This window comes from Bombus impatiens, unplaced genomic scaffold, assembly GCF_000188095.3.
Source record: "Bombus impatiens unplaced genomic scaffold, BIMP_2.2 scf_0214, whole genome shotgun sequence".
Lineage (NCBI taxonomy): Eukaryota > Metazoa > Arthropoda > Insecta > Hymenoptera > Apidae > Bombus > Bombus impatiens.
In genome coordinates, this window is record NT_176633.1 from 64,126 (window position 1) to 208,304 (window position 144,179).

The following is a 144,179-nucleotide window of genomic DNA, read 5'->3' on the forward strand; positions in this document are numbered from 1 at the left end:
CACTAAATACGGTCATTGGTTTCCAAGTTTCATTGATAGTACAGAACAAAAGCTCATAAAGGATGGATTACATTCGAATAGTCGTATTTATTCTCGTGCCATACGGGTCAAACACAGTTCCTGTATTCTTCGATATTTTGCTATTTTATGATGAGACACGAGCTTTATGGCTAACAGCTTTGTGGAAATTTATTTCATTAGATTGTGTACGCGGACGTTAAAACGGTGTTTGAACGTTAATTTTACATTAAATTCAGAAGCAAATTTTAGGCCTTGAGTAATTTGAAAATTAAGAAGGACAAGATTTTATGAAGAACGTGCTAGATCTTTGGAAAATTTTTTAGGATATTAATTACGAAGAAGAAATGAGATGAAAGAAATTGCTTTGTTTCACTTCCTTGTTATCTTAAAGTTTACAAAGGTAAGTCATTTTTAACCGATTCTTTTGATAACTTTTACCGCAATAAGTACATCGTTATTTTGTTATTAATGCGTTCGTTCCTTATATTTATCTTATTTCATTCTATTTGCATAGAAATTTCTGTTAAAAGTATTCTTTATTCCGCCTTGTTATATTGTAGTCTATCTACTATAATCCAAAACAAATGAATGATACTTTGCGCAGCAAGCAAATAAAAATGGCAAGGGACTATCATAAATCTAGGATAAGGAACTTTTTCGTCGTGTTTCATAATGTTCTTGACCGTTTTCGAATAGATGATAAGCAGCATAAAGCAAATCTTTTCAGAATAGAGCATACAACATCCCAAGGGAGGCTACTCTTTTCGTCGTGCCAGTACAATGTACGATGATTTCTCTATTCTACCCATTTTGGACGGAAATATATTAGTCAACACTTTATCCTGGAATATTTTCTACGAATACACTTGTTTACAAACGTGAATGGAATAAACTGTTCCAACTAACTTTACGAATACGGAAATATTGTATTAGGTAAATATACGTAATATAAAAAACTTTCACAATTTTACATCGAGTGTCATTTTTCTTTAAAAAGAAGATACAAACGTATCGACATTATGGAAAGAACTTTTATGATTTAATACTAATGATCATTGTTTTTTTTTCCTTTAGATAATGATACGAACACCGGAATGTTATCATTTTTCTTCAAAAAATTCACGCTATAGATACATTAACTAACTAACTGTTATACTTTTTGGATAATGATACGAACACAGGAAAATACCTCCATAATTTTACTATTAACGATAAGTGTCACATACCAAGAGCCATCGATTTTTAGAAGCAAATACGAATACAAAAACACATGTTGTGAAACACATTGTCCTGTACAACTTTCGCAACTTTACCTTAACAGTAAACGTCGCATCAAGAGCCCCTTTCCTTAGAACAGGGATTCTTAAATTAACTAAAATGGGGTCGTGTAATAGAATTATGTGAACACGAAAATTTTTGCAACTGCCACACACCAAAACGAAAAATGCCAATCGTCTCATTAGAGGATCATGAGGAATTCATTAAATTATTATCGACATAGCTATAGAACACCAGCATTTTAAAAATCGTTTGAATGGCTTTTTGGTTTGAATTAGGACACAATTTTTAGCAATTTCTAAAATGGGCTTAAACACATTTACGATATATTATACTATATATCTATTGCAAAACGACATCTTCATCATTGACCATCGTAATGTAGTATCGTGGATGAGGGGTCTGGAGGGGGGTTCGTGTGAATTACAAACAAGCGGTTGCTGAGCATGTGCATGATGGGGCTTAAACAAAAAATACGAGGCTAAGGCAAAAGTCAAAGGATTGCTAAGGGACATAAACGAATTAACGGCAGAATGAGTTGAGAAGCCAGAGAGTGCGCATTGCGTTGTCGAGATAGTATTGTTAGCGTTGTTGAGAGAGAGTTGAATCTGTGTTGACGAGAGTTGTTAATTAATTATAATACGTTGTCACGATTATTTCATGTTAAATAACCATTGTTTTCTGTTTAATCCATTTATTATTGATAAGCTAATTTTTATATTTACGATACTACAGTAATATCAAAATATCGGTTAACCTTGAAGACGATCTGTTGCATCAAATATTCAGCCAAGATTTGATTCTTTATGCAAGAATAAGTAAGCACATTTATATCATCAATATGCTTTGATTTTGTCTTGTTAACGAGGATATGATAAGAACTGCGAAATCTCGAACGAGTTCATTGGTATGTGTATTCGACGTTTTAGTAGATGGAAAAATTCCTTGTTATCTTAAAGGTTACAAAGGTAAATCATTCTTAACCGATTCTTTTGATAACTTTTACTGAAATAAGTACGCCATTATTTTGTTATCAATGCGTTCGTTCCTTATATTTATGGAATACCAGCTATTGACAAAATCCGCAATCACTTAGTTGTCAACCCAATAGTCCCAAAAGAACTTGAGTGTATTATCCTTTGTTTTCGAGAAACTAATAAATATTTTCTATATCTTACTTTATACATTCTTTTAATTTTAATATTATGTTTTCCTTTAATATTAAAGTTTTTAGAATTTACTTTGGTAGATAAAATTTCGATTATTTTTATTTGTTACCCTACTGTTGCATACTTTTACGATTCTGCGGGTGGAAATTGCAATAAAAAGATCTACAATATAAAAAATTGCTGAACCACAAACATAACTTCTCGGTTAATTTCCCAAAAACAAAATGCACTCAGACACTGAAACACTTTTGGGTCTGTATTACTATCAACGTAAAGCATCGAATACACGTGCGGCCAATTTATTCGAGCTTCCGCAGTTCTTGCCATCTCCTTCTAAGTGATAAGATAAGTAATGAGATTATAAATATAACAAATAAAACATATTATGTTGTGTATATATATATATACATGTCGGGTTGTCGTTAGACTTAGGGGCGTGTAACCTATCTTCATTAGGACAAGCCATCGTTGTTGTTCAATGAAGATTATATCTACAATTATATGTACAAATGTTGATTTAACAGAGTTTGACAATCAAACGTGGTAATTAGACACTCTTGATGTTAAAGACAATGTTCTTAGGTTCAATAACGAATACATGGTCAACGGGGAAAACTCTTTGTACAATAGAATATATTTTGAAACACAAAGTGACGTTAGGTGTGACGCACGGTATCTATCTGACTGACTGACAAGACGATGCGTGCAAACTCTCCAAGGTGATCACAAGAATAAAAGACTGATACGATCGCATTTGTCAATTGCATATTGACCGGGGATATCGACAAAATTCCAGGCGCCTTTACTAGGCAGACCCGCGTAGAGCCGACATTGCTCCTGCCCGGGGCTTGTTAGTTAATACAGATTGTTTATTAATACAGCGCGTGTCCCTCGATATTGGTACTTCTTCTGTTAGGTAAAAACGTTCATCCCGTGACCGTGGCTACGTTCGGCGACCAGTTGTGTCACCTCGAGCCCAAGCCCACTGTCGGAAAATCTCGGGCAAACGTAATCAGATCGTATCGCAAAAACTACTTCTAAGTTCTATTATTTAAGTACAGCTATAATAAATAGTTTAGACCAAAGTATCGGGGATCTTCCCAAAATTCCCAAAGAAAGGCCCGATGTTCCTTCATCTCCGACATATATATATTTGAAAAAATGCTTTCCATAATTTTACACTAACAGATATTTTCTTTTTGACATATTTCTTTAGACGAGATACAAAGACAAAAGGTTCATAAAGAAAACTTGAATAATTCTGCGTCAATGGTACCAATTGTATCAATATCATGCTACAAATATTACGAAAAAACTTCTCACGATTTTATGCGAACATTGTTTCGATGTTTTCACATTATCGTTACAGTGGTTTTTCTTTTCCTCTTGGAAAAACATATCAGTGCGAAAAGATCACATAAAGTGCGTTCTTTATACTGTCAGTAAAATTAACAGTGCAAAATATACCACAATTTACACTATTGAAAGAGATCAAGAACAATTTTACGACACAGCTGGAGGTAAACGAGGAACGTAGAAAAAAGACATGGTAAAAGTTAACAACTCCTCTGACGTTGAACTAGCAAAAATGACAGAATGTTTCGCGAATACAAACGGATATATTTTGCACTTTAATTATTGTTCGTCAAAGGGAAACGCACGAGGATAAAGCAACGTACCGCGGATATCGAAAATAAAATCATAAATAAGATCTGTGTTGCGCTCGTTAGCCGCGCGCATTGTTATCCGTGCAACGGGAAAGCCATTCGCTCGAATATGATTACACAAATTGATGTAACGCAATCTCCCCGGTCAGAAGAAAATTCACTTGCAACGTTTTTCCGCATTTTTCGCGATTATTAAATTCATGGACGTTCAAATAACATAAAAAACAATTAATAGGGCGCATCGCGAAACCTATGTATTATACAATTCGTAATAATCAATCGTTCTCATAATTTGTGGCCATGCTGATTTTTTACATTTTTTTTACATTTGTATCATGTTGAAAAGAAACGTTTATACAGCGTGCACTGGAATTTGTTCATATAAGCTTCGTTATAATATTCCGTAGCTAAAAATAAGATTGAAATGTAAACAATTAGATTTTATGAATTTTCCACGGTCAGTCGCAAAAATCCACAGACACCCACCCCTTAAATGTGAAATATTGTCTTTTTTACATCTGTATCGTGTTGGAAAGAAATTTTTATACATCGTGTTCTAGGATTTTTCACCAACTTACACTTCGCTGGTATGTTCTACAAATAAAGATAAGATTAAAATTTGTCAATTAAATTCCCTGTATTTTCTATATTATATAGTCAGTCGCAAAAGTCTACATTTTCACCTATACACAGTGGCAAACGTATAAATTGAGGGATGTTTACTGGTAAATAATAAGTTCGATTAATTATATAATGAAATCTTTTTCATTTTTCCTACAATATAGCATTTAAAAATACAGTTTTTGTACTTTGAACATTACAAATCTGTGGCTTGGTGCAAGAAGTATCAATATTAGCATTGATGAAGCACTTACTGTGATATCTGTTAAAATAATTTCTAGCAAAGATGCCTCTGTTTTTTCAAATTTCTTTTCTAGTGCAAAAAGAGAAAATTAAAGCTTGTGCTATTTGTGTTTTCTATATTGACTTTGGTATTTTTTGCAAAAGGTTTATGTTGTGAAAAATTTGGATATTGGCATATGCAAGTGCCATTATGGTCGTTGAAAATATGACATTGGAATTTCTAGCATCAAACCATAGGAATATATAGTAGCTTCCAAATGTTTATTTTGCGTAATAATTATATACCATGTTACGTTAAATTTAATACAAGAAGTTTCCTTTTTTTTATTTACTTATTTTACATCATCTCAACCGTAAATTTGGATTTTTGTTATTGCTTTTTTACAAAAATTGAATTTTATGTAAAAAGAAATATAAATTGCAATATATACCATACACAGTGTCACGTCGATTCGGGGTAATTTCACGTTCCGCACGTAAGGTGAGAGATTCGTACTTCAATTATGATCGTTATTACAACATTTATTAGAAAATGACAGAGTAACGATGCAGAATGTTTTAACAGAACAGAATAGAATGTCGAGTACTGACTTGGGAGGTATTTTTATATCAAGGATTTGGTTCCTGTGGAGGGGTTATCGCTGGATACCGGTCACGTAGGGATTCCGTTACTGCTTAGTTACTGTTTCGATGGCTAAGGTATGTGAGATATAATTATCCTTCCGTTGCATTCCCACGACCACCATGACAACAGATCGAAAATAAATCAGAAAATTACGTGCCGTTACTATCCTCACAATGTAAGGAGCAAACGACGTAAACTCATAAATTACTAGTTTCGATTAAAAATGAGAAAAATACAGAAGATATTATTATGTATGTACTCCTTAATTAACTAACTGGTGAATATTTTCTAATTCTGTGTAGCTGCAAACACCTACAGCTTTATAAAATATTTTGAATGCTCTTAACGCTTGCTTCTGTTTCAACTATATTAACGAATTTCCTGGTAGTTGTTTACATGTTTCTGCTTTTAATACAGCTGCTCTACATTGAAGTTTTGTAGCGACGCTGCTGAAGTTGAAATTGCCCTGAATACTCCATTTTTTCTACTTTTCGTAATGTTTCGAAAAACTCGAATTCTATTAACGGATAAGCTACTTTTATAGCAAACGATTCTTTTTTAGCAAGTAAGGAATAACTTGTAGGTTGGAATTCTCTTGATTTATAAAAGTTATTAGAATTATAATGCATTATCATATATCTAGTAACTAAAGTACATTATATAGCATCATTGTTATGATACTTTAATTTACAAAAAACACTGATAAGTATTTAAGAAAACAATCCTTTAGCAACCTACAATTGATAAACAAATTTATACAAAACTCCGATCTTTTTGTTACTTCGTTACTTATTATCTTCCGTTACCATAACAAAACAGACATTTTAATCTTCCAGTAAATTAACTTTTTTTACAAATTTATACGTATTTTGATAAATATAAATATAATCGTATTAGTAGAAATAGAATTGACGGATAGTCATTTATTTCTGAAGATTTAGCACTAAAATAACCAATCTCTGTGTATCTACAGCGCATTATAGTATTATACAAAACAACAAGATGAAAATAAGGTAGAAATATACCTATATCTAATAAAAAACAATATTTATTATTATTTATTATTATTTCGCCCAAAGTATTTATATTGACTAAAAAGGAAACACCCAACAGATCTCACAAAGGATATAACCTAACAAACACGAAGATGGTATCCCGCTGGGGGTAGCTACCCACATGATAACCAAACAGTCAAAAAATTCTACCAAATGTCCAAATCGGACAAATTGTGAATGTAAACAACTAAATAAAAAAGAAAGTATTTATACGTCCTTAATAATTGTAGAAACGCTCTCGTTTCAGAACTGAAACTCCTCTACGTTTTCTAATATTACATCAATCGATATTATGATAGAAATCAATTGTAATTAAACACCTAATCAACGATCGAACTTATTTGTTTTACCAGTCTATTAGAACTTAGAATTACGAATCCTAAAAGAAGAGAAACGAAAGAAAATACGAACCTGTACCTTCTCCTAACGAAATCGACCATTCGATGAACTGGTCTCTAAAAAGCGTCGGCAGAATTATTTACGAGCGGCTGATCGAATCGAAACTCGCGATTCGACCGAACGTTTACCATAACGAGAGCATTACAATATCGACTCTGACCGACCATTGTTCCTTTTTTCGTATTCTTTTTAGCCTGGTTCGCCCATTCACCATTCGACATTTTTCTTTCGGCGGTCACCGTCGTCCCTTTTTACGCCCTCTCATTCTTCGTCACGGTATTTCCCAAGCTTTCTTTCACCGCTTAGAACGAAAACGAGTACCGTTGGAAAGATAAATTGCCACCGGTCCATTGCCTTTACGCCCATTAAATTACCCTTATACACCGCGCCATTTATCCTGTCGAAAACTGTATACGCCGGCCATCGTTCGCCGCGGCTGAGCCAGCTGATACAACTGCATCCTCGTGAATGCACCTGGTCGTTTAAAGAAAACAAAATTTGTGGCTACGTGATTCCGGAAGAATGAGATTATATCGGGTTGGCCAAAAAGGTTCGTTCAGTTTTTCTCGCAAGGTGGCTTTAGCAACGCTTTAGACGGCTCGCACTTAGTCCAATATAGTTTCCTCAGGTTATGCTATGCAGGTTTATCGTAACAGCTTGCATCTTTAGAAAAATTATGAAGATTGACAAATTTTTGTGTAGCTACTTTAACACCCTCGCAACTGGCCACGTAGTTCTATTTATTAATATTTCAAAATCTATAGTTGCTTGTTCATATCCACATGCAAGTTACATGTGCATTTCACAAGCATTAGAACTTTATTATTTATTGTTACAGCTTTCTCTGAATCATTAATGGCGCCGCTATTATAGTCATAAGCCATAACTTGTGGTTTGCAAAACGTTGGATAGCCTATCGAATGGATCTTAGAGTGCTGAATACTCGCGGCCTACGCTGTCCGTACGGACGGCGCGCGGCCAGCGCTGACCATCGCCGTGGACGGAGTACTTTTTCGCTAGACCGAACTCTGTCGATTGACTATTCAAAGTGCAAATCGTAATAAGTTATAGTAATTCTTTTGCGCGAGATTAAACGATTCAAGAGCGTTATTTTTTAGTATTAATTATTTACTATAAACATTGAAATTTACAATAAACTAGAATTTGGGTAATAAACTAGAAACAATAAACTAGAAAACTAAATTTAGTAAATATAACACGAGTTAATAATTCAGTTGTGTGTGAAAAATTTCAAAACAATTATCGATACATAATCCGACATCGCATTTTCTGCATTCGTATCGCGCGTCGCTCCTTCTCTTATCTTTCCCACAAACAACACATTTTCTTCTTGATAATTGTGTCGTGCCGGCACGATTAGGGCATTTTGATGACAAATGCCTATCGATTAAACGAAATGGTAAATCCTCGGACTTTCTCCTTCCTCCTCCTAACATGTTTCTACGTTGGAAATATTTTCGTAAAATGTCTCTTATCAACGCTAAATGAAATTCACTAAATTTTTGTTTCGAAGCAGTAGATTTTTGATATAAAATATATGCATTATATGTAAAGAATGCATTTATATTTATCTCACACAAACGTAATAGTAATACTTCTGCGTAGGTGTTCGGAAAAATTGACAAACGCATATAGGCGTCCTTAGTCCGTACCGGACACTTACAGAAAACGCATATATGTGTAAACTCCCTAAGAGTTCAAACGCGGATAAGCAAGGGGACTTTCTCTGTTTTATGGACAGCATGACTTCTTTTGTTTCAGGGACAGAGCGGCTTTCTTTGTTTTACGGAGAGCCATTTTGAGAGACACGCATTTCCCAAACGGACAAGATCACAGAAGAAAGAGTAATTATTTAAAACATTGAAGATTGACGGAGAAAGATCGGTAGCTCAGGACGTTGAAAATCGATTCTCGATTTTCAGGTAGACATTACGCAGAACTTGCTATTTATTGTTTACTGTTATTAATTGGTTGTTGTTTATTTAATTATTACTGTTATTAATTGTTGTTTACTCCTGTATTTCATTTAAGTATTTTCACAATAAACTCGATTTTCAGAATCGATCCCTGAATTATCCTAGAATTGAACGTTATATATGTGTCCTTAGTCCACACCGATAGCTTTCGCCAGACGCATATATGCGTCCATAGCGCTCTAAAGGTTAAAAAGTTATTTTATAATACGTTACTAGAGCACGACAGATAAAACTTTCGTTCGTTCAGCGATAAACAAATGAACAACAACGCTGAAATGTTAATAATCTTGCGGCATTTGGCTATGGATTTTTGGAAATTATAGACTCGCGTGATAGAGCTGGCTGCGATTGTGCTAACATGGAACGTAGAAGAAAACAAATAGTATTTTCTACGTATTACGCTGTATTATTTTGGACAAGGTAAGAACGTAATAACAACAACGCGAAAAAGGATTTGTGCAGTGTATGGAGAAAATGCTGTGACTGATCAAGCGTGTCAAAAGTGGTTTGCCAAGTTTCGTGCTGGACATTTCTTGTTGGACGTTATTCCACGGTCAGGTAGACCAGTTAAGGTTGATAGCGAACAATTTAATTGAGGACGCTCAACGTTATACCACGCGGGAAATAACCGACAGACTCGAAACATTAAAGTCAAGTGCAGAAAATCAGTTGCACCAGCTTCCTCGTGCAAATCGTTTTGATGTTTAGATCCCATCAAGTTACTTAGAAAGCGAACATTTTGGCCAACCTCGTATTAAGCAAAATATTACTCATCCATCAGAAGAAGACGAGTGTAATGGGGGGAAAAAGTGAGAATCCCATTGAAAAGTTGAAATTCCTCTGTTCGAAGGTAAATTTATTAAAATCACGGGAAGACAAGAACTTTTTATTGCTTCTGAGAAAAATAGCGTGGTCATGCGTGACATTGGTCGCTGAAGTTTAGTATTTGTGAAAGAAATTTCATACACTTAGAAGTATTTATTTATAATGATGATTTTTGCTTAAGTTAAAGTAAAGCAAGATAGATATCGTCGATCTGTTAAAAGGAAGTAACACAACTAGGAAAAGTGAATTTTAAAACAGGAAATTAGGCTAATAATAAGTAATAATTAATAATAATACGCAGAGACTTATTAATTCCTCAATAACCTAGCAAAAAGAATTTGCGCTCGTCGTCAATTTAGATAAAATTCTTCAGCCCTAATAAAATATTATGTGTGCTAATAATAAACTAGCGAAATTTATAAATATTTTTCACTATTAAATTTTATTTATTAAAAAAGATAGTAAAACAATTTTTCATCATTGTGACATTTTTCTCGTTAAACGTTATACTTCTATCGGATATGTGATTATGGTACTCTTACTATAGTGAATAGTAGTTCACTTTTGGAATCAATTTTGTTTGACGTACTTATAATGCGGCTCATGTAATGCTTTGCACGAGCTATCTTGCGAAGCATGTACCTATCAGGTAACCAAGGAAGTTCTGTCATTTCCTTTTATGATGGCAAAGAAAAATGCTAAAATATAGGAAAAAGTCACCTTATTCGTCAAACTGTTACTTTCGCATAGCGTTACCTTTTCCAAACAATTCTTTTTTCTAATAATTTTGGAAAGTGAAAAACGTATTCGATTTCAAATTCAAAAACCTGCCTTGCTTTTAAACCGTCAACTTCGTCCCAAACGTTAATTGAAAGGAAATATATATTTGCAAAAGTCGGTTTAAAAAGCAGAAAACTTAAGCTGAAAATTTGACAATACGAGGAAAAAACAACTTAATTAAAAATGTGACGAAACAAAAATTGAATAGTGCTCTAATGGAAGGACTGATTTAAAATGAAAATACTAAAAGGTGGAAAGTTATGAACACGTAGAGTAGTTTGCAAGAAAGTTATGGTTCCATTACAGTATCCGCGCTGCAAAACATTCGGTTAGAATGACACCTTTTAGGAGTTTTCTAGGTCAGCGAATCAGAAAATGGGGGTCGTTTCTCAGGGAAAAGGGCGTAAAAAATTTTGGCCAACCTGTTGATGCGTGACGTTCTCATGGATTTTGACGATACCTTTGTTAAAAATTTAGTAGTTTTAATCTGTTCTATGGTTTATTCTCAATGCATTTGAATCGCGAGTATTGGATTCGATTTGGGTTTACCTTTTATCAGCGAGTTGCCGATTAGATCGTGACCATACAGAGAGAGCGGTAAACAGTAAACTTTAAAATTGGCACTGGGAGCATTGGTATTGGCCGTGCCATTACTTGTTTTGTCGCTTATCGCTTATCGCTCTGCACGATCATGGTTTTACGCGGATTTTCAGAGTCAAGGCTTTCATCAGCTAAATATTTATGAGACCGAATTTTTGCAAATCGTTTATTTTCGTGAAAAATGATCGTCATTTTCGGCTCATTGCGATGTAAAATACTTCTGAAAAGACACATTCACATAAAAAAATTCGCAGTCCGGATACTGTACTTTATCCGAAGTTATTAGATGAGATATACAAATCATTTCTCCATTTCAAAAGTGATAATAACATATTATTATCATTTATTATGGATTATCGTCTTCAACAATAAACGTAAAATACTCGACATATTATGTTACGTTACATGATATTATAAAATATTAACCATAATAGGCAAAACATCCTGTACATAATATTCAATCGTTAAGCGTGCAATTAGTGTCATGTTATGCATCCTACGTGTATTATTGAGAACAATAATTTCTAATGCCCTATAGGATATTGAAGAATCGAGATAAACGAAACGTCTCATGTATGTGCATATATGTACATGTTAAATAAATGCGTCAGCTCAGTAAATGTATACACTTACTACCTATATAAACTATAAACAAGAGACAAGGATTAGATTTGGGCTAGGTATGTGTAGGAAAATGGTATAGTGCTAGTATGATTGTTACAATATCGTTTGATGCTCCGTCAATCTATAATATGTTTACACAGTCACTATCCGTCACTAATTATTCTCGTTACAATGGTTCTCTTTTTAATACACTGACAACACTCCTTGACAACGCTGACAACACACACCCGATATCTCCCAGGCAATCCGTCTACGATACTACACTATACTACATTTATTTATTATTTATTTATTATTGTTTAATCCGTGTCTTTCGGCTTTGGACGAACTTTCGGTTTTACATCTCTTATGTCTATTTCTCTTCTTATATGTCTACCTCCCCTCTTTTCCACTTTACCACTTTTCCACTCTTTCCACTCTATTCTATTGCACTCCCTTAATTTCTCTTCTCTATTATTGCTTTCAGTTCTGTTAAACTTTCTCCAGTCTCATTTAGTGTTTTTCCTATGTCCTTTGGTCCTCCCGTTATTTCACATTCTTCCATTACGTGTCTCACGCCTTCTTCTTTCCTCCTACATAGTCTGCGTCTTTTTTCTCTCTCTTCTTTCCAGTATTCCCTCGCTTTAGTCTCGTTTCCACATCTGAATCTTGCCAATATTCTTCTGTCCTTCCACTTTATCCTCCCTTCTAACTACTTTGGTCATTTTTCTTTGGCTATATTTCTGTAATGTATATTATATTTGGATTCCCTTTATCCTTTTCCCCCTCTCTTCTGCTTCTCTCTTTCTTCTTTCTTCTATAATTTGGTCTGCTGTCATCCTTTCTTGCTCCTCTCCTGCTTCTATCTGCCTCCCTCACTTTCTCACCTCTTCTAGTCCCTTCTTTCTCTTTCTTGCTCTTTTCCTTTCATGGCCATTTCCCCAGTTTCTCTCTCTTTCCTTTATACACTCATTTACTAATTCATTTTTTGATTCTAGGGCTTCCTCTTCGTACCTCGCTGCTCTTTTTAATGTTCTTTCTCTTATTTCTATTATCTTGCATTCTTCTATCAATATATAATTTGGTGTTGTCGTATCTAAGCCTAATATCCATTTCGCATATCTTCTTTATACTCTATCCAGTCTGTCTTCCATGTTCCAGCCCCATACCACTGCTCCAAACAGCGCCACGCTCTCTACGAATGCTCCAAACATCTTCATTCTCCTTTTGTAGTCCTGTTTGAATATTCTCCCACGCTCCATATTTTCTTCATTGCTATTGTTGTTCTCTTTTTCCTGTCTTGTATGTGCTTCTCATCACTGCCGTTTTTCGGTAGTAACTACATTCCTACATATATGTTACAATAAAAGCTTAAAGCATAGTAAACATATATACTAATCTTGACGATTTCAAACTTAAAAATTTACGATACGTCTGAAAAATCATGTCCCGAATATAGTGTAGTTGTGTTAGATAGAAGTGTTCAAGAAATACTCTCGATATTCAACAAAAAAGTTTATTAAACAATTAACAATCAACAATCAACAATCGCGCTTCTCGAATGTGTTTGTTTCGCTGTTGCGCTACACCCTTTACACTTCGCTATTCGAAACGAAACGAATCTTTTGTTCAAAACCAAACGAATTCTTTTCTTTGTTGCCCCTCGATATCTCTACTACTCACGCGTTTGTTAGACGCCCGCCACGGTTGCCGCGTATACGTTCTTCCGAATATTCGGCGAAAGGACCGTAAGGATATCGGTGGTACATTGGGCATGTCGATCTTGCGCTTTGATGGTATAGCGCTTTGTGTCGCGAAGTCGTCGGAAAGTTCCGTCGTCAAATGCAGCCACAATAGTATCACTTCCGAATTGTAAATCGGGTCCCGAAATTACGAGAACGTACTCAACATGTTTATGTGTCAGGAAAATTTTTCAGAACCCAAAAATAATTCCCGAAACAAACCCATTTTCAGGGGTGAATAGTCGCATACATGTAATATTGCTTTACATCATTTATCTAAACACGATGTATCATATGATTATATACTATTCATCCAAACACGAAACCGTTCGGTTTCCATTTCTGAAACATTGAAATTAAAAAATTTTCGCTTCTTTGTAAAAGCTATTTTACAACTTTACGACTACAACTATTGCCTTAAACCAAAGTATAATATACTGACAACGAGTTAACTAACTACATATATGAGAGATGCATTTGCACGCAAGAATAGACCTCATGGTTTACAAAGGCAGTATAAAGCTGAAGGTATTGTTATTCAAACTGAATAACGTTCCTTTCTGAATCAAACTCATTCGAGAGTCTCGAATTACCACAAATTACATAACACAGTTTATAGTCACGTGATCATGCTTTAAACCGTTGTATGCAAGGTTTGAATAATTTAATTAATTACAGTATCGAATCTCCGATGTTGTGGGCAGTTTCTAATGTTCTTACCATATTGTTTAACAGTTAAAATTTTATTAACGTCTACTAATACTACAATATAATGGCTGTTTGCAATGTTTGAAAATCAAGCAGAAGTATTTTATTTCGTTCTATCTCGAGTATTATATTGAATATTTTGCATTAATATTTTAAACATGCTGTTGAAAATGACAACGTGAGTTCGTGCTCGCCATCCATATGCAGATACGTTAGTTATAAGAAATAGTAACTAGAAGATAATCCTAGTTACAATCGATAGATTTAAGATGCTTTTTTGTTTTTATCCCTAGTTTTTTTGTAAGCGCGTGCAATAAAGGTTTTTTAACTCACAACGGTGTGATAGATTTATCCATTCAATAAAATAACAACTATTGTGATCTTACCTCTGAGTATAGAAATAACAACACATACTAGGGCTTTTCAAATTTTACGTCTGAACACTGTTCTCGTTTCAACAAACAAAAATATTTTTAATGTTTTATGATAAGCTTTAAGTGATTAGCTGTATTGTTTCCATATTTTTCTCAAGCTTAAGAAGTTTTTCAACCATATGAAAACATTTTACGACACAAAGACACAAATTTTTACGACACAAATTGCCAAAGGAACGCAATTATTATATAAATACAAATTTACGACTCAAAAATTAATACTTAATCAGAAGAAGGATGGTGCTACAAAAAGACCTTGATTATAAGAATTTACAGTTACTGCATTGTTGGAATAAAGCAGAAGCTTTCGTTTGGTAACCGTATGAAACGGAAAGTGTCGCAGCGAAATAAGAAGACTATACCGTTTGCTTCAAGATGAAACGCTCTACAAATACAATCTTAAACAGTGCTTTAAAACAGCAGTAAAAAGGTTGATACAGTTTTCGTCTATATAGCATTTTAAATAAATAATAGCATTTTAAATAATTTTAGTCTTTAATTGTACTAAAGGATTATATACAAGTATAGTTATTTTCGTTTCTGTGAATAACTTAGCATGAATAACATACTAAATTATTTGGTGAATGATTATTTATATATTTTGTTATGAAATATATATATATATATATGTTATTATATTTTAAAATTAAAATAAAATAACAAAAATAATTTGGAAAGTTATTTTTTAGCAATGTACAAAATTATTTTCATTTTACCTTAAAAAATTTTAATTTTTAATATTCAAAGAATATTATGCGAACTAACATACTGTAATAACTCTATTGTAAACAGTCTTTTGTTGCAGTTATTCGCATGTGACGTAAACTTACTTTCAATCTTGAAGTTATGAAATTCCTGTAAATTACAGAGAAAATCAATTTTCCAGTCTTTTCAAAGATTACGAACAAAGATGAAGCTTGAGAGGTTATATTCGCACTAATAATGCAGAAATATTTCATAATATTTTTTTAAAAAGTAAACATTATTTTTCGAAGATTTTACAGTCTTATAATTTAATGAAATTTATGAAAGCGAGGTTAATTTGACTAATGAAATATGAAAGGCAAACAAAACTTATAAAGGAATAGAGAGGCATCAGTGATAGTGGACTGTCAATGGGCAGACATCTCTCCGCGCCAGAAAAAATTAAATTACTTCAAAAATTCTCTAATTAAACTTCTATTCGGACTTTTCAAACATATTTTAATAGTTGCATTTAATATTCTTGATATAAATTGATCTCAACGCTCTACACGTTGATATATCACGTGGAATCTCATCTTCTTAAATTAGTCATTAAATCTACCCTTTTAATTTCCAAGAATATCCAAAGTTCTTAAATTTTCTCCCAAATATAATAATATATTTGCCAATTCCTGAAACTCATGTCGAAACTAACGTCACACAATAGTCACGATCTTGTAAAATTTCCTTCTATTTTTGAAATTTAACAAGTACCTACATATGAGAAACTTGTCGAGAAAATTATGCTGAATTCATTGAATTAAAATCTCTTTAATAAAATGAATAATAGACTCGTAATTTTAATTTTTATTCATACATGAATATAATCTTGTAAGAAGAGAAGCGGGAAAGAATATTCTTGCAAGGAAATTAATTATTTGTTTATTGTTTAATACAGATAGACAGATTCGCACGTAGACAGCAACGTAACTGAACAACTTGTTGTTCGCTGCCGAATTTGTAATTACCAATCACCCATCAAACTTTAAGGAATTTTCTACGTTTTTCGTACCATATAAAGGTATTTGTTACCACGCGGAGATAGCTACCTTCGCGCCGTCTCTGTCACCGTGTTTGTTATTCGATTATTCCTTATTCAATATTGCTCGGAGAAAGTTTTATTTTCGAAAGAATTCCCCACAGCCTAAACATTTTCCGTAAATTTAACGTTTTAGTTAAGCTCTATGTAAATTGTAAATGTGCAAATAAACCCCTCGACCTTTAATTAACCGTTTAGTTCTTCTATTCTTTTCAAGGATTCAATATGTGTGAACGAAAAGGAACATATGAAATGTCACAGGGAATAATAGAGGGAATAATAAATATTGTACCATATTGTATCATAAAATTGTATAAAAATGTAAATGTCAAAATGTCACAAAAATGTAAGCGGAGATACGAAAAAGCAAAGAAATGACACGAAACTCGTGTTTCCTTAAAACAAAAAGTGCTTTACCTATACGAGTCCGGCGAGCAGTTATGTTATTAGAGAATAAAAGACTACAGCTTTTTACCTACGTACCTACATATTTCACCCACTGCAGAAAGACTTCAAAGCAGGGCAACAATTTGCCTTTGTGCTAATAGTACAAAAAACAAACGCGCGTCTAACGGCCGTGCAATTGAAAGAGAAAGCACGCCGAAAAGAGGAGCAGAGAAAGAAAATACCAAGTCCAGAGAGTTTACATTATGATGCAAGGTGAAGCGAAATCGCGCCAGATCAAGCAAACGACCGCATAAACCAGCGTGAAAAATATGGCTCGGTATAAGTTTTTCAAGTAGGACAGAAACTGTTACGAGCGAGAATTTTACTTCAACATCTCGGTTAAAAATTTTATGCTCCCATTATGACAGAGCTCGTTGCAGTACCACGTCATAGTCTGTTTTTGCCGATTATAATGTCTCGAATTGTGTGATGGACGTGTTATTCACAACTGTACGAAAGTAGTGAATTCTTATTACTATTAAACTATACGTTAGAAGTTACATATAATAATAATAGTTACGCAGACGAAGATTCCTTTGTGGTGGAATTTACGAAAAGAATCTGAAGCGCCCAAACGGATATCTCATGTTATAAAATAATATAATGGAACTTTTATAAATTCATTATTGGGTGAGCAAACATTTCACTTTCAGTGCTACAGAAGAGCTTTTTCGATAAAGAGTATGATACTTTGGCTTTGTAACACGACTTATATCGCTATCTATTTTTATTAACGTGTTTTACAAATACTAATCAATTTAGTAATAATAGGTCATTTGAAATAATTAAGATTATCCATACCTCTTCGCTTCAATAGTGTTTCTTTTCTTACTATAATCTCTTTAGATATAAAATTTTAAAACATTTCAACCTACTGAATATATTACAATAATGTTCTGCTAACAATAAGTAATTCGCTAGTAATTGACTGTTTTCATAGTCTCGCCTATTTATTCTACCATTATGATTATTTTGCATATACTTTAAAAAACCTAATAAAAAACTAATAATATTACATTGGCAAAAAAGGTGTCTTTTTTATATTTATTTTAAAATTAAAAGATTAAACTACGAAATTACTTCATTCGATTTACCATCCGAATACCATTTGTTCTGATTGTCGTAGGATGAAAAAGACATTCAAAGTCCATAAAGAAGACAATACCATTGTGCGAGATTATTTCTCCAACGAACAATAAAGTCCTTACAAAAGGGAACGATAATACAGATTAATGGAGAATCACTATTACCAGGAATAGATTATTTTCATAAAAATATCAATTGCTATAAATGTCCACGATTAGTGCATAACTTCTGTAAATAAATATATAACGTAAATATATCTAATACTATAAAATCGCACGAAGTTTTCGAAAACGTTCAATTCCATATAACGCAAACACCCCATCCTTTCTTCGATTTCTTGTTCTCATACTTCCTGCGGGAGAAACAATTCCCAGGCAGTTTTAACGTCTGGACATGCCCGAACGCGAGCAACTCGAGCTCTGAAGAGCTAAAACAGGATAAGTATAACAGCGCGGCGAACTACGAGGTAAAAGTAGAGGCAGAGGTAATGGCAAAAGTAGCGAGCCTTATGAGCCGTGCGCTCATAGGAATGACGTTTCAAACAGGATACTCCCGAGACTTGTTTCATAAGTTTACAACTTACAGAAAAATTGATATCGCGCGGCTACGGATCTACACGATTAGACCCACTTACCACGCAAGCTTGGTAAATTGCTGAAACCATTCACGTTCCACGGTGATTGAAACAGAACCTTGAAATATTTATCGCGCTGCGATGTCGCTGGCCACAGTAACAGAAAACGTTGAAAGTTTGATACTCGACCAACATCGATGAACGTTCGAAGGATAAAACGAATCTTCGAAAGAATTTCCTCGATGGTTGCATTTGAAAGATATCAAATTTTAATCAAACTAATAACATATATAGAGAATCGGTTCTTGTATTACATGGGTTCGTGTATCGCGATGACAAAATTACAGCGATATGGATCCCAGACTAATTTAGGATTCTCGTGAGCTCAAGCGTTCGCCAGTGAAGTATTTCATCGCACGAATTGATTTTCTAGTGCACAAAAGCTTCGTTTACTGTTTAGGACGTGATACTTTATTTTAAGTGGCATGTTCCATCACTGAGATATCTTATCGTATGGACTAACTTTTCAATACAAGAAAGCTTTATTTCTTGTTTCAGATATGATATTTCCTTAAGTGTATACAGGGTGGTTGCTAAGCGGAAAGGGGGTGATTCTACGCGAAAAAAGAAGTCGAAAATATAGAATAAAAAATTTTCGTTTGAGGCTTTGCTTTCGAGAAAATCGACTTTGAATTTTCGCTCGGTACGCGTACACTTTATCACGTCTCGTTATAACGGATCTCACTATAGATCGTTGTCTCGAAAAATTAAAAAAAAAATTAAAGAGATTTTATTCTATATTTTCGACTTTTAATCTACCTTTGGATCATTCCAAAGTTTAATCTATTAGGATAGAGTATTAAATTAGTATAATCAACACAGATAACGAGATTAGAAAAGTATATAAAGATGTTTCCCACTGTATATCTATACATAAAAAATAACTGAAAATGTATTAATCTATTAAGGAGCATCGCCGCTTTTCAATCTGCAGATAATATTGTTGTATATTGCATAAGATCTTCAATTAGTTCATATAAAAAGCAATTATATATTGCTTCTCGCAAACATGTGCAGAAAAATAAATCTCTTTAATCCTTGACAGCTTGTGAAATTTAGGACTGGAATTATCTCCACATAATAAAAACTATATTTATACATTTTAAACGAAATCTCTTGTTTTGCGTTATCGGATTGCGTTTTTCCTATAAGGTACACTCATACACTACGTAAATAGAAATTATATTCGTGACAAAACTTTGTATTAATTTCAGACTTAATTTTAGTCTGGTAGGTAAGGTAAAATCTTAGCTGTAGGTCTACAAGCAGTTTAGTAGGAAATTACAATAACAGGACAAAATTAGATTTTACACTGTTGTGGTTAACCATCATGCGATAAAAGTATATTACAAAGTATTTAATAACCTACAAAAAGATAAAAGAGGGTGAAGGATATAACATGTATCGGTGAAAACAAAGTATTAACGTTAACCTTTTGGGATTAAAATAGAATATTTAGAAATATTATCTTTTTCCAGTTGTTACAATTTCTAAATAAACATTCAGTGCTTGTATTAATTTTTTCCTTATTTCTATTTGTACGTAAAGAATTTTATTTATTTGATTTCTTGCTAGATGACTTCAACATTTAATTTCTTTCAACACAATTTTCAAAACTAGTTATGCGTATTATATTTTACATTGAAACTTATTCAAACTCGTACTACGTACTTGAGATCGAGCAATCATTGTAAAATGTGTTAGATGCTAAAAAATTATTTGCACTATTTTTGTATTTATTTCCAAAATCGAATAACATCAAATTCATGTATTATAAATTATCCCCGATATTCTGCAACTCGCTGAAATTTATATACATTTTTATTCTTGTTCGAAATTTCTTACATGAAATATGTATTTCATAATTGTTTAGTTAAAAATATTTTATATCAGCGACGTAGATATATTGCTTTCTTTAAAAATGTACATAACCTATGAAACTCTATAAAATTAAATGAAAACAACAACGTTCAGTTACCAACTATCAATCTCGTCTCTACATTTCCTACATCAACAATTGCTAGCCGCCGGCGATTTTCGTATCTCCCTATAGAAAATCGCGGATGAAATTTACATGTTATATAGGATTATCATAAAGAGACTTTTAAGGTATTTGTAGCGGGACAATATTTCCCAAAAGTAAAACACACTGAGACTCGAAAGCCGTATTTTCTGTGCATCTGAAATTGTATTTCTAGGAAGAAATTTCTTGGTAGTCTGTGCTTTTTACGAGCGCACACTAACAAACAATTCAGAGAAGAACAGAACTTCGCGTAATAATACGTATTACAAATAACATTTTGGACTGAAGGAAAATTACTGATGTTACATATTTCACGTTACTTTTATTCGAAAAGTATTTTACGCAACATAATAGTTTCTCAACAACTTTGTAAGAAAGACTTTGCCGTAATTAATCGAAAAAACATCTCTGCGGCTGCTGACTACAGGAATTACATGTTAGATTTCAATTTTGAAGATGGATCCATTCCTAAAAATTCAATCGTGAATAAATAATATACTAAATAACGCGTTGTCCAAATTTCAAAGAAAGAAGAAAGAAGAAAGTCATTCGAAGCCTCGAATACCATAATACGATAAAAAATTAATTAGATTAACAAGATTAACATAATAAATAGAACGCGATTTTGGCATCGCTTGCAATGGGAAAATTAACCAATTAGGAAAGAAATCGAAGAACGATTAATCAAGCAACGAACAATGCGTTGAAGCATCGATAACACAAGCCAGAAAGGAACGGCGCGAGACTCGCATCACGATGTCCGAAGAAGTAGAGTGGTAAAGGATAAGGCAGAGTGAACGTGGTTCGTCTGGCCGTACGTACGGCTCTACCACTGCTTAAATAACATCGGCAAAGCCCGAGGCTTTACACGAACCTCGCATCCAACGTTCTCGTATACCAGTTTGCCGTCTGGTAAGAAAGAGACGATTCCGCATTCGAGACAGAGAGGCAGATAGGGAAAATTCCTGGGGTCTCCTTTCAATTTCACTTTATACCTCGGCACGTTTTCGCGTCCCTGAGGCGCGGTGTGTGGCAAGCTTCGAGGCTCTGCCACGGGACGAAACGGCTTTCAAAGATAACGAGAGATTTTTCCACTCCGCTTGCGAGAAAGGACATTTAAATTCGCGCTAATATCCGGCGAAGGTCGAAAGCCAACGAAACTACGATATTAGTACTTTGTATGTATTTATTCGTTCGTGCAGATTACGTACAGGTGCTCACGAGAGTCTTTGAACACATATAGCAACTGTTTATAAATATATCGTATAATATGATATCATATTTTAATATCATATCATATAAATTTTGTTCAAAAATTGCGCTCTGACTTACTTCGCCCTTGAAATTTTTTCATCCCATATCTCCTACCTGTTTAAAACGAATTTTTGTCGTAATAACAAATAGTAATAAAGAATATAGTCATTATTTATTAATACACAATTATCATTCGCGATATTATAATAAAATTATATTCTGTCAAAAATAAGCAAGTACTCGGTTTCTTTCGAGCGATACTATATTTATAAGATACTTTATATGTACGCGTGTAGGCGTCAATGTTTCTGAAAGTTTCTCGGTCGCGGTTCACTTACGCGAGGCAAAATATCCCGCGGATCAGTCTATTTTATTTCGCTTCCGGTATTTCCCAGCAATTTGCAAATTTTATACGAGAAACGAGGATAAGTAATGGGTTTATGTAAAGTACGAGCGCCGGTGTCGAGGGCCGTTGCTCTCTAATATAATTGTTAGCGAAAAAATGTCAAAACACGTTGAATTACGGATTCCTACCAGCTGTTTAACTTCGTAGTGCTTAGAAACGTTTATTTCCTTATGAATTGTCTGTGTTCGTGCTTACGATATACCGATATAATATTGCTATAAAAAGTGTTACGGAAAAATAGTTTAAGAGTTTGTTATAATACTCGTTGGAACGAGCAAAAGATGTAACCAATCTGAAGAGAGAATTAAATATTTTGATACAAAATATAACAATTTGTTTTCACCTCTGTAAACTATCGTTCGATGTGTCTTCCTTTCATTTCAATATGCTGTAGTATAGTGGGTATTTCTCGCATTATACAGGGTGGTTGGTAACTAGTGGTACAAGCAGAAAGGGGATGATTCTACGCGAAAAAAGAAGTCGAAGATATAGAATAAATATTTTTTTAAATTTTTCCATCGAGACAACGATCTACAGCGAGATCCGTTATAACGTACCGCACGCGTACCGAGCGAAAATTCAAAGTCGATTTTCTCGAAAACAAACCCTCAAACGAAAAATGTTTATTTTATATTTTCGACTTCTTTTTTTCGGGTAGAATCACCCCCTTTCCGCTTCTACCGCATTCGAGACCAGTTACCAACCACCCTGTATTACATTTATTTTCTGTTTGCTGTAAAGTTGCTACATTAATTATCGATGAGGTACAGATTAAAATCCTTAAAGATTTTCATAAAAAGAAATCCAACGGGACAACTTAATTTAAAATACCGAAGGTCCGATTTAAATGTTACTTTATATTATTTAAATGTGACGATGTGTCTTATCAAAGCAAATGTCCGGATACTTTCGTGCGAATACATCGTTATATTTCATACATATAAGAAGAGATAACTCAGACTATTAAGGAAATAGCTGATTCGTTAGAATTTTGTATTCATACGTAATAACGGAGCAAAGTATGAAAAAGTTAAACGAAATTATCACGTTAACTTATTATGATCACCAAGCATTGAATTGATCAGAAATCGTATTTATAAATTTTGCAAAAATTAAAATAAGACGAATTAACGAGACAGTGCATAATAACAAATACGCGTATTTTCATGCAAATTATAAAGAATTTTATGCTTGATTAAAACAATACTGACAAAATATATGCTGATCATATTTGTTGGTATACTATTAAATTTATGCGTCAATTTTATTTAATTTCAACAAACAGTACACTAAATAGATATAATTCAATAACTGGAATAAATGCCAATTACAATAACCAATCCTATATATGTATTATATATATAATTAAATGATAATATGTAAAATACGGCCGAGGTATAAAATTAAACACGGATCAATAAACGTATTGTTAAATCTGATGAGCTTAAATTAAGTTAATTTTTCAGTAACATTCTTACTACATCTTATGGTACTTTTCACAAAAATTCATTGTATCAACAGCTTCCTTTATCTATACAAAAATGTATAGAAAAATGTAAAAAATATAAACTCTAACTCTGAGAAATTTGTTAATTAATTTGTTAATTAATTTGCTAATTACAAAGAAGAGACTTAAGTAAAATATGTACTTTGGAAAAAAACGGAAGCTAAGCTGCAGATGTTTGCACAATTTGCCTTCCTTTTTCTAAACGAAGCATCAACGAACTTGCAAATGTAAACGTTTTAATTAAGATACAAGAAATATAAGTATTTGAATTTAAAACTGAAGATAAAAAACAATAATGAGCAACCGTGCACTTATATTTCTCAACTATTATCTTAGAATATTTAGTAAAACTGCGAATTATTTAAAAAAAATAAACATTCTTTCATACAAAATGAAGATAGTAAGCAATAATATAAATTTAAAAATGAAATTGATAAATGGTAATACAAATCAAAAACAAGTAACTACATATGCATTTATTCTTCGTTACTAGCATTTCATAATATCCAATAAAACTGTATATTATTTTTAAAGTTCGAAACAGAAAAAACTGTCTTCCATACAAAATGACTTAATAATAAAATTATACTTTGCATTGCAACTCTTCCGTCACACAAAATCGCTTCATAGAATTTTTCCTCTTTGCTAAAAGAATTATGAAAATTTCCTTTATCATGTTTTCCTACTTTTCAATCACATTTTGTAAGGTTATAACCTTTTCACTGTTCCTTTATTACGTGCTTCCATCATCTGCGGTTTAAAACGATATTCAATCAACAATATCTACTTTCACGTTTCAAATGAGTTCCGAAACATTAAGTGACATTTTTTATGGAAGAGTAATTTCAAAATTCAATAAATTTGTCAATCGATTTTACATTAAAACTACCTTTCCATTTCATTTCAGAATTAAATGTACATTTCTATTCTTGAACATTTAAAAAGTATTGCTAACATTAACTATATGCAGATAAATTAATATAGATACTAAACTAATCTTATTCGTTTGTCACAACAAAAATTTATCAAATCTCAAAAGGCTTTATATCTCCGAATCGCTTACTTTCTTCAACTACTTCACATAAAGATTACAGAAGGGTGATAAAATCATCTGTGTAGGTTTTCTAACATTTGTAAATTCATCAGAGTTTACAACCAAGTATTTCTGTGATTTTTTAAACGTTCTGGAAGAGGAGAACATAGATACAAATTCAATGCAGCAACCAAATAAAGGATGGCTTTCTTATTTCAAAAATGCGTTTTCATTTAAATCTGCATATAAAATTGTTAATAAGACAAAAATAAATATGACTTATTTATACGACGTTAGGTCAGAAAATGAAGAAATATGGGCTTATCATGTTCAGTGTTATCATCAAATCTATCTTATGGACTTAAAAACTTGTAATTCACACGAAGACATAATTCTGAAACGTTTCTTCTATTAACTTCTATATCCATTCTGCTTCTCCGTCTCTCCGACTTGTTAAAATGAAGAATTTATCCTATTAACCGTCGGACTTCATCAAAGACGCAACAATCACCATAGGCAGCACAACAAAAGAAGGAAGGAGAAAAGAAGAAGGAAGGAAAACTGCAGTTCATAACCAGCTATGTATTTCCCAGACAGACTTTCAAGGCCACGAAAGCTCGACTTTGAAACCGCCATCCATCCGCATAGCCGGCGAATCACGAGATAATCAAGAAATTTAATCAAGACTCGTGGCTGGCAAGAATCTTCTGACGCAGTGCGCAATAGCTACGAGTTACTCACGCTTGCACGACGATATATTTCGGAATATTAAAATTTACCCCGTCGATTAGGCCATACTCGACAGGGAAATTCCTCTGTCTTTCTATTGCGATACGCTTTATCCTATCTCAGACTCCTTTGGGACTTTTCCGCGGTCATTTTCGCCTAGATAACGAAGAGATATTCCTTGTAACTGGTTCCTAAGGAATATACTCGAAATTCTTGCTAATAAGTTTTTGATATATGAAATCCCGTAAGATGAAACGAATCAATTATACCCAAGAGACAACGAAAGATGAGGAAATAGTAAATCTCATAGACTTTTTATAAATCAACACGCGAACTCGCTATATTTGCTATGTTTGAGTTATTCACAGACCAAAGTGATCAACTCCACTTTCTCACATTTTTTGAAATTTCAGTGCTGTAACACTTGGCCGATGCTTATCTTACGTAATTTCATTGGTTTTCTCCACTTTCTGCTACGTGGGGTTAACCAATCTGGGAGATAAGCGGCTCATTTGCCGCATAAAAGCGCGTACGATGCTGTTAATTTACATGTTAGGGAAGATCATAGGTAGACTGTGGATTTTTATACATTTTATTGAGATATGTGTGGCGACACTCGACCACGGAAATTTCGGACGACTTCGCGACACAAAGCGCTATACCTTCAAAGCGTAATGTACCATCGATATCCCTACGGTTCTCTCGCCGAATATTTGGTAGAATGCATACGCGACAACCTAATCGCGGACTTCTAATAAACGCGCGCGTAATGGAGATATCGAGGGGCAACAAAGAAAGGAATCTGTTTGGTTTCGAACCAAAAGATTCATTCTGCCTCGAGCTGCGAAGTGCGAAGATTAAGCGAAGCCAACACAATTAGAGAAACGGGTTATTGTCTCTTGAGAGTTCAGCGTTAATCTTTACTTGTTATTACTCGTTGTTAAACGTTAACCATTGTTGATCGTTATTTGTTGTTAATTGTTAAGAGTTCAATAAACGTTATTATTGAAAATCAAGAGTATTTCTTGTGGGCACCTTCACCGACGATCACCTCATCTGTACAATTTTGTGTGCTGGATTGGGTTAAATGCGTAGAGAGATACTTGTATGTGGGTGTCAGTGTGTGGAGGTATGTGTGCGCGGCGTCTCGAAAACAGATGAATGTAAACTGTTCAGTTTAACAGTCGGGTATGGAAGAAAGTGCTGAGACGCGTGCAAGTGTGTATCGATGAATATCTTAGAAATCGTCCATAAAATAAATATATAACTATTCTAATATTAATTCCAAGTGTAAATTTAGTGTTCCTATAACATTATTTCAGCTATCAAGATCCACAATTCTCAACGCATTTATTTATCCGTACAACGTACAAAAACACATATATATACGATATCTAAAATAAAATACTCGAATGAATGTAAACAAATGCACAAAAGTTTACAATTGATTCACAACAAATTGTGCAGAAACTTCATACGTACATGTGTCTCTGGAATTATTATCTTATCCATTTTAATTATGTGCATTATACTATAATTATATTGTGTGTATCTATAATTTCTTTCAATAATCATCTGCTGTTATTTCTATCACCTACATATTTCCGTAATCTACTTTTCAAAGAAAGGAATTTTCCATTAATCTCTTCGTCTGTCGCATTAAATTCTTCCGAATAGTTTTCATAGTCCTGTAGTAATACAATTTTTCTTATCACTAATAACATTTTCTCAAGAATTGAAACATCTTAGGCTCTTCTGGGACGTTTCCATAGCTACACCAGGATCACCAGGATTACCAGGATCGAGAGTAAGAGAGATATTCTTTTTAGCCGATTTCTACGGAATATATTGAAACTTTTTACTAACAATAAATTGTTGATAGGTAAATTTCGATATTATGAAACGGGTCGATGACACTGAAGAGAAAATGAAAGGAGAAGGAAAGAGCAACGAGCGCTAATTATAAAAGGGTCAAGTGCTCGTATTTTTTACGAGTACTGCTGTTCACTGACTGAGAGTGTAGAGTGTGCACATTACGGGTTTCGTGGATTAATAATAGATTTTGGAACACGCTTTGTTAACGAAGGATCGCTAGACGGGTCTCTGAAGAATTCCTTTGACGAAACTGTCGCACAAGAAATTTTAATTTTAACGCATATACTAGTGATCCAAGGAAGATCTAAATGCTTTAGGTTCTTGGACGAATATCTGTGCTTTTTTATGTTTTTTCTCAAATTAACAATGCAATCTTTTTTCAAATTAACGAGGTAATTTTTAATACATTAAATTTTAACGCTACCGATTTCGTTGGGATATTCTTCGTTTCTTCTATAGGTAAATTTTGTAGAGAAAAGTTCAAGAAATATAAAATATTCTTTTAGCTATGTAAAGGAACAATGTTCGAAATATATTTCTCATAAGAAGCAAACCTCTCAGCGCAAGAAATATTTGACACGGACTAAAGAATCTATGTACAACATGTAGAATAATATATGAAACGTCAAAAATATTTAATAAAACTTTTTGTCACGACACAAGAATCTTTGTTCTTATAATAGAAAACGTAGAAAATATTCTGATTGATTTCTTATATATCTTAACTAATTAGAAATTTTTAATACTTTAGAACAAAAACTAGATATTTGGAATAAAATTTTATTAAAATCTGAAATTCCTCTATTTCTATAAATAATTATGAAGAATTGTTGGAATACAACGATATTACATACATAGACACAAATAATCTTATACAGACACCTACACAGGCACTTGAACAGGACACTTACACAGGTCATACTCACTACTGTATAGAGAGTGGGGTTCAAAATCTTTTAAGAGACCGTGGCTCACTACGTACACTCAATCTGAAGGTAACTGGCCAACTGTCAACAATCCATAAATTCTTTACCTGCACACTTTGTTAATTATACCATATCACTCACTTTTCTTGTATTTTAAATACATTTGGTTCTGTAATTCTGTTTAATAAATATCACCTAATATTGTTTCAACATAAACATTGTGTCTTCCACAGATTATGTATCTTAACTTTAAGATTAAATTCTAACAATAATAACATTTCTCTGTTCGTTACATGTCCAGAACATATATTTAAAACAATAACCCCAAAATAAGCAATTTTTTTACCTTTAGCTGTAACAATAATCATTTTGATATTCTTCGTATTTCTTCATTCTTATTTGTCGATTATATTCGACATATCTAATAAATCATTTTTCAATTGAAAGATTAATAAGATTTACTAAGAAAGTTATTACAGATGTATCTACTATGACTAATTTGCTTCTCTAATACTAAATTAATATATCGATTGAATTTTAAATTTATAAAATAGATATTTTTTCCTAACAACGAAATCTAAGATTATAATAATATCATAACTTCATAATAAAATAATAATATCTAGAGTAAGGTGCTATATCATACACCCTAAACGGTAAAATCTAACCGCTTTAATTTACGAAACTACAAATTCACGAATTTTACGCTATTTTTATCAGACACTTTAACGATCGTGATTAGATCACTTTCGTCTTTCTTTCATTATCTTATATAAATTCTTTATTCAGTGCTTCATATGTGTAGCCGTGTTAGTTAGTACATCAGAGATTCCCTCAATCCAAAGAATTTCTTCTTTCGTAAGAAATATAGATATTTGTTTCTAATAATGTCTTAGAACAATACTTCACACTTTTTGATTTTTTTTACACAATTTACATATCAAAAAGAAGAAATATCTCTCTCAGGAACAAAATTACACGGATTATCAAAAATCGCCATATTTTACGCTCCAACGATCATTTTCCCCAAACATTAAGCTCTAATCTCTCAAAACGTTGCTTAATAACGTACCATAGTATATTCTTTTTTAAAAAATTATATAAAACGCGTCATTTGCAACAACCACCGCCGTTAACGAAACCTGTTACTCTTAACAATTGCCTGGCCAGTTTCATAATTCCTCGACGAGTATTGTCTGCGAGTGAACACCGACAACGATGCTCGAAAATGTCCAAGAGGCAGAGACCATGCGAACAACTCGAACACAGAAAATAGAAAAGAAAGAAGGAAACATAAAAAAAGGAAGAAAGGTCGAAGAAAAAAGACAAAGAGAGAGAGAGAGAGAGAGAGAGAGTAAAGAAAAAAGGTTATCGTTGAAATTGTGCCGGCATTACTTCAGCTCCAAAAATTTCCCTGGAAATTACTCGGCTCTTTTCCCTGCCCTCTCGCCGCTCGAGAGCATGGAAACAAACGTTTCCGAGGACGAGTGCAGCGTTCTAGGAGGCGACGCGCTTCTTAAAGACCGCCAGAGAGGAAACTTCAGAGGATGGGGCGGTTCCACCCTACTCGTTAGCTGTTACAACTTCCACGAGCGTGCAGACGCGCTATTCTAGTTTCCCATAAAGCGCCCTCGACCATTCGAACAGCGTAATACAACCCTTCTCCCTACGAGGAATTTCAATTCGCGATGAACTAAACCTGCGCGAGCCTAAATCAAGAAATTTTGACAGGAAGAATGGAAGTATATTGTTTACAGAAAGTGAATGGGATGAATGGTGAAGACAGAATAGGATTTTGATTGGACACTGTTGATAATTTTTGTAGAAAATGCAGATGTGTATGTTGGAATTGAAATTATTCAGCGTTAGATAAATTTTGATAGGGGAATTAGGAAATTTGCATTTATCAAAGTTTGTATTTTAAGTTACGCATTCGTTAAAATTAAATATCAATTTAAAAAATAAACGATTAAAAGGTAATGTGGTTTTGGGTATCTGGTTGTGCTTTGGGACAGCACTTTATTGAAAATCAGTGACAAAAAGACGAAGGAATTTATAAAACGACTCAACAGACACGAAATACAGATGAAGTAATGTATAATAGATGGTTTCGTTAAAGAAGGTGGTTCTATTACTTTTTAGAAATGAGAATTTCCATTATCAGTGTCCGATGATATATGCATTTCATGGAATATTTATGATTTAATAATCATTCTAAAAGTTATCCAATTATTTGGAAAATTCATAGACAAATTTGAAGAAAATTTATAGTTTAGAATTATCATTTCAATATAATTATAATTTATTATCAGTGATGTATGTACATACATATATGTATGTAACAACGCATGTATAAATTTTGCTTTTTCTCTTCATTTAACTGAATAGATTTTTCAAAATAATTTTCATATTTATCTAGCGAATCCAATTCCTCTTGTCACTTAAAGGCAAAAATAAGATTTCGCAAAAATATGTAAATGGAAGTTGATAACAGAAGTAAGAAATAAATGAAAACGACGAATAAAACCGATAAGATAGAAAGGTAAAAGAATTCATATTTGCACTTCATACGAAGATAAAATCTAATGTTATTTTACTGAAGCAGAACGTTACTTTCCTTATTGAACAACTCTAGAGTACTAGTTTAATTCCTGTATCTTGTGATTAAAAATGGAGAATTTTAGAAAATACATAGTTCTATTTACCCGAATGGAAAGACTTACTACTTAGCAGAAGATAACTACAAGTGTCTTTTCTCATTAAATCTGTAAAAATCATCATGAATCATTTAATATCGTAGTAAAATACGTTATTCGTCTCAAATAATATACAAAATCGCCGTTTTGTGGTAACAGAATATTAAATATCCGAATAATATAATGTTCCTAAATATCTCCTCTTATAAAGATGTAAATATCCGCACACGAAATTGATATTCCAATAATTATTCATAAAAAAAAATAACTTGGTCCCACTTGGCTCTTAACAAGTTCCAATATCTATAGATACCTCTCATATTTCAAGTTCTCCAATAATTATAACTTCGATTACTTCAGATATAATGAAAATTCTAGCATATTATAAACCACCCTAAAACCTATCTTGAATATTAAAATACCAACCTATAAAAAGAATGAAATATTTTAAACATTCTCTTATACACATATATTGCAAGTCATAAATCCATCACCAATATCACAATATGAACTTATAACAAACAAGATATTCACAATTCTATACAGTTTCAATACAGTTTCACAATACACAATACAATTTCTACTGTATTACATTCTCTGGGATCATCAATATTACATCTTCATAAATCCTTTAAAAATTCTACTACATACATAAATTTGGGAACATCTGGAGAATTGTTCAATGGATTTTATCTGAAATATTATAGAGCTGAGTCTATAAATGTGGGTTAGAATTAATCTCTATTCATCGCTTATGGAGGTTAAACCAGGAGTATACTCAAACATTAGTATACTCAAGCGAAATCCCAAATAAATCGAATCATATACATAACGTACGATAAAAGAACAAGTAACTATTATCTAAAACATTTTTTCTTTTAAGTCAGAGTAATATACTTTCAGAAATTACAAGCGATCGAAATTGATCGTATAAGAAACTAATTTATTACATAGCTGGTATGTTCAGGTTACAGATGACAACTATAATTCGAGTTATACAAATTGTTTAATTTCAGAATATTTAATTTCAATTTGTAGAGACGAGAAGCTTCTATATTTTATATGATAAACGCTGTTGACAATCTTTATTGTATAAAGTGCAAGACACAAATTAAAATGAATTATCTTAAAATTAACTCAAAGGTTAGGGTCGGTCTGCCAAAGTTCACTGTGTTATTTTACAAAATACAAGAATTAAAGTGAATTATTCTAATATTAATTCCAACTATTGTAGTCACCTATGACGATACCAGTTGATAATAATTATTATCAGTGGAACTCCAAGATTCGCTATATTCATAATTAAATTACAAATCAGTGGAAGTGAATAAATGAATATGATTAAAAACTTAATGTGGTTTTATGCAACAAAAACCTCAGATTCATCACGAGTATTAAAATAACAACCCCGACAAATAAGATACTCAAGATACTCGTTCACCTTGCGACCTCGACATCGTCAAACACAAAAATCCAACACGCACACTAAGGACTTTCAACGACAGTCTTCTGGCCAAGAAAAATACGAGCAATTTGAACTTGTGTCAGAGAAGGATTACCCTGTGAGATGCGGAGCGATATTTTTCTCGGGAACATTCGTCCATCCGTAGAAGATAACCGTTTTTTCGAAGGAATTTTCGTCTTTACAATCACGAACGTATTATGCTAACCAACTATACAGCTTATCTACGATACACAGACGGTCATAAGCAGCATCAGCATTCTATTTCGCCCATGATCCTACGTAGTATGTAGGAAAATCAAAAGTAATCGTACTCGATATCAACCAGGTCTCAAACCTACGTACACATATCGATTCTCTCGAAGGAAATTCGATTACAGACTCCGTTGATTTTAGCAGAGGCATATTGCACAACGTGCTCGGAGAAGCGTACACAATGGCAGATTCAGAGGTATCGGGACACGTGTAGAATTTGTGAATCTAGGCAACCAGTGGTTTTACAGAATGTTATAAGTAAGGGAGCAAAAGCAGAAATTATAATATATAATTATAAAAATTTATAAAAAAATTTACTATTAATTATTATTACTTATTTAATTTTTATAAGAGATGTTTGATGTATTTTTCTTTCATTTCAATGCGACATTCACACGTATAAATTATGTGTGTGAAACGAACTAAGTATCTATACAATTTCAAACATTTTTCCACCTTCTCTCAATGTCTCAAATGTTCAACTTATTGTTTTAATTTAACCGCGTTATTCATTGTGGATGAGTGAATCAAATATATAAAGTGACCCAACCAGGAAATACAAAATTATGTACATTTTACCATAAAAAGTATCCTGATACGATAATGACTTTTTTTATTCCTTTTGGCACATACTAGAAATGGTTAAAATTTTACCCCCATTTTTTCACTAGTTAGAAACATATTTGTTCGTAGAAGAATATGTGATGTCACTCCATATCTATTTACAAAAAATCTGGACATAGATTACTCTAAATGAAAACAATATTAATTAAATAAACAAAAAATGACAACTTCAAAACGTTTATAGAACGTTCATCATTTACATCAAGAATTTAGCAGGAAAATGTTAACAATCGATATATAGAAAATAATAAGCAACAAAATAACAGCAATTACATATGTATTTGCGTTATTTAAAAGTATAACAATAGGAAGTAATCTATATGCATTTATTACTCTTCATTTTTTAATAACATTAGGTACCTTATTCATATACTTATATGATAATATTAAATATAGTTTGCCTATTTGAGATTCTATGTTTTTTCTTATTTGCACGCGTGAAATTTCGCGAGGATAATTTATTTTCTACAACTTTGGCGAAGATTTCGCTGACACATGGAACTTTAAGTGAAATATGCAATAATGGGTTTTTAACTGCCATTTTCCTAAATTAATTTATCTCTTCATATCAGATTGACACCAATTATTACCAAAAATCAGTGGAATAAACAGTTATAAATTCGTGAATGTGTTTGTTAAAAGTAAAAAATAAGATAAATAAAAATTGTATACATTCTAATATAAAATCACACGCATCCTCCACCAATAATAAAGTAACATGTGCGTGTATTTCTTTACGTTTATGGCAACGTGTCAAATTGACGCGAGGGATGGATGAGGGTTAAATCGATTTTGCGGTATTTGATGCGGTAAGTTTGTTCCAGTTGTTGAGAATTAACGAACGTAGAAAAAGCAAACGTAAAAGTAAATAGGACGAATCAATTTTGCGAGACACAATATATAATTTCTTGCTTATCTGTGACGGAAAGGGAGAATTTCAATTTATATTTTATATTCGACTTTTTGATTTAGTAACGGATGCATGCACGTCCGTGTGTTTACTAAGATGTAAATTTTAAACCTGATTAATATATACATACATATTCTACATTTTATAAGAATAATCTGGTTTGCTTTAATCCAATATGTAACCTGTGAATGTAAATAAATAATTATTTTTACTTCCGTGACACAGGATTCCAATATTAACTGACAATCAGTGGAATTAACTCCAGAAGCTATTTTATCTCAATATTCTTTTCGCGAGTAACACAGTTTCTAGATTTATAATTTTAACAACTAATTAGTAATTATAATTGAACAACATTTTACATAAAACAAAAACATTTTGTTGGTATAATGAGGGAAAGTCCAGGTGAAAATAATTAAAAATAATTTTAAGTATCGAAAATGAATGAGAAATGTTCTGCACGTGAAATGACAAACTAATTTAATTATTATTAAATATAAAATATATTTTTTTTAACAAAAATAGCATAAATAAGTTATATAAAGAATATTTATTACGTAAATAAGAACTTTTCTCTAAATAGTATTAACTTGTATTTCTTTATTAACACTAATTTTGTTCTATCTATTCCTCTTAAATAATTTTTAAATAATAAGAAATGCTAATAAATTTAATTGCAGACACTTTGTTCTCATATATTATATCCATGATATAATAATATGTTTATATCATACAATCGGTAGCAAATAAAATCTGAACATATAGATCCTACATCATTAGTCATTTCCATCGTAGTTTCTTTAATTCGTTTACAAGGAAATATATTATGTTTTCCTTTCGAAAGTGCCTTACATTGTGATAATCTCTCTCCCTTTAGAAAATTTTATTTTATATTATTTAAAGTGGATACAGGCATTCCCTGTATACTTCGAGATTTACATTAAACGAATCTACATAACAAACAAAAATAAGAATTCTAAATTCTTTATAAAAGTTATTCCTAATTAATCAAACTACGTTAAAATAATATACATATCTATAACGATAAGAAACATTACATCTTTGATCATCATGTAAGTGTCAATATCTAACAGCAACATCTGAATTCCTAATCAAAGTTTGCTCAGAATGTTACTACACGACTGTTGGGTTTTTATCGGAAATAATGTTTAGTTAGAAGAAGTAAAGGTTATAAAATAACCAACGTGAAAACTGCTTAACATTTGACGACCAAAGCACACACCAAAGTGTTGCTCACACGCCGCTCGAAACAAGGAAAACGGGGTAACGGAAACACGAAGCTAAAGACCATTGATTTATGGGTGTCAATCGATAACACCAATCAACATTTGTTGGCGATTAAATACATTATCTCCAACAATAACGATTGCCGCTGAAAATAAAAAAATTAGCAAACTGACAAAAAGCACGACTCACCAGCCAAGGAACCAGTGACGTGATACTGCAGACAGACAACAAGAGCAAGTAACGATGCAGTTTTCATTTTTCACTAGCTTCGTTCCTCAGTCTTGCTCACAAACGGGTGATTAAATCGATTGACGATCGTACGTGAGAAAGCACGTGTGAACGTTGCACAATCGTGGTTCTCCAAAGGGGCCCTCTATGTTTTTAGTCCGTGCACTGACTCCTACCACGTAAACAATCGCAATCAACAAAGGACTATCACGTTTATACGCAACGTCGAACTTTTGAACACGATAGATAAGACTGATCTCTTATCGTCTCATAACAATTATTATTTCTGACACGAGGAGTCGATGGGAAAAGTTAAGAAAATCCCGCTTGACGTTTCGTCACAAGTAAACTACCGGCCAACATCCTCCCATAGAAGACGACTAAAACCGACTGAGCACGGTGCATCGAGCTTCCTTGCACCGTTTCCGAAAAAGCAGCAACGCGCACGTGCGAGCATTGACCAATCGGATCGCGCGAATGGCCATTGCTAACCGCACGCGACGCTCAGCAACTTTTTTCTCAGATTTAAAAAGTGCCTTTCCCTGTTTTCGTACACGAGATCCATGGATACCACGGAAACAGACTTCGCAAGCTCCTGTCGTCGCGCAAATCTGACACCCAACGTGGTTTTCCTTTCCTAGTTTGTCCTCGTGTAATACGCGACTTTGACTTCAAACGTGTGAGTATGTGCGCGCATATGGGTGTGTTTGTGTATGTATATATGCTTTAACGAGCGAGCACATACATATGCGCTGCAGAGCAACAGGCACGTGAGAACATCAAATCTGAGTTTATACGTTCAAAAACGCATTTATGGAGAAACGTAATTTTCTCATTTATGATGATTATAGGCATTATACATTTTCATATTTATGAGCTGCGACGTGTTTCGAAAGACGTTTGCTTGTTAATACAGTAAACGTTAAGGTAGCAATGGGACACTCGTTATAACTCCTGGACATAAAAAATGTTTACTGCTTTTATTATACGAAACTCTCGAAACACAGGTAAATAATAAGTTGTGTAAATAACTTACGAGGATATTATGATAATATGAATTTAGTTTTATTTGAATACTAATAACACAATTAAGTTTATTAGGGTTCGAGCTTACTTTAATTGTTAGAATTTGTTCATAATCACTTGCGTTAACTACTAAAATTGGCCTAATGGTTAGCTTGTTATGAATAATTGTTGATATGTATAAATGGTTTCGTTCATCTTATTTTTCTATCTTTGTTTCTAATGAAGACAGAAGAGAAAATATGTACGTTGAAATTATATTATTTATTAGCTAATATTTAATAAGTTTTCAATTAATTTCAAGATTAGATGGTCAATTTTTATTCCTTTTTCACTTTTTATTATAAATGCTCCATAAACTGAAAAAAATAACTTTGATAATATAAAAATATATTTTAGTATAGATATACCTTAAGAACAATGTAAGCGGAATTTTTTCAGCACGAATAAAAAGTAGAGGCGAGAAGAATCTGAATAACTGTAATTTGATCTTTCTTCAAAAAAAATTAATTGTTAATTAAATTTTCGAATTGTTCACGATGGATTGAGCTCTACAGATATAGATAAATATGCTTTGCCAATATATTAAAGATCAGATAAATAAAATTCATTGCTATTCGAGATAAATACATAAGACGATTCTGTTCGAATGTAAAGTTTGTTAACAATAGATAATAACATCAAATCTCTACATTACTAAAAATGGAAATAAATTTTTATAACAGCGAACCTTGTTTTAATTTCAATATGAAATTTTAACTTTTCAGTACAAGAAGATAATTCACTTAATGGAAGACATATTTCCATGCAGTAATCATACATATGCATATTAAAAACAACAAAGTGGTATGAACCATAAGCTTTTATATGCTTTACATAATCTGATAAGCTGACCCAAAATTAAGATGGTATTGATATAGATTGTACAAAAATCATTGCTTTCATAGTCCTTTCATGTGTATGCAAAATCTGTCCCAAATTCGAAATGGAAGAAGTTGTCTACGAATAATTTTCTGAAAAAATAAACATTGAAAACAAAAAAAGCATTTAAAAGACTGAAATGGAACATTCTCTTTTAATCAAATTCAAATAACAGCTAAATGCTTTAAAATTGTTTGGAGAAATTTTGCATTAAAAGTTATAATGAAAGAATATGAGAAATTGTTTGGGAAATTTTTCAGTCTTTAATAATTGGAATTGCTATCCTTCTTTCAGATAAAATATGTTCTTATAAAAGTGGATTATAACTTAATAATTAATTCCATAATTATTTAATTTAAAGGAGAAATTAAAAACTCGTAAATGAGTAACTATATTTAATAAAAAAAAGTAAAAAAATGAGTAAAAATGAAAAGGTCTGTAATATGAAAAACTATATTAAATAATGTAACTATGAAAAGTACATAATACAAATTTTTAAAATTTGACATGTAATAATGTACCTTTTTTCTTCGAAAATTATAAAATAAATTCAATTGCTACCTAATTAAATAAAATTAAAATAATATCAATCTTAACAATGATATTTATATTATATATATTATATATTATATTAATAATAATAAAATTTAATAATAATATTAATATTATTCTTAATGAAATTATTTTATTTCATAAAAAATATGTATATAAAAAATAAAATTTAAATATAAAGTATAATTATTCAATCTTCATTCATTATACTTAAACAAAGTATACGCTTAATGCGATTAGGTTTCCAATCTCTCCTCGTTATATATATCGCAACATAAATTTCATTTATTTTCCAGAAGCTATATTCCGTAATGGATTTAATTAAAGGTTCCTAACACTGAAACCATGATCTATGCGCTACAACTATTTTTCGTTGGAAAATTAAATCTTTTATATGGACACGTAACTTTTGACACGATGTTTCAGCACATGTCGATATCGTCATCCTTCTTTTGTTCAAAAAGGATGATACGTATACCAATTTATTTCAAAACATTGTAATTGTCATATCAATTTTTAATACAGTCAATATTGAAACAATTATAAAACAAAATACACATATTAATACAAAATTTTATATGTATAATATTTCAACAAAAATATGAGAAGTTATTTAATATCAAAATTCTATACAAGAAAGGGTATCAAAATGATAAAGGAAAAAAGGAATGAAAACAATTACCAATATTAACTTCATTATTCTACCATTACGTTAGAATTTAATAAAAAGTATTTTCAAAAATCATAAACGTATTTTGAAAAAATGCCACAATGTTATTATACGTTCCACATATATAAGTGTATATACCAATATAAGTTTAAAAGATAAATTAGCTTTCCATCAATTCTTTTACCAATTCGAAAACAATAAAATATTATCTGAAAATTCTCGTCCAACCATGATTCAGTTTTTTCGTGTATTATTTACGCAAGGTAATTCCAATCTGTATTGTTTTTCGTCCCAAAACCGGGTCGTTTAGTGTTTACTCGCATGAGAGTATTCGTCGCTGTCAGACGCATTAGCCAAATATGTAGCCCATCAGTTTCAAAGAACGTTATTATTTCAACCATGAACATGACCACGTATTAACGTAAATACTATCATAAAAAAATTTTTTCACTGTCATAAATACTTAAAAAAAAAACATTATACGAAATGACGAAATGGAAAATGGATATTACTCACTAACGACTGGAATAAAATCCAATTCTAAATATTCCAAAAGTTATATTATAATAAATTATTATAGTTATATTATATAAAAGTTATATTGTTAGTAGATTGGCTAGAAACAATAAATGTAAATATAATAGATTTTTGTTGATATTTCTACTAAAGATTAACAATTTTTTTATAGATACGATGCATCTACTATACTAAGTTTACAGTTTCATTTTTTTCCCGTTACCGTTACTATTGAAAAATTGTTGCTTATATTTTTATCTACGTTATCTATGTAAACAAATATTAAATATTTTGCAAAAAATTGTTATACTACCTAAAATAGCTAGAAAGTTATTGAATCTTATTTATTAAATGGTAAAAAAATCACTAATGTAATTATTACTATACATATTTATTTCATTCAAAAATATATAGATCTAAATATATATGTAAATATATATATAAATATATATTCAAAAATATATAGATCTAAATATATATGATAAAATATATATAATAAATGTTTTTAGTTCTTTCAATGATTTTATTATTATTTATATATGTATATTCATTTAGTATTACTTACTGCAGTATTATTTCAATCTCAAACGCATGTTTCAAATAATATAAACAGGGTATATCCTGTAAGTTTAACCATCACTTTTCAAGTATTTCTGATAGCGGTATTTCCGACAATTTCTGAAAAGAATGTTTTCCACAAAAATTAAATAATTTTCGATCAGCTACATGTCTGTAAATTAAAAATTTCCAAAAATATTTTTTTCGATAAAAAGTTGAGATCGCCATGACTGATTATGATTCTGAGATCACCTTGAGATGATATCGAACTCAGAAATTTAAGATCGATCAACAGTATTAGTTCATTCTAGCGTGTAATGATGTATTAATTTTGCAGTATTAGTCTTATATCTAATACATGTTTCAATAGAAATAGGATAATTTTCCATATCGTATCTGTAAATCGGATCTAAATTTCTGAATTTAAGGTCATCTAAAAGTCATAGTAGTAACGTCTTGACGTTAGCTACAACTCTGTGGAGTCCAAAATATATGATGCCATTTAAAAACTCAAGGTGGTCTTGACTTTTTATTAAAAAAATAATTTTTTGGATATTTTTAATATTCAAACGTGTATCAGACCGAAAATTAAATAATTTTTGTTTAAAACATTTTATTGACATTTCTACTAATGACTAACAATTTTTGTTAATCAACGGAAATATGTGAAAATGGTGGTTAATCTTAGAAAACACATGTATACAAGAGTATGGAAAATTATAAACAAAAATAAGATTCTAGTAAAATATATAATTTATATTAATCAAATTATCAAATCAAATGTATATGAATATATTTCTAACAACGAACATTCAATTTAATTCATCCAAAGACATACAAAATATACCTCTTAGCTAAATATAGAATGTAGATTAACATAAGACGTAAATATTTACAAAAAATATAGACAAAAGAAAAAGAGAATTGCCGAAACCCGGGATCGAACCGGGGACATCTAGATCTTCAGTCTAACGCTCTCCCAACTGAGCTATTTCGGCTTGTGGTAAGGGCGGTTTTATTTAATTTCAAAAATATATATTTAAATTAACCAATTCTTTAATATTTATAAAATATAAATAATATATTTTTTATGTGACAAATGTAACATCAGCATATCGTTAATACAAATGTGTCTTATTTCAGTATAAAATATATTTTAACTATTGTTTTGCAATTTTTGTTGCACGTTTGAAAACAGCATAACCTATATAAATAAATTAATTACTTGTAAAACTATATTAAATTAATTGTTCGTCGTATAAATTTCTCTCAGTATCTTATAACACATTCGAAGTTAATACTAATTTTATTCTTTTTCCAGAAAAATTTGTATGCAATATTATAAGTTACATTCATTAATAAACTGAAATCACCGAACTATATTTATATCTGTTGAATGTTAGTAATAGAGAAGTAATATGTCGTGATAATTGGTTAAATTCCAATTGTACTTACAATAAACTATTATCCACAGTTCGTAATCGTCATTCTTTTCTCTAACTCGACCTACTTTTATCGCATTGTTTCGCATATTCTACTGCTTGCCAGTCTTTGCACGATGCATAAGTTTACATTTCCCAGAACAGGCTTTAAGGTTATTCGAAGGGAAAGAGATCGGTTGAAGCCACTCACGGTCGTCAACGAAATCACGTGGTAAACAAAGATAGATATAGATACTACGAAAACAAACCACGAATTTCAGAGAGAGGCAACAGAAGCTATCAAGGACGTAAAGTTCGATCCAGACGCTCTATAAAACATATTTTATACATACAATAAAAAATTACGAAAAAGTAGGCAACACATTTTATAAAACTACTCTTCCATAATAATTCCGATACATATACATGTATAGATGTTTAAATTTTCTTTAATTTAATAATCTAATTCTTTTATTTCTCTTTTTATTTTTATATTTATAAAAAACAAGGATTGTAATAAAGCTTCGAGTTTTCTATATATGTAAAAAATTATGGTTTCATATTGAAAAATTGATAAATATATTTCATAATATAAAAGTATTATTTTAGACGTTGTCGTGAAATGCCATTGAAATTAAAATTTTTCTATCATAATAATAAGATATATACATATATGAATTTATTAATATATTACATTATACTGACCGAATATGTACTTACTCATAGATTAAGTTTATGTGTTAAATTATGATGAACTTTTTATGTAGTAAATAAATTACAATTATATCTCTGATTCTTTTAATTTCTTATAGTTGATCCTTGAAAAGATTTCTAAATATACATATGTATTTAGTACATCATCAAAAACTTCTAAGAAAATATTTAAGCAGAATAATGTACATATGTTTAAGTATTTTGTTCAAATACGTAAAAATTATAAATAAACAGATAATGTGCTGCTTAGAAAATTCGTATAATGCACGCACAGATTGGCTACCATATTTGTTAACTGATCTACAGAAGACAATTTTCTGGATGTCTGTTAAAGGAAGAACAGGAATACACTCTCACGTTTCGTCCTCGAAACTGGTTGAAGCGAGTTGAAAAGTTCTCGAGGCCGCCATATCGTTCTTCCTGTCTGAACTTGGCCTACAGTTTCGTGCGCTTGCTACATTCACGACGATCAGTGTCGCGTCGTACGTAGATGGTGACGGTTCGGTTGGAAGTGGATTCAGGGATCGTGGAAAGCTCACAGGGAGTGTGGAAGTAGATTTGCAAGTAAATCTCTTCCTCGCACCCTAAGGGGTGTTGGTGCATCGAAAAAAGAGGACGACTCATCGTTTGCGGTTGTAATTACACACTATGGCGAATTTGAGACAGACTCCGCTGACATGTAGTGGACATACTAGACCCGTGGTGCATCTTGCATTCTCCGATATCACTGAATCTGGATATTATCTGATTTCGGCGTGTAAAGGTAATTAATTTTTTAATCTCCTGCCTCGAGAAGGAACTCGTTGTTGATTCGTATCGGTCAATCTTCTTTTTCTCTGCGATCGACAACGTTCAGTTCTTGATCGCCTTGGCCCAGTTTCTTTGAAAACCAAGGTTTTATAAGTTACGAGTTTCGAGGTTAGATACTATACATTTGCGACGATATGGATTTCCTGATGAATTTTTTCTATCGTATCGAAACAGGTTTATGAATTACTTAAATTTCGCTGTATTTCGCTAATGTATTTACGTACATATACATGTATGTTGTTATCCTAATTGGATGAAAGTTTTTGACTAATCTGTTTTATTAAAGTACATTAAATTAAATATCTGCTTTATTTACTCCATTTTGTTAGACAATGAACGAATTTTTAAAATTATAGTGCTTCCTTAGTTGGAAATTATGCTGACAAACAAATTGATGTATTTTTAGATGGCAAACCTATGTTACGACAAGGAGATACTGGAGATTGGATTGGAACATTTGAAGGACATAAAGGAGCGGTATGGGGTGTTGCATTAAACCCTCGGGCTACAAGAGCTGCTTCAGGAGCTGCGGATTTTAATGCTAAAGTCTGGGATGCAATTAAAGGAGAAGAAATTCATTCATTTCAACACAAACATATTGTGAAATCTGTCAACTTCAGCATTGATTCTAATTATTTGTGCACAGGTTCTAATGAGAAACTCGTGCGAATTTATGATCTTAACAAACCAGATGCAGCACCACAGGTACATATTATCATGTATCTATAATTATATTTTATAAAGATATAATATTTGGTACTGCTTTATTTAATCAGTAACGTTAACAGGTGTTCTCAGGTCATAAAAGTGGTATCAGGCATGTTACGTTTTTCAATAATGATACTGCATTAATTACCTGTGGCGATGACAAAACATTGAGAGTTTGGGACAGAAAGAGTGGTCAAGAAGTAAGAAGGTTAGATTTTCCAGCAATTCCAAATTCTATGGAAGTATCAAGAGATGGGAACATTATTACCACAACTCACTCCAACATAGTCACCTTTTGGAATAGCAGAGAGTATGTTCATTTCTTTCTGTTTTACCATAACCCATACAGCGTATCTTAAAATATAAAATAAATGAAGTCAGCGAAACAAGTTCAAGGTTAGTGTGTAATGTACCTGTTTGTACACCTGTTGGTACAGACACATTAATATCCTGAACATGGATTTTCTACAGAACCTTCGAGTTAACCTTGGCCCACTAGGAAGTACTTTCCAGTGTATATTTTACATTTTAATAGATTGTATATCTTTTATTCATGTTTCTTCATTACTTATTGATAGCACTTGAGGAAAATTGTAATTATTTGTGCAGATTAACCAAGTTACGTGAGTACACTGCGCCGACACAAATGAATAGTGCTAGTTTGCATCCAGATTGCAGTATTTTTGTATGCGGAGGAGAAGACTTAAAAATGTACAAGTTTGATTACGCTACGGGTACAGAAATTGGTAAGTTAATATTGTAATATGCAAGTTTACAAAATGAGCAAATAGCTATACATATTTCTTTAATATTAATATATTTACAAATATTTAAAATCATTTTCAGAATCATTCAAAGGCCACTTTGGTCCTGTACATTGTGTACGTTTCTCGCCAGATGGTGAATTATATGCTAGTGGTTCAGAAGATGGTACCTTGAGATTATGGCAAACAACTGTTGGCAAAACATATGGTCTTTGGCGATGTATAGAACAAACGCCTGCAATACAAGAGAATACTGCTGTGCTGAATAATAAACAAGAAGTTCCTGCCAGTTAAAAATCTAATGATTCACAAATAGTGTAAAGTACTTTAAATGAAGAAAAAAAAAAAAACGGAACAAACACATCATTTATAGATGTGTGTAAATGAAACGACACAGAACGAATTTTCATAATGACTCGTGTTGGAATTGTATTTAATTGGCTGGTACCTACCATATGTTTTGTAAATATCAAATCTGTATAATCAACGTCTCAAATCAGCCTATTAATTGTGGTATTCTCGAGAAGACTAAAAAGCGGACCAACCTTCATTGTAGTCTAATAAGTCATGGAAGTGTGGGACGCCGTTCACTATTTATTATAAAGAAGAAAGAGAAAAAGAAACATTAACATTTATTAACGTTATACATGTCACTATTATACTACAAAATTAGATAGAGGTGTAATGACAAGAAGAAAGACATTCAGAATTAAATTTTGTGTTCGCATTTGTTATTTTCGCATTATAATTACTATACAAGTATAAAAACAATTTCGCTATGTCAAACACCAGCGCAACTCCTTTGATACACATATCACTCATCCGCCCATTAAGATATTCACTTGTGTATTCCTTTTATCTAACGAATGTCACTATTTCATTAAGTGCCGTGACAATTTATTAAAGTCCTCTTTATCTTCACACTGCAATTATGTACTACGAGATCACTGTACAATTTTTCCTCCAACTGCCAATGACAGCTTTATTATACAGGGCACGTCGTGTACTGACCTCTTTACACTTTTGTTACTTGAGTATACGATTTTTCGCGCAAATTAAATACTTCTTATAATCTACAAAATAATATTACTAAACATAACAAGTAAAAAAAAAAAAACATGAGAGATATTTCTTACAAAATGAAACAGTGTCTCGTTTAAAACGTTTCTAGTCGTATATATAATACATATGCGAATCTTAATATATTATTTCTGCACTCTCTTCACGGATGATTTTTATCGAAATGTACGAGCTGGCATGCGTAATTCTTGATTCGCGTTTCTGTACAGAGAAAATTGTTCGATTATTAACGATGAGCGCAGCTCGTTACAAAGCCAACGTCACTGTCGTTGTACAGTCTCTTGAAGGAAGACAGTGTGTCTCTTGCGTGTGATAGTTAATAAGCGACCAGTTATACGAGAAGTCTTTTTGAAGACCATTTTCTTGCTCAACCGATGAATTGCGAGAGATCGGGTAACTTGAAACCGTTGAACGAAACCGGCGTTGGTGCGCTTCTTAGGCTGTTTCTGTGTGGCACGAAACCGGGAAAGCTGGTTGGTGTAGTGAATTGCTGAAGTCTCGAGGTAGCTTCCGTCGCTGCTAGGACGAAGCCGCACTGTGCCGTACATACGTCGTCGCGTAAAATCGCCTCTCGAGAAGCTTCACGTAGGAGCTGATTACAGTCGGTAATCCTTAAAGAAGCGCATTGAGTCTGAAACGAAAAGAAAAAAAGAGGAAAATTAAAATAACATATAACATCTTCTCATAAAACGTACAAGAATTAACGATATGTTATTTTTCTAAATAAATTAAAATAAAAAGTAAAGGGTACGTACACCTTCAGCTGTGCAAACGCAACTAGTACAAGGTGTAGGGAAGCCAGACTCTCCAAGAGCTACGTTTCTTCCTCCGATTTGACAACCGTGCCTCGTTTCTCTCCAAGCTGATAGGTCTATATGTGGCATAGAACCGCAAGGAACTCGTGGATTTAGGAAATTGCTTGGCAAATCAAATGCCGCTCGTTGCATCTCGTTATGCTCGTCCATGTTTTCACACAAAACTTTAGATAACGTAGTTTTCCGAATTGCTGCGAGTTGATGCTCAGTGAATCGGATGTTGGGGTCGTCGGTTTCGTACCAAAATCGATCGCACTTTCTCGACTGCCTAAACTGTATCGCGATTATGCAAGCGAACGTGGGTCCTACGAGTCCACCTTGAAGAGGTCTTTCGCTCATTCCGCCAGGGAACAAATCGATGTCATCTACTGATGTGTAGATTCGTTTCATCCGAGCTATAACCTCTGGTGCCATTTCCCTAGACAAATCTTCGAAAGTGGTAGCTCTCTTCAGATTACACAGAGCTCTATAGTTATTGTACGACGGTATACCATGATCCCTGGCACGCTGAATATTCAGCGCAACAAGATCGATTCCAGAATACGGAATTCCACGAATTTCAAATAAATGATTGGTTACTTCTCCGGTTATAAATTGATCCAAGGTTTCCATAGGAGTGGCCACCAATCCGCGTGTCATTTCATCCATCATACCGTTTTGATACAGCATGTCCGGATCAAAGAACCCATCTCTCAATAAAATAGAAGGTTCTACATTTTGATAATTACGATCCATCCTAGGTAAATGAGGCCTCAAGAGCGAGTGACCAATTCTATAAGCAGCAGAAGCGAATTCAGTAAGCACGCTAGGATTGCATGTAGGTGAATATTCTTTGTAATAGCCTTGAGGTAGGAGCTTTAATCCATATAGAGTGACTGCATTCCAACCGAGGATTCGCGGAAGAAACTCGTTATACGTAATATGTTGCAACATGGCGCTGATTATACGACGAGAATGCTGGAAGAGTTTTTCGCCATCCCAATGAGGATTCACCTGTCTTAGTCCTTCCACGATTCTGTTATGCTCTCGTATCCACATCGTATGCATAACAGTCAATCCAGGTTGTTCAGATGCCCTACCATCACCACCAATGAAACAGTAGCCCGATTTAGCTTTGCACTCTGGGTGCGTGGGAGATTGTGGCAAAAGGTCCTTATTTCCTCTATGTGGGCTCTGAGTGATGTTCATGCGGCCGTTAAAACCTCTCAGAACATTACAAATGCAAGTATTTTCACCGTAGATCACGGATGCATCTAAGAAACCGGTGTTCTGATTGATCTGTTCTCGAGGTCCCAGGTGCTGCTGACCTGGTAGAGATCTCATAAACGGGAAACACATTCGCGCACCGGAAGTTACGTTCACGGTGGGATAATAATGATCACCAGGAGGCACTGGGAAGGGATTGCATTCAGGATGAACCGTACGAGGAGAATCACACGAACGACAGCTTGGTATAGACTCAGCGAAACCCTTGTGAATCGGCGTCATCGTGAGATCATGGTCCAAAAATTGGGCATACTGCATGACCATTAATGTATATCGATTATGAAGATTGGATATATCAGGGTGGATCACTGTAGAGATAACTCTGGGATTTGGTAAAGGTACTCCAGTAACAGATGTGCTTCTAGGCTTTGACACTCCATCCTCGTAGACTGGAGGAAGTAATCTCGCGAATGTTGTCAACGATTTCCCAAGATTAGGATTACGTAAATTATTGCAGTGACCTGATAATGTTCTATATGGACTAGTTGGATCGCAAGGACTGTCATCTACAGGACATTCGATTTCGTCGTGATTAGTAGGCTTCTTTTGAGATAAGAATCCAGAGATATCAACGTTCTGTAGTAAATCAGAGAAGTCATTAGTAGGGAAACCAAGGATGTTGTCTGTGGTATCGAAGATCTGTCGTTTCCTACGTCTCAAGCCATGAATACTATTCAGAATTTCATTAGTAGCTAACTCGTACATAATCGAAGAGTTGGCCAATAAAAGAGCATCTCTGTTGGCTTTCGAGAAACTGGCAGCCGTCCCAGCTGGAGATTTAGGATCTGCTATTCTCTGTTGTAACCAGGAATTGTACTCCAGTTGTTTTCTTCGGATTAGATCTGCCTCAGCTTTCTTCACAGCTGCAGCTATCAAACTAGGACTGAGTTCTGGAATAAATTCTGGAATCACAGATCTGCTGCCAGTTACCACTTCTTTGGTAGGCTCTGGAAGAGGTTCTTCTCTCCATGGAGTTATATCAAGTACACTGTGTTGATCGCAATTAATTCTAGCATTTAAATATGGATCTTGCTGGATAAATGCTTTTGGCTGAATCCTCTCAATTTTCGTGTTGCCGCAGAGAATACCAGCTAAAGAAACTTTTCTAATTTCGGCCAATTGAGCTGCAGTCAATCCGGAAGGCGGGATGTCGTTCTCGTACCAGAATCGATCAGAATTCCTAGTTTTGATGAATTGTCTCTTTAAAAGGCATTCGAACGTTGGGCCGACTGTTGCACCCCTTCTGGGAATTTCTAAAATTCCACCAAGAAGAAGGTCGATGTCTTCTACCTGTGAATACATGGATTCCAATAGCTTCACGTGCGTGGGGTGCATAAAATGTTCCAAATCCATGAAATTTTGGAGCTGCAAAAAAAGAGAAAACGCACATTTTCATAGTATCTTTTGTCTTATTTTGAAGTTTAAAATAAAATATTTAAAATATGAAATTGTTAATTAAATCTAAATATAATTGTCTCTTCAGATAAGTTTATCATTTTCTATAAGTAATTCTCTCAATGAGAAAAAAACTCAAGGTAACATACAAAAAGGATTAAATTTTCATACAACACATATTATATAAAATACGAAATAATTAAGAATTTTATGCTGAAAACAGATATGGATATAAGCATCATATTTTATAAATTATAATTTCATTATTAAACTAAATTTTCATAAAAATATAAGTAATATCAGATCGACAATAATTTAAATAAAAGACAGAAGTAAAATTCAGATTAGTAATGGGCAATAAGTCTCTAGTTCAACTTTTAGAATCTAGAATACATAGGATCCAGTGATTGTAATCTTTGTTAAAGCAAATCTTCTTAACATATATATTTCAAAATGAAACGAAAAATCTATACACGAATAATTACAAATAAGTCTAAATTTATATTTTAATACGTTCTAAAATCTATTCTTAGACCAACCTGCCAATTTTATGTTGTCATCATTTAGAATCTTTTTTAAGGCTACAGAAAAATTAAAAATTGTAAAGATAGATTATTAAGGACGTATTAAATATAAAGAAAACGCTAACTCTATGTATACGTATAAACTAATAGTTTTAGGATAATACCTAATCGCGATATAATGTATGTATTTTATTATTTGCATTTTAACCACGATAATTCAATTCTGATTGAACAACACGAACAAAACATAATAAAATATAAGAAATGGTCGGTCACTATCAGACATATTATGCAGTGCACAAAATTTACATTTTATAAAGTTATTATGAGGTGACAAATTTTAACCTATAAATAAAACTCACGTATAATTAAATTGGTATAAACCTACCGTGACATTGCGTCCAGAACAATCCTCGACAAACTTGACATATCCAGGAATGCCATGATCGCGACCCACGTGTACGAAGCGTGCGTTTACATCAACGCGCGATTCGAAAGCGGACTGACTCAAATCCAGACTCACGCGATTGGCTGACGCGATCACGTGGTCTTCCAAGCACGTGGAATCGTCCATAGCGTGTTTACGCAGCGATGTCAGAGCACGGAGAGCCGCCAGCGCGACCGCATCGTACGTGCCTCCCACGTTCGAAGACGAGTACCCATTGTAGAATCCGCTCGCAACAGGCATCAATTCTGGATCCGTTCGAGCGCCTTCTCCGAGAATGCTCGGCATGTATTCGTTCAAAGTAACATGTTGAATCTGTGCGACGACCACTCGACGAGCTTCCAGGAATAATTTCGTGTCGTCCCAATGCTCATTGGCTTTGGCCAATTCATCTGCTATTCGATTATGTTCGTTCAAAAGAGCAGCGTATATCATCCCTAAAGCCTTATCTTCTGTATTATTACACATTTCGCAGTGAGAAACGTCCACTTTCCCTTCATTGTACGTTCTGAGCCGATGTAATTGTTCGTCTGTTGGTCCATAAATGTGGGAACCATCTAAGTACGCCGATGCTCCATTCATCTGTTCTCTGGTTTCGAAGTTACATTTGTGCACGGTCAGACTTGGTACAGAGCGCCAATATTCTATGCATTTGCCTTGTTCGTCGCGAATTTCGTAACATTCCGGGTGTCTCGCCGTTCCAGAGCAACAGATAGTTTGCTTGTTAGATGGGTGTACTGTAGATGCGATGTCTTGGAGTATTAGTTCTGACCATACACCAGACAAACTCGTTAAACCCTCGTGAGCTTCTGAGGTGAGGCGCAGATGGTTAATCAGCATTGATACTGCTTTCGTAGGAGTTGGGAGCACGTGGTTTCCGACTGACTGCCGCGGACTAGCGACACCTGATAACAGACAGTAGTTACGTTTAAGTTTGATGGTGAGACGCAAATTTGATGTTTAGTCGATTTTTTGAATAAGGTACCAAATATATGTATATATTTGGGTAAAGATAAGCTTCCAACTTACTTCGTTTTTCATAAGCGCCTTGGTATTTATCAACAGAAATGTACATATTCACAATTTCAACTTAATTACGCTGTAAATATATATTTATATCAAATTCCTAGTTCTACACTAATTCATCTTGTTTCCGAATTTTATATTATTATATTCTGAATTATATATTTTATAATTTCATATTTATGAAATATATGTGTAATATTAATATAAATAACATACGTATGTTATATACAGCAATAATATGGTAATATAATAATAATAATAATAATAATAATATTAAATAGTCCAGGAGAAGAATAGATCCAACGTAATTCCTGCGTACCGTAGAAAAGGCGATTAAAAGGGAATTATTACATAGGTAATCCGTTTAACACGTTGACCGCTACGACACCCGTATTCGGGAATCGCTTATTTGACTACTTGCGAAGGATCGTCGTAGGTATTTGAAAAGATATTCCATAATAATAAATTGCTAATTAATAATTAATTGTAGTAATAGTTGAATTGTTATAAAATAAAAATACGAAAATAGTTTATTAAAAAAATTATTTAGAATGTAAAACTTTAAAGCATTCTATACATAGCCGAGATTGGTCGGGACAATTTGGACAACAAGTTGCTGTTTTCTTCAAATTCTTTCGTGCCTTTGTTCGGTCCATTCGACGTCTTTTATTTGCATAACATAGTTTGCACGCGCGTCTAATGCTTCTTCCGGAATCGTTTTTCCGAACGGCGATATTATGCCGACTCCGTCGAAGACAAGGATTTTTGTATTTTCACACAATCCTAATAATTTTGCAACTAATAATTGTCTAAATATTCTAATATTTATATTTTTCCTTGTTGCAATTCTGTAAACCGTCAAAGCGTTTACAACAGAAATTCCCAGAAAGAATCGAATGCCAAGTTTTCTGTACCATTTGATTCCTTTTCTAACCGTGGTGGCATAAGAAACCATTTGGTCGGAATAATCTATACCACACTTTCCTTCGTTATATTCAACGACAGCTAGTGGTTTTAACGTTGCGAACAAGCGAAACGAAAGATCATTCTTGACATCTTGAGACCACCGCTTGAGCGATTCGTATTACTAAAATATCGATGGGAGCACCTGGCAGAGAACGCTTGGTACTGTTTTCTTTGAAAACACGCGTGGCAGTCAACGTGTTAAGCGAATGGCTTCATAGGAAATTTAAACAGTAAAAATTGCTGGATGTGCGCAATATGCCAATATATAAGACTATATATGTAAAGTATAGTGTATAGTGGGCTGTTTCTCTAGTTATATTCATAAAGATACGAATTTGTTTAAACATCCGCAATCTGGTTATAATAGTTATGATATGTATAACAATATTATTACTTTATTTCTTAAAACTTATTTTTACAAAGTTCAGTCAATTGTGGAATTTGTCAAATTTTTAAAATCTTAAATATTTATTTTTTAAACAGCTTTCTAAATAAGAATGGAGTTGTAAGGGACGTTACGATAAATCTGCTGGTATATTTTCACGCTACATGAATTTTAATAGCAATTTATAATAGGTCTTTTATACGGTAAATAAAATAAGAAAATGAGTGTCTCTGACATCTTTCGCAAACGTCGTGGCATACTATTTTTTAAATAACAAGCGCATCAATTATGAGTTGTCGAAACAAGCCTTGCGACAAGATGGTAGACGTGTTTTCTACATTGTATTATAGTATATTATCACACAAACGAAAGATAATTTCCTCTCTACAGAGTTTATTATGGCCGCGGTTTCCACTCTTACTTCACGGGGGTGTGCGACGTAAATCAGATTAAATGGTTGGCCAGCGCAGACTGCCAGATCGGCAATATCTGCGTTAAATTAAACGTTACCCAATACAGTTTATTATTCTTGGTCATATTACACGGAAAATTGATGAGTTACGGTTGCTCCGGGTATAAGAATTTATACTCTTTAACGCGACAAATTGTGTCAAATGATGGTAATTTTGCCTTTAGTATTTTCGACAATGAATAATGGAGAATCATTTGGCGTACGTAGTTGTAACCTAAAAATAGTACGGGATAATTGCGTTTCGGTGTTAAACGTGCTATGATAAATGGCGTAATAAATTATATATAAAAGTAGCAAGTTTGATTTTTTCAAATGTTGATGCTTGAAGGTAGAAAATATATTTTTAGAAGATATATATAGGCACATGTGTGTATACGTAGAATGTTAGATTTTGATATTACGATATATGTTGATTAATTTTTTCGTATTAGAAAAATTCAAATATTTTTTACGCCAGTTATCGCAACTTGTACATACTGTATTGTGTTATTTATTTTCACATTTGCTTTCTTATTTTTCTTATTAGATACTCGACAAAAGTTTTGATTTTCTTACTTTTCTAATTAGCAAGTTTAAACGAACGATAGTTTCTTTAATTCAGCTAAATGTAATATTTTATTTTCAAAAAAGTATAAGAATAGTGTTGAATAACAATTTCGGATAAAATTTAATTAAATCAACCTTATTAAATTGAATTTATTTTAATATAAAAATTACTTATTATATATATATATCTTATTATATGTATATACAAATATTGTTATATTTTACGTTATACTTAACATTGCAAAATTGGAAATTATTTTCGTAAATAAAGACGGAATTTGCTTGAATTATATAGGCATAGTAATCTTATATGATGCTGACAGAAAGCTTTCGATTTCTAATAAGATTTATTTGATTTGTCAAACATAAGCATTGGTCTAGAAAGTTGTAGTAAATTTCGCTATCTTTAATAACAAGTGAGATCAGGTATACTATATTAAGAAGCAGAATAGTATTCATTCAAAGTAGAAAGTTACTTTACATTATTTTATGAGGTGCCAGACTTTGAGCTGTGATGTCGATTGTTCAATGCTGAATAAAATTATGTAGCAACAAAAGTAATGCAATATGGTACTTAGTACTTAATGCAATTTATAACAGTAATATTTTTCAACGATAATTTTCTTGAATAATTCTAGAAACACGTTAATGTATATGTAATTCGACAAACTGATTACACGTGTACGAACTGATGTATATGAAATGATAGAAAATACTGTTATTTAGTATTAATGTCATTCTTTTTGAATGAATTAATCTTCCTTAATAGCACTGAAGTGAAGATGTTACTGCTTAAGCGTTTCGATATATTACATTCCGAATCGAACATTTTTTTCGGTATTTTTTGAAAAATGTTTAAAATTTAAAATTTTTATACGGATCTATAAATACTTTTTCATATCATTACAGTCCATCCGTATTATCGATGTGACTTGTGTATCTACCACGTTCAAAGATAATCTTTTCTTTTATTTATCGGAATTTCTTTAAAAATACGCAGGTCTGAAAATAGAAAGTTCTACATCTCTCCATCTTACATCTTACACCTTCTGAATTCACTCGCGTAATATCTAGATATACGTATAATATATAGCATTATATGTCATTTTGTTTATAATTTTCGTGTTGTTTAAACACGAAAAAACCGAATTATACTAACTGTTTGAGATTCTTTGACGTTCCTTTTTGAATATTTGTCCATTTCGGATGTGCCAGCATAAGTAACAATTCTTGCAATATTTCTTCGGACTAATGAATGTAACTAATGATCAAGAAACGAGCGGATTTATTATTCCATTAACAAAATATGCCATTTATTTCTGCACGTAGAAAGATTTATCTTTTTTTATAATAATTCCCTATACTGTTGTATTTAATTATGCAATTTGCTAACTTGATAACCTCATGTATACATTACGTGTTCTAAATCATATTCTCATATGACATAAATATTTCGATAAAAAATTCCTGATTCAGAAATTCACGATACTTGTCAATCCTTTCACTTCTGAAGAATCCTCGAATCGTCTTCTTGCCATATATTATTAGATTGGTGGGAAAGTAATGTCGGTTTTTGACCGTACCAAGAAAACCGGTCTTAGATGGATCATACACCACAGTTTAAAACAAAATTATTTTGTAAGTATGATTTTTTGTATTCATAAAGCAATCGATCTTCGTCTAAACTTAAAAATCAATGTACATCGATCAATTTTGGTAGTTGGGCATGAAAGTCTGTTTTTGTTTCAATTGTATGAATCTAAAAAGAGTACATACTTGAATTTCTTTCTCATCCCCTCTATTCTCTAAACATGGCACTATCAGACTATCATTAGTTTCAGCCAATACAGAATTATTTAAATAAATGAAATATAAAAAAATTAGTTGAAATCGAACATCGTATACCATTGTTTAATATCAGAATCAGCTTTTTTTATGAAAATGGTACAAGGAAGCGATGGTACAATCATAGAAAATAATAGATATTAGGTAAGGTGCAAAAGTAGCACACAGTGCACGTAATACGCAAGAATATACAGGGTGGTTGGTAACTGGTGGTACAAGCGGAAAGGGGGTGATTCTACGCGAAAAAAAGTCGAAAATATAGAATAAAAATTTTTCGTTTGAGGCTTTGTTTTCGAGAAAATCGACTTTGAATTTTCGCTCGGTACGCGTGCACTTTATCGCGTCTCGTTATAACGGGTCTCACTGTAGATCGTTGTCTCGATGGAAAAATTAAAAAAAAAAAAATGTTTATTCTATATTTTCGACTTCTTTTTTCGCGTAGAATCACCCCCTTTCCGCTTGTACCACCAGTTACCAACCACCCTGTATATTCTTGCGTATTACGTGCACTGTGTGCTACTTTTGCACCTTACCTAATATCTATTATTTTCTATGATTGTACCATCGCTTCCTTGTACCATTTTCATAAAAAAAGCTGATTCTGATATTAAACAATGGTATACGATGTTCGATTTCAACTAATTTTTTTATATTTCATTTATTTAAATAATTCTGTATTGGCTGAAACTAATGATAGTCTGATAGTGCCATGTTTAGAGAATAGAGGGGATGAGAAAGAAATTCAAGTATGTACTCTTTTTAGATTCATACAATTGAAACAAAAACAGACTTTCATGCCCAACTACCAAAATTGATCGATGTACATTGATTTTTAAGTTTAGACGAAGATCGATTGCTTTATGAATACAAAAAATCATACTTACAAAATAATTTTGTTTTAAACTGTGGTGTATGATCCATCTAAGACCGGTTTTCTTGGTACGGTCAAAAACCGACATTACTTTCCCACCAATCTAATAATATATGGCAAGAAGACGATTCGAGGATTCTTCAGAAGTGAAAGGATTGACAAGTATCGTGAATTTCTGAATCAGGAATTTTTTATCGAAATATTTATGTCATATGAGAATATGATTTAGAACACGTAATGTATACATGAGGTTATCAAGTTAGCAAATTGCATAATTAAATACAACAGTATAGGGAATTATTATAAAAAAAGATAAATCTTTCTACGTCCAGTTACCAACCACCCTGTATATTATGTTAATAATAATTGTGATCTAAATAAAATACAGTTGACTCACTTACATGATCGTTAAAATCGATATTACTTTCCTAACCCAAAATCCTCGATTCCATTGAAGCTGGCAGAAAATTCTCTGAATTTCTGGTTGCATAGAATGACTCAGATTCGCTTTAATGACGATGTGACGCAGTAGGAAAGGAGGTCCTAACAATCCTCGAAATGTGCAACGTGTGTCGAAATTCTGTGTCATGGTTACGCATGGCTATCCGTACTCGATGAATCTCGACTTTAAAGTAGGCTGACAATGAGGCACACGTGTCTTACGCGGTTACAGTCGTCTTTTTACGGTTCGATATGTCTATCGATACGCTTGTACTGACAGGATTTATGGTGACACGATGATGACGTTGAATCGACGTGTTTAATCAATCTGCCGATTGCTACGAATATTCGTCTAACGATGGGAAACGGGTGAACAGAGTTCGAAAAGTATTTCAATAAGACTTGTCCTTGCCCCTAATTAGGTTGATTCATATGCGTGTGTAGAGACAAGCATGGGAAACAGCGGCATTTAAATATTCTCGTAAATGTGTGAGACGAAACTTGGTTTACTTGTAAATGCATTTATCTACGATGCATATACAGGGTGTTCCTAGCAATTGAAGCAGCCCATGATTTTAAGAGCAGTTATTGTATAAAATATGTATGTACTAGTTTTAGGAATACCATTGCGCGGAATACAAGTTTCATCACATCGAATGGAATCACATTGAATGGAACGTAAATTTTATTCTATGGAATATGTTATTATCAAAAAATTAAGAAAATTAAGAATATTTACTCACCCTGTACAAATATCATTTTTGTTCTCTTTCTTATTTTTTTTAATAATAAAATATTCGATAGAATAAAATTTACGTTCTATAATATTACTCTTAAAATTTATATTCCATTAAATATTATCTGATATATAGTCGAGATCAAAAAAATGATCTAAGTCGGAGGTAGCTTCCATTTTGCCAATAGTCACCAAAAATAATTTTTACGTAAGGCCTTTTTCCTTCGCTGAAACAAGCCATAACGTCAAAAGAGTAAAAGATAGGCAAGAATTTCGTTAGAAAAGATTATGTATGTATATGATTCGAACAATGTATAATGCGAGGCATGATGATTTTTTACTAGGAGCTGGAAACTTATCGACAATTTTAAGATTACTGTCGTATTTCTTTTTAAATCGTGCTATACATGTATACTTGGTGTATATTTAGTAACAAACAATAACTTTTTCTTCTCCTAATCGTCCTCAACAGTTACTATCTTTTCTTTTGTTCGAAGATTAACACATTCTTCTTAGGTAATTTTTTCATAAACTATAATCTGGTAATAATCCTTTTGGATCGACTTGTTAACAATTATAGGCTTTAATATATCGAAATTTAATATATACGAAAAGAAAATATAGGCAAAGCTAAAACAATGACAAATGTTAGTACATCCAAATTTAAAGGAAAGGACACGTTAAGTTCTAGATTAAGTTAGGACGATAGATTTATTCTTAGAATAAGGTGCACACCTATTTATTGTTAGATTTCACTGCATACACTAGTGCACTCAGGTAAGCAAATTCCTCGTTCTGACAAGTATCGATCATCTCGTTTGATGAGTCCATCATTTTAACTCATTCGATCGAACGTGTTACGTTGTACAAATTCTTGAGCCGATTGCTATTCTGGTCAACACCGACAGTTTAGCTACATGAGAGACTTTCGATTAAATCGACGCGACGAAAATACGTGGAAGCATGTACTCTTCGATGGCGATCAGAGGTATTTTGGGTCAACGCTGTTGAAAGGTAAGCGCGGGGAACCACTGGCCAGAGCACCCGAGTCACTTTCTTCGCTCTTTTCACTTTCATATTTTCGTTTGCATCTTTTTTTTCCCTGGACACAGGCGCCAACTGTCTTGCGCCTTCCCTTGCCGCGTCCAAAATCACACTTCCGATGAGTTTCATTATCCAGGTTTTAATTAACGCTTTGTGAGATTTAATCGTCGAATAAACTGACAATCGCATTAGTCGCAATGCAAATTAATTTGTTTTTTTAGAAATAATTTTTAGTAGTCACTCTAACGTTTCGTAGCGCGTTTCTTATTTATTTATGGCGTTGAAGCAGAAGATGAAGTTATTGATTAAAATGTACTATATGATAAATAAAATATACTGTACTACTGCTACTATACTATGCTACGATAAATGTACTATATACTACATTAAAATGTGCTATATTTAATAGACGATAACGAACATTTCGAAAATAATTTTCAACAAACAAAACATTTTCTAATGTATTGAAGTTATTATATATTATTAATATAATACGAATAAACTTTAGTTAATAATTTCTCTGCACTATATTGCCACAAGCTGCTGAGGAATTGTTTGACACGTTAATGTGATTTTAGAAAATAATATCCAGTAGAATGAATCGCAATTTAATGTGATTTTATACTATTACAATACACATAATATAAACTGATTTTAAAAGTAAATTATCGTTTAGACATAAATTTACTTTAAAAATAGAATATTTTCAATGTAAGTTAGACTGACACGAACAGAGAATTTACAATTTATTTTTAAAAAACCTTTTTCGAAATGAAATCTTAATCTTGGTTGCGATTAATTTTAAAACAAAAAAGAAGAGATCAAAGAAGAAAGTACAAAGAAAAAGCTGGATGTAACGAATCATTCTTAGAACCGTATTGAGATGGTACATGGGGAGACTGCATATTGTGTGCGAACTGTTACGAAAAGTTTGCGGATATATTTCTAGAACCAGAGGAAGTGAACATTGATCGCGAAGCTTTTGCGAATTGTGTTAGGTTGCGTTAATAATGATCGCGTATCTAATCTAACAACGTGGAAAATGCCTTTCGTACGAGAATTATTCATAATGCAGAATTATTCGTGTACGCTCATTGATGCGACTGTAACTTTCTATTCAATTTTTATCCGTAGTTTCGCTTTTCTTCCGCATCCCTAGCTGTCAAACGTTCAGCGACTCCTAGTTTTATATCTTATTATGTCTTATTATTTTACGATAAATAGCTACGTAATACATAATTCACATATTTATGAATACAATTAAAGAAATAGGACCTGTCGTTGACCAGGGACTTGTTTTATCCACGTACACATTATAATTTGATATACGTTGTAATTTTTATGCCTTGCATATTTTATACGTTTCTGCACTCTATGCACTTTATGTTCATGTTTCAGAAATGTATAAACGTTGGCTAATATTATTAGTAAAATTTTATAAATCGGAAGTTACGTATCTTAAGTCGATATTTGGTAATTTTATTTAATTCGGTAATAAAGCAAATGAAAGTTTGCGAAAAATTCTACAAGTTACACTTTATTTTTCTATATAATTTGACGTGAAATTATAAAGTTACGAATGAACAGTTTATAAGTCAGAAATTGTGAATCGCGAATTCATAGATATTATTAGGTGGTAAATCGTTATTTACGAGAATTTAGATCAGGATCTAATTATTATGAGCAATTCAATTCTCAATTATAATTTAATTCCTTCTACGGTTTAATTCCTTCTTCGCTTTCGCAAGAATTTCTTCTTTTACTTTACTCTGGAACCATTCAATTCCACATCTTACGTATCATTCTATACTTGCAGTAAACTATAGTAAAGTGAAAAAGAAATCGGTTATATGGAAGTATATTTTGCTAAAATGTCATTATTCAAACATTATGTAACTAATAAACTTTCGAAAATGCCGTCAATTTTTCATCATAGAACGTTAAACTTAAAATTAGAAAGAAGGTAGTAAGAAAGTGTTACGTACCACAGCAAGATATCAAGAACCAAGAGAAAGGACTGAATTTCGTATTAAATATATATTTTTTTTCGAGATGATAAAACGCAGTTACTAATTTTCTATTTTCTTTTTTCGCGGTTATTACGGTTTCAAAAATATTTCACGAAGATTTTGATTAGAAAAATAAGTAAACAATGAGATACTATTTAAGTTCATACAAATATGCAGGTACATAAAAAGTAAGATTAACGTAGTTATGCTAAGTCCGAATAGAAGTTCAAACATACCGAAGAATCAGTAAGATGCAATACAAATCAAACATCTTTGTTTGTCTAACTATTAGTAAAAGGCTGAGGATAGTAACATTTATTTCCTACGCTTTGTAAGTTCAAAAACTTCTGCATTCTCAAGCTATATCACTTTTAAGACTGAAAATGTTATTCATATTCGGATCGAAATAGCAATACGCACATAAATAATCATTTTACGTCATTGAAATTAATGGGAAAAAATATAATTTTGCGGTTGTGAAGAACATATATTATACGTGTTTTTAGCAAATGGTTACTATATACTTGCAACATGATTAATACATAGCTGTGTATAATTTTTAAGTCTCAAAATACTAACTTAAACAAAAAATAGAATAATATCGGTTCAAAATTGCGAGTATTTTATTCTCTTACATTATACCGTGAGAAATTAATTGAATTTTAATATAAACCTTTAATTAAACTGTTTTCAACAGTGTATATTTTATTTTTCAATCAGTTTTCACAATTTGCCAATAATATCTTCCAATCAACGTCAGTACCAATGAATTTCTCTAAAAAACCACATTTTGCAACATCGTTTCGACTGACAAATCGAACGAAGCGGTTACAGTGGCCGACGAAAATATTTGAATACTTACTACAGAAAATTTCCATAAATTTTCATAAATTTTCATAATTGTACAATATAAATGATTTATACGTGTTATACGAAATTCTTCGAGATCTCATTAGCAGTGCAATGAAACACGACTATCGTACTTACATTGCTAAAATTTGAAACGAATCTGAAAACCTATTTGGAAATTGCAAGATATTCATTACAAGCATACGCTTCACAAAAATAAGCAAATTATTCGATTACTCGCTGTCAATTACATCAGCTATCGACTATGTTAGTAAGCTGTATTTAACGAGACCATCTTTAGCATCTGTTTGCAATAGAAGTCTTATACAGTGTCTTGTTACAGTGTCAATGGAATTTCAAAAAGTTTCATATAAAACACATGATATACTAATAAACATTCTCTGTGGCAAGTGTTGAAATATTTCTGCGAGCCTCTGTATATAAACCATACCGAGAGAATATGCAGGAAGAAGCGTTCGATCGCGTGTTTCCCTCGCGTAGAAAAAATTCCTGATCGGAATTGTTCCGCTTTGTCGGTGAACGCGTAATAAGTCGAAGAGGACGGTGATCGCAGGTGGAATCGCTTATTATTCGCGCGGACGATGGCGCAATCGATACTCGACGAGGGACTCTCTATTTCGTTGGCTCGCCGCTCCCTCTGGCATGCTAATTCGCCGTTTCTAATCCTCGCGAGCATGCCAACGCTTGTCGAAATGGATCTCTCAGTTCGTAGGTCTAGCTCGTACGTCTAGCTCGTTCCAATTTTCACTTTCCATTCGCGATACGGAAAGTGGTTGTGACGGATCTGGGGACGATCGTCGAGGACCGAACACTCTCGAAGAATCTTTGCACGTACGCTCTCGCCCATAAATTACGGGACACTAATTACACGCTAATTACAGTGAGATACACTTGTAACAAAATCTTCGATATATAACAATTTAGACTTTTCTTATAATACACGCGTTTCTCCTGTTACGTAAAATGTTTTAAAAATTGTATCAGCACTGTAATGAGACACGATTGCCGTGATCGTATTGGTAAAATTTGGAACCAATATAAGAGCGTGTATGGAAGTTACAAGACGTTTGTTGCAGATGTTGTTAGTAAAAAGTCGGAGAAGAGTCGTCTGGATATAATTTCTTTATTTAGAGACCTCTTATTAGTAATCTTTGTTACAAATAAATTATATCGCATTTACGTTTGTAAGGATTAACATCTGCTTTGGTTGGTTGATGTAATTGAAACTGATCTTTCTTTGATATACTTTCTTTTACTAATTCGATCAATTAAAAAGTAGAGAAACGCGAAAAAAATATTTAAATATTTTCACAAATTTTTCTTTCCATCTATTGTTATCTATGCTGTCTCTTTGTGACAAGTGAAAAGACAGCTAGAAAAAATATTAAGAAATTTACAGAAAATATTGCCTAATTGGTGATTTTGACTTTTGAGAGGTTCAATTAGAGAAATTTTTGGTTACAGGATGACCTGGTTAACACCACTAATTTAAGCTACTTAAGCCTGTACTAACAATAAATGTGCTAAGTGATTCGTAGTTTACAGACAGTAAGGTATGCAAGATAGTACATATAATTCATATTTCAGTGTATATATTTCCTATATTTTTTTGATTGTAATTAGAAAAAAATGTTAGATGAAGAAAAAGAACGCTTGAAACGAATTATAATGTCTTACGATCGTATTTCTTTTGTGAATACAACAAGACAGGACAAACTAAATTTTGGGTTTATAAGTTTGAGTTTGTAATTCGTTTTCCGGTCATTAAAATCATTAGAAAATATACAAATTAATTAACTGGAAATTATTATCTGTCTTTAACGTATATCTTATTTAAATAAGTTTATATCTTATTAGAAATTATTATCTAACTTTAATAATATCCCGTCTTTAATCATTTTTGTGACGCATAATGTAAGTAAATTACACAGGGCGATCATTAACAAATTTTTGAAAACTATTTAATTGTTACGTAACTATTGACATTTAAAACTTTCTACGCATAATTTTTATGATATCTTCTGTGATATAAAATATCAATAATAAATTATAATTTCTCTCGTATTTACATACAGACTAGATTTCTCAAAGTCACTTAGAATACTTCTCTCTATTTTAATAGCTTCGATTATAGTATTGTATACGAAACTTTTTTTTTACTACATATCTGTCCAAAAAAAAAAAAACAAAAAAAATAAATAAAAAAACATAAACTATATAATTTCACGTAAACATCTTCTTATATCAAAATAGAGGTTTTTTGATAAATTCGTAGTAAAGAAGATTTATTTTACTAGTTTTTTTCCTACAGTCTAATTATAAATATCGGATGTCATTATTAATTAACGCACCTAATTAATTTGTGAGCGTAGCAGTTGATAAATTTGTAAGATTCCTCTAGTATGATTACGCATACCGAATACAACAAAAAATACAAAATTGACATTTCAATCTCATTCATCGTACATTTTATGCGAGTTTAAAATTATGCTACAGCTTGAACATTCCAAAGTATCGATTAGAAAATTTAAGAAAAACAAAAGGAACGCTATACTTTATGAAATGCGAAGAAAATGAACGAATCTCCATTTATCGATATGCATATTTTCAAGAAAAAATTTAATTATGAAATTAAATAAATAAAATTATATAAAACAGGAGTCTATAGGGAGATTGTTTTGTTTTATGTAACAAATATCATCATCATTCTATCATTCTATTCTACATTGCGTATGTAAACCACACGCATCGACATTAATTCCACTTCTATAAGAGAAAACTTAACAAATTACAATCAAATATTTCAATCGCTAAAATTTCTGAAACAAACGAATCCTTTGCAGGAATTATAAAACTCAACGTGTGTTTTCAACTGGATTCTTAAGTCGTGTTCACATTAGGCGATTAAATTGAAACGTTCAAGTCGTTCATCTAAAAATAGAAGAACGTGCTATTTTCAGTTGGACAAATCTAAGTCATTTCGATTTGTTTAACATTGTGGTTGCGCAGGTGAATTTGCACAACTTAAGGTCGTTGATTGAATCGCTCGACCAAAAATTACCTAATGTGAACGAGGTCTTAGCAGCTTATTATAATGATAGATAGACCTATAAACAACTAATTATAAAGCTAACTAATATAATGTAAAATAAATAACGATAGTTGTATGAAGGTATCTAAACGTGCTTGGTCAGATTAATTTGCAAAAGATGATAGCTGTGCAAATAATATATTTTTACTGTTCTTTTTCCTCATTCTTCAAGTTAAACGTTCATGTAGCGTTCGTATTTTTTTTATATCCGATTTGAACTATTTTATTCACGCTTCGGTATATGTATTATTCATGAACATAATTACTTACCATCAGCATATACCGGTGGCAGTAATTTCAAGAAGGGTGCACCACGAGCACCCCAAACAGGATGTCGTATATTGTTACAGGCACCAGAAGGTGTCCTATACTTGCTCGGCGGGCAAGGTCTATCCGGTATAATTCTGCAGGGAGCATCGTTCGATTCTGGCCTATTTTGGTACCTGGAAAAATCAAAGGATTTGTATAAAATAGATCTTATCAATCAAGTCCATTTTTAATTGTACGAAACAAATTGAAAAAAGCTGAACTAAATTTATTAGAACGAATCAACATATGTACAGGAAATTATTTTTGGTGTACTAATATCGAGAAAATTTGAGGAAAAGACGAACGCTAACATAAGTTACTATATATATCTTTATTTTCTACAAAGCAGAATGTATAGTTTCAAGGAAACGTTTAATTGGTGATAAGTTTATGAAAAATACTAAATCTTATAATTATTACTTTAAAACAAAACTTATGTAACGTATGTAAACCTACGATTAGTTATTAGATGTTCATTACATGTACAAATATTCAACTTTCGATCATTAGAAACAATGATAGATAATATTTCAAACATATGAGATTAGAAATAATTATTTAGAAAATTAAAATAAATTAAAATGAAAAATAATGATTCACTGTAATTCTAACAATCATAGAAATTATGGTCTTTATTCACGTCAATAATACAAACTCCAATAAAAAATATTCCACGACTTTAGAATATACAGGGTGGTTGGTAACTGGTGGTACAAGCGGAAAATATAGAATAAAAATTTTTATTTTCTTTTTTTAATTTTTCCATCGAGATAACGATCTACAGTGAGATCCGTTATAACGAGACGTGATAAAATGCACACGTACCGAACGAAAATTCAAAGTCGATTTTCTCGAAAACAAAGCCTCAAACGAAAAATTTTTATTTTATATTTTCGACTTCTTTTTTCGCGTAGAATCACTCCCCTTCCGCTTGTACCACCAGTTACCATCCACCCTGTATATGTCGCGTTTGTCGGGTTGGCGTTAGTCTTTGGGGCGCGTTGCGTATCTTCATTAGGACAAGCCATCGCAGTTGTTCAATGGAGATTATATTTACAATTATATGTACAAGTGTTGATTTAACAGAGTTAGACAATCGAACGTGGTGATTAGACAATCTTGATGTTAAAGACAATGTTCTTAGGTTCGATAACGAATCCACGCTCAACGGGGAAAACTCTTTGTACAATTGAATATATTTTGAAACGCAAAGTGACGTTAGCTGTGACGCACGGTATCTTTCTGACTGACTGACAAGACGATGCGTGCAAACTCTCCAAGGTGATCACAAGAATAAAAGACTGATACGATCGCATTTGTCAATTGCATATTGACCGGGGATATCGACAAAATTCCAGGCGTCGTTACTAGGCAGACCCGCGTAGAGCCGTCATTGCTCCTGCCCGGGGATTGTTTGTTAATACAGCGTGTGTCCTTCAATATTGGTACTTCTCCTGTTAAGTAAAAACGTTCATCCCGTGACCGTGGCTACGTTCGGCGACCAGTTGTGTCACCTGGAGCCCAAGCCCACTGCCACAAATCTCGTATCACAACACTACTTCTAAGTTCTATTATTTAAGTACATTTATAATAAATGGTTTAGACCAAAGTATCGGGGATCTTCCCAAAATTCCAAAAGAAAGACCCGATGCCCCTACATCTCCGACATATATATAGTATGTATAGACGCATGCAGTTGTGACCAAAAGAGATTCTCCTTTTCATCAACCCATCACTACAAACTTCCTATCTACGGTACAATATTCTCTCCATCCCTTTCGTGCCGGATAGTCGTTTAATTTTCGCGGGTGATTGCGCAACGTCGTTTCCAAGGAAGCTAGGTATTCGCAGAGAAAGCTGTAAAGCATCGACCGAATTAAAACGGCAGATTAAAAGCGCATCAGCCTGACGAAACGGCCGGAACGTTGCAGCACATATCCTGAAACCGCAAAACGTAATTACCGTTCAACCTCGTGATACCTTTCGCCGAATTGGAGAAGGTGAATTGCCCGATGCGGAAAGTGAATCGCAATTACAGTTAAATCGCGAATTATGTCGCGACACAGTTGCGAAACTCGACTTGGCTGCTACAGTTACTCGCAGAAATGGAATTATGTGTATAGCTATATATCTAGGTAATTATGAAAGTATTTGTTTAACTCTCAACTCTCCTTTTGTGAAACGTCGTTAATTGTATTTCAAAATTATATATTTCTTTGAAATATTCGTTGAAATTGAAATTAATCATGTTGAATTATTTTATGATAAAATTTAGACAGATTCGTTGTACAGAATAATTCACGTAACTGAAACAATCCATATCAGTTTTTCGACTGGAATTATTATTATTATTTTGAAATTGTTCTTTTTCGAATTTTATGAATTAAATTTAACGGTGAAATGGAAATAACGTGTATACCATGTTACAATGACTTGTAATACAGTAAATCAGATTTCTTGATAAGGTGTACCAAACTGTCGATTTTTCAGGCATTTCCGTTAATCTGACACAAAAATGTTTCGAATAAAAATGTTTCAATCGACTACAAATTACTATATAGGACATCCCCGAAAAGTTCTTTTTTTTTTTACAAAAACTCAGTCACTTTGTCTTTCTTAACGACATTAAGTCGAGTTTTCTGTTACGTTGTGGCGCTTCCACTGGCATAAAGAATCGAAGTACTGTTTTTATAACAGGAATTGTACTCAAATTTTACAACTGTTACCGAATACTTTGGGAAGTAACTGTATATTTGTCAGCGTTCTGCAGAGGAACGTGGAATTACGCCAAACTTGAGCAATATTCGAGTTTTCGGAAAGTTTGCAGCAAATTTCGTTTCATATGACTCTGGCCAACGATTATTTGCTCGTAGACGCAAAAATGTGTTTGTCTTCAGTTTTTAAGCATTCGATAATGCGACGATAATATGAAAATAATGATTCAGTTTAAGAATGTGGATTTACGTTGGTAAACAGGGCTGTACGTCCAAAATTTTTTGTTTACTTGCTCGTGGTTTTAAATGGCGTTTAATCTTGGGTAACAGTGGAAAGATTAATGGTTTTTCTGCAATTAGTGATGTTTCTTGTGATTTACGATACTGTGTATTATGGAACATGTATCCCATACGGGCAGTTTCGTTGTTGCAATTTAAAGAGATTTATTGTATCGAGGCCTTTTAGAGAGTTTCTATTAGTTAAAGTGAAGTGTTTCGTATATTGATTGTATATGACGTTTTATACGCAATATTTACCTTGGTCCATAATTTATATCGCCGAATCGTGATATGAGAAAATACGATTATCTCATTTTGTTGAACGCTACAATAAGACTTTTCGAATAAGTCGCAGTAATTGTACGTAATTGTACAGGGTATTGTCTCGTTCGATTCTTTTCTCGCTTAATATTTTTACTCACATTTAGTATCTAATAAAAATCAAAATAGTTTCCAGATATCAACTTTGTACAAGAGCAAGTTTTGAAGAGATTAGTAACTTTCAATTGAATTTCTTCACTTTTATATTAACAGACAATGATGTGAGATTATTAAACAACACTTGTCAAGTTTATAATTTTTATAATTTTGTGAACATTTTGTTACAACGAAACATATTGTAATAAAAGACATAAAATGTACACCGTAACTTCCAAATGTCATGTGATTTTTATAATATTTATAAAATGGTCATAGAAATCAAACTGGTGGAATTCAGAAGCTCATACAATACCAGTAATTCTCAAGTGAAAAATTATATTCTAAAACGAGGTCTCTCTAACGATAAAACTAGATCTCAGTCAAAGTACGCCAATGTGTAATACTCTTTACAATGAGCTCTGACAGGAATAAATAGACGTGATTGTGAGTGCTAAATTTATTATATATCGAATCCTAATTCAATTTCTTCCCATTAACAATGTTATTAACATATAGCTAATTTACTATCGTAAAGAATCAAGAGTCGTTAACAGTACCTCTAATTCTCATTCCCAACTTTCCTACAATTAGTCCAAATAAAAAATTAATAACGTAATGCACGAATCGCGAATCAGCCACAATTACAAACTAAAAAGCTCCGTCAACGAGATCAAAAAAGAAACGAAAGATACAGGACGTTCGAAAATACCATTGTTCTACTGCCTTCAAAATTCAATTCGCGTACCTTATTTCTCTTCTTCCCACAACACGTCCAAATTCAACAAACAGAGAACGAACAAACGAAGCAGCTTCGCAAAACAAGCATAAAAGGGCACTGCGAACAAAAAGGAAGTGTCGAAGGAACAGAAGAGCAATAAACGGACGTGACGAGGCTTTCCAGTAGGTCGGCCAGTCCGGCCTCCATCCTTCTTGCTCTATTTTCTTGCTTTTTCTCGCGGCAACTCTGCCACGAGCGAACTTTTACTTTCATGGCCGAGAAAAGGAGTGTCGGTTGCCGGCGCGTCCTTCCGTGGCGGCATTTCAGCCACGAGGAAGGTTTCTCGTCCGATCATTACCGGTACTATCGCCTTTCCTCGGCCACAGGAAGGTGGCTGGCCGCGCATCGACGCACGCCACATCGCACGCTGCTTGCAAACGAATATGTCAGCAGGAATAAGTCGTGCTTTTCGTTATTTTATTATATCTTATTCCCCGATCGTCGGTTTGCCTTGAAGTCTCTATATTTCTAAGGATCCTTAAGAGGAGGCTAAGGTTAATTCGTACAAAAATAAGGCATGTTAGTAGTAGAAAAAGTAGAATTGCTCATAACTTGCTGCTGGATCATCTGAAATCAAAAAATCAAAGTTCATTCGTTAGGTAACAGTTTTCCCCAGGTAACGCTGGGAGGGTTTTTCGAAATTTCAATTTCTCACGTTTTTAGATCACTTTCAAGAGACAATTAGCCGCAAATTTTCGCAAAATCGGCTAATTTATCCAAAAAAGTGAAAAATTGAAATTTCGAAAAACTCTCCCAGCGTTACTTGGGGAAAACTGTTACCTAACGAACGAACTTTGATTTTTTGATTTCAGATGATCCAGCACCAAGTTACGAGCAATTCTACTTTTTTCCGAGACACGTCCGAATAATTGTTGCCATCGCCGTATTTTTTAATATTAATGATTCAGCACCAAGTTATCAGGGGCACCGCAATTCTACCCTTTTTCCGGGACACGTCCGAATAATTGCTGCCATTGCCGTATTTTTTAATATTTCTCCGTGAAAATTTTATACAATATTCTTCGAATGTCATACTTTAGTGTACTATTGGTTTTAATAAAGAGATTTTAATTGTGTCGTCACAACTAATTCACAAAAGCATGCCTTATTTTGTACGAATTAACCTTAGCCCCCCCCCCCTAAATAGAACGTAATCTATTTCTGGGTAGACTCTGGATGTTTATTTGATCGAAACGAAATTTGATCTTCGTGTACATTCGATACAGGAGGAGTTTCACGATTCTTACTTTCTGTGACGAACATTGAAGAAATATTTTTGTACGTGGTTTTATTTGGAAAAATGCCTAGAACACACAATGGATAGTTGAAAAATATTAAAAAAGAATGATATACATTCATCGACGTCTGCATTGATTTGTCTGTTGAAGCAATAGAGCCTATGTAGAGATTTCTTTCCTCCTCAAAATGTTATAAATAATCCTTTAATTCGATGCATTGAAACTTTTTATACGTGCGTAAACATTCGCAGTCTACTCACAAAAATTATGAGAATACGATGATGTTATCAATTTGTATTGTTTCAAAGACTACCACTTTTCGGTCGATGTTCCTTCTTCGGATAGAAGCTGATATTTACACTGAACTGTTTTAGATGCCATACATTTTATAGAGGAATAATTTTTGCAATGGAAAAAGATCGTGAAAATTTAACGAAGTTACTTCTGTTTCTCCTTCTAGTGTCCGTTAATTTCGCGAAGCTTAAAATGGTGAATTACATAACAAAATAGAGATTCTTGAAGTTTTCTTGGTAATTTTCACATTGACCAAATAATTAACGTCTTCATCGATTGCACGTCTATCTCTTTACACTGTAATATATAAATCCCAGCAATTGCGATACAGTCGGCGAGTGACAAAACAATATAAAATACAGGTAAAAATGTAGAATAAAATCTTTTCGTATGACGCTTCGTTTTCGAGAAAATTGAGCTGGAAAATTGAACTTAAACTTGGCTAATTACCGACTACGTACGAGCAAACAATCAGCAGAAGATTATTCTGCATGCAAAAGATAAGTAAAAAATGTGGAACAATATTTTTCCGTTTGAGACTTCATCTTCAACAAAATAAGGTTTGAATATATCTAGTCAAAGAATTTCTAAATTTATTTTTCTCGTGATGTAGGCGTATAACGGGAAAATTTTATTCCACGTTATCGACTTATTTTCACATGCAGAATAACCTCCTGTCAATTATTTACTTCTGTCCAGTCTGTAATTAGCCAAATTCAAGACAAATTTTGAGATTCGATCTTTTCGAAAACGATGCGTCATACGAAAACACTTTATTCTATACTTTCGATCCGTTTCGTCATCTTATTGTCAGTCTTATCACGATCGCTGAGATACTCTGTAATAATTATACAAATCTCCCATAATTATAAATCAATTAAAAATCAATCGGTGGCCGCCGCGTCGATGTTGCACCGATGTGAAACGCAAAGACCGCGATCGTCGTCGCAGGGCTTCCTTCCTGGCTGACCGAGAAATCCGTTAGGCTCATCGTTTCTTTCTCCGCAAATTGTTGTTGCAAGGTCGGTTTTTCTTACTACCGATAGAAAGTCGCTACGGTTGCTTTAACTCCGACCGACAGGGTCGTTTTTTTGCGCTGTTCCTTTCGGTTTCTGTGGCTCCTTTGGATGAAAAAGCTCGTAGAAATATGTATGTGTGCGTTTATGTTTGAATTTGATCATAGAATTGTATACACACCTTGCACAATTTAATTTTGTATAAGTTTCGCTTGTGTAAGATCCACTAGAAATCAGCCAATTTTATCGAAATTCACGCGCGACGCTCAATAAACTCAGCTTACGATTGCCGAAATTTTCATCAAATACAAAATTATTCGTCAAAAATCCGTTATTAAATAGAATACGAGGTTCAATATCCTTTCAATTAGCTTATTCTACTTGATATATTTGGCTTGTCGGATGATTGCAAGATCTATAATACTTTGCTATTTAGCCTAAACTATTCCTAGCTGAAGAACCTTCAGAATATTTGAATATCAGGTGAAAAAATTAAAATGAAGAACACAATTCTATATGCAATAGCATTCCTAAATTAATAATACGAAGCTTACTATCTTTTACATTTACAAAATCATTCAACGTAGCTGATGATAAATAAGAACAATAAATAAAAAATGCATAATAGACAAATAAAATATAATATAAGATATGAAATTAGAAGGAAAATGTAGTAGTAGTGAAAATTAGAGTACACATAAAAACTTTATTCTCTACTTTTCGACTTATTATTTCATAATGAATATTCTATGCATATTTATGTATCTGTGGAAAATTAAAATGTGGACAAGCATAGACAATGCACATAATATACAAAATATTTCAATTATCCCTTATAGTATTTGAAAAACGAAATAAATCTCAATTTACTTTCCCTTTCTTACGTTGTATTTATAAAAATTAAAATTTGCATAAACATGATGTAATAACGAATAATTTTTTTTTTTAGCACATTCAGTGCATAGTTCGTAAAAATAGGTATAAAGAATGTTTGAATATGTGTATAAAAATTATGAATTTCTAAAAATTGAAATAATCTTACTGCTCGTATCGTTTTTCATAAGAAAGTGAAACGGAGAATCCTTTGATTTAGTAAATTATTAAAATAACTTAAATTTAACGATCTCACGATGATTCTCCTCTTCTAAAAAGTCTCCCTCTTGGTGTAGAGACAGAAGGAAAATACGAATTAAGAAGCAGATCTCATTCTTTCGATTATTCTTTGTTCGCAGAGAACTGTAGTTCCTCTAATTGATAATACTGGCATACGTCCGATACAGCTTCAGATATCGTTCCCGCGGAGCAATTTGTACGTACATAACACGCAATCCTTTACTGTGCGAAAGCGATTTGATTTATAACCATGCACATGCATCAGCAGGCAACTTCTTATTGTTAGACATTTTACATGGCTCACATGACTCACGCATGAATTATACTTCCTCGTTGTTGTTGTATCATAAATTCCTCATGGAAAAATCGCAAATCGTTTCCTTTTTTTCTTATCATTTTTCTTTCCATTCTTCTCTTTTCTTTTTTTTTTTCAAAATCTTCTCCACGACGATTCAAACGTCCATTTCCTCGCAGAATAGAAAGTCACGGCGATTACCTACGTTACGTTAACTGATTGAACGGTTTGAGTGTCACGAGTGATTTATTACGGCTCGTAAAACTCGCACAGGACTTACTTAAATACGAACACGAACCGATCACACTTGATATGTGTTATATTATTGCAACATTTGGACGTTTTAGCTGACACGAAGATTACTTGTTGAGAAAAATGAGTGATCTTAATTAAGGGCTTAAATGATGGCTTATTAACCTGTTGCGTATACGATCGAACTCGAAAAAGTGTTCGAAAAATGATTTTTTCAGAAATACCAACTGGATAGTTCGCTATAGGGTACAAGAAGCAATAAGAGAACTGAAAAGTAATTTTCCTATTGTTTCTTTCGCTTAGAATGAACTATCCAGCTAGAATTTCTGAAAAAACCATTTTTTGGACTTATACAATATAGCATGTATATATATGTATGCTGTATATACTTAATATTTCATTCGGGTTTAATTTAAAAGTGTAATTGTATATTCAATTATATCTTAATGCAAGGATTATGTAATTGAACATTACAATTTTTCTTTTCTTGTAATTATGATATCCACATGATATTCAATGAATTATATCTAATTATGGTATATATATATGTAGGAATGTTACATTATTAGTTTGTAGGTAACAGTATGATTTATACAATATCGTTTGCAGTCACACGAAGTCGAATATAATACTTCGTTTCACGTATTCGTTACTCACTACTTCTACGACACAACGACACAACGATCTTCACACGACAACGATAAATTCAACTCTGACCCTCCTAACTCTCGTTACAGTGTTTTCCTTAACATACCTTGGTAATACTCACAACACTCCTTGACAACGTTAACGTATCTTGACAACGCTAATAAATAATTACCCCTCTCGCCACGTCCCTCCCTGATGCCACACTATCCCACATGTATAATTAGTTAAAAATAAGTTACGAAATATTTACTACAAACATATATCTAGTGTAGAATTGATACATACAGTCATCTTAGGGCTCTAAATATACAGGGTGGTTGGTAACTGGTGGTACAAGAGGAAAGGGGGTGATTCGACTATATTTTCGACTTCTTTTTTCGCGTAGAATCACCCCCTTTCCGCTTGTACCACCAGTTACCCACCACCCTGTATATTTACATGCGGAACTATCAAATATCTCACAAGCATTTGATATATTTCACACAGATCATTAAAATCATATTGATATGACATATCATTGATTTGAATATAATTGAAATACGTAAAGGAGAAACATGTAGGAAATATAATTTCATAAAATTAAATCTTATTGAAAGCAAGACATCGTTAAAAAAAATGTTATGAGATTTCGCATACGTGTATGTGTTATTAGGCGGGTTGGAGACAGTAGTACAAGCGGAAAAGAGATCATACATTTAAAAATATGATAATTTTGTCATTAATGATTTGAAGATAAGGAAATCACCTTTTCAAAAAAATGTCAAATGGATTTACATTATACATTTCGACACGGGTCGGTTTCATTCTGACATTCATTCTTATGAATTATATTTATATTATAATTTTATTTTATATTTATATATTTCCAAATATTACTTAAACTTAAATGTATAGAACATACATATACATGTATGGCATAAAAAAATCCGAGATTTCTAAAGTAAAGTTCTGATCGTAATATTTAAAGAATGAAATAAATTTCTACTTGGGATTACTTCCTCTAATCGTGTACACTATAGGCAATTATAGGTATAATTTATTTTCGATAGAAACGGAGGAACGTATTAAAAAATAGTGGACTCATAAGTACAAAAGAGTTTTACGTCCAAGAGATTAGGAATCGAAGTATCGAGTGCTTTTATTTTTCATAGTTACTAGGTTAAGAGGATAACGTGTCTGTGATCTCTCTATAAAGTTTACGAAGAAATAATGCAAAAACAACTCGTAAAAGAATGATCATAGATTTCGTTGAACATATTCGAGGGTTATAGATATAAACATAGGTTTATAGATTAACGAATATCTAATATGTACGTTGACAAGCGATGCGTAGGATCAAAAGGATTAAACCACACGTATATAGCAAAATAAAATTGGCTGTAAGAGAAAGTGTTTAATTTGAATAAGCTTCTAAATATGTATGTCTGTTTTCAGTGTATACAAGAATGTTATAAATATTAATTGTTGCAGTGAAATAGGCATGATGTAATATTTCTATTATTAGAATATTAAATAATATTCGTATAATATTATTCAATATTATTTTAATATTATACGAATATATTGGGTTGTCCGAAAAATTTCTTTCGCTTCGTAAGATGATAATAGATGAACAACAATTTCTGTTTTATATTATTTTATTGAATTAGTTGTGACCCATTTCGTTCTATTTCTATTATTATGTTCGCGCATAACTCGATAAACTAATATAAAACAAGAAACATTGTGCGTCTATTATTTCCTTAGAAAACGAAAGAAACTTTTCGGACAACCTAATAACACAGCTGGGTTTAAGACAATATTGACCTAAGTATTGACAGTAACTAACTATAAGTTTCATACGGGAGAGATTAACTCTAGGGTGTGAACTGGTCTTTATAGTTTGCAGTATATATTATTTGACTATTATTATTGACTTTACAATGTGATGGCTCGAACTTGCCTTGAGATGACACAAACGTAACCGTTAGTGGTCGGTACATAAATAGTCAATGGTTAGAACATAACTAACGAAGTGTTTGTTAAAGAACAAGGTCGTTTATGACCTACTTTTGAAGAAATTCATTATGAAAAATGAGAAATTGATCATCCATTGAAACATTGTTGGAAAAGGACAGTAGCGAATTACGATTACCAATCTAAGATTATATTAATTATATAGCAGATTATATTTTTAATAGAAATTGTAGTATGTACAGATTCGTTTCAGATGCTAAATTTTAGAACGAACGCTTTACTTTGGATATTCTTGCACATTAATTCTTGTGTTTTTTGAATGTTCAAATCTTCTACTTAAAATGCATCAACATCTGCAGTCTAAAATGATAAACAGAAAATTTTCTTTTTTCCAACATCTATTGAAGATAATTACCTACCTACGCCAGATTTATGATAGAGAAAAGTCGGCTTCTCCACTTGTCTTTGAGAGAACAGCATCGACAATTATATCAAATCGATTCGTATCCGAGTCAATGTACAAGATTCACTGAATCAGAAATAAAGTCCAACAAGTTAGATTCAACATAATTGAGAAAGTTCTATATCAAAATTACGAGTTTAACAAAATCAGTCAGTCAGTTTTATAAAATCTGAAATTGACAAACTGTTATCTAGACGATGCGTATTAAAATTATTTTTTCATTACAAATATATTTGAAGATCTATTAATACATTTCTTGTATATTACTTAAAAGACGAACAAATTTCTAGGGAAGCCACAACGAACGAAAATTAATAGATAAAAGTAATCAACATGGAACAACATAATATTTACATTATCTCGTTATTTGTGACATTTTCTATATACTTTTCAAAGTATTATGTAACAATAAATGAAAAATAAAGAGAATATTTTATGTTTTATGATGCATAGTAACGCGTACAAACAGACGTTTTTATTCGACAAATTGCACTAACTCAGCTGTGACGAGTTTCATTATAAACTCGATGAAGCAAGGGACCTTCGATATTTCTGGCATGGAAAATTCAATAAAACATTAATGAATTAGGTAATTGCATTGAAGCTATCGGAACTGTCCTGTTGCTTTGAACGAAGACTAACGTGCGTCCTGCTACACAATTAATGACGAGAAAGTGACGAATCGATATTCTTCGACACTTATTATTTGATAAACCATTCCAACTGACTGTGATTAATTGCTCTTTAATGACACGTTACATTTGACGCTGGTGTTTACTATAACTCAGTCAAATATCTTGATAAACATCGTATATGAATATTCTGTTGTACATACGTTTAAAAATGCCAATATTTTTTATATTAATCGCATTTCGAAAATTTCACAATTTTATAGAATATATTTATAAAATATCGTGGAAATCCAAACTGTAATAGACGATGTGATCTTAATTATTATAATGGCATATAAAACGAAGACTTCTATTAAATACAAAGTATATGTATGTATATACCTGTTAATTGACATTTAAGAAAATATATGTCGGAGATGTAGGACATCGGTCCTTTCTTTTGGAATTTTGGGAAGATCCCCGATACTTTGGTCTAAACTATTTATTATAGATGTACTTAAATAATAGAACTTAGAAGTAGCTGTTGCGATACGATCTGATTATGTTCGCCCGAGATTTGCGACAGTGGGCTTGGGCTCGAGGTGACACAACTGGTCGCCGAACGTAGCCACGGTCACGGGATGAACGTTTTTACTTAACAGAAGAAGTACCAATATTGAAGGACACACGCTGTATTAACAAACAATCCCCGGGCAATGACGGCTCTACGCGGGTCTGCCTAGTAACGACGCCTGGAATTTTGTCGATATCCCCGGTCAATATGCAATTGACAAATGCGATCGTATCAGTCTTTTATTCTTGTGATCACCTTGGAGAGTTTTCACGCATCGTCTTGTCAGTCTGTCAGAAAGGTATCGAGCGTCACAGCTAACGTCACTAATTACCACGTTTGATTGTCAAACTCTGTTAAATCAACACTTGTACATATAATTGTAGATATAATCTTCATTGAACAACAACGATGGCTTGTCCTAACGAAGATACGCTACGCGCCCCTAAGACTAACGCCAACCCGACAAACCCAACATATAGATATGTGCATGAACTAATAAAACAGTTTAAGAAAGATCGTTAACGAGAAATTAATATGATATCGTACTATTAACAAATATTAATATGTTTATACTATAAATCCCATATAACATATTAAACAGTACAGAGATAGATAAACTTACCTAGCGTTCGTTTGGTAAGTAAATCTTTCTGCCTCGATTCCTGCGCGTGCTCTTGCTTGCAAATCATGATCAACTCCATAAACATAATCTGTGAATAGAGCATAATTTTTCTTATAAATTTACAACGAAGAATTGTAGGAATATCATGGTGTATAAAAATGGATAGTATATGCAATATTATTTATGTAAAATATTATTTGTATAATATATAATAAACCTCTTCTTAACGCTTTACACATTCTACAGACTATAGTTATTTCACAAATTATTATTAATGAATAGCAATGCTTAATATAGAGAAAAATATTAATATCCTATAATATGTTGTCTATACGTGTATGTATGTGTATATAAATGCACGTATGTATATAGTGAATATTTACATTCAAATTTTTCAGAGCCTGAGTCATGGCCAAAAAATGTATTCCATACATTTGAATAGTTTTGCATAAGAAATCATTGCTGTTTATTTATAGAATAATTTCGCAATAGTTGTTATTTTCTATCTTTCTTACCAGATTAAGTCATCGTCAATTATAATTAATCGTATTTTACTATCTTATAAGCAAAGAAATATTTCATTATAAAAAGTTATCAAGTTTTTTTTACTATAACATATATAATTTGACAGCTTCGTATCAATAAAAATAAGGCAATTAATTAATCATACTACGTATACTTTTGCATAAAACTTAAGCTTTTAAGTATGACAGTTTACGTCACAAACCCATGAGGGCAAAAGTAAATTAGAAAAGTATTAAAAAACGTTATACAATAAAGTAAACGGATAATAAATTAAATTGAAATAAATATTCAAAATTGATATACAAAGTATATAAGAAATTTGCAATAGATTCTAGTGCCTGGTTTTCTCAATTTATTACATTTCTTTCTTTTCTTGATATGAAAATATTCCAAAACTTATATATCTATACGGATATTTTAAGAAAAGTTATTAATTCAAGAAACAACTGCGCGACTTTAATAAATTTAAAATCTATTATTTATTGATTAATTGCAAATCATTTACACGATGTTTCTCAGATTAACAATATTAAAGATATGTTCACTTATCTAAAATTTTATGAATAATTTATACAAAACATTTTTAAATATATGAATCCTATGTAACGAAACACGACTATTATGATTATACTGGTGAAACGAATCTGAAAATGTATATGGAAATTATGAGATATGAAAAGCGTCGAAGAATTTGAACAGTCAATTATTTACTATTACTATAATGAGACCACCTTTGGTAATAATTGTTATGTTTAAGCACACTATTCATATCTGTAGTAATGGTAATTATTTAATAAATATCTTATATAATCTTTTAGAGTTTAAGGTAACTTTCCTGCCATATAAATTTTCAATTATGGATATAATGACGATAGTCACGTCTTCTTACAGTGGTAATGAAATTTCAAAATGGTTCCGTTAATGTACTTGCACATAATATGTTCATAAAAATTTTCTGTGGCAAGTGATTAAATAGTTTCATGTACCAGTGTAGCCAAGACGCGACGTACAGCGAATGAAAGATGATTAATGATTACATTAATGAGTTCCTTAATACTAACGAGATATTATTCGCGACTCGATTTTCTGATGTAACTATGGAACATCATCGCGATCAACAACAACAACCAATTTTTGCTACGGCGTGAGAGAAATCTCACGATTGTCTTTGACAATTCTCCTCAAAATTGTAACAGCAACGATCATGTGCCTTTTTCGTTGCACAACAGATACATGGCTATTAAAAAAAAAAACACGATTTTCGAGTTCTCGATGCATATTTTAATTTTGTTAACGCACGGTGAAAGATTCCTTGAACTTTACAATTTTGAACTTTTGCAATGGCCAATGACGAAAATAACGTTGAGCACACTAAACCCGCGAATGATAAATGTATAAAAAAAATTATTAAAGACAACGTATTGATTGTGATAGAGTTAATGAATATTTCAGAGAGATTCGTGAAACAATTAAGATATAGTTAAAATAATAATGTGTCTTATTAACGCGCCTGATTAATAAATCTTATTAATATATTTCAATTATTAATATATTTATTAATTAAAGAAATTTTCATTTAATTTTATCTTTTCGTTTTATCCTTTCTGCTTAACCCGAATGACAAACAAAACTTTGGAAATAAAAGGTCTAAACGATATTATTCAACACTACGAACAAACATTCCAGATATTAATTAGGAAATAAATTAATAATTGTTAAATATTTCTAATAGTAATCGTTAATTTTATATGAATTTTATTTTGCTAATTTAGTAACTATAATTCTTATTATCTTTCAGATCTTCTTTTAGTATTATTATAAGCAATTTCCTTGTAAGCTATCAATTTATAATAGTTTTGGTTAGCTGAAGGAATGTGTTCTTAAAGCGTAGTCTATATATATTCTGATACTTCGAAGGAATTAATTAAGAATTTCTACTTGCCTGAAATATCAAAATGGTGGACTGTCGCTGTGACTGCCAAGGCCACAAAGATTATAGTGGATAGCAGACCTAAGCTGCACCTGAAGCAAAAAAAAAAAAAAGACAAATTCAGTCAGAGGATGAATATTCATGCCGAAGAGAAAATATTTTCGGAAACATTTCAAATCGCATTATGTCAAAGTACAGGAATAATTGTTCTACAACGTAAATTGCACCAATGTAAAATGTATTAATGATAAAATATTAAAATAAATTAATGGTTAGATAGCACTTGCTATATGTTTATGATATTAGCAAGTTATACGTTTATATTATAGTATCTATTATACAGCTCAGCAGTAGAATATTATAGTTCAATATCCGCTGATACATACATACATACCTACCGGTTTTAAATATCACACCTTGAGTTAATCGTGATGATAACCTTTCTTCTATCAGTTAGAGAAATAGCCTTCATTCGATACATAATTTTGCATAATATCCACTTAATACCGTATTAATAAATTGACGAGTTATAAGACGTAAATGATGTTGTACGTTTCAGGTTATAGGCCTCTATTATGCAAACACTTTCTATATACATATATATTATAATTTTATTATAATATTATAATTATAATATAATTATACAGGGTGGTTGATAACTGGTGACACAAGCGGAAAGGGGATGATTCTACTCGAAAAAAGAAGTCGAAAATATAGAATAAAAATTAAAAAAAAATTTTTTTTTTAATTTTTCCATCGAGACAACGATCCACAGTGAGATCCGTTATAACGAGACGTGATAAAATGCACGCGTACCGAGCGAAAATTCAAAGTCGATTTTCTCGAAAACAAAGCCTCAAGCGAAAAATTTTTATTCTACATTTTCGACTTCTTTTTTCGCGTAGAATCACCCCCTTTCCGCCTGTACCACCAGTTACCAACCACGCCGTATATTAATAATTAAAAATTTATTATAAGTTAAACTTGTAATTTTATTATAAATTAAATTAGTAATATAATTAGTACATTTAAGCGTCCATCGCATATTGGTTACAATCTCAAAAGTTGGAAGAATTTGATATAAACAGAATTTTAACAAGTCTCGTAAGACTAATCATTTACTTATTTGTTAAAATAATACGTTGTGATAATGTATATGTTAAATTTTTTATCTTCAAATAGTAAAGGTGAATGATTAAGAAGATGAAACATCAAAGAGAACACAGTACATCACAAGTACAACTTCTAAAGTTTATTATAGAACCTTACGTATTTTATTACTGGACTCTATTACACTTGTATTAGATTATTATGCAAGCAAATTGAATTTTGTGACTTGTAGACTTTCACTGATAATATTGCTTCAATTGCATAAGAGAGTCGTAAAGATGTAAATTTATAGCAGCTCTTAAAAATCAATTTCCTATCTACTGTGTCTAATATTAACATTCGTATAAATATATTATTCGCATTCATAACATTCTACTACAATATATATGTATATATTTAGGTATGTTCATAAAAATATAAAAGTATATATTAATGTCCTTTACCACATACAGCTGTAACAACTAGACTCCAGATTTTTATACACTTTTATATTTTGATAAACATACATAAATAAATGGAACGTAAAACCCTTGTTGTATCCAATAAATATCATAGTAAACACTGTACTTTGTATATTTTATATATTTTCGCATATAATATATGTGTATCGTGTGCGTTTTTGCATTCTCAAATTTGTCCATAAATACATAGAAATCCGCAGTCTAGTTATTAACAATCACAAAGATCACAGTTATGATAGGTCTTTCTGTGTGTCATCAATTTTCTAATTAAATCAAGTAAAATTGCAGACGATCATATACATCCATAAACAGTATCATTCTCTCTCCTCCTCTCTCTCTCTCTGTCTCTCTCAAAACTATTAATCATATTAAACTATCAATCATAGTTTAAGTGCAAGTAAGGGAAACACGATTCTCTCGTACTAAATACTGCCAGGTATCTTTAAAATCATCGGTATGCGACTTGGACGAATGTCTCTGCTGAACTGCGCATACTTTCTCTGCGAGAGCAGGAGAGAAATGCAATGCCGAAGGAAGACAGAAAAGATAGACAACGAGAACGAGAGAAAAAGGGAGGTTGGTATTGATAGAAAGACAGAAAGAGAGAGAAAGGCCATGAAAGATCAAGAGCAGCGAGCGGATTCGCTCGAGAATCGGGTAGAAGAATTTTTCCCCGCTCCGATGGACGTTTTACCGCAATCTCGGCTCGCGAGTTACGCATCGAAAACGTTATTTACAACAACGATTTCCCTCTCATCTCGTTTTTTCTTCGTAGTAAGATCATCGAAACAGCAAAAGTGTCGCGAGCTTCTTACACGTATCGTGGCTGGCTCACCGCGATATTTGAACACTTCTCATGAAGAAATTTTATGTATATATTTTGTGCGTGCTATGTATAAAACATTGAAAATTTTATTTGCAATAGTCGTAATGAAATACGACTGCAAGACTATACTGGTAAAACTTGAGATCAATCTGAAGAGAGATATATATAGAAATTACAACATTTTCACTGCAAAGTATATACCTATATGATGGAAAATTAGTATACAGCATGAATAATAAATGTTAAAAATGGTGTCGCTGTATATCGAGGTTCGTTAATATAAATCGACTTGTTGTTTTGAACGGTTTTGTAATCCTGCGAAATATATACTTGCACCGAATATCTTGTAGCTTCTATGTACATTTCCAATTTTTGTCAAACTTTCTCAATACAAACATAATGGTCGAGTCTCATGACAAAGCTAACAAAATTCCAAGTTGTTTTAAAAGATTTCTATACGCGTTGGAATACTTTTGTAACCAACTGCACACTTGCACTAAATATTTCCGTGTTTCTATGTACATTTTCAAATCTATCTCAGATTTTATCGATATAACCACGATAGTCGTGCCTTCTTACAAAGTCGATGAAATCTCAAAATCTTTTGTATAATATGTACAATGTATTCATAGAAAATATCTACAAGCGTCGAAAGGCTTTCAACCAGCAAGCTTTCAGCAAGTCCGCGCTGTTTAGCGATCTTCCCGCGTGGACGAGACACGCGCGATCCAAAAAAAGAGGGAGAAGAGACGAAGCGCCTTTTAACGATTATCCTTGGTGAAATTCTTACTTGGAAAGAACCGCTTTTTTTTTAATCCGATTTCTTTGATCTACACTTGGAAATAGGCAAGAGATGCGGAGTGACGTAAGATCAGTAAAATTTATGATTAATGAATTTTGATGAAATTGGCGTGAGGCTAAGAAATTAATGATTGCGGGTATTGAGAAATATTTCTAATAAATTTAGTTTGACAAATTGAATTAACATATATAAATTATTTAAAACATTCGCTGGTATTGGCATATATGTCGTGGCAAATAATTATCTAAAACGAGATTACTAGATTTTCAGTGGTAATAATTACGGATATTACTGAATTCTTATTTTTGTACAGTTAAAAAGGAATTCAGGAGAAAAATAAAGCAGTAAGTAGTAAGCAATGAGCTTAAAATAAGCATTATTATTTCACGTAGATATTACGGAATGTTTTTGCGATGTTTTGGAAAATAATATGTCTCTTTTTATTTTGGGTCTAAATCTACTTTGTTAATTAAATATTTGTATTTCTTCTAGTCAGTTTTAGAAAACGATCGTTTATTCCAAAGAGCGTTGGGCAATATAGACGTTATGATAAAAATCGCAAACTATAGTACAATCATCTTCTAATTATTCTTTTCAAAAGATGATAGTCATATCTATAGTAAACTAAGGATGTTTCCGATAAAAACGATATGCGATTTTCAGAAAGAAATAGCTATATTTTAATAACATAAGTGAATATGTTAAATAAATATTGATAAATGTTATATCAAGATAGAAAATAAAACTTAATACACATCAAAATTTAATGTTCTAGGATTCCTATGTTCTAGAATTAGCTTCTGGAATTTTTTAAAGAATTAAGATGGAAAAGCTGTTTCGCTTTGGAAAAAGCGGACAAGCTAAATATAAGTTTATCGAATTTCTATATAGAACATCAAGAGAACTGCACACTTCATCTTAGAATTATATTGATAATAGATGTATCACAAGACACGAGGTAAAGTTGAATAAATGTTAGGAGATAAAAACTGGTTAAAATGTTGAAAATCTAGTATTCTTTAGGAGAAGTTAATATTTTTTAATCAATTGATGTTTTATTGCCTAAAGAAGAGTGAAAAGAGAGTTATCATTGTTTAAAATTAGTAATGAAAATGGCAAGGACGAGAGTTATTAGAAAACAAAAGAGAGAATGGAGAATTGAGAACAACTGAATTAAGAGGAATTTTTTCGAAAGCGAGCCGAGTGTGTGGGTGATCGTGAGTTGTGAGGAACGAGGATTCCCCGAGAGAAAAACGCCGATTACGAAGTAATCGTTGACCTTTCGTACTATAAATCGTGTCGAGTATCGTATCTCGCCATTCTTCATTTTTAACAGCTTCCCTACATTCCTTTTATTCTTTTCGTACAATTGTAAAAATGAGCGATGTTAATATTTTGACGCTTCAATCTGATGTCCACGTTCATTTGAGATTTTAAACATTGAATTGTTAACTACCTGCATTCTTTTACGATTCCATTCGTATAGATATTCATACTAAACATAAGTTTGATACTAATATTCGTAATAAATATACAGGGTGATTGGTAACTGGCGGTACAAGCGGAAAGGGAGTGATTCTACGCGAAAAAAGAAGTCGAAAATATAGAATAAAAATTTTTCGTTCGAGGCTTTGTTTTCGAGAAAATCGACTTTGAATTTTCGCTCGGTACGCGTGCACTTTATCACGTCTCGTTATAATCTCACTAGATCGTTGTCTCGATGGAAAAATTAAAAAAAAAATTTTTATTCTATATTTTCGACTTCTTTTTTCGCGTAGAATCACTCCCTTTCCGCTTGTACCGCCAGTTACCAATCACCCTGTATATTTATTACGAATATTAGTATCAAACTTATGTTTAGTATGAATATCTATACGAATGGAATCGTAAAAGAATGCAGGTAGTTAACAATTCAATGTTTAAAATCTCAAATGAACGTGGACATCAGATTGAAGCGTCAAAATATTAACATCGCTCATTTTTACAATTGTACGAAAAGAATAAAAGGAATGTAGGGAAGCTGTTAAAAATGAAGAATGGCGAGATACGATACTCGACACGATTTATAGTACGAAAGGTCAACGATTACTTCGTAATCGGCGTTTTTCTCTCGGGGAATCCTCGTTCCTCACAACTCACGATCACCCACACACTCGGCTCGCTTTCGAAAAAATTCCTCTTAATTCAGTTGTTCTCAATTCTCCATTCTCTCTTTTGTTTTCTAATAACTCTCGTCCTTGCCATTTTCATTACTAATTTTAAACAATGATAACTCTCTTTTCACTCTTCTTTAGGCAATAAAACATCAATTGATTAAAAAATATTAACTTCTCCTAAAGAATACTAGATTTTCAACATTTTAACCAGTTTTTATCTCCTAACATTTATTCAACTTTACCTCGTGTCTTGTGATACATCTATTATCAATATAATTCTAAGATGAAGTGTGCAGTTCTCTTGATGTTCTATATAGAAATTCGATAAACTTATATTTAGCTTGTCCGCTTTTTCCAAAGCGAAACAGCTTTTCCATCTTAATTCTTTAAAAAATTCCAGAAGCTAATTCTAGAACATAGGAATCCTAGAACATTAAATTTTGATGTGTATTAAGTTTTATTTTCTATCTTGATATAACATTTATCAATATTTATTTAACATATTCACTTATGTTATTAAAATATAGCTATTTCTTTCTGAAAATCGCATATCGTTTTTATCGGAAACATCCTTAGTATTAAAATTGCTTTAAAATTTTTATATATAATATTTACGATATATATTAATATATATTAATATATAGTACAAAATTTCAGGTTCTAAGTTGGAATTATAAATTTGTAATGAATTAAATATATCAGAACATAGATTTAAGTGAGTTATTTTATTGCTTATTTTTTTAGGATAATATAAGAATAACGGGATTGAAATATTAATTAATTTTATTAAAATGAAATTCCTTTGCCATATGAGATGGTATATAAGGTGCTATGAATGAATTACAAGTTCAAGTCGATATCATTTTATATTGATACTATAAATTAGTACAAAATATGTACGTATATTAATTCAGCTTTACTAAACTATAATAAATAACTATGTATATATGTGAACACTCATTTAAAATTCATTTAATGAAACTCATTTAAATTTAGCAATTTAACTATTGTACTGAACAAATTTTCATTTATGCATTTCCTTTTATTCAAGCCGGACTAATCGCAATAATTTTTCTTCATAAAACCAGAATATCTTGTTTAATATTTGTGTATGTTTAATATTAATTATTTTATTAATACAACCACAATCTGTTTGTTAATTCAGACTGTCGATACAATTACATAACGTAAAATCAAAACATTTCTTAGTTTCGAATTATTAATAACACTAGAACCTCGATTAATTGCGTCTATATATGAAACCTTATATCTTTTCAATTTTTTAGTCAATTGAAAGGACCAGAGAAAATATTTTACAAATGTAGTTTCTTAAAAATCAAGGTTAGTGAAAAAAATAATAAATAAAATTTCTGTCCCTTTAATACATTTTATCGTGAACTTTGAAGGATATATCCGTATACGTAGATTTTTCTGTTAAACTTTTACTCTATCTATAGCGTCTTCAAATTAAAAATTCTGCCATTTATGTCACGTACAGTCACTAAACTGTTCTAAATATTCTACATTTTGTATACTTCAATAAATAAGTAAATATTCTAATCATTTTTATTCTAACAATTTCGAGACATTTAACCATCAAACCGCCTTTACAATTAACCTTTAAACCTATTAAAAACGCCTGAACCTACCTAACAACGAGATGCTACCAATTCGACTCGAACGTTTCACTAATCTCCGCCATTCACCTAATACAATATACGATCTTTCAACCGGAACCTAATAATTTCGATTCAACCTCCTTTCCAAACACCATGATCTAAAAAGTACCGCAATCCATTGATGAAGAAAAGACGTTTGCTTCGTCGATCTTGTCTTAGAAAGTAACTCTAACGTTCTTACGCGCGACTACAGAAGAACACAAGCACGTTTCAATGATGATCGGTTGGGAGACACTGGCCTTTCGATTTCGACTTTCGATGATATCGCGTATATGTAGGTGGACAGAGGAAAAGGTGGGCCTGCTCGGTTCCCCCGGGGCCAAATAGAAACCAGATCAGAGAGCAGCAAGTTGGAGAATTCCTGTATAGGAGGGTGAGTCGACCCTGTTCTTCGCGCGAGAATCAAACAGCAAGTGGACTGTCCGAACGATATCTATCGCTCTTTCATATCGGATCGATCTTTGTCTTTTTGGCTAAGAAAATTATATGTTGATTCGTTGTAACATACCGTTACGATGATCAGAATAAGATAAATTAGAATACAAAATTTTAAATAACGCAGGCAACCGAATGAAACGAAAAGTGTCCTATCTGACGAGCAATAACTTTCAACCAATTTTATCGCAACGTAATCCATATTTTATGAAAATTAAATATCGCCGCCCGTAAGCGAGACATATAAAAATATCGCGTGGGAATCAACGTGTTAATGAATGTTTATTTATTGTATTAATTTTAGGTATTTCAATATTTTAACCATCCAACACGCTAAACAACTTTGCGCTATTTTTACTGTTTCAGTTCAGTTCTATAAAACTAAATTCGAACGTTCCTCTTTTATAAAAAAAATCGGCGACGAAACAAATAAAAATTTGAAAGTGGACAGTGTAAGACTTACTCGTATTAATAATTTAACCACGCAACACGCTCATTGGCTTATTATATTAAATAATCATATTACAACGTGTGAATGTGAGATATAATTATTTCGAATAATCGCTGTTAATGTACATTACTGCTTGTCGTTAAAATCTCATCCTACGAAATACTTCAATTTTAGATCTAATTTTTACAGGCCTCTCAAAATCAACCGATGATATTACGATAGAACTGTGATCAATTCGATTTTTATAATTTAATTCAAATTGTAATAGGAAGTTTCAAATAATTTTAAACAGAAGTATTCGTAGACGCGTTTTTGACAAACATATAACTTTCTTCGAGGTATTTTACATATATTGACATTAAAAAGGGACAACAATGTTTGTCATACAAATGCAACAATCGCGTTCAGTTTTTATTTTTGTTTCCCACTATTTTCTGCAAGGGACTGTCAACGAGTTTTCTATCTGACCGATGTCCTGATAGTCGAGATTCTACCATATCTTGAAATTTTTCTGAAATTTCTCTACGAACTTCCCGAACGACCCAATATATATATATCGGACGTTATCGAGGAGAAGCGGCATGAAATTCCTTTCACGGCTTTCGAAAGCGTTAAGAAAGTCGCTGGAAGAAAGAGAACCTGTTTAATAAAGACTCGTTATTTTGCTTCGAACGACCATGTCGTTTGTTTGTATGGAAATTTTTTAAGTGCGTGGGAAAACACGGGCGCAGATCCATCCAAAGGGTATGCGAACGATCGCATTAACGCGCTTCGTGCTGGATTCGACTTGCGCTTTTAATCTGCCTCGTCTGATCTCTCGACGAGGCAGAAAACCTGATTAAATCGTGATTCCAACTCCGCGGGTCACGGACAATGGCTGCTCTTTTGGAAAAACTCGGTCAACTTGCATTTGTCTTTTCTCTCGGTCACGATGGAACGATGTGATCTTGGCTGTTGGAAAGTTCGGTTTCAGTGCGAACAGGTTCTGGGTGCAATTGATGTAAGTGCAAACGAAGGAGTTTGAATTGTGATAAGACTTGTGATAACGAGAACTTTGAAGAGTCTGAATCGTTTAGGAACATTAGAGGGTTGGTGCATATGAAACGTCGACTTCGCAAATAAAACACAAAAATAGTCCTTACGTCGATCATCATTCAGTGCACTTTTTCGACGACCATCTAATTTCGTTATTCCAAGTTTATATATTCGTTATTAATTCGTGTATTAAAAATTACCGGTTATCGGATATAAAACTTATTGGAATGTGGTGGTTGTAATTTCCTTTGAAATCATTTGCGTAACAAACAATGATCCAAATATAACAAAGGATGTGTTTAACTTCCTTTAAATGCCACGTTTCTCGACAACTTCTACTTCATACTGTCTAAAAATCTCGTATAAGACGACTACACGAATATTTTGATCATTTATGATGGCCAATATTAAATTTTCCATATTTCTATTATAAATCGTTTTAATATGTGTGAATGTACATACTGTTCGATACATGAATATTAAATATTGAATATATGTGATTTGTCGTAAATTTGTAGTATTTATAACTGTCTGACCTTTATGAAACAAGGAGCCACAAAAGTATGTATCCAAGATTTAAATAATCAAGTGGAACGTATGCACTAGTTACTGTTACTAAGAAGGATAAATTACATGTCATTGAAAATATTTCAAAATAATTATGATAAATTTAGTCAGTTGGTATGGAACAGTTTAAAGAAACGGTTTGTACAATGCGAAGATAAAATAAGAGAAAGAATATGTATATAAATTTGAGGATTGCTTTACACGGGTCACTTCACATAAATGAATTATAAAATATCATATTTGAGAAGAACACGCGATAGAGTATTACGCATATCGCTATCAATTACCGAAATATGAAAGATATTACGAACAGAGTTAAGAATAATATTAACAATTATTAGAAGGTTAATTAATTTGTATAAGGTATGCAGTTTTACGTAATTATATATATGTTACATACGTTTAGTTTGTGACAATTTACTCCATCATTCTGGTTTCAAACGTGAAAGATATATCGAACTGTAAAGAAATGCACTTGTATTGAATCAACACTCAAAAATATATCCAACAGCATATCGAAACGTATGATCGGATTTTTCACGCTGACTACACAAAAAATGTGTCTTTCATCCGAACAAAATATTTTCTACATCTACAAAATTATTACTCTCCCATTACGATCACTGGAACTTTCACACATCCATATTCACAATGAAACAAATAAATAAATTCGCGATCAATTTATAAGAAAATTAAGCACATAATTTACGTAGAAACTATCTCGTCGTTAGAAATCAAACGAATCTTGTCTTTCTTTTCCTTTAGCCTCGAACCAAGTCGATAAGCACAATGCAAGTGACTTTGTACTTTTCTACGGTTTCTTCACCTTCGCTACACCTAATGAACGCTCACTTTTCTGCCTGTCGATGCATGACACTTTCCTTACTGTTTTCATAAATCATTTCAATGTCAGGAAACGCGAGCAGAGTACAGTTTTCTTGCTTCTGCGTTACACTGTTCTAGTTTTCGTGATCACGATCACATGTTCCATATATATATATTATTCGACTAAAGCAATTCATCTTTAATGTGACATATTATAAAAACTTTTGATTTTCATTTCTGATCCCGTAAAACTTTCACATTCTGATGCAAAGAGGCTTCTGATTCCTATTAATCCTTTTCCTTTTCGATTACAGATTTTCGTCGCTTTTTAATGTATTATTTTAGTAACATAATATACATCAAAACAATCGACCTGCATTATCAAATATCTGATAAATTTTTATTTGAGATTATTTGAACCTCCGTTCTATTACATGTAAATCTAAAATTTTCATACCAAGATATTTATGTACTGAAAAATATCTGATTTATGTTAAATTGTTTTCGCATTCATTGTAATATTAATTTTTATTACGAAGTAGCACATGTTTCCAATTCCTTTTGTTGCGTTTTAAGCAATAAATATCATTTGTTTCGTCGATCGTAAATCCTTGAAATATCGCGTGTGTTTAGTTAAAAGCTACCGAAATTGTTTCCCTCTGTTTCTCTCTCTCTCTCTCTCTCTCGCTCTCTCTTAAATTATTGTGAAACATTCTTTCTTCTATGAATAAATTAGTGAATCGTTAAAGTTTTATTGGAACGTAATTTTTCTACTTTCCAAATGACATTTCCATTTTACATAAATTTCTACAACATTTTTATTTCGATTAACGATATATATATTCCAACCAAATTTCTTATTAAACGAAATTTTCATTGCATTTAAATTCCCACATAAACAATATTTCTATCAAACTGCATTTTTCATTGCACCATATTCTATTCCAACGACATTTCCAATTAAGCGGTACATATTCCTATTTCAAATAACATAATTCCCTACTATACGATATTCCTATTTCCACATATGTCGATTAACTTACGTTTCAAATTATATCAACGTACATACGTAAGAAAGTCATCGGATCAGTGCAGTTAAAACACGTGTCAGGAAATTTTCTGAATACGACGACGCATTTACCAGATTTCACTTTGTTCAGACGATCGATCTACCATATCTGCGATTAAATAGACATCAATCAGAGTTCGAAAAGATACTGATTTTCATTGCTTGATCTCTCGGTCTTGACTTTACTTGGCTGTCACGCGGAAATTCCTAAGCCGCTTCCTAATCCGGTCCGGACAATTTCCTTTTCTACTAAGTCACTTTAGACATTTATCCCTTGCGAGAATTCAACGTGAAAAAACAAAATTCTTTTATCACTTTCAGCTGTATTGTCGTTTGTTAGCATAGAAATTACCATTTTAGGCCAGATAAGTGGCACACGGTTAAGGAAACTGTTTAACGTTGACTACGGAGAATTTATGAATACGTGAGGATTAAAAGCTTACAAGTTATTATATTTGCGCGTAGTACTTACTATAATAGTAAGACAGAGAGTGAGAGAGAAAACGAAACAGAAAGTGAGCCATACAGTACATCAATGGGAATTCTTATTTCTTTTGTTAGCTTTTAATTGATATACCCAATTTAAATCAGTTTTGGTTTCATTCCTTATTACTCGAATTAATTTTAGTTTCAGGTAGAGATTATTTATTACAGTGACGAATGATTTTATCGTAAAATATACGGCACACTGATTATTGTTATTTCGCCTTGTTAATTTTATTATATAACTTTTAAGCGTAATTATGCATAAAACATATATGTTAAATTTAATCAAAATTGGTATTAGGAACATTTAAATATTTAAAGACCTAGAAATATAGTATATAGGGATATAACCGATATTAATATATCAACTAAACATAGCAACATAATTACAAACCAATATATAACTTTCAACTTAAATATGTATCTCTCGCATATTTAGATGTTATCTATGTAAAATACTTTTTACTTATTTGAATACTCTAAACAAAATAAGAAACGAATGAAACAACATGATATAATATTTAAGAATAATGGCTTCATATCTCAGAGCTTGTCTTATTTTACTTTTATGCTGATCGTTGAAACATTACATTTAACATAACAATATCGAGAGTAAAAATTACTAAATTATGTCTAGGCACGTATGCTATGCGTTAAGAATACAGAGAACATTAGTTAGAATAAGAATACATCACATTGGAAAGTTCCGAGAGTATGTGCAAAATGCGTATTTTTACGGAACTTGGTATCGAGGATATGATATTTCCGTAGTTTTTCCTTTATTTAACGCAACACATTAAAATGATGCAATAAACAAAATTCTGCTAGAACGTGGTATTTCGTTTAGACTAAATACGAATATTGAATAATCATAATTATGCAAAAATATGGAAAAGGTTTTTCCAATTCGAAAAGAATGACATTCGGTGTAATCAGAAGAAATTTCAATAATTTATTAATAACTAACGGTAAAATTTCATCTTGAATTTTTTCGTAACAGAAAAGTTCCTTTGCCGCTCTCAGAATAAAATTTTACAAATAGGACGTAAAAATTATGTGCTCATAAAAGTTTATCAAATTTTTAACTACTGGAAAGAATTATTTTTGCACGTGCAGATACAAAATGTTAGATCTTAATTCTGCTACCCTTATCGCTTATTATAAGCAATTATTTCGATCAATCTGTTTTGAACAGCTGTTAAATTGGTTCTGAAACTGTTTAAATCCTTCGCTTAAACTTATTTTCCACCGCCAGGATGAAATTAGTATCAGCCAAGTAATAGACGTATTAGAAGTTGCTGAATTATAAATTGTTCGATTCTGATAAAATATGTTTCCTTTTAACGGGAAGTTTCATTTTTATTTATAACGTGTACATTTTTCCTTTTATCAGCTACACCAATTATGTTTCTTTTTTAAGTTCGAGCAACTTAGTTTTTGTTTTCCTTGATTCATTTCCGCGATAAATCAAGCTTAGATATAAGATTAATATAAATTTCTCTTACATATCGGTAATATTTATCTATTACTTTTACAGGTTACGTAGAAAGTAGACAGTACCAATAAGAATACGTATCTTACAAGAAGATCTCTTTATTTATCTTCTGTACTTACATATAAAAACGTTTCTGAGAAAACTGTGTGTAAGAACTAAGTAAAAGTTACTACTTTCGTTATGTTATTTTGATTGCAATATCGTTTAGTTATTTTCCAATACTTACCATCAAACTTAAATTAAGAAATTAATAAATTTCAACAAATACGTTCCACAATATTCCTCGGCCTCAATTATTTATTTTCTAAAGTCATCGTACGATGAAATTAAAGTTCGGATTTTATATTCTTCCAATAATTCACATTAACGTTCCAAAAATGTAATCATAGAAAATAGTTGCAAAGTGATTTTATTCAATAAGTAACAACTACAGATCCAGTTTCTAAATATTATTCCTTTATCATTTACTCCAACATTTTTCAAATATTAAAATTCCTTTTTCCTTCTCACAAAAGGGGGAAAAAAATAAAGAAAAAATCAGTTTATACGCATATCAATCAAATAATTGCTTCGACCAATATATAACATAGAAATCGCGTTTTCCCCACAGGACGTATTAAAGTATTCAAAAAATTTATAGAGAAATTTAAGAAAAATGTGAAGATAATATATTTCGAGAGAATTAGCATCCTACTAAATAAAATATACACCGTTTCTTCTAATAATTCATTGATGAATTGAATTTCTTCAAATATTTTTCACGTCCCTGACACGAGTATTCAGTTTCTCGAAATTAAATTCAGTCTTACAAGTTTTATAGAAGCCAGAATAGATGACAGCGTAACTATGTTACATCCGGTCAATGGAATTGAATTTTTTGCCTATTTTCCTTATCTTACTAAAATAGGAAATCTTTGTAATTACCCAATTCCGCACATTTTAATTTCCTTTGCTAATTATAAGCTATATCAAATTTGACATTTCATTTGATTATATCTTTTTCCGTTCCCCTAAACACATGACAGTGTGAATCGATTGTCGAACACGCTATGAACTTCCGAATAGCTCGATACTAACACCGAATTTCAAGATCTTTTTCATCAAACTGAGAATTACGCTTTGCGTTTTACTTTCAATGATCGAAGATTTGATACTAAATGCGTAGATGCTGTAATCAAGAATAACGGAATCTTCAGTACTCAAAGACCTATCGAAATGTTCTACTAAGCGAACGATATTTTCTCATTTAATATTGGCAAATATGGACGCACAGTGGCTACAAAAAATCTTTACACCATTTTATCCATTATAACATGTACGTACTTAGTTGGATCCAAACATATTTAAATTTCAAATAACTTGATAGTACTTTTATGACTATAAAAATTTGATTCTATGTATGGAAATGAAACGTAGAATACGTAGAAACGTAGAAACGTAGAATAAAGACGCTTCGTTGAAACGTAAGAGTATGTGCCAATACCTTTTATAGTCACTGTACGTCAGAAAAATAAAGAAATGTCATTACCTGTACCTATGTCATTGAATTTGAATAAATACCATCACCTAAATTTTAAATCCTCATACTGGAATGGAATAATAATAAGGTAAAAGTGACTTTACAAGGACAAACCGAGTGTAATTCGACACAACCCAACGTATTGAAAAACTTATATGATTTAGCAGCGAAGAAGATATAGCAATTACAACTAATTAAGGAAATACTGCATTTACATCCTACTACTTTCTTTGAGATATACAGTGACAACGAGACGTACTTGCAGCCTTACTTTCCAATGAAGTGTTTCTTTATCAGGTTCTACATTTCACTTCCACGGTTTCAAATCTTTATAGCCACATAAAGGTACTATTGCATAATACGAAATTTAACAAACTGAGGCCTAATTACTTAATACGTAAATGCTACAATAAATAAAATAGTATGCAAATATCTTTTTATAATTATCGCGGAATAATAATTATGTCTCTATACTCGGATACGGAGGTTCTATCGCATATCACCGCGTAGTTTACAAAACAACCATCATCTTAGAAGGTGAGGAAATACAAAAGAAAAGAACGACTCTCGCTTTCTAATGGAGAACTATCGAATGGCAATCGGTATCGTTTTATATAGAACGTTGGTATCGTGAGAGAATCGTAACGATGTTCGTTTAAGGGCCACGTTTTCGATGCGTAACGAACACGATGCTCGGCATTTACGAGCTACCAGAAACGATAATGGCCTGGTACCAGCCAGGTAGATACGAGGTTATTTTCTTTGCTGGATACGAGACACGAGTACGCGCACGAATACCGGTGATTCAGTGTCAGTGGGTCAACGGAAACTGGAGAAATCTTTCTCCTCGACTACGCACGTGCCTCTCTTTCAAGAATCTCACATTTTGTGAGGATACGGCGTGGACATCCCTCGTCGTTCGAAGAATCAATGTCAGACAAGACCTACAGACGAATATCTATCTGTTCGATGGTTCATGCATCTCTGAACGCGTCTAGATAAATCCACTTTTCTCTTTCACTCTCTTTCTCTCTCTCTTTCACACACACAAATACACACCTTGTTCCACTCGTTTTCTTCTGCTTTCATTTTCCTGCTTCTTCCCCCTTTCTTTTTTTTTGGACTTGATCTTATTGGACGATTCAGCCGTACTTGTTACTTTCACGTTCCCTGGAACGATGAGAAGTGAACGTGCCTGCTGACCAATCGCCAATTTTAGAGTCGTATGTTTGACTTAGAAAGGGGATATTCAGAAGCGACCAGAGTTGCAGTTTAGTTTTCTTCGTGGTTTCGTTAGAAAGCTACGATATGATTTTTAATTGCTCTTCCTGTTCGGTGTAAATGATATAAATTCGACTAAAATAATTAGAGAGGCGATATATGGTCGAGATGCTTCGCGATCTACATGTTTTTAACGAGCTTCCGCCTTCTGTCTTTTTTCACGTACGTTATAAGTCGTCAAGAAATCCATTGAATCAAAGTATCGAGAAATTTTGTTCGTTCGTTGATAGTGATTTTTTCGAATAAAATATTTACTATGCGTAAGTAGTTTCCTCGACGTATCGGGTATTTAATCAAAATCATTTCCACGTGATTCTATATGCCTCTTTTAAAAACAGTTTAGCTTAAATATTCTAAAAATATCGTAAAAGTCGTTGCTTATGTCGGAATTCGAAAATTCTCCAAATGCTCTCTTTAAAGTTCCCCTATTTGAAAATAATATATCAATTAACATCTTAGCAATAATTTGTTACGAATTATTATCAAAAGTACAAAAAATATAAAATGATCAGATTTCTGTTTCTTTAATGAAACGTTTCTTCGAAATAAGAAATCTTTCATCGAAAATCTATATTATAAAAATAAGTCTATTTTACAAACAGATAGGTTAAATTCAGCTATTATTAGTAAAAATCCGAATATGAAAGAGCTGTTTAAATTTTCAAAGATCTATGTTTCAATCTTCACCCTTGAATAATTAATTAATATATGACTGTTCCAAAGCCTTTGCTGTTTCAAAAAAATTATTTAATATCACCACCTTGAATCGTATACCGAATATTTAGAAACGCGTTTAACTAATTAATTTGTTTGTCTTTTCCTAATCAGAAATTTCCTTGGTCATAGATCCAAGATCAAAGAAGGTAATCCTGATTGTAATTAAATTGCAATTCAATTTGTTCTTCAATGTCAATTTCTTCGAAAATAAAAAACTCGATATTCCCTCTCCCTTAACTAATTACTCAAAATTATTAATACGATACAAAAGAAACTATAGCGCAATATAAATAATACGTACTCTATATCATACAAAACTTTATAGCATACTTTATAGCATTTAATATAGATTAGCATAAACTAAACTTTGATTGAACAAAAAATTCCTTAGCCTATTCGCCAAATACTACAAATCAGTAAATTCTCAAACGACTTTCCTTCACTGACTCGATTAAACATTTAGGCATCTAACGGTGCTAATGAATGCCGGGAATGAATCAAAGCGTTAAGAAATTCTGTTGGAAGAGGCGTGATTTGTGCGCGAAAAACGTCGGTTGCACTATGGTTTTGTGCTAGTTTCATTGTCTCAACATTCGCCTTGCACAATATAAGGCCGCGCGACCTTGTTGCTTCTTTCCCTGGCCGGTTCGTAAGAGAGAAGGTGAGCTTCGATGCTGAAAACGTGCTCGGAGGAAAAAGAAGGGCGGCCTGGTGAATGAGCATAGCCGAGCGAGGGTCGACCGTTTCCCCGGGCTATCAACGAGGAATAAAATCGACGCTGTCAAGGAGGAAGTGTCCGCGGGTGAAAGTGCTACTGGGACGTTCGTCGAGAGCGGTCCGACACGTTTGCCCACGAGGAAAACGGCTCCGTGTCGGATGACACGGACACGTCTTTCCACGTTGCAATCGAAGGTCACCATGACCACGATAATCCAGTCGAATTCCAATTTCGACAGCATATCGGTGAAATTCGCCAGATCTAGTCTATTGTTGGGTGGATGCACGTGAAACCTTGTTTGCGCAAGTGATTAATCTTATTGTAGTAGATTTATAGAAATTATTGACCATGTTGGTATTTCAAAATTCATCGAGCGCTACTGTGGAGTTTCTTCCTTTCGAAACAGTTCATTAGTCTCTCACGTTTATATACGTGGATATACGACTTATTTTTTTGTTATTAAATTTAATATTAAACATTTTAATAGCAAGATCATTGAAAGAGATTATTAGTATCATCATTCAGCACTTAATATAAGCTTGCTAAAATAAAATTTTCTGATGTTTCTCCAAAGCGTCATGTATCGCAATTAATGTATATTTAATCAAAGTAATTTCCGTGTGAGTCAAGCATCGAACAGTGGTAAAATAAATAGTTTACTTTTGTCATCAATCATAGATTATTTTATTTTCATTATTTGTCGATAGCATTTTCTTGCGTTTCAGTTGATTTTTCAATGAAAAGTTGTCGGTCATATACTTTTACGCCTAAGGTTGAACTAACGTTTACACGATCTTTCGTAAATATTAAATTTATGTCTCCAATCAGTTTAGTTATATTTACTTCAAATTAATTTCTATATAAAAAATTACACAAATTCCCTAATATCGTTATAACATCGCTAACGACCGCTATTACAATGGAAGCTCTAATATTTAATATTTCTACTGATACTTCAACAATTTTTATATGTTTGATACTTGCGTTGTTAATCTCTTTAGTATTCGATGCATATTTCATAAATATCTTTCTTTATTGTAGTTAATAATACCTAATGTATAGATGATAGAACAAAATCTAGTTCGTGGTATTACCTTGTTAAATTTAAGAAGTGGAGAAATTTAACGCACACCTCGACGTCTAATTAAACAATCTTGCAATTTAAGAATCGAGTAATAATTATTATCGTAATCTTCTTCAAAAATCTTCAAGGCCTCCAAACTCTTGAAAAAAGATGTCTCTTTGATTTTAAATGATACTTTCCTGTTAAATGATACATTGCCTCTCTTGTTAACTAACTAGTCCGCGCAACCTCTTAATTAAATTTAACTATGCAGGATAAATAGGTGGATAATTTAAGTAGAGAGATTACGATCTTAATTATTTTTAAAAAATTTATCTTTAATCTAAATGTATGTAGCACACGTAATCTCGTATGGCGTATCATCGTATAGCTTCTACCAGAATATCTGTAGGTATTTAAATTATGATGCTATATATTTCTCTGAACTTTTAGGTGATCTTACAAACATTCTGGACAAGCAAATAAAAGTGAAAGTGATGAGATCAAAAATTCAGCATATTCGTTAATTTTTATGTAACCGACTGTCACCTGCGACTTTTTAAGTACTGTTTTACGATTCCCAAGGATATCAATTTTTATTGTGCAACAAGATAAACGGGTAAAATTATTTACTAAACATTTAAAAAACGAAGAAAACAAAATACCTTTACCAAATACCAAATATCAAGATACCAAAAAATCTGTTCTTTTTGATATTCTAACCGTTTTCCCACTATATTCTGTTCCAGTGCAAAACGCAAAAGAAGAAGAAAAGAAGAAGAAAAAGAAGCAGAAGAAGAAAAAGAAGAGGAAAATACAAAATATGTTCAAACATGCCTTCAAGAATCTTTATGTCGAGAAATAAAAACAACATTTTTTAAAATAAACGTATTATATATACATATTTTATTATTACGTTGATTTGAAAAAATTATGTTATATATTTCTTTTTATTCTCATTCATTATAATATATACCAATATTTTATAGAATATAATACTGTCATTTGAAAATAAATTATTAAGCATGGAAGCAAGTTATTGATACTCTTTGATTCTCAATGTTTGATCTGTAAACAACAATATGACATATGTGATTCCAATTTTTAATGGCATACGTACCTTGAGAGTTAAAAATAAATTGTATCCGTAATTCGTAATTCATTCAAATAAAATGCAAATGAATTCAAATTACGAATATACGTAGCTACAATTAATACATTATCGTTACGTTCAAACAATCAGCACAGATTACTCATTGGGTTTCTCTTTGCACGTAATAATTCCACGTTTCGATATCAACGATCAAAAGTATCGAGCAAACTAGTCCCGTTGAACAATAGATCGGATTATCGACCTATACAATCAGATAGTTTCAGTACGTGCAATTTTTTAATCTCGGCCAATTGTGTATTACATTTAAGCTCTGTACATAGCGGCGACATTTAAACGGAATAAATTATCAGCCACGTAATAGCAAAAAGGTATACATTGAGAAAGAAAAAGAAAAGTGTGTCTTACTGTTTGTTTAACATTAAATACCTTTGAAATAAAACGACGTTTAGTATAAGCCTACTAACGACGTTTAGTACAATCCTAAGTATAGAAGGAAATGATTGCATAAAAGAATTAAGGAATTCTATAAGAAGGAAATGAGATATCGTTTCTTAGCGTTTTAAAAAAATGAGAAGAGCAAATATCGAAAATTTACAGGCAAATTTTATAAGTTTTGCACGAAGTAAAATATCATTTTTTTTAAGTATAGTAATTTGACATCTTTAGGTTTTTTAAATGTAATTTATATAGTTTACTTACAGTTTTATAGTTTACTTCTTATTTTTAAGAACTGAAGAAAACAAAATTCGAAGTATGAGAAAAGCAAATCGTTTTATAAATTCGGTACGAATTAAGATATTATAATTTCTTAAAAATACAGTAATTTCATATGTTGTACGTATTAAGTTGTGTATTTATTGTTCATTACTTGGAAAATATAAAAGAATCGAATTTACGTAATATAATAACTAAATTTTTTTTTAAATATTATGCAAATTTATTGGAAAATATTTAATCGTGAAAATATCCTGCAACGCATTTAAAAAATTTTGCATGAAGGTAGATATTATATTTTTCTAGAATTACCATAATTTGATATCCTGCATTTACAAATCTGTGCGTTTATTTGTTGTTATTTCGAAAAAATAAACCTGTACATTTTATAAATGCGAACATACCAAATTTCTATATTTCTAATAAACTACATTTTTTCACACCTCACATTTTATAGTGAGTTACACAATCAAATTACGATTTCAAAAATCACGATTTCGCAGTTTCAAATTAAATCCACATTTATATGTTAAATATTGAAAATGTTTCTTCATATACAATTGAAGAATTATCAAGTAAGAACTATATTATATCAAAAATATTTATATATAGCATAGAAAAATATTTTTAGAGAAATTTTGTAATTTCTATTTTAAGAAACTTTTCTTTTGACTGGCGGTGAGTCTATCGTAATATTGACAAAACAGAGTACCGAAGAAAAAAAATCGAAATTGTCATGAAGATGCGAAGAAGAAAGAGAAAGATTGTCGTTAAAAGTCGCTCTCCTTGACTTCATCATCTTTGACATCGTTATCCTCGTTACGCACGCTTCTTACCGTAATCACACAAGATACAGGTGTGACAATAATTTACGTAACTTTCCTCGCGCTTCTTCGCGGCATAATTCACCGGAGTCATTGGTCTTTAAAATTAATTGCTTTCTGATCGCTGAAACTTAGATCATCGTAGTATGGATATTAACTATCATATACCGTAATATACTGCTTGGTTATATAGAAAGTTATATTGCTCGCGTATCTAAATATTTTAAGTTTGATATTTCATTTTCTTATTATCGCGCTATTATATTTTATTACTTTATTATTTTGTTTGTACCAAGTAATTTATGTCTGATATTTATTAATCGCAGATTTTTAGATCAGAGTCAGGAAGTGTAATTTATTATGAGTGTTTTGTTCTCACGAGTAAATGAAATCCTGGTTACAGAAGGTTAAGTTCGAGGTAATAACCAGTTAATCATATCCAATGTATAAAGTATATTAAGGTAAAATATAATTGCAACATATAATAATAGATTAATTATAAATCAATGTAATTCAGTCAGTTGATTAAGTTGTTTAATATGTTAATTCGATAACTGGAAAATGACATAAATTAATCTCGACTTTTAAGTATATTTTTAAATTTTGTGTTGTATGAATTTCAAATTGGCAACATATATACATATATACAAATATATATAGATATACATACGTCTATTTCTTATTTCTGACAGTTTCCAACACGAACGATACCGAAGTTTTTAAATATTTTCTTTCGTTGTATGTGAATATCACAGAATAGACTTGTTTAAACGATAACAGAAGTAACTTATTATCTCTGCATTAATGTAACTGCAATCACATAATTTACATTTGTGTTCATCGTTGTATAATATTCAGTTATCATCCTAACGTACTTGTCAATCTACGTCTTCCGTTTCTTGTTTCTATCCTTTTTAACGGACAATTTTTGATCTCTTATCTTCAATTCCACGCCTTCTTCTTGTTTCGCTCTACTATTTATTCAACAAGTACAATACTATTGAAATTTATACTTAATTTCTTGTTTGAGTCTGAATAAGAATATATTAGCCTCGAAAGAGGACTACTTCTAGGTGTATGTGTGCATAATTACACTGTTCCACAAGTAACATGCGAGTTACTTTCTCTCTCGAAACTACGAGCTACGAAGTATTTACTCTCTTCCCATTGATATACTTCAACACGCGCTCTTCGAAAGCAAGGGATTGCAACGCATAAAAAAAGGTAGTTACACATCCAACAGCGGAGAATAGCGAATCGCGTATATAATTGTGATCCATTTAATAGTATCAGAGTAAACTCTGCTTTCTCTCTAACGAAACACATTGGTACGCTTCGATTTTCAAATTAATGTGATTATTTTAATGAAATCCGGATGTCCGTATACAAGAACCGTGGAGGATTAGAAATTGGTAGAAACGTTGGCACAATTGAATATTTACGGAATAGCGTGGTTAAGTTTCTCCGGAAGTCGAAATTGGAGGAAATTGTCTATTGTATACAAATGGATGGATACAAATTCTACGATTTCGGAAATAGAAAATCTTGATCGATTAATTTGTCGACATAGTGTAGTATAGTAAATGAAGTGTTTATAGTTGAGTTTATAGTGTTTATAGTTTATAGTTAAGTGTTTAAATAGTTGAGAATGTTTAAAGAGATATTTTGAAGAAATATGTACATTGAGTTGTCAATGTTACATAAGTATTAATTTAGAATATTATTTTGGTAAACGATTGTTATACTCTTAGATGAATTCGTATTTGTACTGGTGCAGAAGCAATTTTTCCAATTTATTAATGCCAAATATGTTCTGGTTGTATTTAGTCTAACAAAAAAAACAATTCGAATAAATAAAACAAAATATGTATAAATCTGAAAGATGAATAAATATATCGAAGTATCACATTTTTTAGCTTATAGATTTTTTATTCATCCTGCTGTAATTTGAATTCTATTTTTCAAACACCAATAAACTTCTTAAATTTGGGGAAAAATATGAGTCGTTGTTAATATATGTGATTTCTTGTTTTAATTCATAAATAACATTTCATTTGTTGGGACGTGATCAGAGTAAAATTAAGGAATTTAAATTTAAAATAAAGCTTCCCTTACGATAGCTCGAAACTTTGTTAAACACCAAAAAGAGTTTGAAATATAATTTCAGGGATTAAGTCTAAATTCAAAGAACACTGTAAATAATCGTAACGTTTTATCACGGATGTCTGTTCGCGGTGACAATATCTTTTCATGGCAGTGACCTATCACGATTTATGATAAAAAATGTTTTGTTGCGAATCGAGAACTATACGATAGATCGAAATTGTTATAAAGCGTGAGAATCAGTTACAATTTCGTAACAATTAATTAATTATCGATGATTGTGTATGCACTGCCTAACGAAAATATTTGTAACGCTTATCATAGAAAAATGTTATCCACGCGTATATCGTGTATGTTTTGAAACAAAAATTTTGAAGTTTCATTAGCATGGTAATGAAACACGACTGTCATGATTACATTGATAAAATTTGAAACCAATTTATATAGAAAATTTATGTAGAAGTTACGAGATATTTGTCAAAAAATTAATGAAAAATTATTTAACAAAACACGAGCCCGCAATATAAATTGTAGGTAATCTTAAGTATACAAGAAATATTAAAGGTGATTCCACTGAATGTTGACGGTTACTAACAATATGATAATTGATTGGTTAAATACTTTTATCATATCTCCAAAATGTACACACGCGTTAAATGTGTTGTAATTCCTATATATGTATATTTTCAGAGTTATTTCAAGTTTTACTAATATAGTCATAATAGTCGAATCCTATTACAGCGCTAATGGAATTTTAAAATGTTTCCTATAACACACACGATATAATTATAAAAAGTGCTTACAAGTACGAATACTTTTATGAGTCACTATACAAATACCTTGGGAATAATATTCAATGATAGTCACTCTGTGTATACAACTATAGTATACACTATACGCTATACACTATATTAGCAAGCGCATTAAAAAGAAAAAGATAAAATTATTTCTGACACAAAATGAAAATTCGGCTATATAGACCTCATAAATACCTTATAGTTCAAAATTCAAAATTTTCATCCTATCATAAGGTTAAAAAGAATGTGCTACTTTCAGTGATTTCATTTTTTCGCTATAGCAATGTCGGCTCGCAGCTATCGTGCAATATGATTATGCAGGTCGTTAACATTAAAGTACGATAAGATATTGAAAGAAAAAAACAAGTATGAGAAGAACTTCAGTGCGGAGATTTAACTGTCACGAATAACGGGCATAACAAAATTTTAGTATACGATGAGGAAGAAAGTGATATATTCTATTGATTCAAAATGATACTCGAGGTTCGTTATGATAATGGAAAAATGTATCTGACGAATGCATCTAAAATATATCCAGATTTTCTTAGTTTTACTGTACGTATTGTACGTGAATGTGTAAACTGCCAGGTATCACAGATAGTAGAAGGAAACAAAAAGATTGTACAGAAAAAATGACGTAATGTCATTTTTTTTCACGCACTGACAGCACTGACCTTTTGCCTTATGATCTAATTTGTTACTTAGAAATGCATCATGATAATTATGAATCATTCATATTTGTTAATATGTGCGTTATCTCAAACAAAAACTTGTTTCATCTCCGTGCACGTGTCGACGAAAATATCCTCCTCAATAATCTGTTCAAAAAAAATGACGAACACATTTAATTAATTCAAGGAAAGTTTGAATAAAGTTTTTATTTAAACAAGTCGTATCTGCTAGTCACACGTATTGCTCTTTTTTATTATTTTTTTTAAGAACAATAATATTTTTTAAAGCAATGCTCTGTTGCGAAACATCAATCTTCGTCCTACTATTTGCATCTAATTTCGTCTATGCAGATTAAAATTTAAGTTTTTAATTAGAAACATATTACATGCTAATTTTCGTTGAAAGGAAGCCTTTCGCATGATAAATGTTAATGTAATGTAAATTTTATTTCACATGAAGTCATTTCCTAATCACATGAAATACAGATGAAAAGATAACTATGTCATACAGGGACAAGAAAAATATTATGTTCGCTTCGTATGTCTTCACTTTCAATATTACCGATATTTTTACAATTTAGGTTTTGACGACACACTCTGATATAGTACCAGGATAGATAATCGTGATAATGTTCATACAAATTGATGGTTAACGCTACAACAGTCTGTAACGTGTACCTGCATATTCTATGTATGGATGATTAAAATTAAAAAGATATGCCGACAAAAAGTATATTTAATATGTTATTATTGTTTTATAATATGATATTATTTCCGATAATTACGAAGTCAAGAATTTGGAGTTCTTATTACTTTAATAGATTTGATAGTTCTAGTCTTAAGACTCTGAGTGTGTATCTATGCCAGTACTTTCATGTTCGTATTTCATTCGCTTCTGACGTGTCTCGTTTGCTTTCTGCATCACGCAATGCTATGCAGGTTTCAATTTGAGACATGACAGTTTCAACCCGCAACAAAGATGTTGTGTCTTTACGACTGTGTGAGAGAAGCATGTATTATGTAGAACAAATCACATTTATTCCTTCTGCCATCTATTATCTCATTTCTACCACGTTATACAAGGCATCCAGAGAAAAACGTATCTGCTTATCTCAGACGAAACACGAGCGTCTATCTATATATTTTACGTGAAATTATTCAAATTTCCAAAAATGCGTCATTGTAAGTTGCATACGATTCCTAAGAAATATTAATCAATTTAATGGAATTAATTAATGTCATTAAAGTCGGTTATTTTGATCAACTACACGGAAATTAAGCTGATCGAAGTTAATTGTTTTGTTCTTGAAGAATTACTAACTATGCATCCTAGCATTAAAATTGTGGAATCTTCACTTAATAGGATAGAACATTTTTGCCCCTAAATAGTTCATATATTCATTTATGATAGCTAGTGTTGAGAAACTGATTTGTAATAAAAATACTTTATAACAGTGGACTTTGTTAGTATCGGTTTTACGTGGCTCTCAACACAATGATACAGATACAGTCAAACGATATTCAAGCGAACGGTCCAAATTTATAAACGCACAAGGAGCGTGAGAACTTCCTCTCGCGATTTCGAGCTATTTGGTCAAAGACATCGAATCGACGTTGGAGAAACACGAAGTGTTGTCAAATTTATAGGAACATGATCGCGTACGGATTATTTCGCCGATCCGAATCGATCGATATAGTTTTCATCGACAACGGTACACTAACCATAGTTCATCCACGCTAGATTTTACCGACAACAATGATCGACGATATAAACGTTTTAAGGAAGGATCGTCGTAGGTATTTGAAAAGATATTCCATAATAATAAATTGTTAATTAACAATTAATTGTAATAATAGTTGAATCGTTATAAAATAAAAATACGAAAATGGTTTATTAAAAAAGTTATTTAGAATGTAAAACTTTAAAGCATTCTATACATAGCCGAGGTTGGTCGGGACAATTTGTTCAATAAGTTGTTGTTTTCTTCAAATTCTTTCGTGCCTTTGTTCGGTCCATTCAACGTCTTTTATTTGCATAACGTAGTTTGCACGCGCGTCTAATGCTTCTTCCGGAATAGTTTTTCCGAACGGCGATATTATGCCGACTCCGTCGAAGACAAGGATTTTTTGTATTTTCAGACAACCCTAATAATTTGGCAACTAATAATCGTCTAAATATTCTAATATTTCTATTTTTCCTTGTTGCAATTCTGTAAACCGTCAAAGCGTTTACAACAGAAATTCCCAGAAAGAATCGAATGCCAAGTTTTCTGTACCATTTGATTCCTTTTCTAACCGTGGTGGCATAAGAAACCATTTGGTCGGAATAATCTATACCACACTTTCCTTCGTTATATTCGACAACAGCTAGTGGTTTTAACGTTGCGAACAAACGAAACGAAAGATCATTCTTGAGACCACCGCTTGAGCGATTCGCATTACTAAAATATCGATGGGAGCACCTAGCAGAGAACGCTTGGTACTGCTGTACGCGTGGCCTGACGGAGATTTCTTTGAAAACACGCGTGCCAGTCAACGTGTTAATAAGACATACTGTGTTTTATGGATAGCAGCGAGTGGTAAAGTCGTCAGCGTTGCTCGCTCGCCAGGAGAATTATAATCTAAATTAATACAAATTCAGAGGGAGGCCGTGATTTTCGACGAAAACGTCTTCTTTTCGTACGCTCGCGCGGCAAATTGATATTCGTTTCGACTAGATTTTTTCGAGCGAGCGGAGCGAACGAGCATCGCCTACGTATGTACGTTAAATCAATGCTGCACGTGTTATACGGGCGAAAATGGAACGCAAACTGATACAATACTAGAAACTAAATGCGTACTTTGGCCGAGCTCGCTGTAACCAGTTGGTTAAACTCTATGTCGGTCACTGTTGTTGTCGGTCAAAGCTGATGTCGGTGAAGTCTAGTATCGGTGAAGTTTAGCGTCGATGAATTGTCGGTGAAAACAGTGTCGGTCAAATGATACGGACCTAACGTGATTACTTGGCTACGCTGTTGTCGCGACTAACGAAATACGCGCTATTCTGTGAAATGATTAACGAGCTACATATCACGGAAAGCTACTTTCCGCAGGCATGTAATCTAACCGTGACCGCGCCAGTGTTCATTGACTCGTCAGTTCCGTTCGACAAGCTGTAATTTTTTCGTTTTGCCGTTGAGTCGTTTGAAAATTTCCTGTCGCGGTCGCCGGTGAAACTGAGGACGTGCGCCTCTGCAACAGAGACAACGCGAAGGACGTTGCACTCCCGTAAGGATACCTGTGTTTACAACCGTAGTGGATTTACGGTAGAACGAACACGTGCATTATTAGATTACTAATCGTCGTAACGTTCGTCATCTGGGACGATAACCGTAACACAGACTCGCGGAATACACTTGATAACGTTCAATTTCTTAAAATTGCACTCATATATTCAGATATGTATCTCGTATACGTATAGTTCGAAGAGAACCACCAGGCTTAAAATATAGGATAGGCTTCTATCTTATGTGCATTTCTTTAATCTTTCTAACTCTTTTGTCAAGTATCGTTTACATTAACATTGCGATATTTATAGGCACGAACTTTTCGTAAAATTGCGTTTTCTATGGCGTTAAAATGGCACGAGTCAAGTTGAAAATTGTCGTAAATTGCAGTAGAACGATCAAGATTAAAATATGAAAGGAGACTGTGCATTTGAATTAGTTCACCTCACAGAAAGATTTTTATCTAAAAATTCTGAATATACGACTCTACTTTGTCGAATGTCGTTTAAATTACCATTGTGACGTACGATTGTTTCCTAAACTTGCATTCACGCAGCTCTACAATAGAACGATCAGGTTCGTAGAAGAGGTCATGGGTTTCGACTATTTTAAGAAGTTTTATATATCAAGATTTCAAAGGAAGAATTTCATTAAGATCTTTCTAATCGTTTTGTCCAATTATAATGTACGAACTTCGCCTAAAATTACATCCTTATAGTGTTAGGTTCAAAGTAAAGGACGGGCCACGAGAATTTTGATTATATTAGAAAATCTTTTACCCTAAAATTCTGTGGTATCGTTTGGACCAATTTATTACTTTAAGATTTTTTAGAACACATTTGAGTAATTTTCTAAACCGTGTCTAAACCATATGATGGATTTCTGCCGAAAAAGTGCTCGTGCGATGATGGGGGATGATTTCGCACTTGGCAAAAGAGGTGAAGTATTCGAACAGTGTATGTAATTTATGTCTGATTGTCCTTAATAAAGTTTAAGATAGTGTTAAAATAAAACTTCATTACGAATGCAATCTGTCGTTGTTGCATTTGAACCATAATCTGTACGACGACTGTGGCTCAATATCATAATACAAGTAGTTAATACTATTACATGCGAATAAGGTCACGGATTTTCATATTAAAATCATGGCATGAAATTGGGCAGTTTGCTTTATGGTAGTTCCCCTGAAGAAAGCATTTAAAAAGGACTGAATGTGCAAAGTATTATCATCGAAGGAATGAAAAGTTGCCGTAGGAAACAATACGGATGGCGATAAGAATGAGACAAATATTATAAATAAGAAATAATCTTTTAAGATATTAAGCAAATAATATAACAAAGTATGTAATCTCTTTAGAAGGAATAACAGAAAAACTAGTTTCTAATAAAAGATTCTCGACTGAAGCAAAAAATAATTTTAGCATTTTGCTGGTGCATTTTATTTTATTATGATGTTCGAAAACAATTCGGGATCATAAACTCGTATGTACTACTTTTTATTAGCCTGTAATTAAGAAGAAATTAAGAACTTTATTTTTTTTGTATAATATTTTATGTAGTACATAGAGCTTATAGCGCGGAAAGAGAATAGTTTGTAAATAAATCTGACAATAATATACTTGTACAGATGTATCTGTTTCTTGAAACTTACAATTTAAAAAGAATTGGACTTTCCCTATAATAAATTATTATTAGGAAAATTTTGATAATGTATACGATACACAACTTAGTTAGATCCATTATTTGAATGATAAATTTCAATTAATACTAATGAGTGAGTTAAATTTTCAGTAACAATCGTATAAACAAAATTATTTGGGATTACTGAGAATTAATTTCAATTATAATAACAACGATTTGTTCTTGAAGTCAGTCAAAATAAATAAGTTGATCGCGTCACCTGAAAAATACCGTAACATTCCTAGAGTATGTCAATCGAGGAATTTGAAGAATCTCATTTAAAACTAATTCCTTTCACTTCAATACATCTTGTATATTCCGCACTTCATAAAGAATGATTAATACAAAACAACGGATTTATGAGCAAGTAAAAACTGCATAAAACGCTTCCTATTACACATCATAGCTAACTTTGGTGCTGCAGTATTGAAGAAGCAATGCAAAAATTAAAACACTGCGTAATTACCGTTTCTTTATAGTCTTATATGGTAATAAGGATTATACTATAATGTGCTACAGAGTAATTTTAGTTACGTTTGGTCGCTCTTTCTTTTAGTCGCTCTTAAATTTCAAGAACAAATGCACACAAATTTGTTACTATTTTGAGCTTTTCTTTTATTTCCACGCGTGCACGCGGTTTTATAATGTCATATGTATCTTTTTACTCTTAATTTCTAATTTTATTCTCTGACATGTTTGCTTTCGCGCCACGTTTCGCGCCAAACGTTTCGCGCCATGCGCCAAATTAAACTGCCTATCGAAACTAGAAGATAAAAATAGAAATTAATATATCGTTATTTAATTTTCTTTACTTATGTTTGTATTATTAATCCTATCTCAATAAATTTTTGTGTACCCTTACTTTTAGTTCACGACATATAATTTTAATTTACATTCTACATTTTACGCACTAATTGTCATTAGTGGCCGTTAAAATTAAGTAATTTAATTCAAAATTAATTTTAGAGTATTATGCTTTGTAATAATAATGGTAACTATTGTGGTGATCTATGATAATACACAGATTAAAAATACTTTTGGAGGTACTTTAACCATAACTCCATTTTTATAAAAATACCTATATTACAGCGATACAATATATACAATCAATTTCCTTTCATTATTTTTTAGGAAACTTAAATTTAATCGCTGTTCTTAACATTTTTCGGTAGAAGGCACGTGATAAGTAAAATGAGATTCGGAACTTCTGCACGAGAATGGCAAAGATTTCACTGTACGTGCACGCATGATTTCTATAAATCTTTACTTTTACGCTTACTTTCTATCAATGGAAAACTCTTGCAGATATGTTATTTATATAATATATCGTTCGCGTTAAACGAGCTAGAAACACGTATCAAAATGGAGGGGAAGATAGTATATTTTTACATTATGCGTGTGAAAGCGTGCTTCTCTTATGTCCACGATGCCTGTAGAAATACCTACTTAAGACTATTAACAGTATGTGTGCCTCTGAGACGTTCCAAATAACTGAACTAATCAAACAAAAAGCTTAAAATACTATTACTAATGGAAATATTTCACTTTCATGAATTAATATTTGACTAAGAAACACTTGGTGTTATTTTAATTCTGTTTGTGCGTTTTAAAAAGTACTTAATTCAAGTACTTGATTTAATAATTAATATTTGTTTCGTTTTTAATATTAATTAGTAATATTTAGTCTGTGTAACACTAGTTTATAAGTAATTACTATTTAGTAATTAGTTAGTACTAATTTTATTGGTTCATTTTCGTTTTCCTCTTTTTACTTGTTAGATAAGGTAAACTATTTCGAGTAATAGTTTTTCAGTAAACTCACTAGTTCCTGCCATTCTATTTATATTACCTCCAAGCACTGGTTTGTGACTTTAGTTTTTCCTGTTTGTCACATTCTAAACGATTTCGTATATGCATGTCTTCAGTCTATATTTTCCAAAATGAGCCAACAATTTGGAGTAAAAGATTTCGATTCCTACGCCTCAGATTTTTGCACAGTAGCGTATATGGATTATTAAAAAAAGAAAACGCGATGTTTAATCTACACTGAAATGAAATACCAGAAATAACAATTACCATAGTGATGATAATAAAGGTAACGATGTATGAAATAATGAGCTTCTATATTTTACATAATGCATACTAAACGTTGCGAAACACAATCGTTCAAGCTTGGAACATAATTAGAGACATCCAGTGGAGTTCGTTGTAGCGCTTAAATCATATACCTTATAAAAATTTCGATACACTTTCAAAATTAATATTTAACGCTTCTTCGATAAAATTACAAATGATTCAAGCTAGAACGTACAAATTGTTACCGAATTATAGAAATGAAAAATTACATAAGAAATAATTATTCTGTCGTGAAAGTTTTCGTAGTTTTGGCAAGCTGGTTTTGCTGAAAGCTATATAGGAATATTCAAATTTTTATATAAAATCTTATGTATCCAGATTTCATTAAATATTGATTTAAATTTTTACGATTCGTAAACTTTTACCGATAACTTTTACTGTTATAATACATTCACTTCGCTATAATGTTTTACAAATTTCATGGCATTTTTCTATAATTATTACGTATGGCTTATTTAATATCACACTTGTCAGTATCCAACAAAACTGCGTGAAGGTTGCTAATTACATTTAATTGTCTACGATCAATGGCTCGTGTCTAAAATATAACAACGTAATTATATTTACAAAACACATTTATTTAAATATGTAAATTATTACAAAATATTAGTATATTTCAATTATAGAACGTTTATTTTTTATCTTCATAATTATTCGTATTTTTTACCATAGTGTATCATACAGATTATGTCCTTCAAAGTGAGAGATCAATATCTTCTCAATAAGGAAGCAATGAATAGGATACCGTAATTGAAAGGATTAAAGGTTGTCGGCTACGGTAAGATGACAAAAAACTATGCAACACATTAATTCGATCCATTTAATGAAAAATTGTATGCTTTAATGTACACTGTACACTATCATTTCGCTATAAATCACGAGTCTAATACTATCGACTATGTAATTGCGTAATTCGATCATGAAAAGGAAAATGATTCTCGATATAAATAAGTAGAATAGCTAACCGAAAAAGTGTTTATTAATTTTTGAGTTACAGGAAAATTTCTGTAATGCTTATAAAATGGAATCTATGTTACTAATCACGAAATGAATTCCTTACAGAAAAATATAAACTAGTATCACTAGTATAAGGACATTTCAATTCTAACAAAAATGAAACAAAGCTCTAAAAATAAATTGTTTCGCGTATTGATGCTAAACTTCGTTATTATAATATTATAAAATAATATAAAATAATAAAAAAGCATCTGTTAGAATTATAAAAAGTCTAAAGTAAATTGTGTATGACAAATATAAATTCAAATTCTTGAAGTTTCATAAAAAAGAAGCTGTGAAATACATGCCTTACGCTATTTAAACAATTTATAATTATTTGAACAATTTCGTTCTCTAAATTAATAAAATATTTATTGCTAAATCAAACTCATTAAACATATTCGGTAATTTAGTGAATTTTAACTGCTTTCGTTAATAGGCATACTTTTCTTACTCACCGTGTTCTCCACGGCTGATTCTGGAATTTTTCTTCGTATATTCGTATAATTTATCTCTCGGAAACTCTCGTGATTTAAGTCGCAGTAATTCTCAGTAATAAGAGAATCCTCTTTATTCAATTAAATCGTCACTACTTTTACGATCCATAGAATATATTTTTACGTAAATGCATGTAGCTATAAACACATCGAAATTCACTTTATCGAATAGTTCTCTATCGTAAATAGTTTCACACCAATTAATCTAAATATTCGATAAGAATACTGTTAAATACAATTATTTACTTGAATAATGTTACAAAATTCAGCGAAGTAAACGTTTCTTCAGTACGTACACGTGTAAATATCACAAAAGTGCACTTGTTTCTAAATGATCAACTAGATCTTAAAGTCTAGTAGCTTGCGTTTCTGAAATAAGCAATTTTTTTAAATATATACGCGATGTTCCGTAACTGGTGGTACAAGGGATACAGGATGATCCCTACGAGGAAAAATAAGTTAGAAATATGGAATAAAGTTTTTTCATAAAATGCTTTCTTTTAGAGAAAAATAAATTTGAGATCGTATCGTATGCCTGACCAGTTCTTAACATTTAAGCGTTCAAACTTTATTTTCTAGAAAATTGACAGTTTAAATGGACAAAATTTATTCTCACATTCTTGATTTATTTTCGTATATGTAATAATCTCCAGCTGACTCTTTAGTCATGCTTAGTCTGCACTTAGACAAGTTTAAGTATACTTAATAACTTTTCAAACTTGATCTTCCAAAAAACGAAGCGTCATATAAAAAAATTCCATATTTTTCATTTATTTTTTTCACATAGGATCACGCTGTACCCAATTATACCATCACAGACAAGCGTGTACAATTTAAAATCTTTTCATTTACATATTAAAAGTATTAATAATTATAATTATTATAAAATAATAATTATGCCTTGATCATCATCCTAAAATTTAAAAATTTTTTTATCGTTTCAAATAATATAATTAAAAGTATGTCAAAAAATTACCATAGAGAATAAGATGACTGCGAGTAAAATCCAAAGTATTTTTAAATTAATATTGAAATATTAATGTTCATCGTTAATTACTTTAATGTAATTTAATTTAAACTTTATTTTACATTGAGTACTTTTCAAAATTTAATCACACATATGAGAAAAATATTCTACATGAAATTCTTTAAACGTATAAATAATCCGTAAAGTAATTTTTATGGTGACCTAACTTAAACAATTTTTTCGAGCATATTTCAAACGTTACATATATGTAACAAAAATATCATCTTTATTTTTTAGCAATTCGTTATTTAGAGTCGCAAATTTGGCAAGGAAAGCTATTGTACATGAATTATTATATCGTTTTGTATAAAATAAAAGCCTAGGTACTATAAGATCAAATATAAAATTCACCTGTTGCGAGAATTCGTTCGAGTCTGACCTATAGCGACTCATACTACTTGCACTGGAAGCTCTACATACTTCAATGCGCAGAACTTTACGACAATCGATCGCTCCTACCATTTATGGAAGATTTTATCAACGCACTATAAAATTTGCAACTTACGTTATATCTTAAACAATAGCTTCATAATAACGGTTAACTACTAAGAATATAAAGAAGGATTACGTAGCGTGTATAGGCGATTAAACGGTTCAATTACAACGATCGATCAATGATAATCACGAGGAAAATCGATTCATGACTCCTTCGACATTTATCGTCAGATAGTTTACTGGAAATTTAACAAGACAACAGCTCATTTGAAATGACGCGTTTTCGTTTCTATCGTCTTTTGTTGAATCAAGTGAAAAGTGTTCATGTCGTTAAAACTTACTCTTCCTTTAGCAAATACATCGTAATTACGTTTGTGTGATGCAAATCTATTGTTGGGAAAATTTTGTAACTAACACTTGTCAATCCTTAAGGATTACGTACAATGAGTTACTTATAATTTTAATAATTATGAACGTAATTCCTATTTTATTATTTGGCTTATGTCCTTTGATTTTCAATTAAAAAATTAAGTAAATGTGGCAGTAATATACAGATTCGAGGTAGTAAAGTAAGTTAAAAATTAATATTTGGTATAATTAGTATTCTATTTTCTACTATGAATATATTTACATTGTTAAGATATTCTACAAAATGTTAAGTACATCTGTCTGTCGTTTTCACACTTTTTTAGATCGTTTATAGAAATATTAATTTTTAACTACTCTAACGTTATTTATTTTATTTCAGCGACACTATTCATACCCGATAAGAAATCACGAATATAGTATCGTAAAACGCGAACTTAGTTCATAGAAATCAATGTTCTTTAGTTCAAGAAAAATACACTTCAGTGTACGATCGTTTACTCAATAAACGTTATGCATAAGTTAAGTAAGAACATATGATTCACGCTGCCATATAGATGCATCGTCTGAACGGTTTCTCCACACTAATTACAACGTTACGATATTTTCTCCTTATTTACGTTTCTACTCTTCATTCTATTTTAATAACTCACGTTTGAAAATGTGAAATATTTCCTGATATACTTTAATAAAATAAAAATCCGAACAAATACGTTAGAGTAGGATTCGGAAAAATAGTTTGTGCATAAGTGGAGTTCACATATAATGGAAATTCACTGATTCACCCCTCCGCCTATGATTTTCTTTTCATATAGTAGGAATTCACGATCAGATAAATGGAACCAGGAATTCATTTAATCGCATTAAATAAAATTTTGCTTTTAAAAACAGAACTTAGATATCATCTTTTCAACACTGATTATACGTATATTTAAGACCACTATTCGTATTATATATTAATTTTTCACTAAAAGATGTATTTTCAATTTTTTCACTTATAGGATTACAACGAATATCTTGCTACTTTTATGTACATTTTCAAGATTGATTTCAAATCTTATCGATATAATTAGGATAGTCGTGTCTCGGTACAGTGTTAGTGGAATTTTACAAGGTTTCGTATTACGAACATTATATATCCGTAAAAATTTGTTGCGATAATATATGTTCGAATACTTTGATGAACGTATATAGTTACGATTATCATAAAAGAAATAAAACTATTACGAATCTACTTGCTTTTAATTTTGGAATTGAAATACGTCTTAAAAATAATCAGGTATCCGGATACTTCTAAATTTAGCGTAAGCCACAGTTTCTCTTGATAGAGCCAGTTTGACAACCGAAACTGTTCCGTTATGCGGGTCGTATCATTCCGGTAATCACCAATATAACACAACAATTGCTACACATCGTCGTATCATTACAATAAAATGATTCCCCTTTACCCAGCAAACGACTCATCTTTATCAGCAACGTTCTATCTGTGCTACTAAACAGCAGGAGGGTCAAGAAGCGTGATTCGTGACTCGAAAATTTGAAAAACGTATCCGTCGACTTTCACTGTTGAACGTCCACTTCCTGTCCCGTCGACGAATTTACGATCGATTCTGATTCCCTGCACGCGCTCGCAGCGAGCACACACAATCGACAGAAATGACTCGCGATGCTTGGTATCCGCAACGGTACAACATACGGGATTACCATGAGAAATCTGACATTTCTATATCGCGTACACACTGAACGCCCACGCGTTACTTAACTCGTTACGTTGATACACGTCAGATCTTAGGCAACCGAGCACAATTAAAGATACACGCAACGAGCCTCCGTCGAGGATTCACCGTGCATCAGCCTTCGAAGCCGAGACCCTATTCCAGTCAGACTTCGGTCAGTTCGACTGTGTCTCTCCTTATTAGACTCGAACACGTACACACACTGGTGTTGTGCAAAAGTCAGCCTGTATGTGTTTGCCGGTCTTCTGATCACGACGAAATATTTTTGGTGGACTGTTTTTTAGGCCATGGATTATGTAAATGAATTTTTAGATAGTTTTTGCCTCGCGTTAGTCGTTTCGTGTTTAAATCTCCGTTTAAGTCTGTGATACTGGGATTACCGGAATCAAAATTAGCAATTCGGCATTTTTCAGGCAACTTTTGCAGATTCATAGTGACTTATTTTTTGGCATTCTTTCGAACGATTCTTTATAAAATATGTGGATATTTGTTTTTCCTTCTACATTATATTCTTCCATGTTCCTTTCATCTTAACTTTTTCGACATAAGTTTTATATTTCTTGGTTAAAAATCCATAGCACTTGTATGAAATTGCATAGAATATTCAAAATACTTATAGAATTGTATTAGAAACTATTTCTGAGCAAAGATCTTTATCTTTCGTATTTACGGTATGAAATTACAGATATAAAATCCGGCTACAGAAAGCTACAGAGGTAGAGCTAGAAGGGATAAATAACGCAATAATGCACAATACGTATAAAATTGTCTAAAATGAGTCAGGAACGGAAAGAAAGTTAAAAATGTGAAAAATGGGAATCAGCTGTTTGAAGTACTGAGGAGAAAATGATAGAAAATGCTGAACAAGTTTATTAAAAAGTTATTCGGCAACTTTCTCAGAAGAACAGCCGCTTCTGAGAAGGCAAAAGGAGGTCATATAAAATATTGATTTATTTATAAATATATTTTGAGCTAATTCGTGGACAAAATGCTTTGTTTAAAGTAACAAGTCAATCTCAGAAATATCATTGAGTGTTGTTAAATTCAGTCATAAAATAAGAAAACACTTTCTCTTGGTAAATGTGATATTACATTTGCATGATATTTCATAAATAATTTGATTGCAAATTATATCTGTTAGAGAATACTCCAGCTTTTCAATTGGGAATAATAAAAATAGGAATCTCAAAAATATTCTTGGACATTAATCGTTTTGTTTTGCTATTTTTGAACTGTAAATATTTATGTAAAAAGCTGTAAATATAAATTTATAAATAAAAATACTAGAATAAATGAATACGCATTCTCTAAAGTAATATTTCATGATTTTCTTTCTTTTTTATTATTATTATTAAATATTTCTATTATCTTCATTATATATTTCTATTTCTGTTGTTCCAAATTTTGTAATAATCTAAAGTTGTTAGATACATCCCTGCTAAAATATTTAACCCTTAATTACTTCTTTTGAAAGCGAATATATGTCATTTCAATATTGGTCAGAAAAAGATACAAAGTAAGTGCCAAAATGCTAAATCTTCTATATGAGCCACTTTCGTAATTCTCCACGTATTCTACGTGGAACAAACATCGCGAATCAACCCTTCGTCTCGCAATTTCTTTAAGCAACATATTTCCTTAGTGGCTGTCAGAATACATATAAAAAAGACTCACTGAAATCCCTGACAGAGGATAGGTACGGTAGTATTATCATACTATTAAGATAGCGGGTTTTTGAAAGTAAAAGCCTATTGCACAAGTGTAACGTGTAATGTATGATAGCTTACTGAATGCAATGTTTAAAATTATCTATACAAAGTTCAATATATAATTTCGATCGAAATAAAATAACAATTTAGACTAAAAATTGTTGGCAGTCATTATATACTTTGATATCTTATTGCATAAAGAGCATTAAAATGTTATATGCAATCTATATTCGACAATTGTCAGTCCTTTAAATTTACCTACTAAAATTCATGTTTCTAACAATTTATTTTCGTCGTATTCGGACCATTGTCTGCATCATTATGAGCGGCTTGCGAGGTATTCTAAGGGATTAAGTCTTCGGATCGCTATATTGATCATACTACTGAATTCTTTCAAAAGAAGGCAATTAATTTCGTCGAAATCAATTGTTTCCCAAGACAATAAGTCAAAAATTCAAAAACTCTCACAGCGATATTTGCAAAATACGCGTTTCAACGATAACAAAAAGAAAATGCCTTGCCAGTTACTAATTCCTTCCAAACCCATTGACTCTAGCTCCTAGTTGACCTTATAACCATACTCTATAGCATCCAACAAGACCAGAGTAGTTACTCCGAAGGAACAAGTGAAGAATCCTTACCTGAACGAATCGAATCTGCCCATGTTCAATTGAGCACGGTGCACGGTACCCTGATAAGATTTCTTTGTCTCGATACTGTCGAAGTGATCACAATTTTCCCAGAGAGGTCACGCGTGTCCACAGGCCTGATTTAGCTTTTTACCCAAAGACCGGCAAAGAGACGAACGTACCGATGTAACGACTAAGCGAAAAACACTTTCTTCTTCTCAGGCTTTAGCACCAGTCGTGCTTCGTGCACGACATCGAACCACGCGACGGTCCGGCGGATACTGAGCTCTCAGGGCCTGCGATAGCCTCTTCACACGGACGAGTGAAAGCGAGAGGTGCCGCGAGAGGCACCAGCGAAGACCGACGAGTCACGAGTTCGAACAGGAAAGAGGAAGACGGAGGATCGTGTAGTCGAGCGAGAAAGCGAGTTACTTCAGTCACGTGAAAAGAAGGAAAACCTTACGAGCTAGCAGGTGGAGGATAAGAGAAGCAGTCAAGAGGATAGACGTTCTCTGTGGAAGCGCGAGGACGATGGTCCTCCTGGTTACGTACATACATCCAACGAGGAGGACTGATTGAAGCGAGCAAGAAAGCACGACGCTGCAATTACGCTCCGAGAGGGAAGAAGAACGTACTTACAGGGACTTGAGGTGGAGGACGAAGGAAAATACACGCGAAGAAAGGACGAAGAAACGATGACGCTGGGAGATGGAGGAGAAGAAGGATCGAACGATCGGTCGGTGGTTGTTAGAACGCTGCCTGTAGTTGCCTCTTCTCTTACATGCAACTCGATAGACCGATTTAAGCGAGAGAGAAAGCACCACGTTACCGGTCATGTGAGAAACGGGAGGCATTTATGGATGAACCGTAGGCTGACGTGGGACGGAACGAGTGGAACCCGACAAGGACGAGCAGAAGAGTCCGGGGGAACCTCTCGTCACGTGCTAAGAAGAAAACGGAGCCGAACAGAACGAGTTGCAACGACAGGGAGTGGAACGACGGCGAAAGCACCACGCGGAAGGAACCTACTGATACGCGCCGGGTTCACCCGCTTTTCAGACAGATTCAATCTCGGCGATGACTCTCACGCGCAAGCTGACCGATCTGTTCCTCGGTTTCTCTCGTCGCGATGCTCCTAAGAAATGTGATATATGCTTCTTTCCTTCTTATATATGAAATATATAAAATGTATGAAATATGGCTTAAGTTTAGTTGCTCCCTAGGCCATCCATGGGAGGTTCCTATTTTTGAAAACTGCGAATCGAATGCGAGTATACTTAAAAATCGGAGATAATCAAAGAGCTGTAATAATCTATAGCATTCACATTTTGGTGAATTTCGCTTTATTCCTTCTGCGCTGTTCGATACTTTAAAATATATCTTAATAATACTGGTACTGGTATACAGTTTGAGACGCTGATTATTTACAAATTGCTTATTCAGCTTCACGATATTTGCTCCATACGTAAAATTGATTTGAATCTGTTTTTTCAGAAATATTTTGCAAAATATTTGACGTTTCTTTGTATAGTAGAAATATGTGATGATAAATTAAATAACGGAGAGTTGAATTATCGAGCGCTAATTATCAATTTATTTGACTACTTTGCGATAAAAACTACGTGGTTAGATTCTTATTGACATTGCAAGTTCTTGTCATTCTTTAGATATGTTTCTTAACTAATCAAATGTTAATTCATTCGAGGCTTCTTGTAGACAATTGCATAATTATACATTGTGCAGATATTTTATCTTCACTCTATTACCTAAATTATCCTGTAAATATTTTGTCGCTGATAAATCGCACCGATATCTTTCCTACTTTCTTTCACAATATTGTATTCGTAATTACATATCATACAAGATAAATTATAAAGGAGAATGGCGGAAACTGATTAAAATTTAAGTAGCTTCAGAATTTAAAATGTTAGTAAAGCATCATTTCATGCATTGCAATCAATTGTACAATTATTATTGTAAATAAATTATTTCTCGGAAATTCGGTAACAAAAACGGAAAAGAATAGCGTAGAAGTTGCAAAGAACAAACAGTAGGAAACTGTCGACTGCAAATGATCGTAATTTCATAACATGCAGGAATTTAAATGTTGCTCTATGAATAAAAGTTCATGTTGATATTATACTTAAAAAACTGCCACAAATATTATTTACTAAAATCGTAGAAAACAATAAATTTAAAATAATGGTAATGATATATCTAGGTAATGATATATCTAGTCGAGAAAATTTACCATTTCACCTACTTTCTTCTGTATGTAGCTAACCCTAAACATTTATTTTATTACAAATGTTTTCATCTGTTTCTAGTATACGTATAGATGTTTTAATTCTATAAACGCAACCATCGCAATGAGATTTGCGCGTGACTGTATGTACGAACGGTTTTGGTACGATAGTTACGTGACGGGAAGTGGATATAGAAAAATTGCTGGAACGAGGGATCGACTCGATTTTTCGCGGAATCAATTTGTAGAGAGGGTAATTGAAAAGCGCTTCGGCGTTGCTGTATTCTCTGCGTATTGGATAGAACCAGTTACAATACTGGGAACCTAGGACAACTCATAGTTGAAGCATTTAACAGTTTCATCGTTTCAAGCTTTTTGTGCATAGAACTACACGATTGTAGATTTTACGGCTCTTTTTTGAAGTGCGGAGTAGTTTCATTAATTTTGTACGGTATTTGTTAAGGTTTCCATAAAACATTGTATATCATGAGTTAAAAGCTACCTGTTTTCAAACGTATAAGAGTTAAAAAAGTCAAAATTTTGAAAAGAAACTGAAAATAACGTGTAAGAAATAAAGATATATAAATATACTAAAGTCTTTTTAAATGATAAGTAAGATATATATAAAATAAATAAAATAAATAAAAAGGTATTTTATTCCGTCGCCATATTTAAAGAAAATTAGAACTGGGAAAATAATTAAGAATATAACGATTATAAAGGAATTAATTTTGGCAGGAAAAGTTAAAACAAAAGTTAAAACGTAAAAACCATTAAATTAATCTGAAACTGATAAAACTATTTTATTCTTTATCAAAATTAGTAAACTTAACTATTACCAAACTTCCATTTTTCTTTCGTTTTTGAAATGTGTAAATAAAAAATAAACGCTTGATACCATAGACGCTAAAATGTGACGTCAGTATACCCATTATAATTGAAGGAACCAAAAATAGGAACGATAAAGAAAAATGATTGACGAAGAAGGAAAAAGGATTGAAAGAAACAGATCTCAAGCGATTGAAGAAATGGTTCACAACAATAGCTAAATACTTCGTCATTATTTCAATAATAATATTAATTTCTTTAATTATATTATAATATTCATTTTCAGAAAAGAAAAAAATTCTAGGTATGTGTCGAATTAATTGTAAATTATGATCATAATAATGTTTCTATCTAAATAACATTTGCATCGAACTTTTAGTAACATGCTAATTGTATATTCTATATATATATTTCTACATTCTCATATGTGAATATTTCCTCCTTTTTATTGAATTTTGTTACAGTAGAATTGTACACACATTTCAAAGTTGATTCCCTCAAAAATTAAGCCCTAGACAAAGAAATTTTTTTAGAATATTGTATTTATTCTTTTATATAGAATCGCCCCGTAGCTCTATTACGAGTATATTATGCGGGACGTAATATACGAGTATATTATATTTTTTTAGTATATTTCAAAATAATAATATAATGACAAATTATATGTTCTACTATATCATTATAGAGTAATATTATATAATAAATGTAAGTAAAATTGGCGAGAGAATAATACTAATTATTATAATAACATAAATATTAGGTACATTACATTATATTGTAACATACATTCGACCTGTTTTCTCCGTTGATATAATAAATACAAAAGCAAGACGAATTTATGTTACAATCCAATACATTTTACCTATTTTATTTGCCATCGTATTTTTCTATTCATATTTTTCTATTTTAAATGCATAAAAACTAAACAATCTATAGATTACCATTGTTTCACTCTGATTTAATCGTAGAAAGACAGAAAGTTCCAAGCATTCGGTATTACGCTATCGAACCTCCTCCGGTTCGTTACATGAGTGTACGTGATGATGATGCGTCTATGCTCACCTCTCTCGTTTCTCCCGTTCTCTCTCCTATTGTTTTTCGTATTTTTTCATTCCTGTTCGTGTAATAAGAGAGGGAGGTTGGTGAACATCGATGGGATCGACGCTTCGGTATCGAGGTGTTCAGGGAAGAGATTGAAACGAGAGTGTTACAAAAATTCCTAGAAACGACGAATAAGGAATCCTCGACGATCAGAATAGAGTGTCGTAATTGTCATGTGATCGGACGAAAGGATCGTCCAACGATATATCTCGCACCTTCACTGTTCCCTATACGATTTTTCCCGCGCACTTCGTGAGAATACTTAGACGAGGCAAAAATTGAATGAAGTGAAATTGTAAGGAAGTAATTTAGCAGTTGCGTCGAGTTTTTAAAAATGATCGGGGAACGGATAAAGAAGCGGCGAATGATTCTTATGGCTGATGGAGTGAAATTTTAGTTTTAGAATGTTCCTGGTAATTGAGAGACTCGTTAGGAAGGAGTGGTACAAGCATCATTTTTCCCCCAAAACGAGATAGATACAGAAAATGAAACATCCGATCCATATTTACCTAAAAGTTGCTCCTATGAATTTTCGAGACTTTATTAATATGAATAGCAACGTATTTTGATGTTTAAGAACATGAAAATCTGTTTATTAAAATGTAACTGTATTATAACGTTACTTATTTTATATTTAAAATTTCACATAATCTTCCTTACTGACAGATTTTATCATTTGTATCACTTGTTTTTTCAATCCCTTCATTCAAGAAGTGAAATATTCAACTGCCACCATAGGGCATAAAGCTATCTTTTCTTCTAGGAAAATATTTTCTTCATTTGACAAATTCTTTATACTTATGAAAAATCAGGCTCATAATTTATATTTCTATGTAGAATATGTTTAAATCTTTAAAATTCATATTCTTATATAAAACACAATATAAATTAATTAGTACATCTGTTCTATAAGAAAATAATTTTCAAATTCTGGCATACTCTTAAACAATTATGAACTATTATCACATTACAATAAACAAGAAAACTATTAAAATCTAACCTGCTGTTTGAATTAGAATACAGGAAAATATTTAAAACGGGCAAAAATTTTAGTTTCACCCTGTCCATAATAATTTGTAACTATATCATATCTAGAACTTAGTACCACGTAACAAATTTTTCCTATATAATGATATTGAACTATTATTAACATATTCATGAGAAAATATCCTGAAACGATTAAATCAACAGATTTCAATAAACTGAGCGAGTGATAAAAACGAGGTCACATAAAAGTAAGTAGAACATGGGGAGATGCCTACCTACAACGCCCAACTCTGTTTCGACGTTAAAGCCATGTCGTGACCTTGACCCTTGAATATAAATTGACATCCTGCTTGTAATTCTACTTTCATCCGCGGAGAAACTTCGATTTTATTACTAAATCACAAATTGTTTTTTACATCTACTGTTTTACTGTTTCAAATAAAAAATGTTTAGAATTATCGATCAATTCCTGATGAAACTACTCTTGTATTGTATCAGTTCGTCCCACCCCTAAGACGAAATGTTCTCGAATCTTTACATCTGCCCTGAAAATTAATTACCACGTGCATGACCATTTATGTATTTAATTAATCGATTAATCATTTGTATAACTTGCTACTTATAACATGCTTCCTAATTAGAAAAGTGAACTTTTTGTATATGATCCCAATTTGACGATCTATTTTTTTTTTTTTTTCTAGTTAGGGTCTTTCGTAATTAGACGCCTTATGCGTCTTTGGACAGTTCCAAATTCTTCTCATTCTTACAGATAAAAGCTCCATCTAATATATGTAAACTCCCTAAGAGTCCAAACGCGGATAAACAAAGGGACTTTCTCTGTTTGACGGACAGTGTGATCTTATTTGTTGTTATGGACAACCGATTGGCCAAACAGTCATTTCACAGACGGACGGTTAGAGAAGAAGAAGGATTTCGAGCGTTAAAAATAGACACGATCGTAAGAGAGGAATTATTATTTAGAGTATTGAAGATTGACAGAGGAAGAGTAGTAGTTTAGGGCGTGGAAAATCAATTCTCGATTTTCAGGTAGACCTTGTACAAAGCTTTGTTATTTATTATTATTTATTGTTATTAATTATCATTAATTGTTGTTTACCTTTGTATTTTATTTAAGTATTGTTACAATAAACTCAATTTTCAGACTTAAGAATCGATCCCTGAATTATCCGAGAATTGAACATTATACAGGGTGGTTGGTAACTGGTGGTACAAGCGGAAAGGGGGTGATTCTATGCGAAAAAAGAAGTCGAAAATACAGAATAAAAATTTAAAAATTAAAAAATGTTTTAAATTAAAAAAACAACGTCAATCGAGACAACGATCTACAGTGAGATCCGTTATAACGAGACGTGATAAAGTGCACGCGTACCGAGCGAAAATTCAAAGTCGATTTTCTCGAAAACAAAGCCTCAAACGAAAAATTTTTATTCTATATTTTCGACTTCTTTTTTCGCGTAGAATCACCCCCTTTTCGCTTGTACCGCCAGTTACCAACCACTCTATATATATTTTACAATTCCATCAATTCCAACTGCAGTACTCCAACGTACTGTAATCGATACTCAATAATTGTTAGACATAAAAAGAAATTAAGTTGCCGATAATACAGATAATAAACGTCTTAATTTGGAAAAAAATACACTCTTCAAACGAAGCTTGATCGAATTAAATCCTTCTCTTGTCTCAATTTTTCTGCTCGAACTAATCTCATTTCCTACAAAAAATTGAAATTCTGTGAAAAAGAGGGGCGTAAGATAAATAGCGATAGTACATTGATGAAGATGGAAATATGTGAGAAACGAGACAAACAAGAAGAAAGGAAGGTGCGGAATAGAAACAACCGAGATTCTAAAACCAAGGTGACTGTTCGCCTGAGGGTGAAATACTACTTCCTGCACTCAGAGCTTTGAACTCGCGATGCTTTAACTGGCAGGCTGCACTTTAGGTTCATATTTCCGTGGGTAACTTTTACTTCCGCCTTTAAGATGCAGTTTGTTCTCAAACATTCGGTTCTTTTTGATAACTAACAGTTTTAAACATTTATTCGTTACATTTATATCGTAGGATACAAAACGCCAACAATTTTACGGAAATTACGTTGCTGATTATTTCACTACCACTAACAAATTAGAATAATAAATAGAAGCAGAATTAATAAATAAAATTAAGTATCGTTAAAATCGACTGACAGATAATTGACTTAAATAATTTGACGGAATGAATGTCAATTAAATTCAAATATATGATACGTTAAATGAATAGTAATACAATTATTGTACCACCACTTAAAAGCAACAATCATCTACTTACTCTAAGTTTTGAGTATGTTTTTACATTTTACGATACATTATTACGGGTTAAGTTTCCAGAAATCGAACGATTAGTTTGTGTGGATTTGATCAATTTCCATTAATATAAAATTGAGGTAAGTTCAAAATATATGTGTGTGTGTGTATGTGTGATGCACGTGATGCAAGTTTGATACGAATTTTCGTGAAAATTCATCCTTCATGAATTTCTTGAAAACGGTAAGTATTTAAAATTTGTTCGGTGATCAATTGTTCAGTTATCGAAGCATGTACCATTATGCAAATATCACAACGTAATTATACCATCATTGGGGGAATATTTTCAGATGCGGGAAATATACGTAAGAGAACAGGAAAACATCGTAAAGTTGCTTATATCGTAGAAACCGTAGTACAAATAGATTACTTTCACATTTCTAAAGAAAAAGGTTCTATATATTTCTCTTTAAAAATTTTCATTTTTAGTTATCAATTTTACTTTTCTATCAGATGTTTCTATAAATCCCAAGTCTATACTAGCTAAATTGTGTTACATCTTATCGTTGCTCAGAGTTTGCAGATTGGAGACAAAAAACAACAACATTACGATTAGGAACGCAATTTAATTGAATTACACTTTGCCACGGTAAAACCTGCTATAGTGCAAACGCAAGAAAGCGAAACATTCTGTCCCGTTATCTTCTTCGAAATCTATTTTTATCAAAAATACAATAGGTTCAGGTTTTCTACAATTCGCTGTATTTTACGTAATGTTTAGATAACACTTCGTACTTTTGATTTCCAAACCTGTTAGCAATTCTTAATGGTGCGCAGCTTTGTTTGAGAACGATACGTTATTTATATTATTTTATTTTACAACATATCGTCTTTAAAAATAAGCTAAAAATATATTTTCCAAGAACAGATATGATGATAATTGGTAACAAGAAATAACAAAATGGCTTCAGACCAAACAATGATATTTAATAACGATATTTTTTATTATGCTCTAAATATTGCATAAAAAGCAAGCTATATATTTTTATTGTATTCTCTTTTATATCGAAATATGTATTAATTTTTCTTCGATACTTAAAAAACTGTTGAAGAATACAAGCGTAAGATAATAAAACTAATAAATTCCCTTAATTAATAATACTTGATAAATTATGACATTTGTTTTTAACAAAAAGATCTAAAAATTTATAGAAAAACAGAAATATTTAAGGAATTAGCCTCAATTATGATAATTGAAAGCAACTCTAGTTCCCTAATGATTTCATAACACATATGTGTTTTGTCTTACTTAAATTCTATGTACCTATTTGTCCCGACTACTTTACGAACCTTCTTTTCCTATAAAAAAAATAATCATCAATGAAGTAAAAATAAAATAAATGCTCTAAATTTTAAACTCAAGCAGTGACGAACCTACTCATATTAACAGTTTAACGATGAAATGTGCTAATTGGAGTTTATGAGGAATAATCATATTGCAAAGTACGGATATAAGATAACATATATGTTGAATAATATTAAATAAATGATATAGAAATAATAATCAAAATCTCTTTAGTATATGTTTAAATTTTCATATTAATATCTCGATTAATCTCAGAAATACGAAATGAACATATTCACTCTAAACAGTGCATTATATTAAAATACTATATCAAAGACGTATGTTATTACATTATTACAAACGTTATAAAATCATTCCTCACTTACAATTTTCACTCTCTAACGTGACAAATTATAACTGTAAACTCTACCAAGTACTCGACAATCACAAGGAATCCTAGAAACACGAAATATAGTTGAGCAATTCGTCTAGGAAGTCGATGGATCCGCGTCGAAAGAAGCTTCCGAATTCATTGGTTGATCGTCGAAGCTGATCTTGAAAATGGCTCGCCACTATTTTTCCTCATTCCGTAATTCCCTAGAAAGCTATTGTCCGGGAGTTACACGAGGAAACAAGAAGCTCGAATGGACAAAAATTTCACGTGCACACCTGTATCGTAACGAGGACAAGAGCGACGAGGGAGGCAAGGGGATCAGAGTCACGGGACATGCAGTGAAAGTGTTGTTGAAGGAGAAAGAAGGAGGCTATAAAGTATTTCCCTCTTTGTTCTCAACGTTAACAACGCCGATGTGCGTTCAGCCAAAGAGACGAGTGAAAAATCGCCGAGTTGTACGGAGACTCGCGGAAATCGAGAAACAAATATGTATATACAAGGTGTCTCGTTTAAACAATAGAGCCACGAAAATTTTATCTTATGACAAAGCTACTATATTTTGTGTTTTATTCATTTTTTAATTTTATTATTAATACAAAATGATATCTAATATTTCGTTTTATAATATAATTTATTTAACATGTTATATGTACGTATATATATAAATTATTTGTATTTTATTACAATAATAAATAATATACTATTTTAGTTTAAGAACATGTAATTATATGATTGATTGTGATGAGTTTGAGTATTAAAAATCCTGGAAATTTCTTTACTAATAATTATATTACTGAGCATATGAAAATTGTGAATGTCCAAATTTATTATTCATTCTACCCAGCTTTTAATCAGTATCACAATTCGTGCTCAGAAAGATAAACGGTAGTAATGGAAAAGTGGGAATTTTCAGGTATAAATATATAAATAAGTAAATTATGTTAAAATATTTCAACATAATGATTAATATTATAGAATCTATTATTTATTGCTACAGATTTTCTTCCCTTGCATCCTTCTTACCTACCCCTACTTTGATGCTTAGATTACTTATGTTCCAATCGCATCTCCTGTCACTCAAAAGCTTGAAATAGATAAGAAAGACTTATTACATACACAAAATAATTTCCCATTTTAATTGCATATTAACAATTTTTTGATTTAAAGGTTAGACAACTGTTGCGTAGAAAGGAGATCGCGATTATCCCCAAAGGATAAAAAATCCTGACAATATAGATACTTCAACAATAAAGAAAACAATATTTCTATTTGTCTCGTGAGTCTTCTATCTGATGATCACTATGGGTCACCTACTGTAGCCTGCTTCAAGTCTGTCTTGTAATGATGACTTACAATAGCTTGATTTATTCGATTTTGCAATATTGATGTTTAATTTAAATTAATATTCAGTATTTTTACGTAATAAATAGGATTAATTATCAAGATATGGAAAATTAAGCATTCGATTCTGTACGTAAATTGGCGAATACTGAAGAATACAAAATGAGAAACTAGGCAGAACTATTAAGCATAGCAAGTTGACACCATCTGTGCAACTCTGACTCGAGTGTTATTTAACTGAAACATCGTAAAAATGTTATTTAATTAATAACTAATTTCTTAATTTGTAATTTCATAACAAAAATATTCTATATTCTAAATATTCTATAAACTCTAATTATTCAGTATGTTCACGTGAAACATCGACTGTGGAGATGTTCCAGTCGTTCCTCGATTTATTATTCTTGTCGACGTGACATTTATTAAAGAACGTCAGGGTGTAGTAGACAAAATGGTAAGTTGTTTCGTTAAGTTACGCGCTTACACGAGGTATTGCCTAACATTTCCGCATTCTAATAAGTTATCTAGAAATGGAAGCGTGTCAAAAATCCTGTTGCGTTTATCCCGGAGGAAAGTAAAACTTTTTGTCAATTTTTGCCTTTAGTGGTAATCTTTTATGTATATTTGTTCTTTGTAAACTTTGGGGAGTAAGGGGACGGGGAAATTCTACATATCATTATAGAATTAAACAATAGAAGTAAACAATATTAAAAAACACATACGCATACAGGACACCCTTTTCCCTGCAAATTATAGGTGTATGAAGAAAGCAAAAGAAGAAAATGTTTCACAGCGTTTTTTACCGATATCATAAAATATATCAACTTTTTTTATATTTGTAATATCTTTTTTTAAATACGTATGGCCGCCTTCAATGGAAAAGTATTTTCTTACATAAAAAAAGTTGCTGATGAATTCAATTATGGCATACAATAACCTTTTATAAATATTTGTGATCTTAAAACAAGAAGTAAAAAGACAGAAGATTTCAGGACACGAATGTTTTCTTCTTGTCTTTTATAGTACATTAGTATAGACATTAGTAAGGTTTTATAAGCTTCTCATTTCTCAGTTATTAGATAAGAACACAGTATCTGGTATACTATAAACATACTATACTTTGGAAATAGCTTCTAGTCATAGATTATCATTTCTATAAGATGCAAATTTGTAAAGTATAGCTTGTATTCAAAGTATAATCCTATATATAATAAGAAAAAGAAAAAAAAAAAAGATATGTGCTGTAATCGATATGAAATCGCAAATTAATTAAAGTAACATTCTTGTTTGCAATTAAAGCAATTTAAAACAATTAAAGTACAGAAATTTACCGGAAGCGTGAAGAAATGCAAGCCATTTGCAGAAACAGAATCAAAACATTGACTTTCTAACTAAGTTTAAATTCTACGATCCCAGTGATCCAGGAAAAATTTCTCCTTTTGCATTAATTTACGCCACTTCTGAATTCAAATATTGATTGATACTTACAAATCATGGTAATGATATAACCGCAATGTCCGAGAGCACCGCTAGCTTTCTACTCGTCCGGGTAACGTAATCCTCCTTGAAATTGAAAACTGCACCTCTACGACAAAGAAACAAGGCCTTATTAAATTATTGCCCTCCTAACAGACAGTTTATTAAACTTTAAAGCAAAATTTCACCACTGTGAAAGAACATGCTCTTAAATGTCGAGTTAAGGTATTTTCACTTTATCATTTTTAAGTTCTTTATAGACGTAATTCGTGCACCTTATTTAAATATGAACAGAATGCATAAAAATGATTTAATAGGAATAGCAAACTTTTGCTGCTCCGCATCTCTTTTCCTCTTTTAAAAAAATATTTTTTTATAATACCCAGTAAATTGATGAACATTTAGATACATTAATTTTATCAAGTACTAATTTTCAGTTACTAAAATTTATTATTTTACTTAATTACTCAATCATTGAGCCTTTTAGAAACAAACTCTTTAACATGCGGAAAAAACTATCTTTTATTAATTAACAATCATAGAGACGTATTTCTGTCATAGTTTTGAATATTTATAAAAGTTTGAAACCTCTTTTACCTAAGATAGAAAAGTATATTTATTTTCCTTTAATAATTTATTAAAAACACAACGTTGCTTAACGTTGAATGTGAAAGGGATAATTATCTAGTAGCATTTAAGCGATATTAAAATATAATATGGCACGTATATCGTTAACCACTTGTGTTTATATAAACAAAGTAATTCTGTATGTTATTCTTTCATATATTAAAGGGCGAAATCTAATTTTAAAATCTCAGAAAATCCCCTAAAAGTTATACTAGTTCTTGCTTATTCTTTTCTTAAGCATCCTACAACAAACTTCATTCTCTAATCACTGTTCAAACTAAAACAATACCTATGATCTGCTACTATTTCATTAAATAAATTCATTCTACAGTATAATTAATATTGTATCGAACTAATAAAAAAGGAATATAACCTCTTATTGAATCAATTGAAGATCACAGGAGAAGAACATAAGCAGATATGTTTGTTGATTTTATAACAAGAAAATAGCATTTTAAAATGGCATTGTTAAGAACGAAAATAAAATATTAGATCGAAAGATACATATCCTTTAACCAAAAGCCAAAGTGATATTTCCTTTATTTCCAATGTTTCGGTGTGAATTAGTTATTATAAGGTATCGGTTAATTGCTACAAGAAATTAGTAAACCGGACAAAAATTTGTACATCAAGGGGTTCAATATAGCTTACAACTTGACGTTTCTATAACTCTTAAGACAAGCGATGCTTTAATATCTTCTGATCTTGTAATATTGTGACAAGCAAGATTTTTTTAATTACGATGAGTGCGGAGCAATACAACACGTTTGGTTCCAGAACCAAATGGGAAGACAATTTTGATAATATAAAATTGAATAACAATGTACCGAATTCTGAAACTGCTTCCCGAGAGAATATGACTTGTTTTATTCTTCTCTTGCAATCTTCCATTATAGAGAAAAAAAAGAAGAACAAAGAAAATGGTGGTATGTATAAGAATTCGCTGTCACGCGTGCAGAGGCAACATTCTTTTATGGATCGTTACGTCTGCGCTTCCGGTGTCTCTCTCTGCCTTCGACGAATGCGGAATGAAAGACCATTCGAGATTCGAAGACTCGTGAGCAGCCTATCTCGCGAGCCTTGTTTTCGAAATTTCTCTGACCGAATCGTTTAATTTGCAAACGTAAGAAGAGCAATGACTCGATCATCCGGTCCTTTGACTGGCAGCTGTAAAGGAAAAAGAAGGAAGAAAAAAAAGTAGGAGGGAGAGGAATTTCATTGGTGTTCCAGTGAAATTCGAAAGGTCGTTTTTTCGAGGTTACCTGCACGCGACGCATGCCACCAATCTACAATGTGACCGAGTAGTCTCCACGTGAGCATATACGATCTCCAGTTACTCATCCTTTTACATTCTTTCGTCGAATTCATTCTATACATAGCTTCGAACAAGAAACTTAATAAATAGCAGATAACGTTGAATCGTTGCTACTGCTGCTATCGTGTAAATAGCTTTCAACTTATTTTCGATTTAAGTCCTTTTATTTAAGTTATTTTCAATTCTGTAACCAGCTTCGTTCATGAATATAAACTCATATAAATAAGTTAACACTGGAATTACCAAACCCGTTAACATGGCAGATTTCAGATTTTCCTTCTTTGCGATTATATTTTGGAAACATACAGATATTTTTGTTAAGATCGATATTAGCTGTTACTTGAATAGAGACATAAAATGAATTTAAGTCTACATATTTTCATTAATATCACTTGCATTATACTGATTTACATGTAGGATATTTAAGTATGTATTACAGACCGATAGTTCTAGAATTAACAATATTATAATAAACACTGCTATATAAGTCAACGTAAACTTTGCTTCTATAGCTTATAAGAGATGAGAATAAAATATTTCCATTAGTCCTTTAAGAATTGGGTACATAGGAAAGCTTTTTATAATGACAAACTTAATACCAACGAATATTCATTCTTTCAGGCAGTACAATCGGTTTAGTTAGAAAAGATGAAATAATTTTCAGGTAAAAATATAACAAATCCTTTTTTAAAGACAAATTCAAAGATTTTTATAAAAGTAGTATGACGAAATGTCGACAGAGGTGGATATTATAAATTAAATTTGTAGAAAATGCACGTTGCCGGACAGAAATTTTGTAGCAAAAAACAGTAATTTATTGCCCTTTTAAAAATTAATTAATCCAAATATACCTATAATCTTTCCAGAAGGATGACTGCGGAATAGTTTTATATTAGTATAAACAGTAATGTTAAAATACAATCAATACATTCGATTATCCAATTTAGACACTGAACAAAAGAAAGCAGCGTTGTCTTGCAAAGTATCATGAAAGAGACTTAAACTCTTGTATCTGGGTTCAGTAAATTAATTCACCAAAATATCATATAATATACAGTGACCATAGGCTGCCTTGTATTGTCATATTCTGTGCAGATTTGTAGACATTATTCTTTAATTAATTCCTTTGTAAAATTTCAATTGAAAAGATCGAATATAAAATTCGAATTTAAAGCTTAAATACATTGCATAAGACAGCTAGAAGATTATTTTCTGTGTTACTTTGATTTTTAAGTTTAACTTTATCGTAGAAGCAATATGAGGCACAATATACCAATCTAGAGTCGTTATATTTTACTCCCAAATAAATAATTTAATCCCAAAACGGTTCTAGAATCGATTCTCGCGAAACTTGAAAGTTATATTTTACAGAAGAACAAGATAAATAGAATTTTATGCTTCACGAGATTACATAAAATTTTACAAAAGGATCTAATCTGTGCGAATATTTTTATTATGCGTAGGTACATATGTATATGTATATTTTAGAATCTGCAGCAAGTATGTATACAGCAACAGTACATGAATGTGTATTTTAATATTAGATTGTAACCTATGAAATGTTCATTTGAAAGCTTCAGATTCCTTACATAGATTATATCAAGAAGCGTGTATATCGTTTACCTGCAATATGATCTACATATATAAAATGAAATGTCGATTTGTGATCTTTTGCTTCGTATATCTTCTACTTAAAATAGCATGAGAAATTTCTCAGTATGCCCTTTGTGACAAATAGGCATAGAATTGAACATACTTCTTCTTATAAATTCAAATTTAGTCGCATAATATTAATATAATTTTCGAAGAGAATGCTGTTATTCGTCATTGATTCTATAAATGTTCTTTGTCTTTCTTCACGATACTTGAAAATAAGGAATATCGTATTCATAATTTATGTGGATTTTATGAAACTCGGAATAATATTTTTCGAAACATAATGAAAAGAACAATTCGAAACCCAAATTTATTACAATATGACCATATGGTGGTTATTCTAAAGCATTCATGTAATTATAAGCGTTACAGGGAAGATTAATGTATTTTTGCTGGTGGAGGTCTTTTTCGTAAATTTTCAGTATCTTTGTGCCTTCCTTCAGTCTTTATTAAAGATCTACCTCATAACTTCGATTGGATGAACAGGAAGTAATTTCCCAAAGAAAAAGTAAGAAAAGAAGGGAAAAGTTTCTCTCCATTTTTTATCAAAAAACTTTATAAGATTGAACGGATTTACTTATTCTTATGAGAAAACAAAACAGGATCATTCTCTCCTATAAATTGGCTAACAAGGACAGAAAAGAATCTTCTTCAAATAATTTTCAAACAAAAACATTTATTTAGTACAGTGGAATCTCGATTATTGGAACATCAATTAATAAAACGATCGACTATTAATCGATTGCCCATCGATTAATAGGAGATTTGGGGCTAGTTAGTTCAAGATAAGTGACCTTTTCTCATTTGAAAGCAAAGAGACTGAGACCTTTATCTTTAATTAGCATTAATTTAGATGATCGAGATTCTACCGTATAACAACTACTTCATTTATCATTTATTTCTACTGAACCGATACGATACAATTTCTTTAAAAAAGAAACTGGTTCCAACAATTACCTGTTTCTGTCTTCATTAACAATGTATATCGTTGCAATCAAGAAACAAATCGCATTATGAAGAAAGAAAATTTCTTAGAAATAATACACCAAGTCATTACTCTCTTTCTCTCTGCTTTATCACTAATCTGTAACTTTACAGACCGTCCAAGCCGAACAAAAACGAAGTGAATAAATAAAGGAGGCGCAATAACAAGTTTCACCTAGGCGTTTCGCAACGTTCGTAACATTAAAATTATTACCTCCGACAAAATACTCAAGCACCGTTCACGATAACGTTGATTCCTTCTTTTTTACTCGTCGAGATTCTTTTGCCCCTCTATCGGTGACGCGAGGAGCAGCCGCCATAAAGTCGATTTCTGTGTCAGTGTGTCATACGGGCTCGTATCAATAGCGAGAGTGAGCGTTACTCAATGAGCAATTCTTGCGTGTGACGAGCATACGCGTGCACGAACGCCATGCCGCGTCCGTACGCGTCACGTTAACTCGCGTCACATCACCGTATGAAGAGCACGGGAAAGATATAAATCCACTTTTGTTGACTTTTTGGCTTTTATAACACTGCAAGCGATGCCGAGAGAACGAGAGGGATGGATGGATGGTTTAAAAAAATATAGTGACTGAAAAGAAGTATTTTTATACGAAACACAACGAACCTTATAACGCATTTTGCTGTAACGCGGATTTGTATAATGTCACACTCACGCTTTTTCTTATTTTTTCCCTTTTTTTTATACGTTTATTCTCGCGAAGTACAAGCTTACAAATTTTAAGTTTTGCAATCCAATAAATCTCCTTTTTACGCGAATATACCCGCCAGATACACGTCTAGCGTTATAACAGAATGTACTTCTCCTCGTTTGCGTGATACAGCAACAGAGCACAAAAATTAATACAATGATTTTCTTCATTATTCAGTGGATTTTTGTACGATTTACACTCTGAGGGAGAAAAATATTACACGTTGAACATTATCATGATAAAGAAATTCCATCACAAACTTAAATTGATTAAATCTGATCAAAACTATTAGCATAACTATTCCTCTGAATTTCAATACGTACATCATTCACTGTAATAGAACAGTTCTCTCTGTGTATATAAAAATTTCGCATTAGTTATGATCATAGAGGATGGCAGATGGACACCGATTAAAACTATAGTTGAACTTGTAAAAAATAAAAATAAATGACAGACAAACTTCCTTTTCTTCTTTTTGTCTTATGTGTAACTTAACTTAAACGTATCAATGCTCGATGAGCTACATTATTATACTTTTATATAGAATACGTTAACTTCTTTTCATCTAACTATCACTATAAATACTCTTTTTCAAGGTGTTTATCTAAATCATCAAAGCTACAGTTGAGGAAATTCAACCTTAAGTTGACCCAATAATTAATTGATTATGTTACACGTAATTCCATGTTCATTAAACTTTCTGAAAAAAATGATATAGTATGGGCACGCTGTTTGTTTTGAATTGATCCTTCGGAATCTAAATATATAAAATCTTCAGGATTTAGAAGATAAAAACTTGTATAGTACGCTCTTTTATTAAAGTAAAATACTGCAAATTTTTATTGTAGACCAACATCTACTTGATACGTGTAGATTATTGTTTCATATTGTCTTAAAAATAAATTTATTATTACATAACATTTAAAGCATTAAAAAACGTTACTAAATGCTTCATGTAAATAAATCGAACCTTTTTTTTTATAAGATATTAAGTGGTAAAACCTTAATAAAGCAAGGAGATTTTTATGTGCATCTGTAAGTCACAGAAATCAACATTTTTAATAGAAACATAAAATGCATATCGATTAATTTTGACACTTATATATTTAGGTGTATCCATCCCTCAATTTACGCGGAGTATCCGTTCCACGTGGATTCGTTTTACGCGAATGAAGATCGCGTAAATAAAGTCTGTCAGAAAGAAAGAAAAAATATGTACACTTATGATGACTAGCGCAACGTAATGTACTTTTATCCTTATCTCTTACAGCAGTGAGGTGACTGGCCGTATAAATTAAGATCGTGCATAAAAACTACCGTGTAAATTATGTTGTAATTTACTATTTGTTATATGTAGAAGAATAAATTTACTATTTACTATATGTATATACTATTTATTACTCGAATGAATTGTTGAAACAGTAGTAAAAAATGTAAAGAATTTGATAGAAACAAAAAGAAAGATACTGGTAAATTATTAAATCTTTGTTGTATTGTCGAAAATCTCAAGCCAAAATTGACAAAAATAATACAAAATAAAATAGACGAAAAAGTATTACTATTCCAAGAGTTTAAAGTTGCGAACTTTCAAATGTTTGTATAAAACTCAGGATGTTATCTCTTGATTTTTTCTTGCGAAGTTAAAAAGAAATTCTCTATTCTTCTTATACTAAGTTATGTCGGATTACACGGTCCTCGCACTAGTAAACAATTCTTATTGTATTAATTACGTTTCATAACATATTCCTAAAAAGCTACAAAAGAGATAATTCCACTATGCATAACGCGATGCACATATTCTTAAATAAATTTTTATGAAACAGTCGTCCATATAACCCACAACTTAACGCTTATCAATTTACCGATATTAAGGACTAATGGATTATTACTCAAGAAATTGCAGATAGCATTTATGCGATATGTTAATTTCAAACTTTGAAAGGACAACGTTCCAAATGCAAGAAGCTAATATTATCAAATAACGCTCCTACCATCAGTAGTACATCGGTGATATACGTTGGAGACTTCTTATTTAACTTGTCGCCTACGCATTTAGCAACGACGTATTTTTAAATATCGCTGAAAGCAATTAATCCGGTGCTGTTGTACTATCGTGCGATTTATACCAGTGACTTCGCCTCTTTGCTAGAGAAAGTGTTTGATGTCCAAGGATGGTTAGGAATTCGAAGACACGTAGCTATAATGCGCCATAGAATTACACGTTTGGTGTTTAAAAATGGTCATCATCCTTAACCGATTAATGGAAAAGACAGATAGATTTTGAGAAAGATCGGTTAAGTTTTTGATTCGAAAGCTTACGCGAATAATAATATAACTAAAAGAACTATTTTAATTCCCAGTATATTAGTTATACATTTTTACAAATATGGAATCATATTTCTAGTTATACATACTTATATATTGTATCAACCGCTAATTTTATTATTAGTTTAGAATTAATACCGTAGATTAATAATTATTTCCTTCCTTTCAATACATTTTTGACAAAAGCTACATTTAATTTAAAAATATGCAAAATTTTACAACAAATCTATTCTCTACTATAGCAATGGATAGACGATATTTATTTTACATTCGTATCATGGTCGGTAATATGTATCTGTTGAAACGCATTACATATTTGTGAAATAACGTAATAAATTTCGCGAAATAGGTTGGTCATTTAGTTAATAGTTGGTTTTACTTGCGTCATCGTATCGAAATATGTAAGTATATGTTATAGAGATGTAGTTTTTCAAAACGGTTACTTCTGAATCTCAGAATTTAAACAGTTTAGATGATAAAATGGTTATATGGCGGTTAACAGCAGAAATAGAATTTGGACGTTATCCCTAATTTCATACAGAGCGTCATTATTTCTATCAGCTTTATCGAGCGAAGTGAGAGAAAGTAAAGTTAACTCGGTTGAGCTATAGTTATGACGCTTTTTCCACGAGAATGTGTTTCCTGGATGAAAGATATTTATTAATCGATTGAGATGAAAACGTTTTCCGAGCATACTCTTCCGGACAAGAAGTACAATACAAAAGTGTCACGCGTTTGTGATTATGTTTGTAGCGATTTTCTTGTAAGAAATAGTACCTTTCCAGCCTTTTGCCTGTTTTTTTACGTTAGTCAGTTTTTGTTAGGAATTTTCGCTTCTACATCCTGACATTTGTTTCTCGTTCGCGTGTTTAAATCAACTGAGTTAAATGAATACTTTCTGATGATGTATGTTAGCTTTTTTATGTTTAACGACGAAAAATGCAAAAAATGACGAATGCATTTACTTGAACGACAGTTTCGTGATTATTTGGTGCGTCTAATTTGCATGAAGATAGCATTTTGCAGAATATTACGTAAATTTCGAATTGTATAATAATAGTATATTCTTTTTATTATTTAGTTGTTACCAAGGACAATAGTGTTAATATTTAAGAATAGTATTATTTAAACAGTATTATTATTCAGTATATATAATATTTATGATATTTGCCACTTGACGATTGAATGTTTAATATTTTTTTCTTTGAGAAAAAGTTAATTTATTATTTTGTCACTAGATGAAGATTATAAAATTGCTTATTAATATAAATACAAGAGAAAATAAAAGGTATGAAATTAAAAGCGCAAATTAAAAACAATTTAATCGAAAGTATCATCGCTAGAATAGTTTCTAAGTATTGATATACATATTTCTATAATATAAACAAAAATAGGTTCATTAATATACTCATTGATAAGAATGATTTTTGAGAAGTCATTTTTACTTTTACGTAATATATTTTCCAATCCTTTATTAAAGTTCTGATAGCAATGCATAAAGAATATTCTTCACGGTCCATTTACGTTTGTAAAAGGCTTAAAATATTTGGCAATAGTTGTTAATAAATTTCGAAACAAATTTGAAACGCATCATATATTCAATTTGTCCGAGTGAAAGTTAAAAAGTAAAAGGACATATAATATTTTTCTACGTAATTTTCTCTTCGTCCTCTATGCATATGATCCATCTCTTAATAAATTTTTAGATATTTAAGTGGAAGAAACGTTTGACCTCCAGCATATTTATGCAGTCTTGCATCATCATAAAGTCTCTTGTTTACCCTTCGCGGGCTAAAATTGTTCATCTTTGTTGCATTTCATAAGTCACGGTTCTCATCCCTTTTTCTATACATTTATATTCCTATACATAGATACAATAATAGAATAAAGTATCTATAAAGCTTACTACATTGTGCCTTTATTAGATTGTACACGGAGCTTTGTACACCGTGTTTACATATTCACTACAAAACTACGGTTGTTACAATAATCTGTCACAAAACACCGCGTATAAATTTAATATTATCATTTATTCACGCAGATATTGTCTCGTTGGTCCATACCATGGATTTAGCAAATTAAATCTCTTGCGTATTTTTTGTCTAGTTTTCTTAAGATAGATTAGCTGCACAGATTCTTTGCTGTAATGTTTTGGCGGCTCACTAATCTGTATTTAGTGTTCCATTGCTTTCAAGGATAGTGGAAGAATATTTCAACAACAAAAATGAAAAGTTCAGCAGCAAGAGAACAAACGAATCACGAGTTAAGAAATAATCACACGAGATGATAAATATTACATTGAAGACTAATTGATAGACATGCAGACTAAAACAATTTACCTCTTCCCATTCGAAGAACAAACACGAAAAAAAATTTTCGGATCAATCTGATATATAGATACGATCATTAAGCATTCATCGATTAGATGAAAAATATCGTAATAATACACGAGACGCATTGAGTTGGCGAATTCAATCGATCATCAAGATTAAGTATAAGCGGCCTCAATAAGACCTTGAAAAGTCTCGTCTACGAAATATTCGCCGGTGAATGAAGGATATGGCGTCACCTACATTCGTGTCTAACATGCGTTCGAAATCGGTTCAAGGTTCGGATTTATCATCGATTAACTCACGTCGCATCGGAATGCGATGGTTCGTAAACGGAAGCGAGACACGAGCATCGACACGTACGCGTTTTAAGTCCGCTTTTGGCCGGACTCCTAAACGCAACTGCCTTTAAAAATAACGTTGACTCACGTACGGACCTCTTCTATTCGATATGCTTTCATCGAATGAACAATGGAAGGAAATTGGATGATCGGACGATTAGATTAACCCTAGTTGACTCCTTATTTTAATAACTTAATTTACCTCCTGGATTCTTTACTCCCGGATTTTTTTAAGCTTTATTTTCTTGCATGATTAGACTAATACTATTAGCGAAATTTTTTAAGGCACAGTTTACAAATTACCAGTCCTATTAATAAATTTGTTTACATGGTAATAACAAGTTTGGTGAGAAAAGTGATCGTTGAAATAATTTTAGAAATTAGCAACATGACTCTCTCTTGTACGATAACTAATAATAATTATGATTTTGATTTTACAATTTTTCACCGAATAAGAGGATTTTTTAATTTGGAACATTTATTTACAAAATATTCTTTGCTTTGTCATTATCAAACTAGTTAGTATTTATTAACAGCGCTAATTTACAATTTGTCATTTGTAAACTTTCTTTAATAATATTCATTTAGCTCATATGGGCCAGGAGAAAAGTGAATTTTATAAATTATATTTTACATACATATATTTTAGTAACACTATACTCAGTTGCTCACATAATCGGAATTAACTTGTAATCGGTGAAGAAAGTGCATGCGTCAGTTTCCAGCGGACTTAATACTACGCTTACTTCTAGAACACTATCTAATAAGTTCCTGCTTCTCAGATTTCTATTATACTTGTATAATCGTTTATCGATTGTAGATACATGTATCAGAGATATAGAATGATTGAAATTCACGCGTTAAATTATATGTTGTAGCATTGTGACAATACACTGTAGAAATACCTGTCTTTAAATTCAGCTCCCCTGCATATTTATGTACAATTGGTAAGCATAGTTTTAGGAGAATATAATATAAATACCATCTTCAGAATATTTGTAATATCTTTGATTATGTAATGTATTAATTCATAACGATAATGAATAATGAAATGATAATTATATTTTTGATATATTTTTTTATGCTTTCTATGAAATTACAAAATTAATTGTTATTAATTGCAAAGTTTTATTAAATAATAAAAGTTGAATAAATACTGGTTCTATTTAAAGGGTAAATTAAAAAGAAATTAACTACAAAATTACAAAAATCAATTAATGAAATAGGTTCTATTTGCTGATATGATAATTTTTTAATTTTGCATGCCGATAAGGAACAGGTAGAAACTATGATTATATGTATGCATCGATGCATCTGTTCTGCGAAAGCAATTGAATGAAGATGACTTTGTATAATTAGATACTTTCATGCTTGGATACAGGATAATTATGAATCTCATAAAATAATTAATTATAATTAATGTTTCCTGATTCGTTTTTCTGATTATTTTAATGTACATATTGTGGATATATCTGCAAAATATAAACTTGAGTAAGCACGTGCTTAAACGATTAGGTATAAAAGAAGTGACTGCATAAGCAATCGTAATATTAAACATTATTATTTATCTTGCAATGAAATGAATCGTTTATTTTAAATTGCTATCATTATGTTGTTAAAAGTCCTACAAAACTATTGACTAATAAATAAAATAAAAGTTGTATCAAATAGTGAAACCAGATGAATATAACACGAATGAAACGCCTTTGAAAACTGAGAATCGAATTTAATCGACGGGCATTCGTAAATTATTGGATTGAATTTTGGATTTTGAATATATTCTATCTAACTTTCAAACAATAATTTCAATTCTCTTCGTTTAAAAGCTATAGTCATTCCTTTTCAGGCCTCGCAAAAAATAATTAAGAATAATTATTTTCATTTCTTAATTTTCCCTTTCGCTGAAATCTCGTTTATATTAAATATATTTTTAAGTATTATGATTTTTACATTACAATTACTAATCAAATGAATGTGAATAAAAGAAAATAATTATCTTTTCATTGTACACAATACAAGAAAATCTCCATTCACGCAATGAAAAATGAAAGATAGA

General features: G+C 32.0%; 2 protein-coding genes and 1 non-coding gene across 3 annotated transcripts; 1 reads left to right on the forward strand and 2 right to left on the reverse strand.

The window, feature by feature from the left end:
* Nucleotides 1-41,058: 41,058 nt before the first annotated feature.
* On the reverse strand, nt 41,059-41,131 carry TRNAF-GAA. The gene has a single exon. It is a non-coding gene; the product is annotated as a tRNA-Phe (tRNA).
* Nucleotides 41,132-42,720: 1,589 nt separating this feature from the next.
* On the forward strand, nt 42,721-45,284 carry LOC100740286 (serine-threonine kinase receptor-associated protein). Its single transcript, XM_003487937.4, has 5 exons — nt 42,721-43,031; nt 43,485-43,783; nt 43,867-44,096; nt 44,396-44,532; nt 44,633-45,284. Exons 1-5 carry the CDS (start codon nt 42,917-42,919, stop codon nt 44,842-44,844), a joined length of 993 nt encoding a protein of 330 aa, XP_003487985.1. The 5' UTR covers nt 42,721-42,916; the 3' UTR covers nt 44,845-45,284.
* LOC100740410 lies at nt 45,166-120,133 on the reverse strand. The gene is made up of 7 exons (XM_012383329.3): nt 119,822-120,133; nt 80,427-80,506; nt 77,960-78,047; nt 64,648-64,820; nt 50,019-50,980; nt 46,386-49,076; nt 45,166-46,261 (listed from the first exon to the last, which is right to left on the reverse strand). The coding sequence occupies exons 1-7, from the start codon at nt 119,842-119,844 to the stop codon at nt 45,998-46,000; spliced, it is 4,281 nt and encodes a 1,426-aa protein (XP_012238752.1). The 5' UTR covers nt 119,845-120,133; the 3' UTR covers nt 45,166-45,997.
* Nucleotides 120,134-144,179: the final 24,046 nt, after the last annotated feature.

Coding starts and splice junctions, on each gene's coding strand:
- LOC100740286 (XM_003487937.4), top strand. CDS start 42,917: ATGGCGAATTTGAGACAGACTCCGCTGACATGTAGTGGACATACTAGA. Junction 43,032..43,484: donor TCTGATTTCGGCGTGTAAAG/GTAATTAATTTT, acceptor ATGTATTTTTAG/ATGGCAAACCTATGTTACGA. Junction 44,533..44,632: donor CGCTACGGGTACAGAAATTG/GTAAGTTAATAT, acceptor AATCATTTTCAG/AATCATTCAAAGGCCACTTT.
- LOC100740410 (XM_012383329.3), bottom strand. CDS start 119,844: ATGGGCAGATTCGATTCGTTCAG. Junction 80,507..119,821: donor GGCAGATTCGATTCGTTCAG/GTAAGGATTCTT, acceptor TTTTTGCTTCAG/GTGCAGCTTAGGTCTGCTAT. Junction 64,821..77,959: donor ACTTACCAAACGAACGCTAG/GTAAGTTTATCT, acceptor TGATTTTTCCAG/GTACCAAAATAGGCCAGAAT.